Source organism: Pinus tabuliformis, chromosome 2_2 (assembly GCF_031772625.1).
Source record: "Pinus tabuliformis cultivar Carrire ecotype Pingquan chromosome 2_2, CPIR1, whole genome shotgun sequence".
NCBI classification, from domain to species: domain Eukaryota; kingdom Viridiplantae; phylum Streptophyta; class Pinopsida; order Pinales; family Pinaceae; genus Pinus; species Pinus tabuliformis.
The window spans coordinates 1,231,612,946-1,231,757,124 of record NC_142300.1 but is presented as its reverse complement, the minus strand read 5'-3'; positions in this window follow the sequence as shown (position 1 = coordinate 1,231,757,124).

Below are 144,179 nucleotides of genomic sequence, written 5' to 3'. Positions count from 1 at the left end.
TGAGCTCCCTATAATCCGGACACATGCACCATGATCCATCTTGTGCATCAATACTACTGGAGCAGAGAAAGAACTTTGACTCGGTTGAATTATACCAGCCTCTAGCATTTCTGTAACCATACGTTCAATTTAACTTTTTTGGACATAGGGATATCTGTACGGCCTGATGTTTGGAGGAACACTTCCTGGAATCAGATGAATAGCATGATCATGATCACGCATAGGTGGGAGACCTTTGGGAGTCTCAAATACCTTGGAATGATTGTCCAGGACTTTTTGGAGATCTGGAGAAATAGATGATTCTAATGTGGAAACATCTAATGAACATAGTTGTGCAATTACACCCCTTTGCTCCTTTTTTAGAAGCTTTGTCATACCATTAGAGCTGATTATCTTTCCTGGTTTCCTTGCAATACCCATTAATTCAAATTCCTTTCCTTCCACAGAAAATTTGATGAAAAGTTCTTGAAAATTAAAAGCTATTGTACCCAAGGATTGTAGCCATTGGACTCCTAGTACAACATCAGCTCCTCCCATTGGAATGGAAAGCATTGGACTAGTCAATACATATTCTCCCATGGATAGCTTGATATTATGGCACTTTCCAGAGAAATTTATTGTTCCTCCATTTGCAATCATCACTTGACACTCTGGTGCTGGATATAGGAAGCAATTCAATTCTTTTGCTACCCTACAATGAATAAAATTGTGGGTGCTTCCTGAATCAATCAACACTATCACCTTTTTCTTCTTGATTTGTCCTTCTATCTTGATGGTTTGAGGAGTGGTAATTCCCACCAATGCATTACAAGATATGGTCGGATTTATTTGTTCTTCATCTAGGCTTTGTTCCTGGAGCATATCCTGTTCTTTTGACCTTTCTTGCTCCTTTTCTTCTTCCTCTTCACAATCTATGTAGAATAATTTCTTCTCAGCACACTTATGACCTTTAGTGTATTTGCTATCACAACTATAACAAAGCCATTTTGCTCTTTTTTCTTCCAATTGTTGTGGTGTCAACCTTATAGGTTGTGGAAGACTAGGGGCAACTGCACTTCCGTCTTTATAGTTGTGAGTGGTATGCTTCCTGGTTGCCATAATTTTGCTTTCCATTTTTCTTGCTAACCTGAATGCCTTCTCTAATGAATCAGGTTCCCAAAGTCGAACATCATGTTGGATATTATCCTTTAAAGACCCTATGAACACATCAATCCTATGCTGCTCTGGAATATCTTTTACCCTTATGTTCAATTTTTGGAACTCCTCAATGTGCTCCATTATTGAACCCTTTTGTTTGTGACTTATCAATTGGCTAAAAAAGGTGTTGCTTTTTGTATCCTCATAATGTGCTATCAATTCTTCCGTAAAAATTGCCCAAGTGATAAATTGTCTACGAGAGCAAAACCATTGATACCATACAAATTGATTTGGTTCCAAATATAAAGTTGCCATACGTACCTTTTGTGTGTTTTGCACATTATTGAGATCGAAGAACTGCTCCATCTGTAATATCCATGTGGCGGGATCCTTGCCATCAAACTTTCTCATATCGATTTTTGGAATATGGTGGGTCTTCGATCCAACATTAGAGTCTATGGAATCATGATTAACATTTCTTTTGTTCACATCATGAGTTTCCTTTACAACCTTTTCACCATTAGTAAGTATTTCTTGTAGAAAATTTGTCAAATATGTCTTCAAATCTACCATGTCTGTCTTCAAATCTATCCTCAAATCTATCTTCAGATCATCCATCTTAGCTTCCATGCCATTTATCTTAGATTCCACGCCATTTATCTTAGCATCTGTTAGCTTTTGTGAGCGTGACATTTGTTGCACTTGTTCTTGTAATTTTGATATATCATGTAGCATTTCTTCCTCTTCTTCATGAGTCATGCTAGAGCTTTCAGGTTCCTTACTAGGTGTTTGCATTTTCTTTCCTCGGGGCATCAGTTACCGATAATAATGCTTTACTATGCCCTTTGAATTCCTTCAAACCAAGCTTATGCAAAAATAAAAAATAAAAACTACACACTTTTTTTTACTTTGTAGAAGCCTGATATTGAATCTGATGTATATCTGTAATTTCGAATCATCCAGTTCTAAAATTGTGACCTGTAGTAGCCTTCTATGTCCTCTTTCCAATGCCACTAGTCTGAACCAAATTGGATTCTCCAAGTAAGAGTTATGCACAATCTCCCGCAGTGACCTGATTATAGACTAGTCAGTAGAGAGAACTTGTATGAAGTTCCACGTGTCACTGTTTCAACCTTTGACTCTGAAAAATATATAAACGAAAACTAAAATCCGTCCTCTTTCTGTACCTTCTTACAAAATTTCAATCCGATGCTCAGAAAGAAAGTTATGATGATTTTCCCCAGGTCACCTGTTTTGAGTGTAATTCAGGAGTCTGCAAAAAGACCAACTTCCTGAGATCATATCTCCGAAAATATCGTGCGAAAAGCTCTGAAATTCGGACCCAAGGTTCAGCGCAATTTCTTCTCAAATGGGTTTTTTTTGCGTCTTCTGAAACGTCACAGAAAAAACGTTATAGCAAAAATGCCACGATGACCTGTTTGGAGCAGCGAAACCCTAGAATCCAAAGCTCTGATACCAAATGTTATGAAACCAACTCAAGAAAAGATAGAAAAGATAGATCAACGCCTTAGAATTCAGCCTCTTCGAGGGGGAAACCTCCTTTACATTACATAAATGAACAATTCTTGGATGATTCAAATGACAAAACCTCCTTTCTATATATAGGAGTCTATGGAGTCACAATATAATCCAGTCGACCTAACAATAATAATATAAAGCCACAAAAATAACAATAGAGGGATTCTATGGGCACATTAATAATAGTATGGGGGTAATGGGGGCACAACAATATAAATAAGGGGTATAACTACAATAGTAATGGGGTAATCACTAGTATTATAGGGACCCAACATAGACCAACTCATAGGGTGTGAATCCAGTGGTGGTCTTCCAGGTGGTATTATAGGCCGAGGTGGCCACAACTAGTCTATCTACCGAATCTTTTCTACTGCTGCTAACTACTTTGGTCAGGATGCCCTCCAGCTCTCTGTTGGTCACCTCCACTTTCCCGTTAGCTTGTGGATGATAGGGAGTGGAGGTCCTATGCTTGATCTTGTGATGGCTTAACAAGTCTTCAATCATGTTGGATGTAAACTGGCTGCCTTGATCAGTGACCAGTTCTCTAAGGTACCCAAACTTGTAAAAGGCATTTTCCCTTAAGAACTCAGCCACCTTCTCCTCTATTGCTACCTCGATTGCCTTGGTTTCAGCCCACTTAGTCCTTCTTAAGGGAAAGTGAGGCCAAAACACCTATTGATATATTTTTGAAGTTCCTTTATCTTTTCTAAACTACTGCTGAAATGAAGCACAAATTGCAGCAAACTAATAAATAAATTAATCAAATCTACACTACTTGCAATGAAATACTTCTAAGGAAAATTTAACCATGAATCTATGAAATCAATCTAAGCATACAAATACAAGAAGAGGAACCTTTGCTACTAGGGTTGGGCCTTAACCCAAGAGCTTGAGACCTCTGAGTTAACTTAGTACTGGATCAAGAAAAAACTCATTCTCAATATCAAAACAGAAAATTACATAGCAATGTCTTCCACGGTTTTGGAGCTCAAAAATAACTAGTGTTTTTACAACAAAAATTTGAATCTTAATGAGGCTCTAGACCTCTTTATTTATACAACTAAAGTCTCCAACGAAATCCTTACATATAGGGAGGCTCGGCTCCCAAACTCGAGATAAACTAACTCTTTGACCGTCACTTCCTCAAATGCCTTTTGATATTCATGACCTGGCTGCTTGTACTCCAAGCTGCTGTGATTGATGGAGGAATATTTGAATGAGGGAGGAGTAAATGAGGAAAACTTACCTCTGACAATTTATCTTCCTTGTCCCATTCGAGTTTCAACCCTTAATCTTGCTAAAATTCCCTGATTTTCACTCACAAACCTGCATTCAATGCACATTAGTCCACCAGGCATAATATCTCACTTTGACTCATCTCATTAAACAAAATATAATCAAAACGTGTAATCAATTGTGAGAAGATTTGATTTGACTAAGCTAGCAGGTGAACTAAGGTCCATATAGTTACCCAATGATGAGGCTCATCAAATTGTTAGCATGACATCCACATTAGACATGAGGATGATTAAAGTTTAATGATTTTTTTTCTTCTAGAAACTTAAGATGGTGTTAATTCTAATTAAGAATGAACTTTGGATTTTTGTACAAGGGGTTGAGCTAAATACTTAGAGTGGTAAAGACTAGACGAAGTGTTAAATTTCCATGAAACGCTATAACTACTTAGATGAATAATTGAAAATTGAAACTAGTTTACTTCCACCAAGATACAAAATCTCTTAACAAATCGACCTCAGAATAAACACACACAAATAGAGAACATAGTGACACAAACTACACAATTTTCCTTTGGAAACCGAATTGGGAAAAATTATCTTTCTTTGTTGTAGTGCTTTATTAACAGAGTTTGAACAATCTATTCTCTTATGGGGTAATTTATCAAACTGATAACAATCTAGTCCTCACGATGTACTAGCTAGACTCACCCTGCCGACACACTTGATCCAACTCTTATTCCTTGTGATCCGTCTACCCCTATTTCTGTGTGTTGAACTCCACAAGCTAGCCTGAATTATTTACACATACTTCTCCACTTCCAGTCCTGAATTCTTTGCGCACGAACCTCCTATTCGCTCATGCACAGGGAATCCTATTCTTTAGGACACTACCCCTAACTCCTAGCTCAAGTATTCACAAGAAAACCTTGTTGACCTAATGTTAGTTGCTTTCAAAGGTGAAAACTAGGGAAGCAGAGTACTAAGATGAACATATTAGGAGAAAGGAAGTCATGGGTGCCTGCAAAAGCTACTGTAGCATCCTTTCCTCTAGAATTTTGAACAACTTCGGCAATCCTAAAATTGGAGATCTCTGACTCATAAAATTTATCTAGCAGAATATTGGTATATTTTACATCACTGCGAATAATTGCAGGCAAGCAGTCATGATGAATATATGCTAATTCATGAGTTTCTCCCAATGCAATCTTGTACCTTGTTGGCCTATCCATATCCATGCCACTTCTCTTTAATGTCTTCTCCTCATTATTTTCATGTAAAGCATCAAATAAGCTTATGTTTGGAATGCATTCATAGACCAATAGATTTGAATTACAATTTGACAAATAACAATAAAGTTTCACTATAAATTTCTGCCAAATTGTCCCCAAAATGTCCACTTTTATCTTTATCAATATGTCTAATCCATTTTGCATCTTTATGTTGATGTTCATTGTCCATATTTTCTTTACTGCTACAGTTTCATTTTTCTGCAACGTGAAACAATACACCTTGCCTACTTCACCACTTCCTATGACATTGTATTCATCTAATAGAGCTTTTAAAACTCTTCTTCAAAGAAGCTTAAATTCTAAAAATATTTAAAGGTCCAAGAATAATCATCCCTTCCATCAAGTCAAGTTTATTTTGATGATATATTCATTGAAAATGTATCAATTCAATCACAAGTAATAACACTGATGTGCCAACAATGTGCCCAGATGGTTTTTTGTGGTTTTTTATGATATGCCTAATGTAGGAAACCCATTGGTAGGGCTTCAGAAGGTCTAAACCCTTGGTTTTTAGTGAATGATGATCTATATTTTGCATACCTTAAAGGATTTTGTGTGGCATCCTACTCTCAAAGTTCCCAATTTTTGACTTTGTTTATTGTCACAGAGTTACGCTTTTCAAGCATCGAGGTGATATCAATAAATTTTCTGTTTTTTTTTAATATTTTTTTTGCTTTTATATTTCTGTAAAAAACATGATGAATTTTGTTTCATAACTTTAATTCTTTGTTACAATTCCTCAAAAATGAAAAAAATGATATTCTTAGTGTAAAACATAAAAATACTTCTCATTTAAAATCGATAAATGAAGTCTTTGATCAATTGATAAAAAATTTGAATTGTATTATAAAATCCAACACAATGATCATCTTATTGGAGAAATTGTGCCAAACTTCAGTGGGATATACATGATTTTCAACAATGCATCATAGTTGTGTAATTTTTCAATCATTTGTATTTGATGTGATGCCAAATATATGTTTGATAGTCACAGCAAGACATTGACTATCATTTTACTGGGATTTCAAGTTATGATCAAGGAATTTCGAAGCTTGGTGGAGGTCTTTGGCTTTATGGAGCATATACTAGAAGGGGATCTAAATGCCACTGGAGAATTATTGGCATTTTTACAAGAATGAGAATCAAAATATGTATCTTAAGTGTTTGAAAAATATACATATGACATAAGAAGATGACGAATAATTGTTTGATGAAATGTGAACACGTTAGCTTTGCATATCACGCTCGAAGGGGCATTCTGATATTTGTGCTAACCCTTCTCGGAACACCATCAACATGGAGGGGGTGAGAGAGTTTGTAGATGATTGAAAATGTGAAGGCCAAAATCCAGTTCATGGTGGATATCTTAAATGATATTAATTTCTATTAGCCTTTTCCTCCCATTTCTTTAAGCATCATACTATTTTCATGGGGATCATTGTTGAGATTCGCCACATATTTGTATATTCTTTCTATGATCTCCCTCTCATCCATTGACCCCACCTCATCTAGATAGTGAAAATTGCTGAGCTCTATTATGAGATTCTTCAAATCAAGCAATATATCACCAGGAATTTGGCATTGAACGAAACTGTAAATCTTCTTCTCCAGCTACCAAATTTAAGAAGTATATTTGAGGTTGCGAAAAGTAGTAAATGATCCTGGGATGGAACCATGGTTCATTACTCTATAGAAACACTACAAAGCACCTGTTATTCTAAAGCCTCTTGTAATTTCAAACTAAATCCATAAAGGTCAGCAATTCCATTTGCAACAGTAGTATTGACATGCAAATTTGAAGGAGGGGGCGTGCCAGTGACAGTTGAATTCTCATTGTTGTGAGAAATGACAGGAGTAGTAGAAGAGTATTTCATGGGGTCAGGGTCTCGCGCCCTCGTTTTCTTATTTTTATTGCAATCGAAAATGGGTGAGGACTCCCCTTGGTGCAGTAACGACTGTAGGGCTAGAAGAAACGGTGGGGATGTAGGAGATCGTACCTTGTCCACAAGACATATGTCATTCTTAGGCCATGGGATAGATGGCATTCCAGAGGCAAAAGGGTAATCGAATTCTTGGCCTGGCCATTTTCAAAAATAGACACCTATCAGCATAAACATCAACTATGATCATCAGGGTTCTCATCATGTTATCCAAATTTGATGTATTTGTTCTCCCCAAGAAATTTATTAAGGGCTGATGGATCTCCTTAAATATTGTTCTCCCCAAGAAATTTCCATTTTATTATGGTTGTGTGGTTGTCTTTCATCCATGTTCAATGAACACCCTACAATGCTAACATGCTTTCTGTAACAAGACACCTAGATTTGAGATCTATTTCTTTACCCTCATTACTTGATTTTAATGCATAGTTTGAGCCAACTCGCTCATAAATCTTTTTTTATCAATTGTAAGGCACACAATGCATGGTACAACATGCCAAGTGAGGATTAATTGTAGTATCACAATCTTACCACTTTTTCCTTGATGAGGATAGGCTCAAATCAATACAGTCTTAAGGGGAGAAGGAAGGATTTTGCACAATCAAAGGGGTAATTAAGGAAGGTAGTGCATACATTAGTCCAATTATGAACATTATACAACATGCAAAAGGTGATAACAGGTGCATAAGACAACACCATGGATGAATTTAGGACTGTGGCAGTACAAGATCCTGTTCCAATCCCAGTTGCAGTTGAGGAGAGAATTATCAAAGGACTAGGAAAATTTCTACCAAATTTATTGAGGTATTAAAAAGTGCAGCATAGAAGGGATAATGTAAATAATAATCAATGATCATGATGGGCTCATTGCATGGGGAATTTGATGTTAATCCAACAAGGTACAATTTTTTCAAGTATATGTAAGAGTGCAGTGGACTGTCAGGATTTTGATTGTATTAAAGATACAGATTTTGGCTAGATTAAGCCCTGCTCTTAGGTCCAATGAAGTATATTTTAACAGCAAGCTAGACAACCAGCAGTGGTGCTACATCTAAAGTGTGGATACCATGAGGATTTTGATCATATATGTGTGTGTGTGTGTGTGTGTGTGTGTGTGGGGTACTCCAAAGGAGGCCACACATGTTCAAACACATACAAGCTTCCTAGAACAAGGCACTTTGCCTCCATTGCCTATCCCTTTGACAGGATTGGCAAGCATGTTTGGCATGAATTCTCCTGGAAACTATGAGTAGTAAGCTTGTTAGGATTTATTGCTATTTTTTGTTTCACAACAAACCATAAATTGTTAATTTAAGGTCACTCCTTATATTTTGGAATCTTGGTTCACGATTTTATTCATTTATTGTACATGTTTTTATTTTTGTTGGATTTAAAACTTTCATTGGAATAAGGAGACTAAAAGGATTCCTATGCTGGAGAAGGGTAAAGAGAGAGCTCTCCAACTATGTTTCATATCTCTTTTCAATCACTTGTTCATTTTCCCCTCGGTATAAACTAGTCCTGCAAATGTTGTAATGTCATTATTTTTTTGCCTTCATCATTTGTAAAATTTAGTGATAGGGAGAAAAGGTGAAGGGGGATTGATGTATAATCTTATGGAATTTGAATTTTCCTCTTTTAAAGTGTCGTTGAAGTCCATTTCATCCTTGGTTGTCAATACTGCCTAGAAACATGTGAAAAAGATTTCATAGTGGGATTTTTATTAAACATTTTATATTTAGTTCCTTCTTTATTGTATTGCCACTGACTTATATTGTAAGTAAAGAGTTTTCCAACATTTCAAAACCAAATAGATGGGTGGAGATATCCCTCCTCGTAGGATGTTACGGGATTTCTGAAACCTCGGACCCTCAATTCCCAAACCATCTCTATATGGAATTCAATCGAAATTTCTAAACTCCTTGTACCTAAATTGGTCAAATGTTCAATGGATGAGAAGAAAGTTGATGTCCATAAAGCCCATCTTATATCTAATTTAAGGATCAATTAGGATGATTTGAATTGCATGGCATTTTAGGAAACTCAGATATCTAGAATCTCTAAAATAAATGGAACCGATTTCAAATAGGGATCTATGTATATTACTAAGCATGGTATGTGATAAAAGTGTAAAACTGCGAGACTAACTTTCTTGGGAAAATTATGATTTTTTAACTATATGGATATGTACAATTGACTATACTATTGGGGCCAAGTAATTGAGTATATGTAGTTATGGAATTTGGAGACGTAATTTTCTCTTTGTGATTACAATTCTAGGAATCTAATTCGTATACATTGCATAATGCTTTCCCCTACAATCCCCATGCACACAACCATACAAGATAATTTGGATTTTTAATAGGCATGCCATTCCAAACAAATAATAATGCAGATGATTAGGAATGCAACTACTTCAACAATGAAGCACGACATTCAAACAACCTTTGGAAATAAATAAGAAAAATCTAACTATAGATGGTTTAACATTGTCATGGTGGCCCATTCTCCATTGCTCACTATCGAAAATATTTTTCATGCATTATACGCACTATACCTCACCCTCTCAAAAAGAAGAAAATAAGAATAATCTTTGGATATGAATAAAGATCAAAGAACAAGCTAGAGATACAATATAAGAAAATATATTACCTCTGCAAAAAATCCATCCAATGAACATAGAATAAAACATGGAAATATTCATTCTAGAGAAATGTGGATATTTAATCATGTCTTTGAAAGTTCCTTATGAAAAGAAATAAATAAACATACATAACAGTTTTCTTCATGGAAGAGGTGTGATCTTCACCAGATTCAGCTAGGAAAATGTTACTGTGAGATAGTTTAGAAGCTCCATTTTGGAATTTTGGGGCCTTGGGTAGGAATTAAGAAATCATCAAACTGTTATTTTCTATATTATAGAGTAAGTAGGGAGCATAGTGCCATGTTCTTTCAATGTAGCTTTGTAAAACCACAATAATGGGGGGATTGGAAAAGGCTCTAGTCTCAAAATATTGTAAGCTTGGAGTGTCTCTAGCATCAATTACACAAGCTGTCATAGATGTCAGTGCACAACCAAAATCATGCTAGCCCCATCATAACCACTAGCTTGAATCTTGATAAGATCAATTCACGTGCTTCATTTTCCACATAAGAATAATTTATTTTTATAATGGCACTAAATCGAAGGATTTATAAACCTTAAATTCATTAATCTAGGCTTAATTCACTCAAGATATACTCATTTCTTTGTTGATAAATTGGATCTTTTGAATTTATACATGTTATATATTAGTTTTTTTTTTTCATCTTGACGTGGTAATGTAATTATGTCATGTCTAAGTAGTGTGGGTATATGTTCTTAGGGATCGGATTTTCCGTACCCATACTTGTACCCGACCATGTATCATCCACACATAAGCTAGAAATATATCCATCCTTCTACCATGTTGTATCCTGTAACATGATCACGTACTCAATAATGCCCCGTGGGACTTTGGGGATGCATATTGATTTCAACAATGCGAGTGTTGATTTTGGCAAAAAAAAAGAATAATATTAAAAATGCACTATTAAAGTTGCATTTAATGTGATCCCACAAGGAAACCCTAAAACAATTAAGTGTTTCGCTATTTTTAAACGTTTAATATATTATTTCAACTTCATTTTGGCATCTTTAGTTTGGATATGTGAGCTTGAAATACACCAATAGAGAATAAGAGAAGTAGGTGCATTGCTTGTTGTTTTATTGTAAGAAAGTAGTGTGGAATTATTCAAAAATAAGCATTCTTCATAATTATTGACATACTTCACTCCCCAAGTCTTCACATTTTATTTTTAGCAAGTTGTGAGCTTTCAGATTTTCATTTTTATCATTTTCACCTTTTCTCTAGAAAGGGAAAGAATATAAATGTTCATTGTTATATCATTAATGCTAATTGATGAATGGTGGACATTAAAATGATTTCAATCTCAAAATGAATACAAACTCCTGACATCCATAAGCATAGAAGCGATAAGGCCAAAATTGCAGAATGTGTAGGTAGTGTGCATTAGAGTTGAGTTCTCCATCATTCCAGATGCACCATTATTTAAATTTGTCCACCTTCAGTTCAACTCAGTTGTCTAGCATTGTTGATTTCTAGGTCAAGGGTTCCTGTAATTGTTTCAACTGACATTTGAGTCCATTTCAAATTGTTCTGGTGAATATAATATATGTTAATTTGAAACACTAATGTACAAAGTAGAAACTTGAAAGAGAGAATTACAACTACAGTCAATCCAAAAAACCGTATTCACAAGCTTGGTTGGTATTTCTAATCTGCTGCAAAAGAAGGGCATAGATCTTAAACAACATTTCTCGTTATCCCCTTTGGTTAATCCCTCTCCTAATATTTAGTGAAGGGCTAAACTTGTTGGTTGAATGACTTCAAAAGATGGTAGACTGTAATGGTGCAACATTTATTTTGATTTTATGCATTTTACAATACTAAGTGGGGGTTGCAACAGGGGATGTCTGCTGATGTGTTTCAAAAATTCTTTTTAGCAACAGAAGTGGTGTTTTTTTCTCTTGTTATAGAGGCATGGCCTACAGATCCACAAATTGTAGCAGTTGGGTCTTGCTGTTTAATAGGTGTTCTTTGTGGTGAGATAGTTTATGTTGCTAATATGGGAGATTCTCGTGTTGTTTTGGGACTACAAGAGAAAAATATTCCATGAAGTTGTCAATGAAGCATAATACATGTATTGAAAATGTGAGGCAAGAGATACGACCTTTGCAACCATAGGACTCTGATATTGTAATTCTAAAGCATGTGGTTTGGTGTGTGAAGGGTATCATTGAGGTACATTTAATCTCTGCTTAATTTATTGTATTAATACTTGGCAATTTTATGTCTTTGTTATCAAGTTGATACATACATTTAGTGTGGATTTGGGTTGGATGTAAAATTTTTAATGCCTATTTATCTATAATATTACAACTTGCTTGAAGAGTTTTCATGTTATACTACATTGCTTCCTTGTAAATGATTTTGTTGAATAAATCAATAGTGGAGAAGTTACCTTGATTATGTATTAAAAAATTCGAACTATATGTCCAATTCTTAAATCATCATCAAATAAATGACAGGTTATAGACAGTCTTACATTTTGTGACTTTTGTGTATCTATTTTGGCTAGAAAAGGAAATATTCTTGATTGTTAAATCATAGTAAATCTAGATATCCACCCATTTATTTATGTAGTGGACAATAAAACATGATATCAACATGATAATTCACTCTTTTTTTCAAACGACTAGGAAATAAGGATCTCATCCAACTTTGTTTGAGAGAATGGATTTGTTCAATAGGTTACCCACTGTTGCCAATAAATTCCGCTTTGGCTCTCACAAATATTCAAAGAGATTAGGGAGTTTCACCTATTCAGGCATGTCAGAGATAGGTGTATTTTTAGGGTCAAAGTCTAGAAACAAAAGTTTTAAAAAGAGATAGGACCTGTCATAGAACTAGGGGCCATCCTTCAAAGTTCAAGATGTGTTCTATAAATCATATTTTTGAACTATATGATGTAAAACCTCATAGAGAAAACACTAATAATGACAACTTGGGTCCAATTTAGTTGTATCGAAGACACTACATCTACTTAGGGCCATATGCCATTAAATTTGCCCATCAATAGAGGCTACATGATTATAGATTTTACAACAATCATGCCATTATGTGTTGATAATTTTTCTTAAATCAATGCCTACATATGCAATTTCAAGCATTGAAATAACTCACATAATTCTTTGAAGGTGTTAGCTCAATGGAAGAGCACCTACCTTACTAAGCATGGGGTTGGTGGTTCGATTCCACTGTTCCCTAACATGAATTTAACAATGATATTGCAGTTTCTTTTTAATTAAATGGTTTTTTATATTGATTTGTTTCAATGGATAGATATTTTTCTAGATTCATTATTTTATGTTGTCTTTGAAGAGACAAAACAGATACTGTATTGTCTTTAATATATATGTTCATTTCCTCTAGAGAGATAATAGCTAAGATTAGAGACATATTGTCAAAATAAAGACAATTTGTCTTTAATCTTGACTATTGTCTCTGGATAGACAAAAATGAAATTGCGTCATAAGAGACAATAATGCTAGTGTTACATATCGTCTTTATAGAGACAGTTGTTTAAGATAATAATTTGAGACACCCGCTTGAAGACAATATTTAATACAATACAAATATATTTTTTTTGTCTCAAGTTAAGACAAATTACCCAAAAAATGTCTCAAATATTGTCTTAAAACCTGCCTTTGTGTAGTACTGTACAAAACACAAATGCTCTCAATTATCCTCTTTCTTTATTCACACTTCGCTACTTTCTTCCACTATGCAAAAAAATGCAAGCAAATAGAATGGAACCAATTTACCATTTGGCGGCTTAGTTATAGCACAACCCCATAGCTAAGCAGGGTTAAATTGGACCCATTCAAGCATAAACATGAGCTACAATTTGACACTTCTAGAGTCTTCTTCATAACCTCATGTGAATAGTCCTTTTTCCATGAGTTATAGGGCCTAACGTCACATCGTCTCAAGCTATAGTAGTTAATGACAATAGGTCAACTTCTATGGTTGTATTCTAATCCAGAAAAAAATGGATTGATGATTCATGGATGCCATTGGATATATATGTTGTATTGTAACATTGTACATGAAAATATATATTGAAAATCTTGTTGGTTTTTCCTTTCTTGGGTTTCCATGATAAAAAATTTGTGTTTATGTGGGTGTTTTCCATTGCATTTTTTTTTACTAAGAATTTGTTTGCAATAATTAATTGTACAGAATTAAAACCTACAACATTTTTTCTTCTCAGTAGTTCACCTCCATGACAAAAGAAGTTACTCTCCCTTCCAATGTATGACACCAACTTTATTTTGATGTGAACATTGCACCTCAACAAATTGCCTTTCATATGATAATCAAATTTCTTTCTCATACTTCTTTCTTTCCTTCCCATTTCAATTTTCCATAATATAATAAATCACACCATAAAAATTTGTAGCCATATGTTTGTTATCTCACAACGAAGATTTTTATTATTATTATTGCAACTTGAGCTAGTTGTCCAATACACCTTCACTTCTCAATAAATATTGAAAGTATAAACATTATGTGAAAATTTCAAACTTTTTCCTTAGCTAATAGTTTTAACTATGCTTAAATTTTCCTTAACTAATGAACAACTATTTTAAGTGAAATCTTCTTAATCCCAAGTCTTCTCGAAAACCCTTTAAAGTTTTTCCTTACTAGGACGAGATGAGCAACGACGAGGGATCTTGTCATTCATTCCTAACACTCAATTCCGACACCTTCTCTACCAACAAGCCTTCCAACACTCAACTCCGACACTTGAACGCTACCATACATAGCCAGTGGCGGGTCGATCGGCACCAAAGCATTGACTATTGTATATGAAAAGACCTAATTCAAAAAAGCGAAAGGTTCACAATCCAGCTTACTGTAAAAAGTCAAATTTCCGAATTCTAAATCTACATTCACATAAAATTATCAAAATAACTATCCAAATGTACCCCGCATCATCTGCAACTTTTGACTTCCAAATCTTTGACATGCCCGCATGAGACGCCCGTGCATTTGACTCATCGTCGTCAAACTCTGCAATCAAAGAATGCAAAAGGTCGCCCAAATCGCTGGATGCGGATAGCCAACTCTTACAACTATGTGAATAGGTGAATTTGAATTTAAGGAATCGGTCAAGTATCATAATTTCTGTAGCAAAGATTTCAGGTTTTCCAAGGATTTGACTTAACCGTGGTTGTTGATTTGGTCTGTAGTAATGATCTCTCCTTTCCCAGACCTGCCCTCGCGCCTTCGTATATATATACAATGCTCTGGTTGCATTCCTATTGCAATTTATAACCTTCTTGTTCTGTTTTGTTTTGAATACCAGATCAACACAACATATCAGGCTCATTGTTTCATTCGATTTGCATGACTGTCACCTGCAGTGATATTATCATTAACCTTCAATCATGATGACAGTAGCCAGATTGTTGGTACCCTTCTTCTTTATTTCAGTAGCAGCGCTAGTATTGAATGAGGGTCCAGTTCACGCAGGCAGAGTTCTGAAGGGGGATAGTATAAGCGCTCAAACTCATAAAAATCCATCCGATCGTCCCAATCTTCTTATCGAGGAGGTGGAAGTCGCACCTTCTGGGCCGAATCCGGGTGGCAACAGTGTCACCCAGTCAATATCTGAAGGTCTTAATTTACAGTTCCAGAAAGGTCCCTTAGGGGATAGTATAAGAGCGAAAACTCATAAAAATCCATCTGATCACTCCAATCTTCTTATCGAGGAGGTGGAAGTCGCACCTTCTGGGCCGAATCCGGGTGGCAATAGTGTCACCCAGTCAATATCCGAAGGTCTTAATTTACAGTTCCAGAAAGGTCCCTTAGGGAATAGGATAAGCGCGAAAACTCATAAAATTCCATCTGATCATCCCAATCTTCTTATCGAGGAGGTGGAAGTCGCACCTTCTGGGCCGAATCCCGGTGGCAACAGTGTCACCCAGTGAATATCCGAAGATCTTAATTTACAGTTCCACAAAAGGTCCCTTAATGGACCCGAATAATCAGCGGTTATCGAGAGTGATTGATGGAGATCATGAAATTGGAGATATATCTGTTCAAAGTGCAGGGGTAGCATCAACTCATTCGGCGGTATGAATATGAAGATTAGTAATGCGGCCATAACATCAGAAAGTATATGGGAAACATTGAAAATCAACAAACTTCCTTGTGGCTCAAGTGGAGTAGTAGGTCACAAATATATCAATGTGGCCGGCCCCTTGAATACTAACAAGGTTCCAGTAGTACCTGCACAAAGATTAATTAGTACCACAGCCTTCAACAAAGTTCCATGAGGTCGAGTATGTTGACTGATTGATAGCCTCGTTCAAAACATACCCATAAATAGTCGATTCAAAAGCTAATCAATGCACTGGAATGAAGATCAAATCAGTTCCGAGGACGTTGAACGTAAAGTGCTAGTGCTAGGGATATTGTTGATTATGGATTAAGGTGTGGGAAAATTGGTAAGAAGGATGGCACTTTATTTTTGCCTCCAATATAGAATGTCTAAAGCCTTTCAGTTTTTTCACGTGAGTGCATGAATGGTCCGGGAGTCGGTTCTTGAGTATCTAGTCCTGTCGAGCTGCGCCGTAGCGAATTTGTGCCATGGCTAGTGATGTATGTACTATGTACAAAATGTATTTGACAATATATAGCTTCTTCAGCGGGCCCGCCCCCTTAAAAAGAAATTTGACAATATATAGCTTCTTCAACAAGTCCCCACCCCACCCGCGAAATTTGACAATATATAACTTCTTCAACAAGGCCCCGCCCCGCCCCGAGAAAAAAGAACGCCTTTCAGTTTTCCACATTGGACTGTTTCTTTCTTCTTCCGTGGTGTGGAAAAATGGATAGCGCATTTCAATGATTAATTAAACGACTTATTTCTACACGTACGATTTTCAGACGTATCTCCCATGTGGGACAGATAGACGTTCTCCTTAGTAGTTTCCTTTTCCAAAGACTTTTTTTTTTGTATTTTCTAATTTAATATTTTCTTGTTATCCTAAGTAGTTTTCTCTTCTAAGGAAGGTTACGTGGGTGCAACTTCTAAATTGAGCATAAATGGTATAAATTTTCAGTGTTAATTCTAGGAGTTAAAAAATATCTGTAACTGAAAATCTTCTAACCAGTTACGTGAAGATAATTATGGAAATGGATTTAAGTAAAAGATGTTAAAAAATAATAAATTGTTGAAAGATATAGAAATACGATTACTTGTTATAAAATAAAACATATTACATCACTTTTTCTAAAAGCATAAAAAATAATAGTATAAAAGGAATCGGTGGATACATAAATAGTGAGATGGTGGAAAGGAACAATATTGTTGAGAAGATTATAATAGAGTCATATTCTATTAAAGAGGTACCTAATATGATTTTGGAATCAATTAAAGAAAACATATTCAACAATAGAAGAAGACTGAAAGATCCATTGTGAAAAAGAATATTCACTTTCAAAATTAACAATAGAGCTATATCCCAACTTTCAATTTAATGTGAGCAAGAATCAAGTAGAAAAATATAGAAACGACAAGTAGATTCACCCAATCAACACGAAATTCAATGGTTCAATGGTAACCACATTAGTAAGAAAGAAATCTCCCACATTGATGCAACAAATGATTACCCAAATCCAACATTGTTCAAATATGGAATAAAATGCAATTGTAACAGAAAATGCCAAATATTCCCTTATAGAGACAAGGGAAATAAGAACCTACAAAACTTAATGAACATTTATAAATATATAAATGAAATGAATAATATAAATAATGATGGAAAAGTAGGTAATAGAGATAAGTGTGGAAAATAATGATATCTTTGGCATATGACCTTTATTTTTTATTCTTTAAATTGTTGAATGAACCTAAGGTATAGTGACACTGGTTGGGAATATGAGAAAGATCAATTTCTTTTGTTCTAATATCTTTCCATCCTCAACCATCCTCACTCGCATTGCATCAAGAAGATTTGGAACATTAAAAATCATTCAATTTGATGTGTGAAATGAAAACACATTAACTTTGATGTGTGAAATGAAAACACATTAACAATAACCCATGCAGATTGAATAAAAGCTTTTTGTTTTAGAATCACTCAATTTGATGTGTGAAATGAAAACACATTAATAATAACCCATACAGATCCACAGATCTGGAAGAATTGGAAGAAATGCAAAGGCATACAAAACCAAATAAAGAGATTTGGCATTGCATCAAGAAGATTTGGAACATTAAAATTGAATAAAAGTTTCTTGTTTTAGAATCACTCAATTTGAAGTGTGAAATGAAAACACATTAGCAATAACCCCATGCAGATTGAATAAAAGCTTTTTGTTTTAGAATCACTCAATTTGATGTGTGTAATGAAAACAGATTAACAATAACCCATACAAATCCACAGATTTGGAAGAAATGGAAGAATATAGATCTGGAAGAAATGGAAGAAAATGCAAAGACATACAAAACCAAATAAAGAGATTGTTGGAAGTAATGGAGAAAGCTAAACTTAGATTATTGTTATGATGATGATAGGTTTGAGATTCTAATCTTCGACTTCATATCCTAATATCTAGGGAGTGGTTGAAACCATCCCATTAGTGTGAAAGCCTATATATTTGAGGCTCATCTGATTCAATGTAACAAGCAGGCTTGTATGAGTGTTTGTACACTCTCCAGGTATCTCACCTAGAGAGCCATTTAGTTTATAGCTAATATATTCCACTTTTATCATGCTATTAGAGCTGCAGGGTCGAGGAGCCTGTATCTGAGTGGAGAGAGGCCGGTGCAATTGAGGGAAATCATCACGTGGTTTGGAGCAATAATAACGTCAATCCCACTGTGAGACTAAGTGCATTTTATTTTTAAATTTCAGCGCGACTCAAGGTTGGAATGGTGCGACTGAGGGGTTGAATAGCGCAAATCCTCCATGGTAAATCGTGGCGACCGTGCGGAACAAAAAAAAACTGTGTTCATCATGGCTACATGTTTCTGTTTGGGAAGACATGGTGGTTTGCGTGTGCGCTGCAGCATCAAATAGTGTTGGAGGTCTTTTGGAGGAGGCCGCATAGTGGTTGAGGCCAGCAAAGCTGCCCGAAGTCTGCGTCAAGGAGGCTAGAAGATCTACATGGTGGGCTGGGAGCAACACAACGGTAGTGTGGAGAAAGGCCGTGTGGAGGAACGACGAATTCTCTGCCTCGTTTCCAACCGAATCATCATCCAGGCCATACATCCGGTATTGCTGTCAGTGTCATCTAGAAAATTTGTCCTGGAAATTTAATTGTTTGAGAAACTCAATTTGCAGGTTGTGGAGATCCCAAAACCAATTGGGTAAATTTTCTTCTAAGTTATTATATGCCACAATGAAAATGCGAAATTTATTGCTGATTTGAACCCATCTTCAGAAATATGTGTTATCAGAAATTGTTAATTATATACATCAGAATTAGATATTGATATCGTTTCCAGCTTGTGAGAGGTTGTTTTGTTGCTCATTGCCAGAACCGAGGGTACTGAGACTTGTGTGGCGCAGAAGCCACATTTTACAAGGTTCTACAGTTGAAGAGCTGCCAAAGGGAGAAGTTTCCTGCCTGTGTGGTATCGGGGTTGTTGGAGCTCGTTAGAGGACCATGTGGAGTCAAAGAAATCTTGAAGCAACATAAAGCGAGATAAGCTGGAATTTGACAACATGTCTATCTTTTCAGATATTTTTTATTCTGATGATGATGTTTTTCTCATGTGGGCATTTGGAGGCATTAACATGAGTAGTATGTTCAAGTCAGAAGAAATTTCAGAAAAACAATGTGGTTTTGTTGATGACCGCGAGAATTAAGAGGCACAGTTTGTTGTGCAAGTTCCTATGATTGAAGACACACGAGCTGATCTTTAGGAAGGGTGTAAAGAGGAACAAAGTGTTGAAGATCAATTGGACGAGCCACATGAAGTTGATTGCAAAGACGTGGCAGAAGAAGACAAAGCTGGAGAGAAGCTAAATTGTGATGATCCCATTAATATTTTTGTGTGTGAAGACTTTACATCAATGAATGATGAAGACATCATAGCAGATGTTCAGATGGTTGACACCAGAAACAATGAGAGGGAAAATTCCCTTATCCAACCTGTCATAATCTTGAGAAGGGCGAAAATAAGAATTCAAGCTTTCCATAACTGAGGAAGAAAAGAGGTGAAGATACAGCTCTACCTCACAGCGAGGAAAGTGAAGATGAAACCTTAACTCAAGATGAACAAGCATGGACTCACAAGCAAAAAGACCAAAATGAAAACCTCTGTTACTAAGTTTTTCATGTTTTAATTGTAAGCCTAGCTGAGACTAGACCAATAGGTGTATGTTATTGTTTAGTACCCTTTCTCGATTAAGGGGGAGTGTTGGAAGTAATTGAGAAAGTTAAACTTAGATTATTGTTATGATGATGATAGGTTTGAGACTCTAATATTAGACCTCATATCCTAATATCTAGGGAGTGGTTGAAACCATCCCGTTAGTATGAAAGCCTATATATTTGAGGCTCATCTGACTCAATGTAACAAGTGGGCTTGTATGAGTGTTTGTACACCCTCCAGGTATATCAACTGGAGAGCCATTTAGTTTATAGTTAATATATTCAGTTTTTATTAGAGATTGACTAAAATAATACAACGATGGTATTTACTCAAAAACCACAATGCAACGTAGTGAATGGATACAAAATCTCTTAAAAAAAGAGACACTATGACACTACTTATAAAGTAGCTTATTTCTAGTAGTATTTTTTGGATTAACTAAGTTTATCAAATGAGGACGAAACGTTTTAACCAAAACAAAGTTCTAGTTTCATTTTGAAAATGAAGGAGAGAATAAGTTTCCAAATTTTGATAAACAAATGGAAAAATTTACAAAGAAAGGAGGAGATATCTAGGGATACATGGACAAGATCATTAGTCTCAAGGATAGAGATAATGTTAGTATTATTATTTGGGGTCATTTAATTATCATTAAGTTATTATTGAAGAGGTGTAATGTTAGAACATAGTTGAAATAGAAACACTCTCATTCACTAATTCAATGTCTAGCTTGGCCCTGACCTTAATATTAGATTATTTGTATTGTTGTTGTCATTTTTTTTGTTATTGTCATCAACATCAATATATCTAACAATGTGGCATTATTTTTTGGAAGCAGACTTCCTCAACTCAGACCAGATTATTTTTGGCCCTTGACAAAGAAAAAGGCCAGTTCCAATTAGTACTCTTAGAACCAAAGGTCCCTGTGCCCAAATCTATTGAAGATTATAAAACTTCTGTATTTTCATTTGACACAAAGAAAATTCATCCTATTGGCCAAATTGACCTTCATAAGAAAGTAGGGGAAATGATATATTCATCCTTAACAAGTTTTTCCATGGAACCTTCCAAGTTACAAGCTTCTCTCAATAACATTCATTCTCAATTATTGGAGAGGATGTCTTCTTCAGCAAGGGACACCAAAATCAATGGACCTGAAGATTTATTTATAAAATTAGTACTAGATCCTAAATATATAGAGGAAATTGAGGAAATCATCGAGAATATAAATGTTGATATTGAAGCATTGAGGAAATAGTTGAAGCTTCCAACAACTCAACATCCACAGGCCCAAGAAGTTAATCAGTTAGAGAAGGAGAAGGAGAATATGCTTCAGATGATTGTTGAACATAATATACAGATATATAAGATGGAAGCATAAATGGAAAAATTAATCATTGAAAAAGAGCTACAACTCAGTACTGCAGCAACAACTTCAACAATAGTGACTTCAACACCATCAATTTCTAGAGTAGCAGTGTCTACAGTAGAAAAATATCCCACAGGCTAACATTCAGCAAAGAAACTATAAAAACCTATGGGAGACTTGTCAATGAAAGATATTGAAATTGAAAAACTCAAAACTTTACTCGAGAAAGTTCAAAATGACAAGATAAGGGCTAACAACACATATCTCGCTGAAGTTCAGAAGAATTTTAGATTAACGAGGCAGATAGAGAAATAAGAAAATTAGTCGCTGATTATTAGAGGCAAAAGAGAAAATTTGGATTGATATCAATTCCACCATGACTAAACTCTAGACATCAATTCAGATTATTTTTGAACAGGATGATTTGGTGGACAGATCAAAGGAAGTCATCGTAAGAATCAAAGAAGATTTGGAGCATATGCATGGATAAGCAAATAAAACAATTAAAGTACTGAATGCTAAAACTAAATAAGAATTAGAAGAATTTCGAATTGAGTACAAAAATGATATTGTCATAGAGGTAAGAAGAGTTTTGACAAAGAAAAAATTGATGCTACAGTTAGAAATAAAGTGTCAAAAATTTGAAGCCTAAATTAGAAATTTTCACAGGAAATTTAATACTCTACAGCAAAAGTGACTACTAGCTCTAAGTCATTCTACTAGCCAATTGATTCCATTAGAATACTATTAGTACAAATTTCACAAGATGTATGATCTTTTCATTCAGCATGAAGTTAGTCATTTGTTCATCACTAGGCATACTTTTGAAAAATACATAGAAGTAGATGAGGCATACAGGAGGGTAACAAAATTTTCTATCCTAGATGAAAAGAGATGGGGCATGTTACATGAACTCATCGAGTTAAATGAATGCAGGGAATTCAGTGACCAGTCACAGTAAAAAGAGGGGTAGTAAGCTAAGGAATAGGATCAGAAAGCAGAAAATCAGTCAAAGACAACAATCATCAAACAACACCCTAAAATTATGTGTTCATTATTCAAATTAGTTTATAATAGATATTTTCCAGTTTTATTTTTGTAAATCAAAAACAATTTCAGATATTATCTCATTTAAAAAAAAATTGGCTTAGACTTAAGTTATTTTTAAATTTCGATCTATAAGTATTTGGTATATCAAAGAAGTCAGGGTTGAACCCTTGTAATGTACCAGTCACATACTTGTAATGTTCAAATCTATTTTTGAAGATAATTCAATGATTCTGGATTCATTCTGAACAACTTGTGTATCTTGTCTTATTATCAATTATGTTTTCCTATTTATTTCTGCACATGTTCAAGGTAACATAGAAGTTTGGAAAAGGCTACATTGAATATCAATCTCCCTGAAAGCCCCTACAAAGTTACTATCATTAAAAATGATTAGTTAACTGAACTATTTGTCTTAGTCAATTCCTCTAAATATTTAATTATTGCTTTCTGCCATCTCTTGAATGTGTTCTATTTGGATGTAGAAAACTTCTACACGCGCATGTTGTATATGATGAATTAAATGTTCAATATGAATGTTTATCTAGTTATTTACTTTCTTTACTTGTGATTTTCAAATCAATTTAAAGATTAATTATGTTAGGAATGAAAGTAAATCCTTAAATTTTCCACGGCCTAAAAATGTCTACAATGATACTACAGGTTCTACCAAGCATTGATAGTGGCTCAACTTCCACCTCATCCTAGATAATCAACCCCGAGAGTTCCTCTTAGTCCTCCCTCTAGATCATTCATTGATATTGCACAAGGGGTCATCCAATTATGAGGAACGCTTATCCTCCAATGGTCCAAATCTCTCTGGTTCAAGTGTTTGTTCATCATGCTTGATCAAAGGGTTTAATAAGATTACAAAATTTCCTCATGATATCCTGTTCTTTGGGCTTCAAGGAATTCTAACCCTGTGCCTAGTGACAACTCCTGTATTATATAAAACCTCTGCCTAGGCCTCTGATACATATTCAATGAAATATGAGGGCATACACAAGATCTTCCGTCGTATCCTTCCTGAGCTTTAACGAAACTTGGCAGTGAGTCAATTTAATTATGCTTTAAATTCCATTACATTAAATTTTTAATCTAGGTTTGTAAACTTATGAAGTGCACAGCAAAATATATGCAAGGATTTATTTTATAATTCTGCCACATGTAAATTGACGTGAAATGAAATTTTAATTTAGGAAACTAATCAAAATATGAACTAGGAAAGTGATGCAAATTTAATTTGAATGTTGGAAAATTAATATATGAAAGAAGGTAAATCTTATCTATGAAAGCACGGAAAATTTATCTATTAAAGCACGTAAATATGATCTATGAAATCATGGAAAGTTAATCTATGAAATCATGAAAACTTAGTCTATGAAAAGCGAGTAAAGTTAATCTATGAAAGCTTATAAATTTAATCTAAAAACATATGAAATCTATTTTTATGAAAACATATAAACTTATTCCCAGAAAACATGTAAACTTATTCCAGGAAAACATGTAAATCTATTGTGTGAAAATGATTAAAATCTAGTCTATGCATGACATTGAAATCTAGTCTATGAATAATGAAAGAAATAGTGAACATTCTTGGAAAAGAGGGCCCCTCTAATGCTTCAACAAGCACACTAGAACATGAATATTAGAATAACATCATATATTAAATGAAATTAGCTTGGAGCAACATAGGTACAGAGATATTGCTTCAATTAATCCAATTACAAATTCTAAATTTCTTCTCCCTTCCTCTCCTCTCAATGGAGAAAGCACTATTATTTATACAAAAAATAAGATAACTAATTAATAAATGTAGATCTACAAATCTCTCATATATCCAATAAATATCTCATGTGTTTACAACCATGTGTTAAAATCTAGCAAGTGACATCTCTACATATCCTCTCAAATATAAAAAGTGTTTAATAAGAAATCTTATCAAAACTTCAATCATTCTTCTTCATGAAACGTGCTTGAATAATGATCTTTCAAATATTCTTAAAATCTTCAAGAGTTTCAAGAGGAAATTTGAATTTTAGGCTTAGTGTTCAAATATGACTTTGATGGAATCTTCTAATATGGCTGCAAACATCACAAAACTCATCCAAATTTTAGATATAAGTGAATACATATTATTTTTCTAATATTTAACCATAAATTCACTCAAAATACTAAAATACATTCTTTGGAAGATAATAAGTCTAACCCATATATAATCATGAAGATGGTGTCAATGTAAGGTTTTGGAGTTGTATAATATGGTAAAAACCAAAGGGAAGTGAAAAAAAGAGAGTGAAAAATATGACATTTTGGAGAGCTAACATTTCCCCCAACTGAAGATGTTTCATGTCCTCATGAAACTTTGCATTGATTCTCATGGGCTACAGTTATTTCAGTTTCTATAGCCTCTTTTCTTTTCTGTAGCCTTAAGGAATGAAAGGCTAATTCATTTTTTGACTTTGAGATACCTTGCAAGGCTTGCAAAGTTTTCTTCAATTATTTCTTTTTCTCAAAAGCTTTCTATTGTGGAGAATCTTATTTCTCTGAAACATATTTAAGTGATAATTGTTGTTGTTGGTTCTGGTGAGGTAACACTTTTCTTTTATTCTTCTTCTTACTATAACAAAAACTACTTAAAAATACATTTAACATGAAGACCTATTTATACACATATCAAGTGATCATTGTTATAATCTAAATCTTTTCAAAACATATCAATCTTTGAAACAAAGAGAATTCATAATCTAAATCTTTTCAAAGCATATCAATCTTTAAAACAAAGAAAATCAACCTTCAGTTTAAAGACACTTTTCTTTTATTCTTCTTCTTACCATAACAAAAACTACTTAAAATTGCATTTAACACAAGGACCTATTGATACGCATATCAAGTGATCATTATTATAATCTAACTGTTTTCAAAAAAATATCAATCTTTGAAACAAAGAGAATTCATAATCTAAGTCTTTTCAAAACATATCAATCTTTGAAACGAATATAATCAACCCTCAGTCTAGAGAAATATGTTGATTAACCGTATATGAGGTTATATAATATGAAAATGAAAAATGGTAGTGGGTATCCCCATTTGAACTTTCCTACTAACGAACAACTCTTTTAAGTGAAATCCTCTCGTTCTTAAGTCCAAGTCTTCTCGAAAACCCTTTAGAATTTTCCGCTTCCAACGGTAAACTCCGACACTTCCTCTACGGGCAGTCCTTACCTAACCGAGGATCTCAAAAGTGTTTCATAAATTAATTAGACTAAGCCCGGTACATAACCACTGGCGGGTCGCCCATGGCTAACTCCTCTATCGTTTTGAGTGACTGTCAAAGCATTGACTATTGTATATGAAAAGACTTAATTGAAAGCAGCGAAATGTTAACAATCCAGCCGACAGTAAAAAGCGGACCGTAGATTTTCCCATAATTTATGGATTTTTTCCCATCATAAAATTATCCACATATACGCGGCATCTGCGTACGCGCCTTTGACTTCGAAATCTTTGACATGGCCCGCATGACACGCCCGTGCATTTGACTCCTCCTCGTCAAACTCTGCAATCAAAGAATGCAAAAGGTTGCCCAAGTCGCTGGGTGCGGATAGCCAGCCCTTACAAATAACATTTCAGGTTTTCCTAGGGTTTGACTTAGCCGTGGTTGTTGATTTGGTCCGCTATTCAAGCTGAAAATAATGATCTCTCCTTTCCCAGACCTGCCCTCGCCACTTTGTATATATATACAATGCTCTGGTTGCATCTCTATTGCAATTTATAACCTTCTTGTTTTGTTACATTCGATTCAAAATATAATTTCAACTGTGCAGCGATATGAACATAGCCGACAAGCGATCTCCGATATCGCATCGGCAAAATGAAGTGAAGAGATATAAAGGAGCCTTTTGTTTTGCGATAAGCGAAGTCGATATCGCATCGGCAAAGTCAAAGTGAAGGAGTTATGAGGAAGCTCTTGTGTTTGCGATAAGCGATCGCCGATATCGCATCGCACATCGCCTATCGGCAATGTCATAGGGTTGAAGTCTTTGACATGAGTAAAGTTGCGATGCGATGGAGTGGACCCGATCGCTTCCCAAAACCAAATCGCATAATGTTTGAAATTCACCCGACGGCAAATATTAAATGTTGCGTGGAGTAAATCTAAGTTTTGATTGACCATACGTCTTGATGAAATGTCAAGTGGTAGGTAGAATATTAAAGTTTTACATAGAGTTGGTAAGTTTTTTTATGAGAAGGTATGGGCGAATGTACTTATTACATAAATTTTGTATGGGATAGGTGATGTAATTAATTTACTGTGTTGACTTGTGTTTTCTTGTATGGCACACGGGAAGTTTCTGAGTGAGTTTTTACAGCAGAGTAAAATTAGAGTGGTGAAGCGAAAAAAACCATGTGTTGTATTTCATACACAGTAGTGTTAAAAATATAGAACCAGAGGGTGAATGCACAGCAGTGCAAAAATGTATTTTGTAAATTTTGTGAGGCATTGAAAAACAGAGGTGAAGGAAAACCATGTGTGGTTTTGCAAGTGCATAAAGATAATTGTGGAGAGAAGTTTTGAAACTCTGTAAGTTTTGTTTTTACAGCAGCATGTAAAAGTGTTTCACACCAGTGAATGTGAATTTTGTTTTACAGCAGTAAGCTCATGTAAACGTTTGTTACAGCAGTAAGTTATTTTTTATAGCAGTGAATATAAAAGGGATTTTACAGTGGTAAATCTTTGCATCAATTTTTAATGAATCGAAAGTTTTAATGGAAGTGAATTACTCTGTTTTCTCTGTGAAATTTTTTGAGTCTTCCTGTGCACAAAAGATCCTGGAGTAAAGTAAAAACAGAGCACTGCCTCTGTGTGTTTGTTTATTTGGTTTTGGTATTTCTCCATTGAAGAAAAATACCCTACAGTGGTATCAGAGCAGGTTTAGGCTCTTGAAGGTGTTCAAGAAGCTGAAGGGAGAAGGTTGTTGCTGCAGCAAAACTTCTCAGGGAGACAGAAGACTCAGACAGCAAAGGATTCAGGTATTTCAAAAGTTTTTTTTTGTGTTGCTGAAGAAGCAGTGATCTGTTTTAAATACACAGTCAAGGAATGGCCAGCACAAGCACTGGTATGGGTTTGTTTAACACCCAGCTCCCACAGTTTAATGGGAAGAACTATGACTACTGGTCAATAACTATGACAGCCCTGCTTGCCTCCCAAGACTTTGGAAATAGTTGAAGATTGCTTCGAAGAACCAGCAGATGAAACTGAGTTCAATGCATTAACTCAGGGAGAGAAGGATCTGCTGAAGAACAATAGGAAGAAGGACTCAAAAGCCCGTGTGTTGTTGTATCTAGCAGTAGACCAGAGTATGTTTCCAAGGTTAGCAGCAGCTAAGACAGCCAATGAAGCATGGCAAACCCTCAAGACAGCCTATCAAGGCATGGAAAGAGTGAAGACAGCAAAACTACAATTGCTGAGAAAGGATTTTGAGAACTTGAACATGAAGGAGTCAGATAACATTGACTCATTCTTCACTCATGTGATTGGTGTAATAACACAAATGAGAACTCATGGAGAAACCATTGAAGATAGAAGAATAGTGGAGAAAATATTGAGGGTCTTACCCTCAAGGTTTGATGCCATAGTCACCACCATTGAAGAGACAAAGGATCTCTCAAGCTATTCAGTTGATGAGCTACATGCATCACTGATAACACATGAACAGAGGTTGAGTAGGAATGAAAACTCATCTCTTGAGCAAGCCTTCAAGACCCAGATGTCCTTTGGAAGAGGAAGAGGTCAAGGCAGAGGAAACAAAAGAGGAAGAGGCAGAAGCCAGAACAGAGGAGGTAGGAACAGCCCAGCAAATGCACAAGGAAGAGGCAGCAATCCAAATCAGAACCAAGGTCAAGGCAGCAGCCAACAAAGAGATCAACATCAGGCTCAAGGACAAAGGTATGATAAATCTAATGTTCAATGCTATTATTGCAAAAAGTATGGACATTATGCTAGTGATTGTAGAAAGAAACATCATGATATGAACAGCAGACAGAATGCAAATGTTACAAGAGAAAACAGCAGTCAAGAAAATGTCCTGTTAGCTTATAACATGGCTGAAACACATAGTGAAGACATATGGTTTTTAGATTCAGGTTGCAGCAACCATATGACCGGAAATATAGCCTTCTTTTCTGCCCTAGATAAAAATGTGAAATCAGAAGTCACACTAGGAACTGATAGTAAAGTGTCTGTTATGGGAAAAGGAGAAATAAAAATACTTTCAAAGCAAGGAGAAAGGAAAACCATAGCAGATGTATACTATGTCCCCGGAATGAGATGTAATCTCTTGAGTATTGGACAGCTTGTCCATAAGGGGTACAATGTTTTCTTTAAAAATGATGTGTGCACCATCATGGATATACCACCCAGCAAAAGATGCATTGCTGAAGTGAAGATGACAAGGAACAGGATGTTCCCTCTCCGGATCAGGGCAGACATGAAGAACAAAAGGGAAATGGCAGCAGTCACCCAAGAGGCTTTCCAAAGCGTGCCAAAGGATGAGAATTGGTTGTGGCACTTGAGATTTGGACATCTCAATTTTGGAGGTCTGAATTTGCTGAGTAGAAAAGGAATGGTAAAGGGATTACCATTGATAGAGAAACCAGACAGCCTATGTGAAGGCTGCATTCTGGGAAAACAACATAGAGAAAGTTTTCCATCAGGGAAAAGTATAAGGGCAAAGGCACCCTTAGAGATTATCCACTCAGATTTGTGTGGACCAATGCAAGCTCCATCATTAGCTGGCAGCCTATATTTCTTGACATTCATTGATGATTGTACAAGAAAAACTTGGATATATTTCCTTAAAAACAAAAGTGAAGTGTTTGAGAAATTTCAAAACTTCAAAGCACTTGTGGAGAACCAAAGCGGGCTGCACATAAAAGTATTGAGAACTGATAGAGGAGGTGAGTATATCTCCAAGGAATTCCTAAGATTCTGTAGAGAAAATGGAATTCATAAACAGTTTACAACTCGGTACACCCCACAGCAAAATGGAGTTGCTGAAAGGAAGAACAGGACCATCATGGATATGGCGAGGAGCATGCTGAAGGCAAAGCATTTGCCGAATGAGTATTGGGCTGAAGCTGTACATTGTGCAGTTTATATTTTGAACAGGTGTCCTACAAAAGCAGTGATGAACAAGGTGCCAGAAGAGGCATGGAGTGGGAGAAAGCAAGGAGTCACCCACATGAGAGTTTTTGGGTGTGTGGCCTATGCACACATACCAGATCAGCTAAGGAGGAAGTTGGACAGCAAAGGGGAGAAATGCATCTTCATTGGATACAGTGATGAATCCAAAGCCTACAGGCTGTACATTCCATCTACCAAGAAGTTCTTTGTAAGCAGGGATGTTCAATTCATTGAAGAGGAAGCTTGGGATGGAAGCATAGAGAAAACAGTGAATGTCAAGAACTGTTTGTCTCATGATGAAGATGAAGAGGAGGTGTCTGAAATGAATCCCCAAACAGCAGCGCCAACACAAGGACAGCAAGGTACACCATTGAGGATAAATGAGAGTGCTTCTCCAAGCACACCACAAGGAGGAAATTCAAGTGCATCTTCAAGCACTTGCACACCAAGTGAAAGAGGTAAGAAATTTAGAAATCTAAGTGACATTTATAATGAAGGAATGAATTCCTTATTTGCCTTGTATTGTCATGTTGATGATCCTATTCATTTCGAAGATGCAATTAAAGATAGGAAATGGATAGAAGCTATGGATGAGGAGATGAATGCCATAGAGAGAAACAAAACATGGGATTTGGTTGAGTTACCAAAAGGCAAAGAAGTCATTGGTGTGAAATGGGTTTATAAGACCAAGAGCAATGCTGAAGGTAAGATTGAAAGGCACAAAGCAAGGCTGGTTGTTAAAGGCTACAAGCAGCAGTATGGGAGAGATTATGAGGAGACTTTTGCACCGGTTGCAAGAATGGAAACCGTGAGAGCAGTGCTGTCCATAGCAGCACAAAACAAATGGAAAGTCTACCAAATGGACGTGAAATCAGCATTCCTAAATGGAGTGTTAATGGAAGAGGTCTATGTGGAACAGCCTCTCGGATATGAGAAGAAAGGTGAAGAGCACAAAGTGTGCAAGTTGAAGAAAGCTCTTTATGGGCTGAAGCAAGCGCCAAGAGCATGGTACAGCAGGATAGATTCTTATCTATTAGATAATGAATTTGACAAATGTGAAGGAGAACCCACTGTCTACATCAAGGAAAAGGATGGTAAAATTTTAATTGTTGTCTTGTATGTAGATGATGTTATTTTCACTGGAAATGATATTTATCTAATTGAGAATTTTAAATCAGTCATGAAGGATGAATTTGAAATGACTGATATGGGTTTCTTGAGATACTTCTTAGGAATAGAAGTAGATCAAAATGAAAAAGGGATTTTTATATCTCAAGCAAGATATGTAAATCAAGTTTTGGGCAGATTTAAGATGGAAGAATGCAAGGCAGCCATCACTCCCACAGTGATGGGATTAAAGCTCAGCAGAGAGGACAGCAGCAAGGATTTTGATCCTAGCGTATACAAAAGCATTGTAGGCAGCCTTATGTACTTAACAGCAACTAGGCCTGATTTAATGTATGCTGTTAGTTTGATTTCCAGATTCATGGAGAGGCCGAAGGAGGCACATTGGCAGGCAGCAAAGAGAATTTTGAGGTATGTCAAAGGCACTAAAATGTTTGGAATTCTATATCATGCCTCAGAACATTCAGATTTGGTTGGATACATTGATAGCGATTGGGCTGGAAGTGTAGATGATCGGAAGAGCACTTCCGGTTATGTTTTTCATATGGGTTCAGGAGCCATTTCATGGGCTTCTAAGAAGCAGTCCATTGTAGCATTGTCTACAGCAGAGGCTGAATATGTGGCAGCGACAGCAGCAGCATGTCAAGCAGTGTGGATGAGAAGAATGTTGAGAAGCTTAGGCCAAGAGCAGGCAAAAGCGACAGTGATATTTTGTGACAATAGCTCAGCTATTGCATTGTCAAAGAATTCAGTGTTTCATAAGAGAACGAAACACATTGATACAAGGTTTCACTACATCAGAGAATTGGTAAACAATGGAGAAATTGTCTTGGAACATTGCAGGACTCAAGAACAGGTTGCGGACATCCTGACAAAGCCACTTGATCAGAAGAGCTTTGAATTTTTGAGGAAGTGTTTGGGTATGATTGAATGCCCGACAGTTGAAATTAAAGGGGAGTGTTGAAAATATAATTTCAACTGTGCAGCGATATGAACATAGCCGACAAGCGATCTCCGATATCGCATCGGCAAAATGAAGTGAAGAGATATAAAGGAGCCTTTGTGTTTTGCGATAAGCGAACGTCGATATCGCATCGGCAAAGTCAAAGTGAAGGAGTTATGAGGAAGCTCTTGTGTTTGCGATAAGCGATCGCCGATATCGCATCGGCACATCGCTATCGGCAATGTCATAGGGTTGAAGTCTTTGACATGAGTAAAGTTGCGATGCGATGGAGTGGACCCGATCGCTTCCCAAAACCAAATCGCATAATGTTTGAAATTCACCCGACGGCAAATATTAAATGTTGCGTGGAGTAAATCTAAGTTTTGATTGACCATACGTCTTGATGAAATGTCATAGTGGTAGGTAGAATATTAAAGTTTTACATAGAGTTGGTAAGTTTTTTTTATGAGAAGGTATGGGCGAATGTACTTATTACATAAATTCTGTATGGGATAGGTGATGTAATTAATTTACTGTGTTGACTTGTGTTTTCTTGTATGGCACACGGGAAGTTTCTGAGTGAGTTTTTACAGCAGAGTAAAATTAGAGTGGTGAAGCGAAAAAAACCATGTGTTGTATTTCATACACAGCAGTGTTAAAAATATAGAACCAGAGGGTGAATGCACAGCAGTGCAAAAATGTATTTTGTAAATTTTGTGAGGCATTGAAAAACAGAGGTGAAGGAAAACCATGTGTGGTTTTGCAAGTGCATAAAGATAATTGTGGAGAGAAGTTTTGAAACTCTGTAAGTTTTGTTTTTACAGCAGCATGTAAAAGTGTTTCACACCAGTGAATGTGAATTTTGTTTTACAGCAGTAAGCTCATGTAAACGTTTGTTACAGCAGTAAGTTATTTTTTATAGCAGTGAATATAAAAGGGATTTTACAGTGGTAAATCTTTGCATCAATTTTTAATGAATCGAAAGTTTTAATGGAAGTGAATTACTCTGTTTTCTCTGTGAAATTTTTTGAGTCTTCCTGTGCACAAAAGATCCTGGAGTAAAGTAAAAACAGAGCACTGCCTCTGTGTGTTTGTTTATTTGGTTTTGGTATTTCCCCATTGAAGAAAAATACCCTACACATTCGATTCAAGATAACATATTAGGCTCATTGTTACATTCTATTTGCGTGACTGTCACCTGCAGTGATATTATCATTAACCTTCAAGTTTTGTTTTATGAAAGATCAATCATGAAGACAGCGGCCAGATTGTTGGTACCCTTCTTCTTTATTTCAGTAGCAGCGCTAGTATTGAATGATGGTCCAGTTCACGCAGGCAGAGTCCTGAAGGGGGATAGAATAAGCCATAAAAATCCATCTGATCATTCCAATCTTCTTATCGAGGAGGTGGACGTCGCATCTTCTGGGCCGAATCCGGGTGGCAACAGTGTCACCCAGTCAATATTCGAAGGTCTTAATTTACAGTTCCAGAAAGGTCCCTTAGGGAATAGTATAAGCTCGAAAACTCCTAAAAATCCATCTGATCATCCCAATCTTCTTATCGAGGAGGTGGAAGTCGCACCTTCTGGGCCGAATCCGGGTGGCAACAGTGTCACCCAGTCAATATCCGAAGGTCTTAATTTACAGTTCCAGAACGGTCCCTTAGGGGATAGTATAAGCGTGAAAACTCATAAAATTCCATCTGATCATCCCAATCTCCTTATCTCGGAGGTGGAAGTCGCACCTTCTGGGCCGAATCATGGTGGCAACAGTATCACCCAGTGAATATCCGGAGGTCTTAATTTAGATTTCCACAAAAGGTCTCTTAATGGACCCGAATAATCAGCGGTTATCAAGAGTGGTTGATGGAGATCATGAAATTGGAGATTTATCTGTTCAAAGTGCATCAACTCATTCGGCGGTATATGGAAAACATTGAAAATCAACAAACTTCCTTCTGGCTCAAGTGGAGGAGTAGGTCACAAGGTGTCAGTAGTACCTGCTCAAAGATTAATTAGTAGCCGGCCCCTTGAATACTAACAAGGTGTTAAGTAGTACCTGCTTCAACAAACTTCCATCAGGTCCGAGTGAACTGATAGATAGCCTCGTTTTACCCATAAATAGTCGATTCAAAATCTAATCATTGTACTGGAATGAAGATCAAATCAGTTCCGCGTAAAGCGCTAATTTTCTACCATTATATATATATATATATATGGCTTTGACCATGTCAAAGTTTTAAAAATTCTTCCATTTTTTAAGCTTGTGATCACAACATATCAAAGCTTTGAGCTATTAAAGAGCCAAAATTTTCACGAAATCAAGAATAATGAAGTTGGAGATATCATCGAATTGATGTTGTAGCTCACTTTAGTAGTTACTGTTGACTTTTGTTGGCTCATTCTGGTAAGTCTATAAGGATAGACACCCCCTCATGAATGGGACTCTTGTTGTGAATGTGTCTTTGGACATCTTAGCTCCTTTTAAGTCATAAGTTTCCTGCTAGGAATTGGCTTCTAAGTTATTAACACTAGTATAAGATTATAGTGGTAGCCAATTGAATTTAAATGGAAAAATTCACTCAAATAATATGTTACCAATCCTTTAAGTCATAATAATAAGTTATCAATCCCTCTAAATCTTTTAAAAATAAACATAGGAAAAAAAAAAAAAAACATTAAAAACTTCTTAATGATGTCACTGGTAAAAAACTAATTGATATAGCATTGGTCTACATACCTATAACTTGTGTTTGGGTTTTTGAACTTTACATAATATGAACCTCCTTATGTTTAGATCACAGGTTCGATGAGAAATTATAATTGTGAACACTTTTTCCCATCCTCATCTCCTATTGATTACCATTGAACTATATCTTTCCTATCTGGAATGTGTCGACATTTTCTTTCTCCATACATGTTTTCTATTTTTCACTCATAATTGCACTTTGGTCATAGTTATCCAATTTTTCAATTTTGGGGTTTGATTTTTGGGAGATTTTACAGGTTAAATTGGTTGGATTGTGTCAATCTACGTTTATTGGGTTAGAAGCTAGTCTTTGAGGCATGTTCTTCCTTCTTCTTGCGAAATTCCTTTGTTTAGCGTGGTTGTGGTCTTACGATTTTGTGTTTCATTCAAGTGTTATAGATTGTCGAATGGTTTAGAGCCATTGGGTACTCATTGTTTGGTATTATTTTCCCAAATTTTAGAACCCTTTGATCTCTCATGGAAATTGTCTCACACAATTTCAGATTTGTGCCCAAAAGCCATAGGGATATGGGTTTTCTAGAGCATTTGGGGTCTTCAGACTTTGATGTCATCCTAAAATTCGAAGGATTTTTGGTGCTATAGAATCTTGGAGTTTCAAGATTTGGACCTTCCTTGAAAACCACTCAATTGGACGTTTTGTTATTTTAGGGTGCATGGGGTATTGAGATTTGTTGTTGTATTCAAAACAGTTAAAGGGTCTTTTATTAGCTTTGGATTTTACTAACGTTTGATCATCTGAGTACTTTCATCCCCCTCATATTTGGCCTTTTTGGTCTAAGAAAATATCATATTGATCAACGTAGCACTTTGGTTATCGAGATTTGATGTGTTTACATTGAAAACTTTCAACAAATTGAAGGGTTTGATCACCAACACTTCTATACTACTAATTTGTTTCTTGTGTTGAATCAAAAAAGGTTTGAAGGTCTTAATAAATAGTGTGCTCTAATCCTCCTAGAATTTAGTTTAATGATTTATGATTATCAGAGCCCTAGAATCTCTCGTTGCTGACATGAGGATGATTAAAGTTTAATGATTTTTTTTCTTCTAGAAACTTAAGATGGTGTTAATTCTAATTAAGAATGAACTTTGGATTTTTGTACAAGGGGCTGAGCTAAATACTTAGAGTGGTAAAGACTAGACGAAGTGTTAAATTTCCATGAAACGCTATAACTACTTAGATGAATAATTGAAAATTGAAACTAGTTTACTTCCACCAAGATACAAAATCTCTTAACAAATCGACCTTAGAATAAACACACACAAATAGAGAACATAGTGACACAAACTACACAATTTTCCTTTGGAAATCGAATTGGGAAAAATTATCTTTCTTTGTTGTTGTGTTTTATTAACAGAGTTTGAACAATCTATTCTCTTATGGGGTAATTTATCAAACTGATAACAATCTAGTCCTCACGATGTACTAGCTAGACTCACCCTGCCGACACACTTGATCCAACTCTTATTCCTTGTGATCCGTCTACCCCTATTTCTGTGTGTTGAACTCCACAAGCTAGCCTGAATTATTTACACATACTTCTCCACTTCCTGTCCTGAATTCTTTGCGCACGAACCTTCTATTCGCTCATGCACAGGGACTCCTATTCTTTAGGACACTACCCCTAACTCCTAGCTCAAGTATTCACAAGAAAACCTCTTCCTTGTTGACCTAATTTTAGCTGCTTTCAAAGGTGAAAACTAGGGAAGCAGAGTACTAAGATGAACATATTAGGAGAAAGGAAGTCATGGGTGCCTGCAAAAGCTACTGTAGCATCCTTTCCTCTAGAATTTTGAACAACTTCGGCAATCCTAAAATTGGAGATCTTTGACTCATAAAATTTATCTAGCAGAATATTGGTATATTTTAAATCACTGCGAATAATTGCAGGCAAGCAGTCATGATGAATATATGCTAATTCATGAGTTTCTCCCAATGCAATCTTGTACCTTGTTGGCCTATCCATATCCATGCCACTTCTCTTTAATGTCTTCTCCTCATTATTTTCATGTAAAGCATCAAATAAGCTTATGTTTGGAATGCATTCATAGACCAATAGATTTGAATTACAATTTAACAAATAACAATAAAGTTTCACTATAAATTTCTGCCAAATTGTCCCCAAAATGTCCACTTTTGTCTTTATCAATATGTCTAATCCATTTTGCATCTTTATGTTGATGTTCATTGTCCATATTTTCTTTACTGCTACAGTTTCATTTTTCTGCAACGTGAAACAATACACCTTGCCTACTTCACCACTTCCTATGACATTGTATTCATCTAATAGAGCTTTTAAAACTCTTCTTCAAAGAAGCTTAAATTCTAAAAAGATTTAAAGGTCCAAGAATAATCATCCCTTCCATCAAGTCAAGTTTATTTTGATGATATCTTCATTGAAAATGTATCAATTCAATCACAAGTAATAACATTGATGTGCCAACAATGTGCCTAGATGGTTTTTTGTGGTTTTTTATGATATGCCTAATGTAGGAAACCCATTGGTAGGGCTTCAGAAGGTCTAAACCCTTGGTTTTTAGTGAATGATGATCTATATTTTGCATACCTTGAAGGATTTTGTGTGGCATCCTACTCTCAAAGTTCCCAATTTTTGACTTTGTTTATTGTCACAGAGTTACGCTTTTCAAGCATCGACGTGATATCAATAAATTTTTTGTTTTTTTTTAATATTTTTTTTGCTTTTATATTTTTGTAAATGATCCAGATTTAAGCAGGAACGCAACAAATTACAGAGATAACCATATACACAAAGATGCAGCGGAAATAATACTTCATTTCATTAATGGAAAATACTGACATATGCTTACAAACAGAAATGGCAATAAACTAGCTAGGGCGATGGTAGCTTATCTCTGAGAAGAGATGTGATGGCTACATGCCTCTGAACTGTTCTGAACTGTATTACAATGAGGCTCGAAGGCCTATTTATTGTTGAGAAACAATGGAAAACCCTTCACATACCGAAACCTAACCCTAGAAGATGAAACGCCAAATTGTAGGCCCCGTTTGGGTAAATTGGTACATCAATTTCCCGGGGTCGTAACTTTGGCATACGATCTCCGTTTGACGCGTACGATAGCTCGTTAGAAAGATCTATCCGAGTATTATAGGGATCCTTAGAATTCTATATATAGAAAAGAGGTCTTGTCATTTGTATCATCCAAGAATTGTTCATTTGTGTAATGTAAAGGAGGTTGCCCCATCGAACATGCTTATTTCTAAGGCATTCATCTATCTTTTATATCTTTTTGTGGGTTGGTTTCATAACAAAATTGCTTGTACTTTATGTTCTTGTCATGCCAGATCTTCCTCTGAATTTGAGTTACCTCTGTCTGTAGGAGGGCCTGCATTCTGAGATCATCTAACCCATTCAACTGGAGCAATCTCTCTTTTTGTGCACTGCTGAGATCTAGATCTAGTTGGGATGCCATCCTCAATGTAGTGTACTCATATCAAATGGACAACAAGGCTTTTTTCCCATAGACTGTTATGAAACCAGCTCAAGAAAAGATAGAAAAGATAGATCAACGCCTTAGAATTCAGCCTCTTCGAGGGGGCAACCTCCTTTACATTACATAAATGAACAATTCTTGGATGATTCAAATGACAAAACCTCCTTTCTATATATAGGAGTCTAAGGAGTCACAATATAATCCAGCCGACCTAACAATAATAATATAAAGCCACAAAAATAACAATAGAGGGATTCTATGGGCACATTAATAACAATATGGGGGTAATAGGGGCACAACAATATAAATAAGGGGTATAACTACAATAGTAATGGGGTAATCACTAGTATTATAGGGACCCAACATGCCCCTCTCCTTCAAAAAAGTGTTGTCCTCAACGCTTGAGTAGTTCTGGATACTTCTGCATAAAATTCTCATCCTCCCATGTGGAATCTTCAGCGGATAAGTTCTTCCACTTGATAAGATACTCTGAAATTGATCGATTTCGTAGCTGTCGAGTTCTTGTTTCTGTGACTGCTTCCGGTTCCAATATAATTTTTCCTTCCTCGTCAAGTTCTGGCAATATTGTTTGAACTGGGAGCTTGTCGCCTATAACCTTCTTTAAACATGAAACATGGAAAACTGGGTGCAATCGAGAAGCTGCAGGAAGCTCCAATTTGTATGCCATAGTACCAATCTTTTGCAACACCTTGTACGGACCATAATACTTTGGTGATAATTTATTATCCTTCTTAGCTTGCTTGAGGGACATTTGCTTATATGGTTGTAGCCGTAGGAATACCCAATCACCTACATCAAAACTTCTTTCACTGCGATGTTGATCTGCCTGTTGTTTCATTCTATTCTGTGCCAACACGAGGTTATCCTTTAAGAGTTGGAGGACTTGTTGTTGATGTTCGATGTGATGTTCCACTGCCTGAACCTTAGAATTTTCTCTTAAATATGATGTGATGGATGGTGGTTGATACCCATAAAGTGCCATAAATGGGGTCATTTTTGTTGCTGTATGAAGGAAGTGTTATACCACCATTCAGCCAGAGGCAACCATTTGACCCATTGTGTCTGTTTATCAGATACAAAGCAACGAAGATATCCTTCCAAACATTTGTTTACTATCTCAGTTTGCCCATCAGATTGAGGATGATAAGATGAGCTATGAGCTAACTGAGTACCAAGACAAGAAAATAATTCTGTCCAAAAATTTCCAGTGAAAATGGGATCTCTGTCACTTACAATAATCTTTGGGTTTCCATGTAGCTTTTGAACTGTTTCCATAAATGCAGTAGAAACTGTACTGGCTTTAAATGGATGTGATAATGCACAAAAGTGTGCATACTTGGTAAGTCTGTCAACTACCACCATGATGACACTCTTTCCCTCAGACTTGGGTAAACCTGTGATAAAATCCATTGAAACCTCCTCCCAACGTTGGCTTGGAATGGATAAAGGTTGTAATAGACCCGGTGTCTTAATTGTTTCAACTTTATTTTGTTGGCAAACCAAACATTCTGCCACAAACTTTTGAATATCTGATTTAAGGCCATCCCAAAAAAATTCCTTCTTAACCCTGTGGTAAGTTTTTAAAAATCCTGAGTGCCCTCCTAAGGGAGAAGTGTGCAATTCCATAAGAATCTTTTGTTTTAGCTGGGAATTCTTACAGAGGTATAAGCGATCTTTGTACCATAACGAATCATTTTTCCAGCTAAATGTATCAGACGTACTGGAATCTTGTTGTAGCTTTCGAATAAGTGCCCACACTTCTTCGTCATTCTTCCATTCCTCCCTTGCTTCATTTATCCAATCTGGTTGGATAATAGAAATGGCGCACAACAATGCTTCCACATCCTCATCCTTTCTTGAGAGTGCATCTGCCACCACATTTTGCTTCCCTTTTTTGTAGATGATTTCAAAGTCATAACCCAACATCTTTGTGACCCACTTTTGTTGCTCTTCAGAGGATAATCTTTGTTCTAAAAAGTATTTAAGGCTATCATGATCCGTTTTTACCTTGAAGTGTCTTCCCATTAGGTAGGGTCGCCATTTCTTAAGTGCATGGAGTATTGCCAACATTTCCTTCTCATAAATAGCTTTGCTTAAAAACTTTCCCTTGATTGGACGACTTTCAAAAGCAATGGGTCTTTCATCTTGCATTAGAACAACACCAATTCCATTTCCTGAAGCATCACATTCCACAATAAAGGTTTTTGTGAAGTCCGGTGTAGCTAAGACCGGTGCTTGGCACATTGCCTCTTTAAGATGTTCAAAGGCCTTTGTTGCTTCCGGAGTCCATGAAAATGCATCTTTCTTCAATAATGTTGTTAGAGGTGCTGCTATTCTCCCATAATTCTTAACAAACTTGCGATAATACCCTGTCAACCCAAGAAATCCTCGCAGATGCTTTATGGATGTGGGGATTTTCCATTCCTTAATGGCTTTAATTTTGCTAGGGTCTACCTTAACTCCTTCATGAGATACAATATGACCCAAATATTCCACCTCCTGGACTCCAAAGAAACATTTGGATCTTTTTGCATATAATTGTTTCTCCTCCAATAGTTGTAGCACCCTGTCAACATGTTCAACATGATCCTTCCAAGACTTGTTGTAGATTAGTATATCATCAAAAAATACTAACACAAATTTTCTAAGGAATGGTTTGAAAATTGAATTCATCAAACCTTGAAATGTTGAAGGTGCATTGGTAAGGCCAAAAGGCATGACCAAAAATTCATAATGACCCTCATGAGTTCTAAATGCCGTTTTCGGAATGTCTTCAATCTTCATTCTGATTTGATGATATCCTGAACGAAGATCCAACTTGGTGAAGTAAATTGATCCATGCAATTCATCCAGTAATTCATCAATGACAGGAATGGGGAACTTATCTTTAATAGTGAGCTTGTTGAGCTCCCTATAATCCGGACACATGCGCCATGATCCATCCTTCTTGTGCACCAATACTACTGGAGCAGAGAAAGAACTTTGACTCGGTTGAATTATACCAGCCTCTAGCATTTCTGCAACCATACGTTCAATTTCACTTTTTTGGACATAGGGATATCTGTACGGCCTGATGTTTGGAGGAACACTTCCTGGAATCAGATGAATAGCATGATCATGATCACGCATAGGTGGGAGACCTTTGGGAGTCTCAAATACCTTGGAATGATTGTCCAGGACTTTTTGGAGATCTGGAGAAATAGATGATTCCAATGTGGAAACATCTAGCGAACATAATTGTGCAATTACACCCCTTTGCTCCTTTTTTAGAAGCTTTGTCATACCATTAGAGCTGATTATCTTTCCTGGTTTCCCTGCAATACCCCTTAATTCAACTTCCTTTCCTTCCACAGAAAATTTGATGAAAAGTTCTTGAAAATTAAAAGCTATTGTACCCAAGGATTGTAGCCATTGGACTCCTAGTACAACATCAGCACCTCCCATTGGAATGGAAAGCATTGGGCTAGTCAATACATATTCTCCCATGGATAGCTTGATATTATGGCACTTTCCAGAGCAATTTATTGTTCCTCCATTTGCAATCATCACTTGACACTCTGGTGCTGGATATAGGAAGCAATTCAATTCTTTTGCTACCCTACAATGAATAAAATTGTGGGTGCTTCCTGAATCAATCAACACTATTACCTTTTTCTTCTTGATTTGTCCTTCTATCTTGATGGTTTGAGGAGTGGTAATTCCCGCCAATGCATTACAAGATATGGTCGGATTTATTTGTTCTTCATCTAGGCTTTGTTCCTGGAGTATATCCTCTTCTTTTGACCTTTCTTGCTCCTTTTCTTCTTCCTCTTCACAATCTATGTAGAATAATTTCTTCTCAGCACACTTATGACCTTTAGTGTATTTGCTATCACAACTGTAACAAAGCCCTTTTGCTCTTTTTTCTTCCAATTGTTGTGGTGTCAACCTTATAGGTTGTGGAAGACTAGGGGCAACAACACTTCCGTCTTTATAGTTGTGAGTGGTATGCTTCCTGGTTGCCATAATTTTGCTTTCCATTTTTCTTGCTAACCTGAATGCCTTCTCTAATGAATCAGGTTCCCAAAGGCGAACATCATGTTGGATATTATCCTTTAAAGACCCTATGAACACATCAATCCTATGCTCCTCTGGAATATCTTTTACCCTTATGTTCAATTTTTGGAACTCCTCAATGTGCTCCATTATTGAACCCTTTTGTTTGAGACTTATCAATTGGCTAAAAAAAGTGTTGCTTTTTGTATCCTCATAATGTGCTATCAATTCTTCCGTAAAAATTGCCCAAGTGATAAATTGTTTACGAGAGCAAAGCCATTGATACCATACAAACTGATTTGGTTCCAAATATAAAGTTGCCATACGTACCTTTTGTGTGTTTTGCACATTATTGAGATCGAAGAACTGCTCCATCTGTAATATCCATGTGGCGGGATCCTTGCCATCAAACTTCCTCATATCGATTTTTGGAATATGGTGGGTCTTCGATCCAACATTAGAGTCTATGGAATCATGATTAACATTTCTTTTGTTCACATCATGAGTTTCCTTTACAACCTTTTCACCATTAGTAAGTATTTCTTGTAGAAAATTTGTCAAATCTGTCTTCAAATCTACCATGTCTGTCTTCAAATCTGTCCTCAAATCTATCTTCAGATCATCCATCTTAGCTTCCATGCCATTTATCTTAGATTCCACGCCATTTATCTTAGCATCTGTTAGCTTTTGTGAGCGTGACATTTGTTGCACTTGTTCTTGTAATTTTGATATATCATGTAGCATTTCTTCCTCTTCTTCATGAGTCATGCTAGAGCTTTCAGGTTCCTTACTAGGTGTTTGCATTTTCTTTCCTCGGGGCATCAGTTACCGATAATAATGCTTTACTATGCCCTTTGAATTCCTTCAAACCAAGCTTATGCAAAAATAAAAATAAAAACTACACACCTTTTTTTACTTTGTAGAAGCCTGATATTGAATCTGATGTATCTCTGTAATTTCGAATCATCCAGTTCTAAAATTGTGACCTGTAGTAGCCTTCTATGTCCTCTTTCCAATGCCACTAGTCTGAACCAAATTGGATTCTCCAAGGAAGAGTTATGCACAATCTCCCGCAGTGACTTGATTATAGACTAGTTCAGTAGAGCGAACTTGTATGAAGTTCCACGTGTCACTGTTTCAACCTTTGACTCTGAAAAATATATAAAAGAAAACTACAGTCCGTCCTCTTTCTGTACCTTCTTACAAAATTTCAATCCGATGCTCAGAAAGAAAGTTATGACGATTTTCCCCAGGTCACCTGTTTTGAGTGTAATTCAGGAGTCTGCAAAAAGACCAACTTCCTCAGATCATATCTCCGAAAATATCGTGCGAAAAGCTCTGAAATTCGGACCCAAGGTTCAGCGCAATTTCTTCTCAAATGGGTTTTTTTTGCGACTTCTGAAACGTCACAGAAAAAACGTTATAGCAAAAATGCCACGATGACCTGTTTGGAGCAGCGAAACCCTAGAATCCAAAGCTCTGATACCAAATGTTATGAAACCAGCTCAAGAAAAGATAGAAAAGATAGATCAACGCCTTAGAATTCAGCCTCTTCGAGGGGGAAACCTCCTTTACATTACATAAATGAACAATTCTTGGATGATTCAAATGACAAAACCTCCTTTCTATAATAATATAAAGCCACAAAAATAAAAATAGAGGGATTCTATGGGCACATTAATAACAGTATGGGGGTAATGGGGGCACAACAATATAAATAAGGGGTATAACTACAATAGTAATGGGGTAATCACTAGTATTATAGGGACCCAACATAGACCAACTCATAGGGTGTGAATCTAGTGGTGGTCTTCCAGGTGGTATTATAGGCCCAGGTGGCCACAACTAGTCTATCTACCGAATCTTTTCTACTGCTGCTAACTACTTTGGTCAGGATGCCCTCCAGCTCTCTGTCTGTCACCTCCACTTTCTCGTTAGCTTGTGGATGATAGGGAGTGGAGGTCCTATGCTTGATCTTGTGATGGCTTAACAAGTCTTCAATCATGTTGGATGTAAACTGGCTGCCTTGATCAGTGACCAGTTCTCTAAGGTACCCAAACTTGTAAAAGGCATTTTCCCTTAAGAACTCAGCCACCTTCTCCTCTATTGCTACCTTGATTGCCTTGGTTTCAGCCCACTTAGTCCTTCTTAAGGGAAAGTGAGGCCAAAACACCTATTGATAGATTTTTGAAGTTCCTTTATCTTTTCTAAACTACTGCTGAAATGAAGCACAAATTGCAGCAAACTAATAAAGAAATTAATCAAATCTACACTACTTGCAATGAAATACTTCTAAGGAAAATTTAACCATGAATCTATGAAATCAATCTAAGCATACAAATACAAGAAGAGGAACCTTTGCTACTAGGGTTGGGCCCTAACCCAAGAGCTTGAGACCTCTGAGTTAACTTAGTACTGGATCAAGAAAAAACTCATTCTCAATATCAAAACAGAAAATTACATAGCAATGTCTTCCACGGTTCTGGAGCTCAAAAATAACTAGTGTTTTTACAACAAAAATTTGAATCTTAATGAGGCTCTAGACCTCTTTATTTATACAACTAAAGTCTCCAACGAAATCCTTACATCTAGGGAGGCTCGGCTCCCAAACTCGAGATAAACTAACTCTTTGACCGTCACTTCCTCAAATGCCTTTTGATATTCATGACCTGGCTGCTTGTACTCCAAGCTGCTGTGATTGATGGAGGAATATTTGAATGAGGGAGGAGTAAATGAGGAAAACTTACCTCTGACAATTTATCTTCCTTGTCCCATTCGAGTTTCAACCCTTAATCTTGCTAAAATTCCCTGATTTTCACTCACAAACCTGCATTCAATGCACATTAGTCCACCAGGCATAATATCTCACTTTGACTCATCTCATTAAACAAAATATAATCAAAACATGTAATCAATTGTGAGAAGAGTTGATTTGACTAAGCTAGCAGGTGAACTAAGGTCCATATAGTTACCCAATGATGAGGCTCATCAAATTGTTAGCATGACATCCACATTAGACATGAGGATGATTAAAGTTTAATGATTTTTTTTCTTCTAGAAACTTAAGATGGTGTTAATTCTAATTAAGAATGAACTTTGGATTTTTGTACAAGGGGCTGAGCTAAATACTTAGAGTGGTAAAGACTAGACGAAGTGTTAAATTTCCATGAAACGCTATAACTACTTAGATGAATAATTGAAAATTGAAACTAGTTTACTTCCACCAAGATACAAAATCTCTTAACAAATAGACCTCAGAATAAACACACACAAATAGAGAACATAGTGACACAAACTACACAATTTTCCTTTGGAAACCGAATTGGGAAAAAATTATCTTTCTTTGTTGTAGTGTTTTATTAACAGAGTTTGAACAATCTATTCTCTTATGGGGTAATTTATCAAACTGATAACAATCTAGTCCTCACGATGTACTAGCTAGACTCACCCTGCCGACACACTTGATCCAACTCTTATTCCTTGTGATCCGTCTACCCCTATTTCTGTGTGTTGAACTCCACAAGCTAGCCTGAATTATTTACACATACTTCTCCACTTCCTGTCCTGAATTCTTTGCACACGAACCTCCTATTCGCTCATGCACAAGGACTCCTATTCTTTAGGACACTACCCCTAACTCCTAGCTCAAGTATTCACAAGAAAACCTCTTCCTTGTTGACCTAATGTTAGCTGCTTTCAAAGGTGAAAACTAGGGAAGCAGAGTACTAAGATGAACATATTAGGAGAAAGGAAGTCATGGGTGCCTGCAAAAGCTACTGTAGCATCCTTTCCTCTAGAATTTTGAACAACTTCGGCAATCCTAAAATTGGAGATCTTTGACTCATAAAATTTATCTAGCAGAATATTGGTATATTTTACATCACTGCGAATAATTGCAGGCAAGCAGTCATGATGAATATATGCTAATTCATGAGTTTCTCCCAATGCAATCTTGTACCTTGTTGGCCTATCCATATCCATGCCACTTCTCTTTAATGTCTTCTCCTCATTATTTTCATGTAAAGCATCAAATAAGCTTATGTTTGGAATGCATTCATAGACCAATAGATTTGAATTACAATTTGACAAATAACAATAAAGTTTCACTATAAATTTCTGCCAAATTGTCCCCAAAATGTCCACTTTTGTCTTTATCAATATGTCTAATCCATTTTGCATCTTTATGTTGATGTTCATTGTCCATATTTTCTTTACTGCTACAGTTTCATTTTTCTGCAACGTGAAATGATACACCTTTCCTACTTCACCACTTCCTATGACATTGTATTCATCTAATAGAGCTTTTAAAACTCTTCTTCAAAGAAGCTTAAATTCTAAAAAGATTTAAAGGTCCAAGAATAATCATCCCTTCCATCAAGTCAAGTTTATTTTGATGATATCTTCATTGAAAATGTATCAATTCAATCACAAGTAATAACACTTATGTGCCAACAATGTGCCCAGATGGTTTTTTGTGGTTTTTTATGATATGCCTAATGTAGGAAACCCATTGGTAGGGCTTCAGAAGGTCTAAACCCTTGGTTTTTAGTGAATGATGATCTATATTTTGCATACCTTGAAGGATTTTGTGTGGCATCCTACTCTCAAAGTTCCCAATTTTTGACTTTGTTTATTGTCACAGAGTTACGCTTTTCAAGCATCGACGTGATATCAATAAATTTTCTGTTTTTTTTAATATTTTTTTTGCTTTTATATTTCTGTAAAAAACATGATGAATTTTGTTTCATAACTTTAATTCTTTGTTACAATTCCTCAAAAATGAAAAAATTGATATTCTTAGTGTAAAACATAAAAATACTTCTCATTTAAAATCGATAAATGAAGTCTTTGATCAATTGATAAAAAATTTGAATTGTATTATAAAATCCAACACAATGATCATCTTATTGGAGAAATTGTGCCAAACTTCAGTGGGATATACACGATTTTCAACAATGCATCATAGTTGTGTTATTTTTCAATCATTTGTATTTGATGTGATGCCAAATATATGTTTGATAGTCACAGCAAGACATTGACTATCATTTTACTGGGATTTCAAGTTATGATCAAGGAATTTCGAAGCTTGGTGGAGGTCTTTGGCTTTATGGAGCATATACTAGAAGGGGATCTAAATGCTACTTGAGAATTTTTGGCATTTTTACAAGAATAAGAATCAAAATATGTATCTTAAGTGTTTGAAAAATGTACATATGACATAAGAAGATGACGAATAACTGTTTGATGAAATGTGAACACGTTAGCTTTGCATATCACGCTCGAAGGGGCATTCTGATATTTGTGCTAACCCTTCTCGGAACACCATCAACATGGAGGGGGTGAGAGAGTTTGTAGATGATTGAAAATGTGAAGGCCAAAATCCAGTTCATGGTGGATATCTTAAATGATATTAATTTCTATTAGCCTTTTCCTCCCATTTCTTTAAGCATCATACTATTTTCATGGGGATCATTGCTGAGATTCGCCACATATTTGTATATTCTTTCTATGATCTCCCTCTCATCCATTGACCCCACCTCATCTAGATAGTGAAAATTGCTGAGCTCTATTATGAGATTCTTCAAATCAAGCAATATATCACCAGGAATTTGGCATTGAACGAAACTGTAAATCTGCTTCTCCAGCTACCAAATTTGAGAAGTATATTTGAGGTTGCGAAAAGTAGTAAATGATCCTGGGATGGAACCATGGTTCATTACTCTATAGAAACACTACAATGCACTTGTTATTCTAAAGCCTCTTGTAATTTCAAACTAAATCCATAAAGGTGAGCAATTCCATTTGCAACAGTAGTATTGACATGCAAATTTGAAGGAGGGGGCGTGCCAGTGACAGTTGAATTCTCATTGTTGTGAGAAATGACAGGGGTAGTAGATGAGTATTTCATGGGGTTAGGGTCTCGCGCCCTCGTTTTCTTATTTTTATTGCAATCGAAAATGGGTGAGGACTCCCCTTGGTGCAGTAACGGCTGTAGGGCTAGAAGAAACGGTGGGGATGTAGGAGATCGTACCTTGTCCACAAGACATATGTCATTCTTAGGCCATGGGATAGATGGCATGCCAGAGGCAAAAGGGTAATCGAATTCTTGGCCTGTCCATTTTCAAAAATAGACACCTATCAGCATAAACATCAACTATGATCATCAGGGTTCTCATCATGTTATCCAAATTTGATGTATTTGTTCTCCCCAAGAAATTTATTAAGGGCTGATGGATCTCCTTAAATATTGTTCTCCCCAATAAATTTCCATTTTATTATGGTTGTGTGGTTGTCTTTCATCCATGTTCAATGAACACCCTACAATGCTAACATGCTTTCTGTAACAAGACACCTAGATTTGAGATCTATTTCTTTACCCTCATTACTTGATTTTAATGCATAGTTTGAGCCAACTCGCTCATAAATCTGTTTTTATCAATTGTAAGGCAGACAATGCATGGTACAACATGCCAAGTGAGGATGAATTGTAGTATCACACTCTTACCACTTTTTCCTTGATGAGGATAGGCTCAAATCAATACAGTCTTAAGGGGAGAAGGAAGGATTTTGCACAATCAAAGGGGTAATTAAGGAAGGTAGTGCATACATTAGTCCAATTATGAACATTATACAACATGCAAAAGGTGATAACAGGTGCATAAGACAACACCATGGATGAATTTAGGACTGCAGCAATACAAGATCCTGTTCCAATCCCAGTTGCAGCTGAGGAGAGAATTATCAAAGGACTAGGAAAATTTCTACCAAATTTATTGAGGTATTAAAAAGTGAAGCATAGAAGGGATAATGTAAATAATAATCAATGATCATGATGGACTCATTGCATGGGGAATTTGATGTTAATCCAACAAGGTAAAACTTTTTCAAGTATATGTAAGAGTGCAGTGGACTGTCAAGATTTTGATTGTATTAAAGATACAGATTTTGGCTAGATTAAGCCCTGCTCTTAGGTCCGATGAAGTATATTTTAATAGCAAGCTAGACAACCAGCAGTGGTGCTGCATCTAAAGTGTGGATACCATGAGGATTTTGATCATATATATGTGTGTGTGTGTGTGTGTGTGTGTGTGTGTGTGTGTGTGTGTGTGTGTGTGTGTGTGTGTGTTTGTGTATGTGTGTGTGTGTGTGTGTGTGTGTGTGTGTGTGTGTGTGTGTGTGTGTGTGTGTGTGTGTGTGTGGGGTACTCCAAAGGAGGCCACACATGTTCAAACACATACAAGCTTCCTAGAACAAGGTACTTTGCCTCCATTGCCTATCCCTTTGAAGGCATTGGCAAGCATGTTTGGCATGAATTCTCCTGGAAACTATGAGTAGTAAGCTTGTTAGGATTTATTGTTATTTTTTGTTTCACAACAAACCATAAATTGTTAATTTAAGGTCACTCCTTATATTTTGGAATCTTGGTTCACGATTTTATTTATTTATTGTACATGTTTTTATTTTTGTTGGATTTAAAACTTTCATTGGAATAAGGAGACTAAAAGGATTCCTATGCTGGAGAAGGGTAAAGAGAGAGCTCTCCAACTATGTTTCATATCTCTTTTCAATCACTTGTTCATTTTCCCCTTGGTATAAACTAGTCCTGCAAATGTTGTAATGTCATTATTTTTTTGCCTTCATCATTTGTAAAATTTAGTGATAGGGAGAAAAGGTGAAAGGGGATTGATGTATAATCTTATGGAATTTGAATTTTCCTCTTTTAAAGTGTCGTTGAAGTTCAGTTCATCCTTGGTTGTCAATAATGCCTAGAAACATGTGAAAAAGATTTCATAGTGGGATTTTTATTAAACATTTTATATTTAGTTCCTTCTTTATTGTAGTGCCACTGACTTATATTGTAAGTAAAGAGTTTTCCAACATTTCAAAACCAAATAGATGGGTGGAGATATCCCTCCTCGTAGGATATTATGGGATTTCTGAAACCTCAGACCCTCAATTCCCAAACCATCTCTATATGGAATTCAATCGAAATTTCTAAACTCCTCGTACCTAAATTGGTCAAATGTTCAATGGATGAGAAGAAAGTTGATGTCCATAAAGCCCATCTTATATCTGATTTAAGGATCAATTAGGATGATTTGAATTGCATGGCATTTTAGGAAACTCAGATATCTAGAATCTCTGAAATAAATGGAGCCGATTTCAAATAGGGATCTATGTATATTACTAAGCATGGTATGTGATAAAAGTGTAAAACTGCCAGACTAACTTTCTTGGGAAAATTATGATTTTTTAACTATATGGATATGTACAATTGAGTATACTATTGGGGCCAAGTAATTGAGTATATGTAGTTATGGAATTTGGAGACATAATTTTCTCTTTGTGATTACAATTCTAGGAATCTAATTCGTATACATTGCATAATGCTTTTCCCTACAATCCCCATGCACACAACCATACAAGATAATTTGGATTTTTAATAGGCATGCCATTCCAAACAAATAATAATGCAGATGATTAGGAATGCAACTACTTCAACAATGAAGCACGGCATTCAAACAACCTTTGGAAATAAATAAGAAAAATCTAACTATAGATGGTTTAACATTGTCATGGTGGCCCATTCTCCATTGCTCACTATCAAAAATATTTTTCATGCATTATACGCACTATACCTCACCCTCTCAAAAGAAGAAAATAAGAATAATCTTTGGATATGAATAAAGATCAAAGAACAAGCTAGAGATACAATATAAGAAAATATATTACCTCTGCAAAAAATCCATCCAATGAACATAGAATAAAACATGGAAATCTTCATTCTAGAGAAATGTGGATATTTAATCATGTCTTTGAAAGTTCCTTATGAAAAGAAATAAATAAACATACATAACAATTTTCTTCATGGAAGAGGTGTGATCTTCACCAGATTCAGCTAGGAAAATGTTACTGTGAGATAGTTTAGAAGCTCCATTTTGGAATTTTGGGGCCTTGGGTAGGAATTAAGAAATCATCAAACTGTTATTTTCTATATTATAGAGTAAGTAGGGAGCATAGTGCCATGTTCTTTCAATGTAGCTTTGTAAAACCACAATAATGGGGGGATTGGAAAAGGCTCTAGTCTCAAAATATTGTAAGCTTGGAGTGTCTCTAGCATCAATTACACAAGCTGTCATAGATGTCAGTGCACAACCAAAATCATGCTAGCCCCATCATAACCACTAGCTTGAATCTTGATAAGATCAATTCACGTGCTTCATTTTCCACATAAGAATAATTTATTTTTATAATGGCACTAAATCGAAGGATTTATAAACCTTAAATTCATTAATCTAGGCTTAATTCACTCAAGATATACTCATTTCTTTGTTGATAAATTGGATCTTTTGAATTTATACATCTTATATATTAGTTTTTTTTTCATCTTGACGTGGTAATGTAATTATGTCATGTCTAAGTAGTGTGGGTATATGTTCTTAGGGATCGGATTTTCCGTACCCATACTTGTACCCGACCATGTATCATCCACACATAAGCTAGAAATATATCCATCCTTCTACCATGTTGTATCCTGTAACATGATCACGTACTCAATAATGCCCCGTGGGACTTTGGGGATGCATATTGATTTCAACAATGCGAGTGCTGATTTTGGCAAAAAAAAAGAATAATATTAAAAATGCACTATTAAAGTTGCATTTAATGTGATCCCACAAGGAAACCCTAAAACAATTAAGTGTTTCGCTATTTTTAAATGTTTAATACATTATTTCAAGTTCATTTTGGCATCTTTAGTTTGGATATGTGAGCTTGAAATACACCAATAGAGAATAAGAGAAGTAGGTGCATTGCTTGTTGTTTTATTGTAAGAAAGTAGTGTGGAATTATTCAAAAATAAGCATTCTTCATAATTATTGACATACTTCACTCCCCAAGTCTTCCCATTTTATTTTTAGCAAGTTGTGAGCTTTCAGATTTTCATTTTTATCATTTTCACCTTATCTCTATAAAGGGAAAGAATATAAATGTTCATTGTTATATCATTAATGCTAATTGATGAATGGTGGACATTAAAATGATTTCAATCTCAAAATGAATACAAACTCCTGACATCCATAAGCATAGAAGCGATAAGGCCAAAATTGCAGAATGTGTAGGTAGTGTGCATTAGAGTTGAGTTCTCCATCATTCCAGATGCACCATTATTTAAATTTGTCCACCTTCAGTTCAACTCAGTTGTCTAGCATTGTTGATTTCTAGGTCAAGGGTTCCTGTAATTGTTTCAACTGACATTTGAGTCCATTTCAAATTGTTCTGGTGAATATAATATATGTTAATTTGAAACACTAATGTACAAAGTAGAAACTTGAAAGAGAGAATTACAACTACAGTCAATCCAAAAAACCGTATTCACAAGCTTGGTTGGTATTTCTAATCTGCTGCAAAAGAAGGGCATAGATCTTAAACAACATTTCTCGTTATCCCCTTTGGTTAATCCCTCTCCTAATATTTAGTGAAGGGCTAAACTTGTTGGTTGAATGACTTCAAAAGATGGTAGACTGTAATGGTGCAACATTTATTTTGATTTTATGCATTTTACAATACTAAGTGGGGGCTGCAACAGGGGATGTCTGCTGATGTGTTTCAAAAATTCTTTTTAGCAACAGAAGTGGGGTTTTTTTCTCTTGTTATAGAGGCATGGCCTACAGATCCACAAATTGTAGCAGTTGGGTCTTGCTGTTTAATAGGTGTTCTTTGTGGTGAGATAGTTTATGTTGCTAATATGGGAGATTCTCGTGTTGTTTTGGGACTACAAGAGAAAAAAATTCCATGAAGTTGTCAATGAAGCATAATACATGTATTGAAAATGTGAGGCAAGAGATACGACCTTTGCAACCATAGGACTCTGATATTGTAATTCTAAAGCATGTGGTTTGGTGTGTGAAGGGTATCATTGAGGTACATTTAATCTTTGCTTAATTTATTGTATTAATACTTGGCAATTTTATGTCTTTGCTATCAAGTTGATACATACATTTAGTGTGGATTTGGGTTGGATGTAAAATTTTTAATGCCTATTTATCTATAATATTGCAACTTGCTTGAAGATTTTTCATGTTATACTACATTGCTTCCTTGTAAATGATTTTGTTGAATAAATCAATAGTGGAGAAGTTACCTTGATTATGTATTAAAAAATTCGAACTATATGTCCAATTCTTAAATCATCATCAAATAAATGACACGTTATAGACAGTCTTACATTTTGTGACTTTTGTGTATCTATTTTGGCTAGAAAAGGAAATATTCTTGATTGTTAAATCCTAGTAAATCTAGATATCCACCCATTTATTTATGTAGTGGACAATAAAACATGATATCAACATGATAATTCACTCTTTTTTTCAAACGACTAGGAAATAAGGATCTCATCCAACTTTGTTTGAGAGAATGGATTTGTTCAATAGGTTACCCACTGTTGCCAATAAATTCCGCTTTGGCTCTCACAAATATTCAAAGAGATTAGGGAGTTTCACCTATTCAAGCATGTCAGAGATAGGTGTATTTTTAGGGTCAAAGTCTAGAAACCAAAGTTTTAAAAAGAGATAGGACCTGTCGTAGAACTAGGGGCCATCCTTCAAAGTTCAAGATGTGTTCTATAAATCATATTTTTGAACTATATGATGTAAAACCTCATAGAGAAAACACTAATAATGACAACTTGGGTCCAATTTAGTTGTATCGAAGACACTACATCTACTTAGGGCCATATGCCATTAAATTTGCCCATCAATAGGGGCTACATGATTATAGATTTTACAACAATCATGCCATTATGTGTTGATAATTTTTCTTAAATCAATGCCTACATATGCAATTTCAAGTATTGAAATAACTCACATAATTCTTTGAAGGTGTTAGCTCAATGGAAGAGCACCTACCTTACTAAGCAGGGGGTTGGTGGTTCGATTCCACTGTTCCCTAACATGAATTTAACAATGATATTGCAGTATTTTTTTAATTAAATGGTTTTTTATATTGATTTGCTTCAATGGATAGATATTTTTCTAGATTCATTATTTTATGTTGTCTTTGAAGAGACAAAACAGATACTGTATTGTCTTTAAATATATATGTTTATTTCCTCTAGAGAGATAATAGCTAAGATTAAAGACATATTGTCAAAATAAAGACAATTTGTCTTTAATCTTGACTATTGTCTCTGGATAGACAAAAATGAAATTGTGTCATAAGAGACAATAATGCTAGTGTTACATATCGTCTTTATAGAGACAGTTGTTTAAGATAATAATTTGAGACACCCGCTTGAAGACAATATTTAAGACAATACAAATATATATTTTTTGTCTCAAGTTAAGACAAATTACCCAAAAAATGTCTCAAATATTGTCTTAAAACCCGCCTTTGTGTAGTACTGTACAGAACACAAATGCTCTCAATTATCCTCTTTCTTTGTTCACACTTCGCTACTTTCTTCCACTATGCAAAAAAATGCAAGCAAATAGAACGGAACCAATTTACCATTTGGCGGCTTAGTTATAGCACAACCCCATAGCTAAGCAGGGTTAAATTGGACCCATTCAAGCATAAACATGAGCTACAATTTGACACTTCTAGAGTCTTCTTCATAACCTCATGTGAATAGTCCTTTTTCCATGAGTTATAGGGCCTAACGTCACATCGTCTCAAGCTATAGTAGTTAATGACAATAGGTCAACTTCTATGGTTGTATTCTAATCCAGAAAAAATGGATTGATGATTCATGGATGCCATTGGATATATATGTTGTATGTAACATTGTACATGAAAATATATATTGAAAATCTTGTTGGTTTTTCCTTTCTTGGGTTTCCATGATAAAAAATTTGTGTTTATGTGGGTGTTTTCCATTGCATTTTTTTTTTACTAAGAATTTGTTTGCAATAATTAATTGTACAGAATTAAAACCTACAACATTTTTTCTTCTCAGTAATTCACCTTCATGACAAAAGAAGTTACTCTCCCTTCCAATGTATGACACCAACTTTATTTTGATGTGAACATTGCACCTCAACAAATTGCCTTTCATATGATAATCAAATTTCTTTCTCATACTTCTTTCTTTCCTTCCCATTTCAATTTTCCATGATATAATAAATCACACCATAAAAAATTGTAGCCATATGTTTGTTATCTCACAACGAAGATTTTTTTTATTATTATTGGAACTTGAGCTAATTGTCCAATAGACCTTCACTTCTCAATAAATATTGAAAGTATAAACATTATATCACATGAAAATTTCAAACTTTTTCCTTAGCTAATAGTTTTAACTATGCTTAAATTTTCCTTAACTGATCAACAACTATTTTAAGTGAAATCTTCTCGTTCTTAAGCCCAAGTCTTCTCGAAAACCCTTTAAAGTTTTTCCTTACTAGGACGAGATGAGCAACGACGAGGGATCTTGTTATTCATTGCTAACACTCAATTCCGACACCTCCCCTACCAACAAGCCTTCCAACACTCAACTCCGACACTTCCTCTGCCGGCAGGCCTTAGCTAACCGAGGTTCTCAAAACCCTAAAATATTACCTTGAATTCAAATATATGGAGGGGATATCTGACAAGAAGATCAACGAGACCATTAGCCTCACAGGGACTGAGATATTATTAATATTATTTTTATGGGGTAAGGCTTCAAGTGATTACCGTTAAGTTATTATCAGAACGGGGCAAAAGCAACAAAGGAGTGGTCAATTAAAAGATGCTATTATAAAAGTGCGAATTCTGGAATGAATGAAAGGTCAAAACAAACTTGAACGCTACCATACATAGCCAGTGGCGGGTCGATCGGCACCAGAGCATTGACTATTGTATATGAAAAGACTTAATTCAAAAAAGCGAAATGTTCACAATCCAGCCTACTGTAAAAAGTCAAATTTCCGAATTCTAAATCTACATTCACATAAAATTATCAAAATAACTATCCTGTTGGGTCTCAGGACACCACATATCTCCACAATGGTATGATATTGTCCAATTTGGGCCTAAGCCCTTATGGGTTTGTTTTTGGGCTTTACCCCAAAAGGCCTCATTCCAATGGAGATATTTGTTCATCCTTATATACCCATGATCCTTCCCACTTCTACCACTTCTAATAAATGTGGGACTTTGTTCGTATACCCAACAATCCTCCCCTCGAACAAAGGACCATCGAGCCTCCCCTCAAACCATACGCAGGATTCTCCCCTCTCTACCAGGATTCTCCCCTCTCTACCAACCAGGATTCTCCGCTCCAATGCGTTGGTGGCTCACGCCTTACATGGTAGCACCACCTGTCTAGAGAGCTTGCTCCATCCCAGGTCAACTCCTCTTCACCGTGTTGGTAGGCAAGACACGTCCATGAAGAATCCGGAGCACACCGCCTGTTTAACCGAGCTCATCCTCAGGCTTACGGGGGCTCACCATCTTTGTTTCGACATTCCGAGGATTCATCCACTTGGGTAACCTCGAACTTGGCTCTGATACCACTTGTTGGGTCTCAGGACACCACATATCTCCACAATGGTATGATATTGTCCAATTTGGGCCTAAGCCCTTATGGGTTTGTTTTTGGGCTTTACCCCAAAAGGCCTCATTCCAATGGAGATATTTGTTCATCCTTATATACCCATGATCCTTCCCACTTCTACCACTTCTAATAAATGTGGGACTTTGTTCGTATACCCAACATATCCAAATGTACCCCGCATCATCTGCAACTTTTGACTTCCAAATCTTTGACATGCCCGCATGAGACGCCCGTGCATTTGACTCATCCTCGTCAAACTCTGCAATCAAAGAATGCAAAAGGTCGCCCAAATCGTACCCAACATATCCAAATGTACCCCGCATCATCTGCAACTTTTGACTTCCAAATCTTTGACATGCCCGCATGAGACGCCCGTGCATTTGACTCATCCTCGTCAAACTCTGCAATCAAAGAATGCAAAAGGTCGCCCAAATCGTTGGATGCTGATAGCCAACTCTTACAACTATGTGAATAGGTGAATTTGAATTTAAGGAATCGGTCAAGTATCATAATTTCTGTAGCAAAGATTTGACTTAACCGTGGTTGTTGATTTGGTCCGCTATTCAAGTTAAAAATATTTTCTCAGTAATAATCTCTCCTTTCCCAGACCTGCCCTCGTGCCTTCGTATATATATACAATGCTCTGGTTGCATTCCTATTTCAATTTATAACCTTCTTGTTCTGTTTTGTTTTGAATACCAGATCAACACAACATATTAGGCTCATTGTTACATTCGATTTGCGTGACTGTGACCTGCAGTGATATTATCATTAACCTTCAATCATGAAGACAGTAGCCAGATTGTTGGTACCCTTCTTCTTTATTTCAGTAGCAGCGCTAGTATTGAATGAGGGTCCAGTTCACGCAGGCAGAGTTCTGAAGGGGGCTAGTATAAGCGCTCAAACTCATAAAAATCCATCCGATCGTCCCAATCTTCTTATCGAGGAGGTGGAAGTCGCACCTTCTGGGCCGAATCCGGGTGGCAACAGTGTCACCCAGTCAATATCCGAAGATCTTAATTTACAGTTCCAGAAAGGTCCCTTAGGGAATAGGATAAGCGCGAAAACTCATAAAATTCCATCTGATCATCCCAATCTTCTTATCGAGGAGGTGGAAGTCGCACCTTCTGGGCCGAATCCCGGTGGCAACAGTGTCACCCAGTGAATATCCGAAGATCTTAATTTACAGTTCCACAAAAGGTCCCTTAATGGACCCGAATAATCAGCGGTTATCGAGAGTGATTGATGGAGATCATGAAAATGGAGATATATCTGTTCAAAGTGCAGGGGTAGCATCAACTCATTCGGCGGTATGAATATGAAGATTAGTAATGCGGCCATAACATCAGAAAGTATATGGGAAACATTGAAAATCAACAAACTTCCTTCTGGCTCAAGTGGAGTAGTAGGTCACAAATATATCAATGTGGCCGGCCCCTTGAATACTAACAAGGTTCCAGTACCTGCACAAAGATTAATTAGTCCCACAGCCTTCAACAAAGTTCCATGAGGTCGAGTATGTTGACTGATTGATAGCCTCGTTCAAAACATACCCATAAATAGTCGATTCAAAAGCTAATCAATGCACTGGAATGAAGATCAAATCAGTTCCGAGGACGTTGAACGTAAAGTGCTAGTGCTAGGGATATTGTTGATTATGGATTAAGGTGTGGGAAAATTGGTAAGAAGGATGGCACTTTATTTTTGCCTCCAAGATAGAATGTCTAACGCCTTTCAGTTTTTGCAAGTGAGTGCATGATGTAATGGTCCGGGCACGTTTGTATCGAGTCCTGAGTATCCAGTCCTGCCGAGCTGCGCTGCAGCATATTTGGGCCATGGCCAGTGATGTATGTATTATGTACAAAATGTATTTGACAATATATAGCTTCTTCAACTAGGCCCGCCCCCTTGAAAAAAAAAAACGCCTGTATTTAAGAATATATAGCTTCTTCAGCGAGGCCCCGCCCCCCTGGAAAAAAAATGCCTTTCAGTTTTCCACATTGGATTGTTTCTTTCTTCTTCCGTGGTGTGGAAAAATGGATAGCGCATTTGAATGATTAATTAAACGACTTATTTCTACACGTACGATTTCAGACGTATCTCCCATGTGGGACAGAGAGCCATTTAGTTTATAGCTAATATATTCCACTTTTATCATGCTATCAGAGCTGCGGGGTCGAGGAGCCTGTATCTGAGTGGAGAGAGGCCGGTGCAATTGAGGGAAATCATCACGTGGTTTGGAGCAATAATAACGTCAATCCCACTGTGAGACTAAGTGCATTTTATTTTTAAATTTCAGCGCGACTCAAGGTTGGAACGGTGCGACTGAGAGGTTGAACAACGCAAATCCTCCATGGTAAATCGCGGCGACCGTGCGGAACAAAAAACATTGTGTTCATCGTGGCTGCACGTTTCTGTTTGGGAAGACATGGTGGTTTGCATGTGCGCTGCAACATCAAATAGTGTTGGAGGTCTTTTGGAGGAGGCCGCAATGTGGTTGAGGCCAGCAAAGCTACCCAAAGTCTGCGTGAAGGAGGCTAGAAGATCTACATGTTGGGCTGGGAGCAACACAACGGTAGTGTGGAGAAAGGCCGTGTGGAGGAACGACGAATTCTCTGCCTCGTTTCCAACCGAATCATCATATCCGGTATTGTTGTCAGTGTCATCTAGCAAATTTGTCCTGGAAATTTAATTGTTTGAGAAACTCAATTTGCAGGTTGTGGAGATCCCAAAACCAATTGGGTAAACTTTCTTCTAAATATTCCACAATGAAAATGCGAAAGTTCTTGGTGATTTGAACCCATCTTCAGAAATATATCAGAAATTGTTAATTATATACATCAGAATTAGATATTGATATCGTTTCCAGCTTGTGAGAGGTCGTTTTGTTGCTCATTGCCAGAACCGAGGGTACTGAGACTTGTGTGGCACAGAAGCCACATTTTACAAGGTTCTATAGTTGAAGAGCTGCCGAAGGGAGAAGTTTACTGCCTGTGTGGTAACGGGGTTGTTGGAGCTCGTTAGAGGACCGTGTGGAGTCAAAGAAATCTTGAAGCAACATAAAGCGAGATAAGCTGGAATTTGACAACATGTCTATTTTTTCAGATATTTTTTATTCTGATGATGATGTTTTTCTCATGTGGGCATTTGGAGGCATTAACATGAGTAGTATGTTCAAGTCAGAAGAAATTTCAGAAAAACAATGTGGTTTTGTTGATGACCACGAGAATTAAGAGGCACAGTCTGTTGTGCAAGATCCTATGATTGAAGACACACGAGATGATCTTTAGGAAGGGTGTAAAGAGGAACAAAGTGTTGAAGATCAATTGGACGAGCCACATGAAGTTGATTGCAAAGACGTGGCAGAAGAAGACAAAGCTGGAGAGAAGTTAAATTGTGATGATCCCATTAATATTTCTGTGTGTGAAGACGTTACATCAATGAATGATGAAGACATCATAGCAGACATTCAGATGGTTGACAACAGAAACAATGAGAGGGAAAATTCTCTTATCCAGCCTGTCATAATCTTGAGAAGGGCGAAAATAAGAATTCAAGCTTTCCATAACTAAGGAAGAAAAGAGGTGAAGATACAGCTCTACCTCACAGCGAGGAAAGTGAAGATGAAACCTTGACTCAAGATGAACAAGCATGGACTCACAAGCAAAAGGACCAAAATGAAAACCTCTGTTACTAATTTTTTCATGTTTTAATTGTAAGCCTAGCTGAGACTAGACCAATAGGTGTATGTTATTGTTTAGTACCCTTTCTCCATTAAGGGGGAGTGTTGGAAGTAATGGAGAAAGTTAAACTTAGATTATTGTTATGATGATGATAGGTTTGAGACTCTAATATTAGACCTCATATCCTAATATCTAGGGAGTGGTTGAAACCATCCCGTTAGTATGAAAGCCTATATATTTGAGGCTCATCTCACTCAATGTAACAAGTGGGCTTGTATGAGTGTTTGTACACCCTCCAGGTATATCAACTGGAGATCCATTTAGTTTATAGTTAATATATTCAGTTTTTATTAGAGATTGACTAAAATAATACAACGATGGTATTTACTCAAAAACCACAATGCAACGTAGTGAATGGATACAAAATCTCTTAAAAAAAGAGACACTATGACACTACTTATAAAGTAGCTTATTTCTAGTAGCATTTTTGGGATTAACTAAGTTTATCAAATGAGGACGAAACGTTTTAACCAAAACAAAGTTCTAGTTTCAGAAGGAGAGAATAAGTTTCCAAATTTTAATAAACAAATGGAAAAATTTACAAAGAAAGGAGGAGATATCTAGGAGATACATGGACAAGATCATTAGTCTCAAGGATAGAGATAATGTTAGTATTATTATTTGGGGTCATTTAATTATCATTAAGTTATTATTGAAGAGGTGTAATGTTAGAACATAGTTGAAATAGAAACACTCTCATTCACTAATTCAATGTCTAGCTTGGCCCTGACCTTAATATTAGATTATTTGTATTGTTGTTGTCATTTTTTTTGTTATTGTCATCAACATCAATATATCTAACAATGTGGCATTATTATGAAGATCACATGTTGGAAGAAATCAAATGTTAAAAACAAGCCTGAACACAATCATACATCACCATTGTGGGGGCTTCAATGTTTTTGTGAATGTAAGTTAAAGCTTTGACTCAAACTACTTATTTTAAAATAATAAGCATAATCATTCATTCATAGGACCCAACCATTCCCAGAGGGGATAGAATCTCCAGATCAACCTAGAATTACATGTAAGCATATGGATAGTCTAGAATAATTAGTGGTGTTTCTCTCATCATGAGAAAAATCGTAGTGTAAATTAGCAACCTACCTTGTCACAACCCACATGCACCATCAAATCACCCTAGTGGCACATTCTTAGTTTACATTGGCCTTTAGTTGATATCCAAATGCTAGGATGAAGGGGAGGCACCCCGTCATAGAAAAATATGCACAATAGGAATTTTAAGATGAATTCCCCATAGTCCATCTATTGGCATGACGAATTTATGCTATACCAACAAGGGGAACTAACTCGATCGCAAGCCCCAATTAGACCTGCTTTCATTTGGAATGGCTAGTTCCAACGGGTTTTAAGGGACCCTGTACACTATTAAATGAGTTGAAAGATTGCTAATGGGAAGAGGGCTTCAATTACATCAACAAAATAAAACAACTACCCACTATGTCTTAAATCCTATCTACACTTCTTCTAACTACTCTAGTCTATTTCCTAACTTTCCTAATCCATCCTGCAAGAGCATGATAAAGCGAGGTTAAACATCATATATGAATTCGAAGTCTAAATGAATCAATTACTGGTTCATATAAGAACAAGGCTACATTAATTCTTAATTGGCATCCAATCATTCATATGGGAATACAAATTCCATTTTATAGAAGAAAAGCTTGCAACTGATGTCCAACGTAGTTTTGAATTAGCAATCGCTCATGATTTAACCATGATTTGAATCATATTCAAATAACGAGGCATAACCATGAACTGTAAGTTATCAATATGCACAAAAAAACAAATATACATTTGCATTTATGCTAGCGACAACATTCTGATCAAAACACATAAAAGAAGAGGAAAATCAATCTGAAACACATGCTCCTCATTGAACCAAACAGTCTTTCTATATTCACAATAAATCAAAGTTGCTCCTACCAAACAAAAAGCCCTCCTCTCCTATCAGGAGGTAATACTTATGCAACCCTCAATGACCCTCGATCTTCCATGACCTTTCATTTCCCCATTTCATTACACATATCAACATATGCAGACGAGAATGGTCAGTGAAACTACTGACATGCCAAGGTCACCCTTGGTCGAGCGTTCTCCTTCCTAGGGAAATGAATGGATGCCTTTGGAACAGAGGAGGACTGTGTATCATTTCTTAGCACCTGTGTGGAGTGTCTATCATTCTCTATCATTTCTTGAAGGAAACTAAAGATGCTGCACTCATCATCCCACACCTAGCATGCTTTGTGATGTATCTGGCAATGATGACATCTTGATGGATTAACGCTGTCATGAGTGCTTCCACTGAACTAAAGGAGTGCCTCCATTATGAAATTTGGCAGTCTGTGTTCCCTTTCGCAGAGTGTGTTTCGCAATGCTGACACCGGTAGGGCAGAGGTGTCATCTTGATACAACTCACCTTAATCCATTACCAGGTCTACTCGAATTTGCCTACAAAATAATCCATATCAGCTATGATGATGAGACATATGGAAAACAAGTCTACAAAACATGAATCTTGAGCTTATAACATCAAATGCGAAAGAATCCCCCCTTCCTTTTAATTTATGCATTGATTAAGTCCCGTGAATGTAAATCCAATTTACATTGCAAATCCTTGCAAAACACAGAGCGAAACCCAAAACCCGTAATTGAAATACTATTGGCGGGAATCTATACCCTATCGGGTCCGCCCTATGGCATTTCCCATAAAAACACTATGACCATAGCATTTTACCAAATACACAAGAAACACGGGAAAAACCTGTGTCCAGGCCGTACAACCGGACTTCAAATTTTATATGCCCGAGCCTAAAATTATCGGCGAGTCTAGCATATGGTGTCGCACCTTATGCATGAGCGCTAGACCCTGCCGATAGCGATTTGCGATGGGAAGGGGTGGACCCGATAGCATATATATTATGTTTAATCAGATCGGCAGGTCTGCCATATCGCATATCGCAATATGCGCAGGCCTAGGGCCCGGCCGATTGCGATATGCGATTAGGCCGGAACTATATATATATATATATATATATATATATATATATATATATATGTATATATGTATATATGTATATATGTATATATACATTATATTTTAATAGCCCCAATGGGTCTGGTATACCATGGCGCAATATATATGTATAACCCCTGGACCCGCCAATTGCGATAAGAAATTAGGGGGGATAGACCCGATAAAATATATATTGTTGTTAATACAGTCATCGGGTCTGGAAGACATATGCGCCTTTTATACATATATCCTTGGGCTTGGCTGATAGCGACTTGTGACATGGATCCGGACCCGAAAATTATGAAGTTGGGTTGATAATGCCGTTGGGTCCGGAAGGAAACAGTGCGTAGTGTTAATTGCGATAGGCCACAAAAAGGGATTTATGCATGTTTTGTGAAGTTTTTCTGCTATCAAGAGTTATGATGGGAATATTGATGCGATAGAAGGTTTTGAGGGCTGAAAAGGTTCCAATGGAGGGAATGAATGGAGGGCTAGGCTAGGTGATGAATGGACCGTGCAGCAGGGATTAAAAAAGGGGGTCTTGACCATTAAGAACTGGAAATTTGGCTCAGCAGCGAGTTAGAGTCTCTAGGACTAAACAGATCATTCAGAGAGGTAGAAGACCAACTTTTAGGGGACCCATTCGAAATTGTTGCCAAGGCAAGTTTTGATAGGGTGGTGGTTATGACCACAACAAATGGCAAACTGCTGGGCGAACCAGTTATCTTTATTTCCAAATAAAAATTGGATCAATAAAACATCAAGATGTTACGATAAACTTTAAATGTAGACTATAGATGGACACGCATGGGTTCCACTTCAACATTAATTGCTTCAAGTGGGACAGATACAAATAGCTTCTACTTACTGATAGGATTTTGAAAGGCATTCTCTAATGGCAGTATTATGGGGTTTATTGACCTCCCTTTACCTGTTTCCCACTTTCAAAAATCCTTTTAGGGCCATCACTGGTCTGTCCATACCTGTTTAAGTGAGTACCTCAGCTCTTTATTGTTCATCAACTTGATATAAATATGTTTGTCTGCACTTTATATAAGAATTTCAATGTTGTATTTTCATATGATTGAATGGGGTGCAATCATGGATCTTGCCATATTTTTAAACCGCTTAAGCAAGGTTGGGCTTCCTGTATCAACTGGTACTCTGAGCCCAACAATAGTTTGTACTCTAACTGGTTTCCCAAAAAGCATGTCCTTCTATTTTGGCGCAAGGACCTGACATTTCATTTTCTTTTTAAATAAGTCCTTCTAGTTTCAAGCACAAGGACTAGAGCACAATTAGATTTGCCATAGGTATATGACAGTGACTTTAGCCCATGAAAGGAGGTTTACTTGTAGATGACAGGTATTGGAAAACTTAGTGTGGTGGATGGGACCAATAGAGAATGACTACAAACCTTACAAGCAAGCATAGGCTAGGGCTGAGTAGGATTTTAAAATGTAATGTTCCTCCATGTCAGTCTAGCTGTAGTTACACATTTTTTTTGTTTTATAAGGATGTCCGTACATGCTCCAGATATTCAAGTTATCAACAGATCTCACATAGTTCCCAACAGATGCTAGTGAGTGGTTTTGGTTTGAATTCCACCGCTGATTTTCAAGTTCTCAAGGGCCTATTGAAAATTTGTTTGATTTGCAAGGTAATGATGGATTTAGAAACAATAGAATCATCAACAGGTTAATGAGGAAGGGAAAAGCTGAAGGTGGTGAATGAGGGAAAATATGAGAAAGGTAAGAACAAGAGGGGAGGGGTGAAATTAGTAGGCTGAAAAGGACTATTATTCAAAACAACATGAAAATAAACTTTGTAGAAAACAAAAAGGAAAAGGGAGAAATACAACTAAACTAACTGCAAAAATAAAATGAATTCTAACCTACTCAAGAGGTAACCACCATGTGGTGGCTACTAGAATTATCTCTTTAGATGATGGCCATTAACAGGGAGATTTTCAGTCTCTCCCTGTAACATTTTCAACCTATAAGTTCCTTGACCAATTTTTTCAACAACTTGGAATGGGCCCAGCCATAAGTGTTGGAATTTTGTGTGCTTACCTTTTGGCTCACTCAACTTGTCCCATTTCAGGACTAGCTCTCCTATTTGGAAGTTTTTATCTCCTGCCAGATGATGATCAAACCATATTTTTACAATCATTTGGTGATTCCTGAATTTATTTTTGGCTTTATCGCTCAATTCCTCCAACCTCATCAGTTGGTTGATCCTCTCTTGAAGTAAGGCAAAGGGGGTTCCTCTTGAAGCTTGGGAGAGCTGTAAAGAGTGAAGGGTAATGTTGGGAGATAGGATGGATTCCTGTCCATAGACGAGGAAGTATGGGGAGTTTCCTAAGGCCACTTTTGGGGTGACCCTATCGGCCCAAAGAGCATTTGTTAGAGCATTGTGCCAGTTGCTCTGGTTGTCTGCGACAGACTTATGGATTATGCATATGAGGTTCTTATTTGACAACTCTGCAAATCCATTTCCCTAGGGGTAATAATTTACTGCATGCCTTATGTGGATTTATTTATCAATAGCAAATTCAGTCAATTTCAGTGATGAAAAGTAAGAAGCGCTATCAAATATGAGAGCGTCAGGGATGCCATACTTGTTGATAATGAATTTCTCAATGAATCATATTACCTTGTCTTTGTTCACCTTCTAAAGCGGGATGACTTCGGTCCATCTGGTGAAGTAGTCAGTATCTGTGAGTATATACTTGTGCTGCTGTGAAGAGTTTGGAGTGATCTCACCTATGACGTCTAGGTCCCACTGCTGGAACGGTCGATAAATCATAACAGGCCTGAGGAGAACAACTAGATTTCCTTCTCGTCCTGCGGCAGTTTGACACACCTTGCATTTGCGAGCATAGGCATGCGAGTCTCTAAAAATTCTGGGCCAATAATATCCAGCTCTTAATATTTTGTGAGCAGTGGTCTCTCTATCGTAGTGACCACTTGCTGAGTCGTCATGCATTTATTTCAATTCATGGTCAACATCATCCTTTTCTAAACACCTCAACTAGATTCCATTATAATTTTTTCTGTATAATATGTTATTGGACAAATGATACTGATTAGATTTCAATCTGAGTGCTCTCCTTTGTGATGCATCCATGTGTTCAGGACATGATCCACATATTAGATAGAGGTGTATGTTGTAATACCACGACTCAAGATCCAAAAAGGCTTCCGACATTTCTCACTCATACATCAGTGCTTTGTTAATCCATAAGGACTCCTCCCTGAATTCCATTTGTGGATATAGCATGCTCTACGTTTCTAGTTCTTCGAACACCCCTTCTTTATCCACCAAGGCTTCTACTAAAAGTCCAAACCCTCGAACTATCTGCGCCAACTTAATCTCGAGGTCGAACTCTTGGAGAGCAGTTATCCAATTCCCTCTCCGTTCACCCATTTCCTTCTACATGAAGAGGGCTCTTACAGTAGGATGGGGAATGATTACTTTGGTCATGGCATTTAGTAAATAAGGGTGGACACTTTTTACGACCTTGAAAACCGCAAAGCCGTGTTTCTCCACATTTGGGTAGTTGATTTCTGCGCCTTGGAGATTAGAGCTCATATAAGAAATAGGGACTTCATTGCCTTCATTATTTTTCTGAGTGAGTATTGTGGCATATGAAAAATCAGAAGAAAAAGTGTACAAGAAGAATTCCTTACCAAAATCGGGGTTGACCTATGCAGGAGCTTCAGTGATGGATTCCTTGATTCATTGAAATGCTTTCTTGGCTTCATCGCTCCATTTATACACAACGTCTTTCTTCATCATCAGCTGCATGGGGCACACTATTTCCCCGAAACCTAAGACAAATTTTCCAACAAAATCGATCTTCCCGAAGAAAGATTGCATGACCTTCTTATTTGCAGGGGGTTGTATTCTCATGAAGGTCTCTATTCTTTCAGGATCAATAACAATTCCCTCTTTAGAGAGGATATGACCCAGTAGTTTCCCTTCTGTGACTACGAAGATGCTCTTCTTGGGATTCAATGATATTCCATACCTTCTACATATTTCGAAAATCTGTCTCAGGTGATAAACAAGATCCCTTCTGTGATATGAATACACAGTGATGTCATCGATGTAAACCACTACTGATCTATTAATCAACCCTCGGAAAGCTATGTCCATTGCTGTCTGGAATGTGGTGTCACGTTAATAAGCCCAAAAAGAATTTTACGATACGTGTAGGTGCCCCATTTAGTATTGAAGGTTGTCTTTAGCTGATCCCCACTAGATACCAACACTTGATTATATCCTGAAAATCCATCTAATAGGGACAACATTTCAGACCCATAAAAACACTGAAGGATGTGTTCCGTAGAGGGGACTGGATAGTTATCCTTTCGCGATGCTTTGTTTAGGTTTCTGAAATCAATACATAGCCTGATATCTCCATTTTTCTTCCTTACTAGCAGGAGATTGGCTACCCAGTGGGTGTGTCTGACCGGAAAGATGATTTTAGCATCCAAAATCTTGTTTAATTCTTTCTTCACCGGATGCATCTTGCGAAGCTTTTGTTGGTAGGGCTTGGCCTCATTTTCTAAAGGAATTACATGTTGCACAACGCTGGTATCAAAGGTTCTTAGGTCTCCATATGTCCATGAAAAGACGTCCTTTTATTCTTTAAATAACTTGACAAATGCAACCTTTTCTTGTGGAGAGCACCCCAAGCCCAAATTAACAGTTTTTGGGTCTTTTTTGGTCTCAAGGTTGACCGATTCTTACTTCATGGAAGAGCTGTGCGTCTTGCAATTCGTTGGCTTTTTGAATTTGTCATACAAGTCCTCCATCTTGACAACTGTCTTGGGAATTATATTGAACTGATCCTTTTCCTCAATTTTCCTCTCATTCATAAGCTTGTCATGTTCTTCTTCATTAATGACTGCATTCTTTAACATCTTCTCGGAGTGCAAGAACTCCAAGATTTGTTCGTCATCTTCAAACACCTGCCAGTTTGAGATCTTATTAGGCACGGATGGTCTGAAGATCAATTCAACATAACATTTATTATTCTTCAATCTAAAATCAGGCAAAAATTTAGCAGCCATACTAGCCATCAGATCGACATCTTGGTTTTTCCCTCGAGGTATGTATGTGATATTAAAAGAGTCAAAATTGTCAATTAATCCCCATATCTCATGCTGGTACCTTACCAGTTGTGGTGAATTGCAGTGTATCCTCTTCCTTACTTGATCCACGATTATCTTTGACTCACCAAAAACTTTAAGATTTTTCACCTTCATATCAATGGCTTTCTTCAGGCCCTGTAGCAAGCCTTCATACTCTGCCGTGTTGTTAATGCACGTGAACTCCAAACGGCCAGCCATCAAATGTTGGTTCCCTTGTGGATCAATGAGAATGCTCCCAATGCCTGCACCTTCAAGGCACTTAGAGCCATCAAAATAGAGTGTCCAAAATATAGAGTCTAGTGTTACATCAATTGAATTGCTTCCTATGAAACTAGTTCTATCATCTACTATATGACAAGGTGGTTCATCAGTTGGATTATAGGGGAGATCTTCCAATTACGCGTTTATTGCAGTTTCTTCAGTTATTTCTGCATGGAATTCTCCGAAACAGGTTTCTGCGGCACAAACATTGAAACTATAATTTCCAAGGATAGAGTTAGTAAACATTACAGGTTCGTTGGGTCCGTTTAATTCCATCACTACATACTTCATGTATCTTTCACGATCAATTTTGAGCATATCTCCCTTCCCCTTTTGAGGCAGTATGAGATGGGACCAATCAGTTGAGAAGTATCCATTCAGTTTTGCTAACCAATCCCTACTAAGCAACATTCCATAAGCTTCTACTATATTGACTACCACTATATCAATGACTTGTGTGTATTGTGGTTTAGCAATCATCCAAATCAATACATCTTTCAATTCCCCAATCACTTTCACATTTGACCTATCTAATTGCATTATTCGAGTTCCAGCTTTCTCAGGTATCGCATGAAGTCTTTTAGCAACAGTGTAAGGCATCAAAGTGGACGAGGCACCTGCGTCTACCAAGTAGTTGTGTATGTTCATGTTGAATATTTCAAATGTGATAAGGAAAGGGGGAGTCATGGATATTGATTTCCTTCCTATCATGGCTGCACTGACATCCTGGGGGTTTTGATTCATTTTCAATAGGGTGGCTTCCATGGTTGCTGGCTTTTTGGCTACACTGGGAGTATTAATAGGTCTGGAGACCGACTTCTGGGTTTGGCTGCTTGGAATGGTGGGAGTTTTGCAATTTCTCTCATTCATAGCTTTCAAGAGAAAATCCCTCTACTGCGTTAATTTCAGCAAATCAAAGTATGTGATATAGCCCTATATTTCTTAAGATCATCCACAATATTGTAATCAATTTTATAAACATGATAGGGTAGACTAAACATACTGGTTTTTCCGTTCTTAGGAGGGAGTTTACCATTTTGAGTTGCTTACCATTTTAAGTCGCCTTCGTTCCAGTGGGAGATGAATTTTCTTTCTCTGGATGATTTGCAACTGGGGTATTCTTGGACTAACCACTAGGTCTACCCTTCTCAACTAGAACTTTGGGAATGGGTGCCTTCACAAGGCGTCCGTCCCTTTTGGTTTGATCTGCAGGTTTCATCACACCAGCAATTGGCCCCTTGCTTCATGTGTGGATTTCATTAGTGTGGATCTCTGCCATACTATCTCCTTGGTCATCATCATTCTCGTTTGTATAGAAATCCGACAGTACGTTGATTTGAGATTCTTCCTCCAAGGTCTTTTCTACTTGGTATTATTCCTCATCTTCTTGTTGTGGCTCTAGCTCCACTGTAGGCTCTTCTTGGTTAAGGAGCGATCCAATGAGAGCCAGCTCTTCTGTATTTAGATTCCCTTCATTGGGTGGAGCAGGCAGTGCAAGTGGACCATGACCACCTTTTGTCTTCTTACGATAGAAAAATTTGAAAGGTTTTATGTTGTTATACTCTCCTCCACTCCCGCTTGTACTCTCTCCAGAATTCTTTTTCATAACGATGACTGTATTTTTCAACTTCTTAATAATCCGATGCAAACCTTCTATATCTCTGGTATCCTTTTCTTTGGTTTCGGCCCCTTTGTTATCACTCCCATTATTCTTCTTGGATGATTGAGAGGCTTTATTTTCTCCGACTATATGATGGCATGCTATGAGACTAAGCATTTCATTCTCGACTTTTATTGCTTCATCGATAGCACCCTGTAAGGTTGGTGCATTACTCCTTTCGATCCACATCGCAGTAGGGATAGGGAGAGCAGTGATGTAGAATTCCATGAGCACCTCCTCAGTAGGTCTAGCAGTGGCCAGGATTCTATCGAATAGGGTGTTGAACCAGATGTTAAAATCCTTCAATTTTTCTTTGGTTTGCATTTTTAAACAGGATAGTTCTAAAACTAAGGACACAAGGATTTTGTCATCGCCATACTTATCTAAAAATACCTATTGGAAGGCATCCCACGAGGAGATCGATCCAGTTCTCAAGCTAAAGTACCATGTGGATGCTGCACCAATCAAGGTAAAAGGGAATAGGCCACATACTATATCTTCATCAGCCACCCCCAGCATGCGCACTTCCCGGAATAAGGAGTGAATATGGTTATCAATGGAATCTCCCTTCCCAGGTCGAATTTAGGCAGTACTCTTTCTGCATTCTTGGGTAAGGGATGCTCTTGCCCAGGTGTCGCTATGGCGTCCTGAGCAAGCCAGAGAAGAAGTGCTCCCAGAGGAGGTGGGAGTTGGTTTCTACTCGGTTGAAGCTGGTTCCCACCTAGAGGAGGAACGTTATCCATATTGTGGATAAGAATGTTCTGGTTGAGGGTTCCTTCATTAGGATTTTCCAACTCAGGCTAGGGATTGCCTTTAGAAGGGGAATCCTCAAGAATTTCTTCCCTAGGAGGGTCGATACTCTGCAAAGAATCAAGCACAATATCTTCAAGAGAAGGGGCTGCAGATGTCTCTTCATTTATGTGATAGACCCTTGGCTTTCTTTTTACTGTCGGAGGTAAATACTAAAAGTGTTGGGTGTGGAGCATGATTATTTAGAGGTCTTTTTTTCAGCTGGATGTATACCCCATGAAGTTTGTACACCCCTCCATGAGATGGGGTGTGTGGGTTACTTATCCCCCCCTCGGGGGGGTTCGAGGGGCCGATCCCCCCCCTGCTGGGGGGTCCGGGGGCCAGTGGTCTCCCAGTGGGGATTTCGGGGTCAGCGGCCCTGAAGCAAAAAATAGATGTAAAATTGCCTTGTAAAAGTATAGTAATTTCTAGTAAATCTGGGTCGTTCATTAGTTGGATGATCAGACAGTAGAACTTGTGTTTAGTTTAGGGTTTTTTTCCCTAGAAGGCAACCCCTCTCTTTGTATGAGGGCATTGGATTGAGGCTGTGTAATAGATGTGTATTCTCCATACGAGAAACAGAGAGGCAAGACTGTGAGAGAAAAACATAGGATATTATAGCGGATTTGTTGTAGGTTGTGTCTCTTCATTTTGTTGGATAATAGAAAGGAAGGACTCGCTGTTTGGGGTGGACGTAGACCAAATTGGGTGAACCACGTATATCTGTGTCTCTCTGGTTTTATGCATTTTCTGTGTTTATATTTCTGCTATATTCTATGTGTTCCATTTCTCTGTAATATATAGTTTTCTAACAAAAATATTGGGAGTTGTCATAGGGCACAGGCAATAAGCCAGAGTAAGCCAGAGTAAGATACTCCCACAGTGTCTCTTCTTTGAAATGAGGCTTTTCCAAATGAGAGGAAGGGTCTTTTCGACCTTCACGATCCATGCATTAATCTTTTCGAGTCCATGTGGACATTTATAAATGAAATCATAGAAAGCTATGGATGGTGGTTCAGGCCCTCCTTCTAGCGCCAATTTGTTGACATGGCGAATTTTCGCAATACCAACAAGGGGAACTAACCTAATCACAAGCCCCAATTAGAACTGCTTTCGTTTGGAATGGGTAGTTCCAACAGGTTTTAAGGGACCTCATAAACCATTAAATGAATTGAAAGATTGCTTCTGGGAAGAAGGCTTCAATTACATCAACAAAATAAAACAGCTACCCACTATGTATTAAATCGTATCTACACTTATTCTAACTACTCTAGTCTATGTCCTAACTATCCTAATCTATCCTGAAGGAGCATGATAAAGAGAGGTTAAACATCATATATGAATTCCAAGTCTAAATGAATCAATTACTGGTTCATATAAGAACAAGGCTGCATTAATTATTAATTTCCATCCAATCATTCATACAGGAATACACATTCCATCTTATATAAGAAAAGCTTGCAACTAATGTCCAACGCAGTTTTGAATCAGTAACCTTTCATGATTTAACCATGATGTTGAATCATATTCAAATAACCAGGCATAACCATGAACTATAAGTTATCAATATGCACAAAAAAACAAATATACATTTTCATTTATCCCAGTGACAACATTATGATCAAAACACATAAAAGAAGAGGAAAATCAATCTGAAACATAGGCTCCTCATTGAACCAAACATTCTTTCTTAATCACAATAAATCAAAGCTTCTCCTTCCAAACAAAAAGCCCCCCTATCCTATCAGGAGGTAATACTTATGCGGCCCTCAGTGACCCTCAGTCTTCCATCACCTTTCATTTCACCATTTCATTACACAGATCAGCATATGCAGATGAGAATGGTCGGTGAAACTGCTGACATGCCAAGGTCACCCTTGGTGGAGTGTTCTTCTTCCTAGGGAAATGAATGGATTCCTTTGGAATAGAGGAGTACTGTGTATCATTTCTTAGCACTTATGTGGATTGGCTATCATTCTCTGTCATTTCCTGAAGGAAACTGAAGATGTTGCACTCATCATCCCACATATGGCATGCTTTGTAATGTATCTGGCAGTGATGAAATCTTGATGGATTAACGCTATCATGAGTGCTTCCACTGAACTGAAGGAGTGTCTCCATTATGCAATTTGGCAGTCTGTGTTCCCTTTCGCAGAGTGTGTTTCACAATGCTGACACCGGTAGGGTAGAGGTGACATCTTGATATAACTGACCTTTATCCGTTACCAGGTCTGCTCAAATTTGCCTGCAAAATAATCCATATCAGCTATGACAGTGAAACATATGGAAAACAGGGCTACAAAACATGAATCTTGCATTTATAACATCAAATGTGAAAGAATCCACCCTTTCTTTTAATTTATGCACTGATTAAGTCCTGTGAATGTAAATCTGATTTACATTGCAAATCCTTGCAAAACACAGAGTGGAACCAAAAACCCAGAATTCAAATACTATGGGTGGGAACCTATACCCTATCGGGTCAGCCATATGGAATTTCACATAAAAAAACCTCGACCATAGCATTTTACCGAATACACAAGAAACACGGGAAAAACCCGCGTCCGAGCCGTACAACTGGACTTCAAATTTTATATTGCCCGATCTTAAAATTATCGGTGGGTCCGACGTATTGACGAGTAGAACAATGTTAAGATGCTATAGTTATGCCCATAATGACCAAATCGACATTAGCAAAAAATGACCGTAATCGACATTGGGGAGATCGTCTAGTTACAGACCCAATTAGGTATTTATCAATTTGGGATGGTGATTCTAACTAGTTAAAATAGGTCTAGTTACCCCTCAGACTTGTGACATTTCTAATTACTTATAAAAAAGAAGAGGTATCAAGCTTGCCCTCTTGCAGCTAGCTTGCAATAAAATAGTCCTTAAAATGACATAAGGGCTTAGTGAAGCCACCAATGGGTTTTCTTCTACAAAAGGGACTTCTACAAATGTTTCATAAATGAAAATGCAAACTAATCTAGGATGCAATCACCAAAATTAAATGTAAATCTATCTTGATTAGGAAAGGATACTCATTATCCTAATCAAGAGAAAGATATCATAACATAAACAAACTTGAATTTAGAATAAAATTTTAGTTAAAAAATCAAAGAAATAGTTCTTAGATGTGTTACTTGTTCACACAAAAATGGAAAAACAAATATTTGATAAATAGTTGTTAGATCTATGTTGTTCATATATCTAAATTCAAATGAGATTGTGTGGACCTACCTCACTTGGTCTCCGTTCATCGATCCCACATCGACCATGTCACTGTGGTAGAATTCCTAGACATTTCATCCTCAACTATTTTTGAAATCGTCGGGGGAGTGGGACAAAATTTTGCCTATTAGTTCATGTGCACATACCTCTATTAATTTCATTCTTGGTTTGGGTCCCACTAAAGGCTCTCAGTCCCTATGAAACCCATAATTCTTGTTACATTTGACTTGGAGTTTCCCCTTCATTATTTTTTGTAGATCATTCGACTAGCCCCACCATGCTAAGTCACCCTGAGACTTGTAACCTAAGATATCTAGTATGCCCTTCATTTAGAATCTCTGGGGTTTAGGGTGACGTCACCAGCCCGTAATGCCAAGATTATTTCCTTCTATGTCCCAACTTGATTGCCACTTGTCTTGTAACTATGGGTTATGTTGTAACTTATTTTTACCCTATTAATATTTTCTAATTTTCTCTTTATGTTAAAAGAAATGAAAATAGAGAAAAATAAGAATTAAAAAAAAAGATAAAGAAAGAAAGAAAAATACAAAAAATATAAAAAGAGAAAAGAAACAAAAGAAATAAAAATTAAATAAAAAATTAAAAAATAAAAGAATGAAAAGTGAGAGAAAAATAAATAAAATAAAATCTAAAAAAAGCGTGTACATTAAAATGTCACCCCTCATAGTTTAATTGTTTTTTTATTTAATATATAAAATTGTTTGAATTGACCACTGCTCGTTAGCAATTAACGAAAGCACAGGAATCAACAACAGAGATCAAGCCCACTTCGATTAATAACCCGTGCCTAATATCGGGACCCCCTACATCCTCAGACTTTGACGGGGTGGGGCGTCTGTAAAGTGAACTCGATTTGTACCGCTTTTAATATGTGGTAGCACCGTGGCTATTGCAGCCACCCTCCACCATATACCACTTACCATGATACACCCCCCCATGCAAACCGCTCATCCGCTTGTTTGCTCTCTCGCTACCCACATTATATTATTCTTACTTCCTACCAACACTCTGATACTCTTAGCTGACGTTATCCCTCCCACTACATTAAGCACATGACTGTTGCACATTTAAAACTCGTGCCAAAGAAACTGTTATTCATTCCTCATAAACCTTGCTATCAAATTAAAATTTCTATTTTTCCAACTCTACCTATTACTACAATTCACTAAAACGCAGCTACTAGCAGAATTCCAATAAACAACGACCTCTAGCCACCATATTTCTAGGTAACTCTGTTTCAATTTCTCAACATTTTTTTCCTAATGGCTTCCCATAAAGGAGAAGTAAAATTCCTTGTAGATAATCCTTTTCTTCCTGCTATTATCATTCTAGATGAATTGCCACTAGTTGACACTCAATTTAAGATTGTAGAGACCAATTGTGAGGCCGATCTGTACGAACTTCACGATTGGGCATATAAGAAGTTCAAAGATGCCAATGATCAGTTTAGTATTTGGGAATCCCTACTCCCTCAAACCCATCATTTCCTAGAATTTATAGCTTGGTGTGGAGCTCGATACCTTCCCACTCAAAGAGTTGTAATTGCTGAGAATAATGAAACCCTTTTTCATATTACAACTGAGTCAATTTTCCTATCCCTTCAGCAAAATCCTCAAGCTTCCTTACACACTTTTTCCTCTGATGCTTTAATGGAAATCTACTAAAATCTCACTTTCCCACATAGAGCTCACATTTTTTAATCATTTTTATCAGAAAACTCAAAATTACCCAGAACTAACTCTCCTTATCCCTCTACAATGTTTCCTCACATGTCTAGGCAGGTTATTTCCTTAGTGTCTTTTCTGTTATGATATGCTAGTGACCAGTGGGTTGATTAAGTCAATTTGGGCTTTCTATCAGTGTTTTATTCTGGAAAAAAACCGTCAATTATGTTTAACTACAACCAATATTTTTCTGATACTATTCATGACCAATTTTTAAAGTTCAATGGACAAGGATCATTTAAACACCATGGATTTTTGGTTTACTTGTTTTTATATTATCAATCTGAAAGATTCAACTTTCCCTTGCAAAAGTTGGATGCTAAAGGTAAACCTCTGTTAGTAATTCATTAGACATATTTGGTGAGGGAAATCTCTTAAGAGTTTTCTTTCAATGATTTTGTAAATCAATTCTTGTATATAGCTACTTGTTTGTGAAACAACGATGCAATCTCTAGAATTTCAACAGAGATTAAGAGAATTTTGCATCTAAGTGAACAGACAAAATTTGGAGGTTGGTATTTATACCAAAATTTCACTAAACTTAGAATTTATTGCTATGATCTTCAACCATACAAATTTCCTGTGTTTCTCCCCATGAGGATTTTTGCATTGTAGTACATCTGACAAATGCTAAAAATATGGATGAGGTTCATTTTATTTCTAGAAAACAAAAGGATTAGTTTAAACTGAAAGTTCAAGTTAGCCCATTTATAGTCAATACTAGAGCTACAAAGAAAGAGGTCAATGACTTATTGAGCCAGATGAAGTTTAAATTAAGTTTTACTTGGTCATATGATCCATTAGGAGTAATCTCCTCAATGAGGATTGCTACAAAATTTGCACCATATATGCATGTGGAAAAACCTGAAATTAAGCAGTATGCCAACAAGGAAGAATGGACAAATAATATATTGTAGGAGATTGAAAAGCCAGTTTCCAGTCAAACAACATTGGAAACTCCAGGAATGATAGAGAAAGAACTAAAGAGACTAAGAGAAAGTATATCACCAGCAGGGTCGTATTTTTTAAAGATTAGCATTCAAAGAATTCAAAATGAGGAAATTTGTACCCATTAAAGAAGAATCTTCAAAAGCTCAAACTTCTGAAGAACTTACTATAGTGTTAATATCAGCACTATCTCCCTTTTCATTACAACAAATTTCTGAAGACATATTAGAATCACCTTCTTCTCATTCTTCTCCAAAACAACAAAATATTTTTGCCTAAGTTTTTAGAAATTAAGAAGAAAAATGAGACCTTAAAGACTTCAACATATGAAAATTTTTGGAAGCAGACTTCCTCAACTCAACCCAGATTATTTTTGGCCCTTGACAAAGAAAAAGGCCAGTTCCAATTAGTAATCTTAGAACCAAAGGTCCCTATGCCCAAATCTATTGAAGATTATAGAACTTCTGTATTTTCATTTGACACAAAGGAAATTCATCCAATTGGGCAAATTGACCTTCATAAGAAAGTAGGGGAAATGATATATTCATCCTTAACAAGTTTTTCCATGGAACCTTCCAAGTTACAAGCTTCTCTCAATAACATTCATTCTCAATTATTGGAGAGGATGTCTTCTTCAGCAAGGGACACCAAAATCAAAGGACCTGAAGATTTATTTATAAAATTAGTACTAGATCCTAAAGATATAAAGGAAATTGAGGAAATCATCGAGAGTATAAATGTTGATATTCAAGCATTGAGGAAATAGTTGAAGCTGCCAACAACTCAACATCCATAGGCCCAAGAAGTTAATCAGTTAGAGAAGGAGAAGGAGAATATGCTTTAGATGATTGTTGAACATAATATACAGATATATAAGATGGAAGCATAAATGGAAAAATTAATCATTGAAAAAGAGCTACAACTCAGTACTACAGCAACAACTTCCACAATAGTGACTTCAACACCATCAATTTCTAGAGTAGCAGTGTCTACAGTAGAAAAATATCCCACAGGCTAACATTCAGCAAAGAAACTATCAAAACCTATGGGAGACTTGTCATTGAAAGATATTGAAATTGAAAAACTCAAAAATTTACTCGAGAAAGTTCAAAATGACAAGATAAGGGCTAACAACACATATCTCGCATCTAATAGAAAACTTATGATGAGGTTGATGTGGGTCTTTTATGGCTCTGTAAGATTGACATGCCTTGCACAATATGATTCTTTTTAAAGCCTTGATTGATTGGCCATTATTCAGTTCTAAAACTCTTTTCAACTGTAACAAAAGTACAATAAAAATAGAACAATTTTGTTGTTGTCACTGGGAGGGATTTTTGGTACAACATGATTTTGCTCTATTTTCATGGTGTTTATTTTATGTGCTTATGATCTAACAATGATGGTTAACCAACCTATCTCCAATATGCCTACATTTTTAGTTGTTCAAGATTGTCCTTGAACTCAATTTACTACAGTTGAAGAGTTATAGTCATTTGAATAGTACAATGTTATCAAACATCTCTTGCTTCCTATCAACAATTGGTGTTGGATAGATTTGAAGGATTCATATGTTTGAAGCAAATTTAAATGGATTTCATTATGGATCTTATGTTGTGTCCTATCATAGATACTTCTATGTGAAATAATTTGTCACATGTCTGGTAAGTGTCATTGAAATCTTCTTCAGTGACTTTTAACTTCCTGAATAACATGGATTTGGCTTATGCAGCAACATACCTTGTTATTTCACGAGCTAGTGCAATGACTTGCAGTGAGCTTCTAACCATAGGAGAGCCTTCTGTACCAATAATTTCATGCCTAATCACTACGTAGTCTCTGTAGTTTTCCCTGATTTACCGATGTGGAATGTTGCAATTTTTTATTTGTTGGATTATATTTCAAAGTTAAATTAGTTTTTCTCATTTTATGTTATAGTAAATTATAGTAGTCATTGAAGTGCTTATGAAGTGAAAATTTTTTCATCATCTTTATTTCTATTCTCTCCATATTTTCTTGCAAGTAACAATACATGCTTTTCTATAATAGAATACTTCACTTTACATTGAATTGAAAGATAGCAAACAACTTATTTCATTTTTACAAACACTGAGTAACTACTCGAAGTTGTCATGCAATATGGTTGTTATCTAATTCTCAGTGCTTACCTTTGTTCAAACAGGGACATACATGACTGAAATGACCTGAATTTGTATTTATTTGTATGAATTATCTATTATTTATATGGAACTGGGCTCATTAGAAGCTTTAATACTTTTAAATATTGAGTTGTCATATCGCTGGAGAAATTAATATCAAAGGGTAGCCATAGAGGATTTATATGTTATCAACAAAACTAGAATAAACATATTTGAAAATTGAGTTGAACACAAAAATATTTAGAATTATACCGTTTTGGATTTAGAAGTGCCTCTACACCCATTGATAATAAATTGCCCAAATTTTAAGTGTGAAACTAAGGAATTTGATTCTGGTCTCAGTCAAGCTTTAAGGTAATCATCGATTGTGATGTGAACTAATATTGCAGCAAGAATGTTGCAACTCCTGGGCTCACCAACTTTACTTTATCAACACGGGGTTCGTACAAACTTGGAGGTGACAATGTTGTATACACAATTACAAGTGATGGTTCTACCCTTTTGTCATTGTTCAGCTAGTGAGAGACCACTAGGGTTTTTAAAGCCAAACTTTTATGGATTCAGAATATGCTTGATTACTGATGACAGAAAGAGAAATCCACTCTAAGAGAAAGCTTGTCTACTGTAGTAAGGAAAAACACTAACATCCAATGCTAAAACACACCATTTCCTAACTAATTGCTAAGAGATTATGCTTCAACAAGAATGCTAAGTTAACATGTATGAAATTCTACTTTATTGAGCATGTAAGTTCAAAACATCAAACATTAATACTGTGCATGTAAATGACTAGAATAAATTTGTTTTTCTTTTTATCTTTTTTTATGGAAGAGTGTGAAAGATAATCTCTTTTGGCGAGGTGGTAGGTGGCTTAGGAATGTTGGTGGATGGTTTGAAGGTTTGGGAGACCCTTAGGTGACCTTGTCTGGCTTCCTAGAGGCTTTTCCTTCAATTCGACATCAAAATAGGCCACTACAAGAAAACCTATTGGATGTCCTAAAAACCTATAGGATTCCCTGTATTTCTACAGGATAGAGCCGAGAGCAAAATGATGCATGGAATGAGGTGAGAAAATTCCTAGGATCACTCAAAACTTAAAACCAAGGTTAGGAGATGGTTGGATTTTCTCAACATGCTTGGAGAAGTTTCCTCGTAAAATGATGAAATTCGCGAGGGTCTTAGTGAAAGTAAGGAATGATCATGGATGGATGAAGTTTGAAATAGGTTGCTGGCTATGAGATCTCTCTTTACTTCTAAAACACCTGCATTGCATCAAACATTAATATTTGCCCAAAAATCATGTAAACAAGGAGAATTTCAATAAGCTAGGAAAATAGAGTTTGATGAGCTAGCCATCTACTTCATGCATGAGGAAAAATTGTAGCATAATATGGAATCATTGATGAGATATACTGTAAGGCTGAAGATGGAAGAAATGATGACTATTTCATACTCTTGAAAATTGATCAAATGCTGGCTTAAGTATAGAAAACTCTAAATTCTATCAGAAAATAGAATTCTATCTTTTTGGGGCTACATAGGAGTCCTTTCCTCAAATCGCGATCCCTGAAGGAAGAAGTGAGGCCAAACCACCTATTAACAACTTTTTGATGGTCCTTTATCTCTTCTAAACTATTGCTGAAGTAAAGCACAAATGGAAGCAAAGTAATAAACAAACTAATCAAATCTACACTACTTGCAATGAAATACTTCTAAGGACAATTTAATCATGAATCTATGAAATCAATCTAAGCATACAGATACAAGAAGAGGAGCCTTTGCTTCTAGGATCGGACCCTAACCCAAGAGCTTCATCCCTCTGAGTTAAATCAGTACTATACCAATAAAAGCTCATTCTCATTATCAAAACAATAAATTACATAGCAATGTCTTCCATAAGTCTGGAGCTAAAAAATAACTAGTGTTTTTACAGCAAAAATTTGAATCCTAATGAGGCTCTAGGCCTCTTTATTTATACAACTGAAGTCTCCAATGACTTCCTTAAATCTAGGGAGGCTTGGGTTTCAAGCATGAGATAAACTAACTCTTTGACTATCACTTGCTCGGCTTCCTTTTGATCTTCATGACTTGGTTGTTTGTACTCTAAGCTAATGTGATTGATGGAGGAATATTCGAATGAGGGAGGATTAAATGAGGAGGATTTACCTCCTACAATCTCTCTTCCTTGTCCCATTCGATTTTCAGCCCTTAATCTTTCCAAAATTCCTTGATTTTCTCTCACAAACCTACGTTCAATGCACATTAGTCCACTAGGCATAATATCTCACTTTGAATCATCTGATTAAACAAAATATAATCAAAACATGTAATAAATTGTGAGAAGAGTTGATTTCACTAAGCTAGGAGGTGACTTACAGTCCATATAGTTACCCAATGATGAGGTTCATCATCACCCCCTTGCTGAAAGTGTTGCTCATCCTCTGAGAAACTCAATCAATATCCATATCTTTCATTTCCCTAGTGGCCTCATTGACATCCCATGCTTCTATTGTTATTTCATCTTCTTGTGCATAGAATCCTCCTACCTTCCTTTCTATCTCCTCCCACTGCTTTATTTATTCCTCTTCCTTCCTTCCTTCCTTCTAACATCCCCAAGAGTGGTGGTGGACTGAGTCTCAAGCCAATCTGATTGACTTTGAGCCTTTGGATGGTTTTCTTGTACATGGGTGTCCTCTTCAGTGTTTCTCAAATTCTTTGAGGAGAATGGTACTCTTTGATTTTCAAACTGTATGTCAAATTATTCCATCTCATTTGGAATGCTTTCATGTTGTCATCCCCTAAAAACCTGAAATATCCTCAAAATGTGTAATTGCTTGCTCTTGGGTAGCAAGATAACTCAGTGCAAGTTGAGGATCATTTGCGATTATATTATGTGCGCTGATGACAACCATTGGATTTGACTGCTCAGCTCTTATCATGAGAGGCTCTCTTTGTTCCCTTGCCAATATCTTCTTCATCTCTTCCGCCCTTGCTTCCTCATGGTTCATCCATGATGCCAAAGCCATGAACTATAAACCCCCTAGTTTTGCATTAGGGTCCCATACATTCAAATTTGTCAAGGCCATGTTATGCAAGTAGAACTCAGAAATCTTAGCCCTATCCTCCAATGTGCTTTGATCACAAAGATCAATGAATTATCTATAATCTTGGAATGGCATAGTGCCTCTCGGTGTTAGGATCTTCATTTTGAATTGTAAACACTGTTCCTTAAGGTATAATGCATAGGAATTAGCTGGCATCCTACACTGGATTTCCTCTAGGGATAGACTGGCCATGGTTGCCAATTGATTCTATCTTTCTTCTAGTTGTCCTTTCAACCATGCATTCTATGCCTCCAACTGAGCTTTCATTATGGCCTCTCTGTCCCTCAGGCTTCTTAGTTCTCTGCACATCTCTTTGAGATTTTCCTCCATCTGACCTATGTCCTCCACTCCCTTGGACTTGGAAATCTGCATCCATCTATGTGTTCTTGCTCTTTCTTTATCAAGCTCAAAGAATAATGGGATGGAAAATTTTTATGGAATGACCCTTCCCCCTTCAATAAATCTGTAGTAGAAGTCAAGGTTAGGTTGAGGTCTAGGTTCCCTTAACTCTGGATACTCCTTCTTTGTTTCTTGCTACATACTCCTTTCCTTATCCAATTTTTGAGTTTCCTGTAGGATTGCCTCTTCTTCCTGTAGGTCCTTCTATGTATCCTGTAGGATGTCTTTTCACTTGCATGAGGTAGATCTAGTCATAGGCCTTCTCACATAAGCAATATGAGACTTAGGGAGGTTTGTCACTAGGATCCTTCTCCTTGAGTTTTAATAAGAGGAGCTATATTCTCATGCTATTTAGGCGAGTCTTCAATAACAATGGGAACCTTGGTGGGAGTTTGAGGTTTTCCCTGCCTTATTCTTGTACTTTTTCTTGTTCTAATGTACAAAGGAGTTTGTCTCTGTCTTTTTCCTTTTTGTTTGATAGGGGTGCTAAGGGAAGTGAGGGAAGTTGCTGCCTCTTTCTGAGTTGGTTCTAGAGACACCCTAGGTGACTCCTCCTTGTCTTTTGTCTCCTCTTTTCCATTTCCCTTTTCATATTTGTCTTTCTCCTCTTCTTCTCCCTCTAGTTCCTCACCTTGTTCATCAGTTTCCTCCTTGGCATCTTCTTCTATTTCTTCACCACTTTCCTTCTCTTTCTCTTCCTCTTCTTCCTCATCTATTTCCTCTTCATCCTTCTCTGCTTCTCCTTCATTTGTTTCATTTTCTTCTTCATCCCTCTGATTGGCAGTACGGATCTTGTCATATTCGAGGGATTTTATATCCTCCTCTGTCTGCATGTCTCTAAAAATTGCTAATGTCATAGGAATTCTAAGGTTTTTGAGTGCATCTTCTACGATGAGTCTAATTAACCCATGATGGGATAGCTATTGGTAGTTTCATTCCTACAGCTTCATGCTCATATCTATCAATGATTGAAGAAGGAAGTAGGGTATGTTGAGTCTGTGGCAAGGAGGTGTATCTGCTCCAAACCTCAATTCATCAAGAAGCCTAAAGTGGTATCCATATACCACACTATACCTACCTTCACATGATATAGCTTTTATAAGGTGGAAGCTTATTTCATTCCAAGGGTATGGTAGGCTTGCTCTTCTTACTCCATTTTTATCTTCCATGGCCTCCTCTCCCTCTAAAAAGAATTTCTTCTCTATAGTTTGGCTATTTCCCTTGTCTTCCTTTCTCTAAGGCACTCCTAAGGGGAGTGTGGTAGTTCTGCTTATGAGTTCAGGGGTGAGCTCTATGGAGAGGCCTCTCACCACAACAGTGGCATGTGTTCTAGTTAGTGGAATGAGGGAGAGAGAAAAATCTCTTACTACTTCATCATCATATCCCCTCAATTTCTCAAAGAAACCCATCCAATTATGCATTATGAATATTTCTAGCACATGAGGGTGTTCATAAATCCTCACGATGTTGATGGGATCCCTTATATTAAATAGCCTTGTCATTTTTTTTGATGGGTGGAGGAGTATATATTTCTGATGAAAAATTATAATGAAGGAGGAAATTGAGCTAAAATTTATGTGGATACAATTCCCTTTTACTGCAACCAATTTCAACAAACCAGAGGATTTTCATGTTCCTTTCACTTGGAAAAATAAGAGGAAATGTAGAGCTTACCTCCTTACAATGCTTGATGTAGCGAACCCCTGTTTTTCTCCCTCTGAAATTTCTCACCGCCAATCCTGTAGACTGCCTGACTGTATCCTGTAGGATTCCTATAAGATCCTGTAGGATTCCCTGTAGGATCCTGTAGGTTGTCCTGCACAGGAAAAAAATAAAATTTACCTCTCTTGTAGATTTCTTGAGGGTAGAGAGCGACTTTTCTAGTGTGAGCCTCAAGAATGTGAATGCATCTATGCATGGGGATCAACGTTTGTTTCCTCTTATGGTTGATTTGAGTGAGGTGGTGTGATGGTACCCGAGGTATGAATATCTATTTTTTGACCGTTGGTCCCACTACCACATCATCATTATCCTCACCTCGTAATCAACTCCCACTTTGGGAATCCATAGATTAACTGCTTTTGATCTCATCCTCCTTTTCATTGACTTGATTGTTTCCACGTGTGTGAGGAATAACTATTTTGTCCTCGTTGACTGAACGAAGGTGTCCAAGTTAACTGGACACCTTTCGCTTATAAACCAACTCTTTCACAATATTTACATCTTTTGATCACATTATGAAAATGAGAGAGTGGAAGCGATAGAATTACTTGTGGTAACAATACCTTGTTACAGTTTGTTGAAGAAATGAGGTTTTTGTTGTGTGTTGGCTACATGTGATTTCTCCTCTCTCTTTTTTTTTTATATTGTCCTTTGATGATTTTCCTTGATGTGCAGGTACCTAGTGTTGATGATAATGATGATGCTGCTTCTGCTAGGCTCTGGAGAAATAAAAAGAGCTGGATAGGTCCCTTTTGATTTTTCATTGTTGCTCTGTTCGTCCTCCTGCTGGCCTGCAAACAATATTTTCATAATTTTTATTTTCTCGTTTTTATTTATATTTTTTTTTCAAAAACAACTAGTCTGCCTCCAAGAGGTTTTCATCCTAGCTGCTTTCCCTGGGTTCCTCAAGAGATTTTTCCACCTGGAGATCTTTTTATTTATCTCTTTTTTTTGTTTGACGCCATTGGCTCACCTCAAGAGGTTTTCAACCCAACAGTGGGACTCAGGCGCCTCATGGAGCTTTTCACCCAAATCTCCTTATCATTTTTTTTTCTTAGGGACTTGATGAGGTGGGAGCTGAGACTTGCTCCACCACCATCATTTTTTTTTTTGATACCATCAATCAAATATTTCTTTGACAATGGCCTTTTGTAAACTTTCAATATGTGCCCATTAACAAGTAAAGGAATGGCCTCTTCATCTATGGCACAGATATGCACTGAACCATTATCATGACATTTCTCTATGACATAAGGCCCTAACCATCTAGTCCTTAACTTTCTCTTAAAGTCTTTATATATGGAATCTTATAACAAAGCCCAATCACCTTCTTGAAATTTGTTAGGCCCCTATACTACTAGTGTAACCCCTTATTGTTATTAGTACAACCCCCTTATTATATTGTTGTACCCATGTAGTCCCCATATTGTTATTATTGTGCCCCATAGAAGCCCACTATTGGTATTATTGTGCCCCTACATTATTATTGTTATGTCGACGCTGATTATATTATGACCCCCTAGAGTCCTATATATAGAAAGGAGGTCTTGTCATTTGTATCATCCAAGAATGGTTCATTTGTGTAATGTATAGGAGGTTTCCCCTTTGAAGAGGCTTATTTCTAAAGTGTTCATCTATCTTTTGTATCTTTTTGTGAGCTGGTTTCATAACATTTGGTATCAGAGCTTTGGATTCTAGGGTTTCGCTGCTCCAAACAGGTCATCGTGGAATTTTCGCTATAACTTTTTTCTGTGACATTTCAAAAGCTAGAAAACAAACTCATTTGAGATGAAATCTCGCTGGACCTCCGGTTTGAATTTCATATCTTGTCTCGCTATATTTTCAGACATATTATGTGAGGAAGTTATGGATTTTGCAAGCTCTAGAATTTCATATAAAACTGGTCATCGTATAATTTGCACTATAACTCTTTCTCTTCAAAGTTTCAGAAGCTAAAAAAAACCCATTTGAGAACAAATCGGTCTAAACCATGGCTCTGAATTGCATATATCATCTCGCTATATTTTCAGAGATATAATCTGAGGAAGGTAGGGTTATTGAAGACCCCCAAATTACATTCCAAACAAGTCACCTTGGGAAAATCCTCATAACTATCTCTTTGAGAATCAGATTGAATTTTCATAAGAAGTTATAGAAAGAGGACAGACTGTAGTTTTTATGGTACCATTTTCAGATCCTAAGGTTGAAACAGTGACCTGCAGCACATCGTACAAGTTCTCTCTACTAAATAAGTATATACTCAGGTCATCGTGGAAGATTTGGCGTATATCTTCCTCGGAGAATCCAATCTTGATCAGACTTGTAGGGTTACAAAGAGGTCTCAGGGGGCTATTACAGTTCACAATTTCAGAACTGGAAGATCCAAAATTACAGAGTTACAGTCATTTAAAGATCGAGATGCTAAAATCAAGAAAAGGCGATATGAGGAAGTTTGATGGCAAGGATCCACTAAATTGGATACTACGGATGGAGCAATATTTTGATCTACATGAGGTGCAACTGTTACAAAAGGTGCGTATTGCACATTATGAAGATACAAAGAGAAAAACATTCTTTAGCCAATTGATAAATCAAAAACAAAAGTGTTCAATGGCAGAGCACATTGAGGAATTTAAAAAATTGAATATAAGGGTAAAAGATATTCCGAAGAAGCAAAGGATTGATGTCTTCATAGGTAGTTTAAAGGATAACATTAAACATGAGGTTCGTCTTTGGGAACCTGATTCATTGGAGAAGGCATTCAAGTGGGCAAGAAAAATTGAAAGCAAAATTATAGAAACAAGGAATACCACCACTCACGACTATAATTATGGAAGTGTTTTTTCTCCTAATCTTCCACAACCTACAAGGTTTACACCACAACAGTTGAAAGAAAAAAGAGAGAAAAGGGCTTTGTTACAATTCTGATAGCAAATGCACTGAAGGTCATAAGTGTGCTGAGAATAAATTATTTTACATAGATTATGAAGAGGAGGAAGAAAAGGATCAAGAAACATCAGGAGAAAAGGATATACACCAGGAACCAACCCCAGAGAAAGAATAAATGAATCTAACCATATATTGTAAAGCATTGGCAAGAATTACCACTCTTCAAACTCTCAAGATAGATGGATGTATCAAGAATAGAAAGTTTCAAGAAGTGGAAGATCACATCGAGAAACAAGAAATGAATCCAACCATATCTTGTAATGCATTGCCTGGAATTACCACTCCTCAAAATATCAAGATACAAGGACATATCAAGAAGAAAAATGTTCAATAAGTGAAAGATCACATCGAGCATCAAGAAATGAATCCGACCATATTTTGTAAAGCATTGGATGAAATTACCACTCCTCAAACTTTCAAGATAGAAGGACATATCAAGAAGAGAAAGGTTCAAGCAGTGAAAGATCACATCAAGCATCAACAACAAGTTCTCCAACTTTTAAAGGATAACGCCACTTTCGCGCAGAATCAAATGAAACAACAGGTAGATCAACATTGCATTGAAAAAAATTTTGATGTAGTCGATTGGGTATTTTTACGGCTACATCTCAAGCAGGCTATTTATGAGAAGGAAATGTTGGCAAGAATAAGTGCACTTAGGAAATGGCGACCTTACCCAATGGGAAGACACTTCAAGGTAAAAATGGATCATGATAGTCTTAAATACTTTTTAAAACAAATATTATCTTTAGAAGAACAGAAAAAATGGGTCACAAATATGTTGGGTTATGACATTGACATCATCTATAGAATAGGGAAGAAAAATTTCGTTGCAGATGCACTCTCAAGAAAGGATGAGAATGCGGAAGCATTGTTTTGTGCTATTTCTATTATCCAACCAGATTGGATAAATGAAGCAAGGGATGAAGGGAAAAAGGACAAAGAAGTGTGGCTGCTCATTCAAAAGTTGCAGAACATCCCAATTCAAACAATATTGTCAGAACTTGAAGAGGAAGGAAAAATCATATTGGAACCTGGAGCAATTACAGAAACAAGAACTCGATAGCTACGAAATCGATCAATTTCAGAGTATCTAATCATGTGGAAGAACTTACCTGCTAAAGATTCCACATGGGAGGACAAGAATTTTATAGAGAAGCATCAAGAACTACTCAAGCGTTGAGGACAACTCTTTTTGAAGGAGAGGGGCTTGTTAGGCCCCTATAGTACTAGTGTAATCCCTTATTGTTATTAGTACAAACCCCTTATTATATTGTTGTACCCATTTAGTCCCCATATTGTTATTATTGTGCCCCATAGAAGCCCACTATTGTTATTATTGTGCCCTTACATTATTATTGTTATGTCGGCTCTGATTCTATTATGACCCCTTAGACTTCTATATATAGAAAGGAGGTCTTGTCATTTGTATCATCCAAGAATTGTTCATTTGTGTAATGTAAAGGAGGTTGCCCCCTCAAACAGGCTTACTTCTAAGGCATTCATCAATCTTTTATATCTTTTTGTGGGTTGGTATCATAACAAAATTGTTTGTCCTTTATGTTCTTGTCATGCCAGATCTTCCTCTGAATTTGAGTTACCTCTGTCTGTAGGAGGGCCTGCGTTCTGAACTCATCTAACCCATTCAACTGGAGCAATCTTTCTTTTTTTGCATCGCTAAGATCTAGATCTAGTTGGGATGCCATCCTCAATGTAGTGTACTCATATTAAATGGACAACAAGGCTTTTTTCCCATAGACCAACTCATAGGGTGTGAATCCAGTGTTGGTCTTCCAGGTGGTATTATAGGCCCAGGTGGCCGCAACTAGTCTATCTACCCAATATTTTCTACTGCTGCTAACTACTTTGGTCAGGATGCCCTCCAGCTCTCTGTTGGTCACTTCCACTTTCCCTTTAGCTTGTGGATGATAGGGAGTGGAGGTCCTATGCTTGATCTTGTGATGGCTTAACAAGTCTTCAATCATGTTGGATTTAAACTGGCTGCCTTGATCAGTGACCAGTTCTCTAAGGTACCCAAACTTGTAAAAGGCATTTTCCCTTAAGAACTGAGCCACCTTCTCCTCTGTTGCTACCTTGATTGCCTTGGTTTCAGCCCACTTAGTCCTTTTTAAGGGAAAGCGAGGCCAAAATACCTATTGATAGATTTTTTAAGGTCCTTTATCTTTTTTAAAATACTGCTGAAGTGAAGCACAAATTGCAGCAAACTAATAAAGAAGCTAATCAAATCTACACTACTTGCAATGAAATACTTCTAAGGACAATTTAACCATGAATCTATGAAATCAATCCAAGCATACAAATACAAGAAGAGTAACCTTTGCTACTAGGGTTGGGCCCTAACCCAAGAGCTTGAGACCTCTGAGTTAACTTATTACTGGATCAAGAAAAATCTCATTCTCAATATCAAAACAGAAAATTACATAGAAATGTCTTCCATGGGTTTGGAGATAAAAAATAACTAGTGTTTTTACAAGAAAAATTTGAATCTTAATGAGGCTCTAGGCCTCTTTATTTATACAACTAAAGTCTCCAACGAAATCCTTAAATCTAGGGAGGCTCGGCTCCCAAACTCAAGATAAACTAACTCTTTGACTATCGCTTCCTCAAATGCCTTTTGATATTCATGACTTGGCTGCTTGTACTCCAAGCTGTTGTGATTGATGGAGGAATATTCGAATGAGGGAGGAGTAAATGAGGAAAACTTACCTCCTACAATTTATCTTCCTTGTCCCATTCGAGTTTCAGCCCTTAATCTCGCTAAAATTCCCTGATTTTCTCTCACAAACCTGCATTCAATGCACATTAGTCCACTAGGCATAATATCTCACTTTGACTCATCTCATTGAACAAAATATAATCAAAACATGTAATAAATTGTGAGAAGAGTTGATTTGACTAAGCCAGCAAGTGAACTAAGGTCCATATAGTTACCCAATGATGAGGCTAATCAAATTGTCAGCATGACATCCACATTAGACATGAGGATGATTAAAGTTTAATGATTTTTTTTCTTCTAGAAACTTAAGATGGTGTTAGTTATAATTAAGAATGAACTTTCGATTTTTGTACAAGGGGCTAAGCTAAATACTTAGAGTGGTAAGGACTAGACAAAGTGTTAAATTTCCATGAAACCCTATAACTACATAGATGAATAATTGAAAATTGAAACTAGTTTACTTCCACCAAGATACAAAATATCTTAACAAATCAACCTTAGAATAAACACACACAAATATACAACATAGTGACACAAACTACACAATTTTCCTTTGGAAACAGAATTGGGAAAAAATTATCTTTCTTTGTTGTAGTGTTTTATTAACAGAGTTTGAACAATCTATTCTCTTTTGGGGTAATTTATCAAACTGATAACAATCTAGTCCTCACGATATAATAGCTGGACTCACCTTGTAGACACACTTGATCCAACTCTTATTCCTTGTGATCCGTCTACCCCTATTTCCTTGTGTTGATCTCCACAAGCTGGCCCGAACTATTTACACATACTTCTCCACTTCCTGTCCTGAATTCTTTGTGCACGGACAACCTATTCGCTCATGCACAGGGACTCCTATTCTTTAGGACACAACCCCTAACTCCTAGCTCAAGTATTCACAAGAAAACCTCTTCCTTGTTGACCTAATGTTAGCTGCTTTCAAAGGTGAAAACTGGGGAAGCAGAGTACTAAGATGAACATATTAGGAGAAAGGTAGTCATGGGTGCCTGCAAAAGCTACTGTAGCATCCTTTCCTCTAGAAGTTTGAACAACTTTGGCAATCCTAAAATTGGAGATCTTCGACTCATAAAATTTATCTCGTAGAATATTGGTATTTTTTACATCACTGCGAATAATTGCAGGCAAGCAATCATGATGAATATATGCTAATTCATGAGTTTCTCCCAATGCAATCTTGTACTTTGTTGGCCTATCCATATCCATGCCACTTCTGTTTAATGTCTTCTCCTCATTATTTTCATGTAAAGCATCAAATAAGCTTATGTTTGGAATGCATTCATAGACCAATAGATTTGAATTACAATTTGAAAAATAACAATAAAGTTTCACTATAACTTTCTGCCAAATTGTCCCCAAAATGTCCACTTTTGTCTTTATCAATTTGCCTAATCCATTTTGCATCTTTATGTTGATGTTCATTATCCATATTTTATTTACTGCTACAGTTTCATTTTTCTGCAACGTGAAACAATACACCTTGCCTACTTCACCACTTCCTATGACATTGTATTCATCTAATAGAGCTTTTCAAACTCTTCTTCAAAGAAGCTTAAATTCTAAAAAGATTTAAAGGTCCAAGAATAATCATCCCTTCCTTCAAGTCAAGTTGATTTTGATGATATCTTCATTGAAAATGTATCAATTCAATCACAAGTAATAACATTGATGTGCCAACAATGTGCCCAGATGGTTTTTTGTGGTTTTTTATGATACGCCTAACGTAGGAAACCCATTGGTAGGGCTTCAGAAGGTCTAAGCCCTTGGTTTTAAGTGAATATGTACAATTGAGTATACTATTGGGGCCAAGTAATTGAGTATATGTGGAATTTGGAGACATAATTTGCTCTTTGTGATTACAATTCTAGGAATCTAATTCGTATACATTGTATAGTGCTTTCCCCTACAATCCCCATGCACACAACCATACAAGATAATTTGGATTTTTAATAGGCATTCCATTCCAAACGAATAATAATGTAGATGATTATGAATGCAAATACTTCAACGATGAAGCACGACATTCAAACAACCTTTGGAAATAAATAAGAAAAATCTAACTATAGATGGTTTAAGATTGTCATGGTGGCCCATTCTCCATTGCTCACTATCGAAAATATTTTTCATGCATTATATGAACTATACCTCACCCTCTCAAAAAGAAGAAAATAAGAATAATCTTTGGATATGAATAAAGATCAAAGAACAAGCTAGAGATTCAATATAAGAAAATATATTACCTCTGCAAAAAATCCATCCAATGAACATAGAATAAAACATGGAAATCTTCATTCTAGAGAAATGTGGATATTTAATCATGTCTTTGAAAGTTCCTTATGAAAAGAAATAAATAAACATACATAACAGTTTTCTTCATGGAAGAGGTGTGATCTTCACCAGATTCAGCTAGGAAAATGTTACTGTGAGATAGTTTAGAAGCTCCATTTTGGAATTCTGGGGCCTTGGGTAGGAATTAAGAAATCATAAAACTATTATTTTCTATATTATAGGGTAAGTAGGGAGCATAGTGCCATGTTCTTTCAATGTAGCTTTGAAAAAACCACAATAATGGGGGGATTGGAAAAGGCTCTAGTCTCAAAATATGTAAGCTTGGAGTCTCTCCAGCTTCAATTACACAAGTTTTCATAGATGTCAGTGCACAACCAAAATCATGCTAGCCCCATCATAACCACTAGCTTGAATCTTGATAAGATCAATTCACGTGCTTCATTTTCCATATAAGAATAATTTATTTTTATAATGGCACTAAATCGAAGGATTTATAAACCTTAAATTCATTAATCTAGGCTTAATTCACTCAAGATATACTCATTTCTTTGTTGATAAAATGGATCTTTTGAATTTATACATCTTATATATTAGTTCTTTTTTTCATCTTGATGTGGTAATGTAATTATGTTATGTCTAAGTAGTGTGGGTATATGTTCTTAGGGATCGGATTTTTCATACCCATACTTGTACCCGACCATGTATGATCCACACATAAGCTAGAAATATATCCATCCTTCTACCATGTTGTATCCTGTAACATGATCATGTACTCAATAATGCCTCGTGGGACTTTGGGGATGCATATTGATTTCAACAATGCCAGTGCTGATTTTAGCAAAAAAAAAGAATAATATTAAAAATGCGCTATTAAAATTGCGTTTAATGTGATCCCACAAGGAAACCCTAAAACAATTCAGTGTTTCGCTATTTTTAAACCTTTAATACCTAATTTCAAGTTCATTTTGGCATCTTTAGTTTGGATATGTGAGCTTGAAAGACACCAATAGAGAATAAGAGAATTAGGTGCATTGCTTGTTGTTTTATTGTAAGAAAGTAGTGTGGAATTATTCAAAAATAAGCATTCTTCATAATTATTGACATACTTCACTCCCCAATGTAGGAATTTACAGGGTAAGTTCCACAGAAAGAATACCAAAAGGACACCGCTCACAACCAGATCTCAAATCAATACACCAGTATTTTTGACGTGGTTAAAACCCTCAGAGTGCAAGGAGGGAAACAGTCCACGGCTTGTCCCAACGTGGGTACTACAGGCAATTTATTAATCAAAGAATGAAAATTTACATAAGCTTCTCTCATGCCCGGATTTCCCGAACAATGACCCTCCATGCGCTTTAAATAGAACTCATGGACCAATCGGGTGTCAAGCCACGGATCAAGTGTCGGTAATACCGAGGTGAGAGTGAACCGTCGGATCACTACATATCGTGACCGTCAGATTGTAAGTTACAAAATGTACAACGGTAAAGAAACACACTTTACCTAACTCTAACCTAACTCTATGCTAGACCAAGTTGAACTTAACTATATCCTATGTGTCGGAATATCCTAACATCCCCCCTTAAGAACAACTTGGGATAGGATTGAAGGATTTACAAATATGACACAATAGGAGAAGGAAGGAGGCACTAGAGCCTATCCCCCCTTAGTGACAACTTCCTGAACTCCAAGCATATATCGAAGTTTAGTGAACTTCGCCTCTGTGAGAGCCTTTGTGAAGATGTCTGCAACCTGATCATCTGTTGGACAATATTGCACTTCAAGAACATGGTCATGAATGAGCTTTCTGATGAAGTGCATGTGTAGTTCAATGTGTTTGCTGCGCTGATGCTGGACTGGATCTTTGCATAACTGAATGGAACTTTGATTATCACACCAAAGTGTGGTTGGATGCTGCTGCTCAAAGCCAAACTCTGATAGGATCTGACGAAGCCACAAGGCTTCCTTACTAGCTTCCACGGCACCACGATACTCTGCTTCTGCTGACGAAAGAGAAATGGCAGCCTGTTTCTTACAAGCCCATGTAATAGGTCCTGAACCAAGAGTGAAGACATAACCGGCAGTAGACTTCCGATCATCAAGGTCACCAGCCCAATCAGAATCAGTGAAACCAACTAACAGAGGAGCTGCTTTGGCACTGTAATGAATCCCAAACTGTACTGTACCTCGAACATAACGAAGTATTCTTTTAGCTGCTTTCCAATGACTTTCACGGGGGTTTTGCATAAAACGAGCAACAAGGCCAACAGCAAAGGAAAGATCAGGACGAGTATGGGTTAAATACAAGAGTTTTCCGACAAGTTGACGGTATAAGGTAGCATCAACTTCAGGAGAAGTACAAGAGACTGAAAGTTTGACTCCAGACTGAAAGGGAGAAGAGGCTGGCTTACAGTCTTCCATGTGAAAATGACGAAGAATATCACAAGCATACTTGGACTGGGAAAGGAAAATACCCTCTTGGGATTGCAAGACTTGAAGACCGAGAAAATAGTGTAAGTGTCCTAAGTCTGTCATTTCAAATTTCTTTTTAAGGCTGGACTTCACATGGTTTATAAGGTTGGGATCACTACCAGTAAGAATAAGATCATCAACATAAAGAACAAGGATGATAAGAGAGTTGCCCACTTTCTTGGTGTAGACAGTATTGTCAGAATGACACCTAGAAAAGCCAGATTCTAAAAGAAAGCTATCCATTTTGGCATACCAAGCCCGAGGAGCTTGCTTGAGGCCATAAAGGGATTTCTTAAGTCGACAAACGAGGCTGGAGTCTGTTTGTATGAAGCCAATGGGTTGTTCCATATAGATTTCTTCCTGCAAGTCCCCATGCAAGAAGGCAGATTTAACATCCATTTGATGGACTTCCCATTTTAAAGAGGCAGCAAGGGAAAGAACAAGGCGGATAGAGTTCATTTTGGCAACTGGAGAGAAGGTTTCAGTGTAGTCAATGCCTTCAACCTGTGAAAAGCCCTTAGCAACTAGACGAGCTTTATGTTTATCAACTTTCCCATCTGGTCCATACTTGGTTCTGTAAACCCATTTGCATCTAACAAGTTTGCGTCCCTTTGGTAGAGGAACAAGATCCCATGTATCATTTGTCATCAATGAATGATATTCTTCATTCATAGCTGCTTCCCAATGTGGATGGCCTGAAGCTTCTGCAAAAGTGTCAGGATCATGATTTACTGGAGCTTGAGCCAGTAAAGAAGAGGCTCTTTCAAACTGAGAACGTGTACGTCGCTGATCTGTAGGATCACCGGCAAGATCACCTGCTGCATCCCGAGTAGCACGGACCCATCTTGGAAGTTGAGGATCCTGAGAAGGTGGGGGAGGATTATCATCCTCGCTTTCATCATCAGAAGAAGAAATGTTTTCAAAGATAGAAGAGATAGGAAGAGGTGGCACATCCGCCGGACTAGGCTCGCAGGCCGATTTATTTTCATCAAATTTTACATCTCTTCTAATGATAACATTTTTGGACTTAAATGGAATAAGTCTATAACCTTTTACATCTTCAGAATATCCAACAAAAGTACATTTCTCACTCTTAGGTTCTAAAGCTTTATGCTTTTCATCTGGAATATGGGCCCATGCTTCACTTCCAAACACACGAAAGTGACTTACATCTGGTTTAATGGAACTCCAAGCTTCTTCTGGAGTGATATTCTCTAGAACCTTAGTAGGAGTGCGATTGATTATATAATTTGCACAATTAATTGCTTCGGCCCAAAAACTAAGACTGAGTCCTTTAGATTGCAGCATACAATTAGCCATTTCCTTTAAGGTGCGATTTTTCCTTTCAGCTACACCATTTTGTTGTGGAGTGTATGGAACAGTATGTTGCATTTGAATTCCATTTTCGGTGCAAAAGTTGATGAATGTGTTTTTAACATATTCTCCACCATTATCAGTTCTTAGCTTAAGAATTTGATGTCCAGATTGTTTTTCAACAAATGCTTTGAAGGCCAAAAAAGTGGTAAATACTTCGCTCTTGAGTTTTAAGAAGTATACCCAAGTGCGTCTGGAGAAATCATCAATGAAAGTTAAGAAGTACTTGCAGCCAGAGAATGAAGCAACAGGAAGAGGACCACATAAATCACTGTGCACAAGCTGTAAAGGGGCTGAGGCGTGCCAAGAGGCACGTTTGTCAAAACTGTCCCGATGATGTTTTCCGAGTACACATCCGGAACAAACACCATCTTTGCAAGATACCATAGGAAGACCTGTCACCATATTTTCTTTACATAGATGCTGAAGGGAGCGATAGTTTAAGTGACCAAACCGCTCATGCCAAAGTTTGCTCACTTCATCATTATGAGCAACAAATACTGAGGGAAGATGGGATGACCCAAAGTTGTGAAACTTATACAACCTTTTGGAATCATCAGCAAGACCAGTAGCTAGAATCTGTTTAGGATCTTTTAGATCCTTGATTACAACATCATGAGGTGAAAATTCAACAATTTTACCTTCACCTGAATGAGTTATCTGATAGACAGATAGAAGGTTGCAGGATAAGTTTGGAACACATAATACATCATTGAACTGACCATTGTCTAGATGAACAGTTCCAGTCCCTACAACATTAAGAGATCTATCATCACCAATATATATATTTTTGGTGTTACAATCATTTAAAGAAGAAAACATGGCTTGGTTTTTGGCCATGTGACAAGAGGCTCCAGAATCAATGAGCCACTCATGAGAATGAGAAGAAGAAGAAGATACATTTAATGCATAACCAGACTGAGATGATTGACGATGACATGCAGAAAGTGCCGTTCCGGAAGTTGAAGTTGAAGTAGGCTCCAGATGGATGTTATGTTTCTTCATTGCGGCTTCCAAGGCTTCCATCTTCTTAAAGCATTTAGATTCTAAGTGGCCATCTCGATTACAAAAGTTACAATGTCTATCAGTCTTCTTCCATTTGTTTTTATTGGTCTTATCATTTTGCTGAAATGATCTTTCATTTTGAGGCTGAGATGGTTTAGGACCATTCTTTTGAGGATATGACTTCTTAGGATTCTTTGAATTTGGGTGCTGCTGGGCGGCTAACGCTTTCGTGGAAGAGTTTCCAAGATTAAGAAGACCAAGGTGTAAGAGTTTTTCTTGTTCTCTTATTAAGGAATCACAAAAGGAGTCAAAGGAAGGGGCCTTGTAGTCTTGTCCTTGACAAATGAAAGCTTCCCTTGTAGAATGGAAAGTGGAAACAAATACAGAGTAGGCTGGTCCCAACTTAGTAAGGATGGAATAAATAAGGTTACCATCTTCTTTCTTAACTTTAACACCTTCCAAGAGATATCTAAGGGTCTTGAATTTGGACAAGAAATCTTCAATGCAAGAAAAATTATTAGGATCCAAAGTAAGCAGCTCATTTTCAAGTTGATGGGATCTAATTTCATTTTTAATCCCAAAAACTTTAGCAAGTTTTTCTAATGCTTCATGAGGAGTCTCAAGTCCTGCAATGTGGAATCTAAGATCAGGAGAAATAGACATCCCTATCAAACCACGTGCTTGATCTTGTCTATTTTCCCATTTTGCCGCCTTGTCTTCATCTGTTGGTTTCTTCTCTTGGTTTGTGGCTATTCTGAAGAGACCTTTACTTCTAAGTAAATCTTCCATGTATTCTACCCATTGGAAGTAGTTAGTGCTGTCAAGAATGACTTGGCATGGACTTTCCATTTTTTTTTAAAAATGAAGCTGAAGATGCTGAAAGTAAGTGTACCAACGGATAGATCTCGAAAAAATAGGCGGTTTTAAAAAAAACGGCTCTGAAAAAGGCTTCCGGATGAAGAAGTTATGGCTTTTTGAAAAAAAACTTGTTGACGTTGCCGGCAAAGTGCGCGAATGTGCGGGAATGAAAAAAAATCCGCCCCCACAAAATGGAGACTTGAACCCAAGACCTCTACTCTCTAAAAATAGCTTTGAACCAATTGATCTATACAAAAAATTTGAGAGAGAGAGAGAGAGAGAGGGGGGGGGCCTCGGTTTGCGTGCTTGCCTTGAGAAAGCTCTTTTTCCCTACAAAACACAAAACACAAAACCCAACACGAATATGCAAAGAAAAACGAACCTTGCGGCTCGAAGTTAGCTTTAGCCAAAAAACTAGAAATTTAAAAAAAAAAATCTCAAGGTTAGCTTTAGCCGAAAAACTAAATATTTTTCTCAATGTTTCTGATTTTCCGAGATCACACTAAGGTGCAGGGAAAAGAGCATACGCATGAGAAAATCCTTCCTTTCTGTTTCTGATTTGCCCAGATCGCACAGAGTCGCAGGGCAAAGAGCATACGCAGAAATGAAAGGTATAGATCCGGTTAAAAAAAAAGGCTAAATAAACTGAGACCGAAATAAGCAGAGAGAAATTAACAGTAAACTGCAAAAAAAACACTGTATACCTCCCGATCTGAAAAATGACGCAGCTAGGGCTACCGGAAACCTTTTCGCATGAAACGAAAGGGGTTCCTCACTGGAACAGATGCTCCGAACGCAACAGAGCAGTCCTCTCGGCCCGAAAGCAGTCAGAAACAACAGATCTAGGAAACGACAGCCGCATGCAGTTCTACCGGCTTCAGATTTGGATCACCAACGGACGCGGCCCTCAAATAGCTCTGATACCATGTAGGAATTTACAGGGTAAGTTCCACAGAAAGAATACCAAAAGGACACCGCTCACAACCAGATCTCAAATCAATACACCAGTATTTTTGACGTGGTTAAAACCCTCAGAGTGCAAGGAGGGAAACAGTCCACGGCCTGTCCCAACGTGGGTACTACAGGCAATTTATTAATCAAAGAATGAAAATTTACATAAGCTTCTCTCATGCCCGGATTTCCCGAACAATGACCCTCCATGCGCTTTAAATAGAACTCATGGACCAATCGGGTGTCAAGCCACGGATCAAGTGTCTGTAATACCGAGGTGAGAGTGAACCGTCGGATCACTACATATCGTGACCGTCGGATTGTAAGTTACAAAATGTACAACGGTAAAGAAACACACTTTACCTAACTCTAACCTAACTCTATGCTAGACCAAGTTGAACTTAACTATATCCTATGTGTCGGAATATCCTAACACCCAAGTCTTCACATTTTATTTTTAGCAAGTTGTGAGCTTTCATATTTTCATTTTTATCATTTTCACCTTATCTCTGGAAAGGGAAAGAATATAAATGTTCATTGTTATATCATTAATGCTAATTGATGAATGGTGGACATTAAAATGATTTCAATCTCAAAATGAATACAAACTCCTGACATCCATAAGCATAGAAGCGATAAGGCCAAAATTGCAGAATGTGTAGGTAGTGTGCATTAGAGTTGAGTTCTCCATCATTCCAGATGCACCATTATTTAATTTCTCCACCTTCAGTTCAACTCAGTTGTCTAGCATTGTTGATTTCTAGGTCAAGGGTTCCTGTAATTGTTTGAACTGATATTTGAGTCCATTTCAAATTGTTCTGGTGAATATAATATATGTTAATTTGAAACACTAATGTACAAAGTAGAAACTTGAAAAAGAGAATTACAACTACAGTCAATCCAAAAAACCGTATTCACAAGCTTGGTTGGTCTTTCTAATCTGCTGCAAAAGAAGGGCATAGATCTTAAACAACATTTCTACCATTCCTATATTTATTTTATGTTTATTGATCTCGTTATCCCCTTTGGTTAATCCCTCTCCTAATATTTAGTGAAGGGCTAAACTTGTTGGTTGAATGACTTCAAAAGATGGTAGACTGTAATGGTGCAACATTTATTTTGATTTTATGCGTTTTACAATACTAAGTGAGGGTTGTAATTTTGCATAATTTGCAATGGAGCAACAGGGGATGTCTGTTGATGTGTTTCAAAAATTCTTTTTAGCAACAGAAGTGGGTTTTTTTTCTCTTGTTATAGAGGCATGGCCTACAGATCCACAAATTGTAGCAGTTGGGTCTTGCTGTTTAATAGGTGTTCTTTGTGGTGAGATAGTTTATGTTGCTAATATGGGAGATTCTCGTGTTGTTTTGGGACTACAAGAGAAAAAATTTCCATGAAGTTGTCAATGAGGCATAATACATGTATTGAAAATGTGAGGCAAGAGATACAACCTTTGCAACCATAGGATTCTGATATTGTAATTCTAAAGCATGTGGTTTGGTGTGTGAAGGGTATAATTGAGGTACATTTCATCTCTGCTTAGTTTATTGTATTAATACTTGGCAATTTTATGTCTTTGCTATCAAGTTGATACATACATTTAGTGTGGATTTGGGTTGGATGTAAAATTTTTAATGCCTATTTATATATAATATTGCAACTTGCTTGAAGATTTTTCATGTTATACTACGTTGCTTCCTTGTAAACGATTTTGTCGAATAAATCAATAGTGGAGAGGTTACCTTGATTATGTATTAAAAAATTTGAACTATATGTCCAATTCTTAAATCATCATCAAATAAATGACACATTATAGACAATCTTATATTTTGTGACTTTTGTGTATCTATTTTGGCTTGAAAAAGGAAATATTCTTGATTGTTAAATCATATTAAATCTAGATATCCACCCATTTATTTATGTAGTGGACAATAAAACAAGATATCAACATGATAATTCACTCTTTTTTTCAAACGACTAGGAAATAAAGATATCATCCAACTTTGTTTGAGAGAATGGATTTGTTCAATAGGTTACCCACTGTTGCCAATAAATTCTGCTTTGGCTCTCACAAATATTCAAGGAGATTAGGGAGTTTCACCTATACAAGCATGGCAAAGATAGGTGTATTTTTAGGGTCAAAGTCTAGAAACCAAAGTTTTAAAAAGAGACAAGACCTATCACAAAACTAGGGGCCATCCTTCAAAGTTCAAGATGTGTTCTATAAATCATATTTTTGAACTATATGATGTAAAACCTTCTAGAACAAACACTAATAATGACAACTTGGGTCCAATTTACTTGTATCGAAGACACTACATATGCTTAGGGCCATATGCCATTAAATCTGTCGATCAATAGGGGCTACATGATTATAGATTTTACAACAATCATGCCATTATGTGTTGATAATTTTTTTTAAATCAATGCTTATATATGCAATTTCAAGCATTGACATAACTCACATAATTCTTTGAAGGTGCTAGCTCAATGGAAGAGCACCTACCTTACTAAGCAGGGGGTTGGTGGTTCGATTCCACTGTTCCCTAACATGAATTTATCAATGATATTGTAGTTTTTTTTAATTAAATGATTTTTTATATTCTAGATTAATTATTTTATGTTGTCTTTGAAGAGACAAAACTGATACTGTATTGTCTTTAAATATAAATGTTTATTTCCTCTAAAGAGATAATAGCTAAGATAATTGTCAACATAAAGACAATACGTCTTTAATCCTGACTATTGTCTCTGGATAGACAAAAATGAAATTGTGTCATCAGAGACCGCATGACACGCCCGTAATCAAAGAATCCAAAAGGTCGCCCAAATCGCTGGCTGCAGATAGCCAACTCTTACAACTGTGAATCGATGAATTTGAAGTTAAGGAATCTGTCAAGTATCATAATTTCTATAGCAAAGATTTCAGGTTTTCCTAGGATTTAACTTAACCGTGGTTGTTGATTTGGTCCACTATTCAAGCTAAAAATATTTTCTCAGTAATGATCTCTCCTTTCCCAGACCTGCCCTCGCCCCTTCGTATATATATACAATGCTCTGGTTGCATTCCTATTGTTGATTATCGATTATGGATTATGGACTTTATTTTTGCCTCCAAGATAGAATGTCTGACGCCTTTCAGTTTTCCACATTGGACTGTTTCTTTCTTCTTCCGTGGTGTGGAAAAATGGATAGCGCATTTCAATGATTAATTAAACGACTTGTTTCTACACGTACGATTTCAGACATATCTCCCATGTGGGACAGATAGACGTTCTCCTTAGTAGTTTCCTTTTCCAAATACTTTTTTTTTGTATTTTCTAATTTTATATTTTCTTGTTATCCTAAGTAGTTTCCTCTTCTAAGGACGGTTACGTGGGTGCAACTTCTAAATTGAGCATAAATTGTATAAATTTTCAAGGTTTAGTCTTAATTCTAGGAGTTAAAAAAATATCTGTAACTGAAAATTTTCTAACCAATTACGTGAAGATAATTATGCAAATGGATTTAAGTAAAAGATGTTAAAAAATAATAAATTTAAAGTTGAAAGATATAGAAATACGATTACTTGTTATAAAATAAAACATATTACATCACTTTTTCTAAAAGCATAAAAAATAGTGTAAGAGGAATGGGTGGATACATAAATAGTGAGATGGTGAAAAGGAACAATATTGTTGAGAAGATTGTAATAGAGCTATATCTTATTAAAGGGGTACCTAATATGATTTTAGAATCAATTAAAGAAAACCTATTCAACAATTGAAGAAGATTAAAAGATCCATTGTGAAAAAGGAATATTCACTCTCAAAATTAACAATAGAGCTACATCCCAACTCTCAATTTAAGGTGAGCAAGAATCAAGTAGAAAAATATAGAAATAACAAGTAGATTCACCAAATCAAGACAAAATGAAACTCAATGGTTCAACGATAACCACATTATTAAGAAAGAAATCTCCCACATTGATGCAACAAATGATTACCCAAATCCAACATTGTTCAAATATGGGAATAAAATGCAATTGTAACAGAAAATGCCAAATATTCCCTTATCGAGACAAGGGAAATAAGAACCTACAAAACTTAATGAACACTTATAAATATATAAATGACATGAATAATATAAATAATGATGCAAAAGTAAGTAATAGAGATAAGTGGGGAAAATAATGATATCTTTGGCATATGACCTTTATTTTTTATTCTTTAAATTGTTGAATGAACCTTAGGTATAGGGACATTGGTTGGGAATATAAGAAAGATCAATTTTTTTTGTTCTAGTATCTTTCCATCAAGTTCTAATATCAGACAACATCCTCAACCATCCTCACTCGCATTGCATCAAGAAGATTTGGAACATTAAAATTGAATAAAAGTTTCCTGTTTTAGAATCACTCAATTTGATGTGTGAAATGAAAACACATTAACGAACATTAAAATTGAATAAAAGTTTCCTCTTTTAGAATCACTCAATTTGATGTGTGAAATGAAAACACATTAACAATAACCCATACAGATCCACAGATCTAGAAGAATTGGAAGAAAATGCAAAGGCATACAAAACCAAATAAAGAGATTTGGCATTGCATCAAGAAGATTTGGAATATTAAAATTGAATAAAAGTTTCTTGTTTTAGAATCACTCAATTTGATGTGTGAAATGAAAACACATTAACAATAACCCATGCAGATTGAATAAAAGCTTTTTGTTTTAGAATCACTCAATTTGATGTGTGAAATGAAAACACATTAACAATAACCCATACAAATCCACAGATTTGGAAGAAATGGAAGAATATAGATCTGGAAGAAATGGAAGAAAATGCAAAGGCATACAAAACCAAATAAAGAGATTGTTGGAAGTAATGGAGAAAGCGAAACCTAGATTATTGTTATGATTATGATAGGTTTGAGATTCTAATCTTAGACTTCATATCCTAATATCTCAGGAGTGGTTTAAACCATCCCGTTAGTGTGAAAGCCTCTATATTTGAGGCTCATCTGATTCAATGTAACAAGCAGGCTTGTATGAGTGTTTGTACACTCTCCAGGTATCTCACCTGGAGAGCCATTTAGTTTATAGCTAATATATTCCACTTTTATCATGCTATCAGAGCTGCAGGGTCGAGGAGCCTGTATCTGAGTGGAGAGAGGCCGGTGCAATTGAGGGAAATCATCGCGTGGTTTGGAGCAATAATAGCATCAATACCACTGTGAGACTAAGTGCATTTTATTTTTAAATTTCAGTGTGACTCAAGGGTGGAACGGCACGACTGAGGGGTTGAACAATGCAAATCCTCCATGGTAAATCACGGCGACCATGCGGAACAAAAAAAATTTTGTTTATCGTGGCTGCACATTTCTGTTTTGGAAGCCATGGTGGTTTGCGTGTGCGCTACAACATCAAATATTGTTGGAGGTCTTTTTGAGGAGGCCGCTTAGTGGTTGAGGCCAGCAAAGCTGCCCGAAGTCTGCGTGAAGGAGGCTAGAAGATCTACATGGTGGGCTGGGAGCAACACAACGACAGTGTGGAGAAAGGTTGCGTGGAGGAACGACGAATTCTCTGCCTGGTTTCCAACCGAATCATCATCCAGGCCATAGATCCGGTATTGCTGTCAGTGTCATCTAGCAGATTTGTCCTGGAAATTTAATTGTTTGAGAAACTCAATTTGCAGGTTGTGGAGATCCCGAAACCAATTGGGTAAATTTTCTTCTAAGTTATTATATGCCACAATGAAAATGCGAAAGTTCTTGCTGATTTGAACCCATCTTCAGAAATATGTGTTATCAGAAATTGTTAATTATATACATCAGAATTAGATATTGATATCGTTTCCAGCTTGTGAGAGGTCGTTTTGTTGCTCGTTGCCAGAACTGAGGGCACTGAGACTTGTGTGGCACAGAAGCCACAATCTACAAGGTTCTACAGTTGAAGAGCTGCCAAAGGGAGAAGTTTCTTGCCTGCATGGTAACGGGGTTGTTGGAGCTCGTTAGAGGACCGTGTGGAGTCAAAAATAAATCTTGAAGCAACATAAAGCGAGATAAGCTGGAATTTGACAACATGTCTATATTTTCAGATATTTTTTATTCTGATGATGATTGTTTTCTCATGTGGGCATTTGGAGGCATTAACATGAGTAATATGTTTGAGTCAGAAGAAATTTCAGAAAAACAATGTGGTTTTGTTGATGACCGCGAGAATTAAGAGGCACAGTATGTTGTGCAAGATCCTGAGATTGAAGACACACGAGCTGATCTTCAGGAAGGGTGTAAAGAGGAACAAAGTGTTGAAGATCAATTGGATGAGCCACATGAAGTTGTTTGGAAAGACGTGGTAGAAGAAGACAAAGCCGGAGAGAAGTTAAATTGTGATGATCTCATTAATATTCTATGTGTGAAGAAATTACATCAATGAATGATGAAGACATCATAGCAGACGTTTAGATGGTTGACACCAAAAATAGTAAGAGGGAAAATTCTCCTATCCAGCCTATCATAATCTTGAGAAGGGCGAAAATAAGAATTCAAGCTTTCCATAACTAAGGAAGAAAAGAGGTGAAGATACAGCTCTACCTCAAGGCAAGGAAAGTGAAGATGAAACCTCGACTCAAGATGAACAAGCATGGACTCAAAAGCAAAAAGACCGAAATGAAAACCTCTGTTACTAAGTTTTTCATGTTTTAATTGTAAGCCTAGCTGAGACTAGACCAGTAGGTGTATGTTATTGTTTAGTACCCTTTCTCCATTAAGGGGGAGTGTTGGAAGTAATGGAGAAAGCTAAACTTAGATTATTGTTATGATGATGATAGGTTTGAGACTCTAATATTAGACCTCATATCCTAATATCTAGGGAGTGGTTGAAACCATCCCGTTAGTGTGAAAGCCTATATATTTGAGGCTCATCTGACTCAATGTAACAAGTGGGCTTGTATGAGTGTTTGTACACTCTCCAGGTATCTCACCTGGAGAGCCATTTAGTTTATAGTTAATATATTCAGTTTTTATTAGAGATTGACTAAAATAATACAACAATGGTATTTACTCAAAAACCACAATGCAACGTAGTGAATGGATACAAAATATCTTAAAAGAAGAGACACTATGACACTACTTATAAAGTAGCTTATATCTAGTAGCATTTTTGGGATTAACTAAGTTTATCGAATGAGGACGAAACATTTTAACCAAAATGTAGCTCTAGTTTCATTTTGAAAATGAAGGAGAGAACAAGTTTCCAAATTTTGATAAACAAATGGAAAAATTTACAAAGAAAGGAGATATCTAGCAGATACATGGACAAGATCATTAGTCTCAAGGATAGAGATAATGTTAGTATTATTATTTGGGGTCATTTAATTATGATTAAGTTATTATTGAAGAGGTGTAATGTTAGAAGACAGTTGAAATAGAAACACTCTCATTCACTAATTCAATGTCTAGCTTGGCCCTGACCTTAATATTAGATTATTTGTATTGTTGTTGTCATTTTTGTTGTTATTCTCATCAACATCAATATATCTAACAATGTGGCATTATTATGAAGATCACATGTTGGAAGAAATCAAATGTTAAAAATAAGCTTGAACACAATCATACATCACCATTGTGGGGGCTTCAATGTTTTTGTGAATGTAAGTTAAAGCTTTGACTCAAACTACTTATTTTAAAATAATACTCATAATCATTCATTCATAGGACCCCAACCATTCCCAGAGGGGATAGAATCTCCAGATCAACGTAGAATTACATGTAAGCATATGGATAGTCTAGAATAATTAGTGGTGTTTCTCTCATCATGAGAAAAATCCTAGTGTAAAGTAGCAACCTACCTTGTCACAACCCACATGCACCATCAAAGCACTCTAGTGGCACATTCTTAGTTTACATTGGCCTTTAGATGATATCCAAATGCTAGGATGAAGGGGAGGCACCGTGTCATAAAAAAATATGCACAATAGGAATTTTAAGATGAATTCCCCATAGTCCATCTGTTGGCATGACGAATTTATGCTATACCAACAAGGGGAACTAACCCGATCGCAAGCCCCAATTATACCTACTTTCATTTGGAATGGCTAGTTCCAACGGGTTTTAAGGGACCCTGTAAACGATTAAATGAGTTGAAAGATTGCTAATGGGAAGAGGGCTTCAATTACATCAACAAAATAAAACAACTACCCACTATGTATTAAATCCTATCTACACTTCTTCTAACTACTCTAGTCTATGTCCTAACTATCCTAATCCATCTTGCAAGAGCATGATAAAGAGAGGTTAAACATCATATATGAATTCGAAGTCTAAATGAATCAATTATTGGTTCATATAAGAAAAAGGCTACATTAATTCTTAATTGCCATCCAATCATTCATACGGGAATACAGATTCCATTTTGTAGAAGAAAAGCTTGCAACTGATGTCCAACGTAGTTTTGAATTAGCAATCTTTCATGATTTAACCATGATTTGAATCATATTCAAATAACGAGGCATAACCATGAACTGTAAGTTATCAATATGCACAAAAAAACAAATATTCATTTGTATTTATGCTAGCGACAACATTATGATCAAAACACATAAAAGAAGAGGAAAATCAATCTGAAACACATGCTCCTCATTGAAGCAAACAGTCTTTCTATATTCACAATAAATCAAAGCTCCTCCTACCAAACAAAAAGCCCTCCTCTCTTATCAGGAGGTAATAATTATGCAACCCTCAATGACCCTCGATCTTCCACGACCTTTCATTTCCCCATTTCATTACACATATCAACATATGCAAACGAGAACGGTTAGTGAAACTACTGACATGTCGAGGTCACCCTTGGTGGAGTGTTCTCCTTCCTAGGGAAATGAATGGATGCCTTTGGAATAGAGGACGATTGTGTATCATTTCTTAGCACCTGTGTGGAGTGTCTATCATTCTCTATCATTTCTTGAAGGAAACTAAAGATGCTACACTCATCATCAGACATATAGCATGCTTTGTGATGTATCTTGCAATGATGACATCTTGATGGATTAGCGTTGTCATGAGTGCTTCTACTGAATTGAAGGAGTGCCTCCATTATGAAATTTGGCAGTCCGTTTTCCCTTTCGCAAAGTGTGTTTCGCAATGCTGACACCGGTAGGGCAGAGGTGTCATCCTGATACAACTCACCTTAATCCATTACTAGGTCTAATCAAATTTGCCTGCAAAATAATCAATATCAGCTATGATGATGAGACATATGGAAAACAAGTCTAAAAAACATGAATCTTGCATTTATAACATCAAATGTGAAAGAATCCCCCATTCCTTTTAATTTATGCACTGATTAAGTCTCGTGAATGCAAATCCAATCTACATTGCAAATCCTTACAAAACATAGAGCGAAACCCAAAACCCGTAATTAAAATACTATGGGCGGGAATCTATACCCTATCGGGTCCGCCCTATGGAATTTCCCATAAAAACACTATGACCATAGCATTTTATCGAATACACAAGAAACATGGGAAAAACCCGTGTCCAGGCCGTACAGCGGGACTTCAAATTTTATATGCTCGAGCCTAAAATTATCGGCGAGTCTAGCATATGGTGTCGCACCTTATGCATGAGTGCTAGACCCTGTCGATAGCGATTTGTGATGGGAAGGGGCGGACTCGATAACATGTATATTATGTTTAGTTAGATCGGCAGGTCAGCCATATCGCATATCGCAATACGCGCAAGCCTAGTGCCCGGCCGATTGCGATATGCGATTAGGCCGGACCCGATATATATATTTCAGTTTCTTCAGTTATTTCTGTATGGAATTCTCCGAAACAAGTCTCTGTGGCACAAACATTGAAACTATAATTTCCAAGGATAGAGTTAGTAAACATTACAGGTTCGTTGGGACCATTTAATTCCATCACTACATACTTCATCTATCTTTCACGATCAATTCTGAGCATATCACCGCTCCCCTTCTAAGGCAATAAGAGATGGGACCAATCAGTTGAGAAGTATCCATTCAGTTTTGCTAACCAATCCCTACTAAGCAGCATTCCATAAGTTTCTAGTATATTAACTACCACTATATCAATGACTTGTGTGTACTGTGGTTTAGCAATCATCCAAATCAATACATCTTTCAATTCCCCAACCAATTTCACATTTGACCTATCTAATTGCATTATTCGAGTTCTAGCTTTCTCAGGTATCACATGAAGTTTTTTAGCAACAGTGTAAGGCATCACAGTGGACGAGGCACCTGCATCTACCAAGTAGTTGTGTATGTTCATGTTGAAGATTTCAAATGTGATAAGGAAAGGGGGAGTCATTGATTCTGATTTCCTTCCTATCATGGCTACACTGACACCTTGGGGGTTTCGATTCATTTTCAATAGGGTGGCTTCCATGGCTAATAGCTTTTGGGCTACACTGGGAGTATTAATAGGTCTGCAGACTGACTTCTGGGTTTGGCTGCTTGGAATGGTGGGAGTTTTGCTATTTTTCTCATTCATAGCTTTCAAGAGAAAATCCCTCTGCTGCGTTAATTTCTGCAAATCAAAGTATGTGATATTAGCCCTAGATTTCTTAATATCATCCATAATATTGTAATAAATTTTATAAACAGGATAGGGTAGAGTAAACATACCGGTTTTTCCATTCTTAGGAGGGAGTTTACCATTTTGAGTCGCCTTCGTTGCAGTGGGAGATGAATTTTCTTTCTCTAGATGATTTGCAACTGGGGTATTCTTGGACTAACCACTAGGTCTACCCTTCTCAACTGGAACTTTGGGAATGGGTGCCTTCACAAGGCGTCCGTCCCTTTTGGTCAGATCCGCAGGTTTCATCACACCCGCAAGTGGCCCCTTACTTCATGTGTGGATTTCATTAGTGTGGATCTCTGCCATACTGTCTCCTTGGTCATTATCATTCTCCTTTGTATAGAAATCTGACAGTACGTTGATTTGAGATTCTTCCTCCAAGGTCTTTTCTAATTGGTATTATTCCTCATCTTCTTGTTCTGGCTCTAGTTGCACTATAGGCTCTTCTTGGTTAAGGAGCGATCCAATGAGAGCCAGTTCTTCTGTATTTAGATTCCCTTCATTGGGTGGAGTAGGCAGTGCAAGTGGATCGTGACCACCTTCTGTCTTCTTACGATAGAAAGGTTTGAAAGGTTTTATGTTGTTATACTCTCCTCCACTCCCGCTTGTACTCTCTCCAGAATTTCTTTTCATAACGATGACTGTATTTGTCAACTTCTTAATAATCTGATGCAAACCTTCTATATCTCTGGTATCCTTTTCTTTGGTTTCAGCCCCTTTGTTATCACTCCCATTATTCTTCCTAGATGATTCAGAGGCTTTATTTTCTCCGGTTATATGATGGCATGCTGTGAGACTAAGCATTTCATTCTCGACTTTTATTGCTTCATCGATAGCACCCTGTAAGGTTTGTGCGTTACTCCTTTCGACCCACATTGCAGTAGGGAAAGGGAGAGCAGTGATGTAGAATTCCATGAGCACCTCCTCAATAGGTCTAGCAGTGGCCGGGATTCTATTGAATAGGGTGTTGAACCGAATGTTAAAATCCTTCAAATTTTCTTTAGTTTGCATTTTTAAATAGGATAGTTCTAAAACTAAGGCCACAAGGGTTTTGTCATCGCCATACTTACCTAAAAAGTCCTGTTGGAAGGCAGCCCACGAGGTGATCGATCTGGTTCTCAAGCTAAAGTACCATGTGGATGTTGCACTAATCAGGGTAAGAGGGAATAGGTGACATAATTATCTTCATTAGCCACCCCCAGCATGTGCACTTCCAGGAAGAAGGAGTGAATATGGTTATCAGTGGCGTCTCCCTTCCCAGGGTCGAATTTAGGCAGTACTCTTTCTGCATTCTTGGGTAAGGGATGCTCTTGCCTAGGTGCTGCTATGGCGCCCTGAGCAAACCAGGAGGAAGTGCTCCCAGAGGAGGTGGGAGTTGGTTTCTACTCGGTTGAAGTTGGTTCCCACCTAGAAGAGGGACATTATCCATATTTTGGATAAGGATGTTCTGGTTGAGGGTTCCTTCATTAGGATTTTCCAACTCAGGCTAGGGATTGCCTTCAGAAGGGGAATCCTCAAGAATTTCTTCCCGAGGAGAGTTGATACTCTGCAAAGAATCAAGCACAATATCTTCAAGAAAGGGGCTGCAGATGTCTCTTCATTTATGTGATAGATCCTCGGCTTTATTTTTGTTGTTGGAGGTAAATACTAAAAGTGTTGGGTGTGGAGCATGATTATATAGAGTTCTTTGTTTCAAGCAGATGTATACCCCAGGAAGTTTGTACACCCCTCCATGCGATGGGGTGTGTGGGTGACATGTCCCCCCCCGCGGGGGTTCAGGGGGCCGATTCCCCCCCAGCTGGGGGGTCAGGGGGCCAACGGTCTCCCAATATGGGTTTCGGGGGCAGTGGACCCGAAGCAAAAAACAAATGTAAAATTGCCTTGTAAAAGTATAGTAATTTCTAGTCAATCTGGGCCGTTCATTAGGTGGATGATCTGACAGTAGAACTTGTGTTTAGTTTAGGGTTTTTTTTCCCTAGAAGGCAACCCCTCTCTTTGTATGAGGGCATGGTATTGAGGCTGTGTAATAGATGTGTATTCTCCATACGAGAAACAGAGAGGCAAGACTGTGAGAGAAAAACATAGGATATTACAGCGGATTTGCAGTAGGTTTTGTCTCTTCATTTTGCTGGATAATAGAAAGGAAGGACTCACTGTTTGGGGTGGACGTAGACCAAACTGGGTGAACCACGTATATCTGTGTCTCTCTGGTTTTATGCATTTTCTGTGTTTATATTTATGCTATGTTCTATGTGTTCCATTGCTCTGTAATATATAGTTTTTTAACAAAAAATATTGGGAGCTATCATAGGGACAAGCAATAAGCCCGAGTAAGTCTTCTGACTGGTTGTTCCTGAGTGACAAGATACTCCCACAGTATCTCTTCTTTGAAATGAGGCTTTTCCGAATGAGAGGAAGGGTCTTTTCGACCTTCACAATCCATGCATTAATCTTTTCGAGTCCATGCAAACATTTATAAATGAAATCATAAAAAGCTATGGACAACGGTTCAGGTCCTCCTTCTAGCGCCAATTTGTTGACATGGCGAATTTTCGCAATACCAACAAGGGGAACTAACCCGATCACAAGCCCCAATTAGACCTTCTTTCATTTGGAATGGCTAGTTCCAACGGGTTTTAAGGGACCTCGTAAACTGTTAAATGAGTTGAAATATTGCTTCTTGGAAGAAGGCTTCAATTACATCAACAAAATAAAACATCTACCCACTATGTATTAAATCGTATCTACACTTATTCTAACTACTCTAGTCTATGTCCTAACTATCCTAATCTATCCTGCAAGAGCATGATAAAGAGAGGTTAAACATCATATATGAATTCCAAGTCTAAATGAATCAATTACTAGTTCATATAAGAACAAGGCTGCATTAATTCTTAATTGCCATCCAATCATTCATACATGAATACACATTCCATCTTATATAAGAAAAGCTTGCAACTGATGTCCAACGTAGTTTTGAATCAGTAACCTTTCATGATTTAACCATGATGTTGAATCATATTCAAATAACCAGGCATAACCATGAACTATAAGTTATCAATATGCAAAAAAAACAAATATACATTTTCATTTATCTCGGTGACAACATTATGATCAAAACACATAAAAGAAGAGGAAAATCAATCTAAAACATAGGCTCTTAATTGAACCAAACAGTCTTTCTTAATCACAATAAATCAAAGCTTCTCCTTCCAAACAAAAATCCCCCCTCTCCTATCAGGAGGTAATACTTATGCGACCCTCAATGACCCTCAATCTTCCATCGCCTTTCATTTCCCCATTTCATTACACAGATTAGCATATGCAGATGAGAATGGTCGGTGAAACCGATGACATGCTGAGGTCGCCCTTGGTGGAGCGTTCTCCTTCCTGGGGAAATGAATGGATGCCTTTGGAATAGAGGAGGACTACGCATCATTTCTTAGCACTTGTGTGGACTGGCTATCATTCTCTGTCATTTTCTGAAGAAAACTGAAGATGTTGCACTCATCATCCCACATATGGCATGCTTTGTAATGTATCTGGTAGTGATGACATCTTAATGGATTAACGCTATCATGAGTGCTTCCACTAAACTGAAGGAGTGCCTCCATTATACAATTTGGCGGTTTGTGTTCCCTTTCGCAGGGTGTGTTTCACAATGCTGACACCGGTAGGGTAGAGGTGACATCTTGATATAACTCACCTTTATCCGTTACTGGGTCTGCTCGAATTTACCTGCAAAATAATCCATATAAGCTATGATAGTGAAACATATGGTAAACAGGCTTACAAAACATGAATCTTGCATTTATAACATCAAATGTGAAAGAATCCACCCTTCCTTTTAATTTATACACTGATTAAGTCTTGTGAATGTAAATCTGATATACATTGCAAATCCTTGCAAAACACAGAGTGGAACCCAAAACCCAGAATTCAAATACTATGGGTGGGAACCTATGCCCTATCGGGTCCGCCATATGGAATTTCCCATAAAAAACCTCGACCATAGCATTTTACCGAATACACAGGAAACACGAGAAAAACCCGTGTTCGAGCTGTACAGCTGGACTTCAAATTTTATATTGCCCGAGCCTAAAATTATTGGTGGGTCCGATGTATTGATGAGTAGAAAAATGTTAAGATGCTATAGTTATGCCCATAATAACCAAATCGGCATTAGCAAAAAATGACCATAATCAACTTTGGGGAGATCGTCTAGTTACAGACCCAATTAGGCATTTATCAATTTGGGATGGTGATTCTAACTAGTTAAAATAGGTCTAGTTACCCCTCAATCTCCCTAATGACTTGTGACATTTCTAATTACTTATAAAAAAGAATAGGTATCAAACTTACCCTCTTGCAACTAGCTTGCAATAAAATAGTCCTTAAAATGACATAACGGCTTAGTGAAGCCACCAATGGCTTTTCTTCTGCAAAAGAGACTTCTACAAATGTTTCATAAATGAAAATGCAAACTAATCTAGGATGCAATCACCAAAATTAAATGTAAATCTATCTTGATTAGGAAAGGATACTCATTATCCTAATCAAGAGAAAGATATCATAACAAAAACCAAGTTGAATTTAGAATAAAATTTTAGTTAAAAAATCAAAGAAATAGTTCTCAGATGTGTTACTTGTTCACACAAAAATGGAAAAACAAATATTTGATAAATAGTTGTTAGATCTATGTTGTTCATATATATAAATTCAAATGAGATTGTGTGGACCTATTTCACTTGGTCTCCGTTCATCAATCCCACATCGACCATGTCACTGTGGTAGAATTCCTAGACATTTCATCCTCAACTATTTTTGAAATCGTCGGGGGAGTGGGACAAAATTTTTCCTATTAGTTTATTAGTTCATGTGCACATATCTCTGTTAATTTCCTTCTTGGTTTGGGTCCCACTAAAGGCTCTCGGTCACTATGAAACCCATAATTCTTGTTACATTTGACTTGGACTTTCCCCTTCATTATTTTTTGTAGATCATTCGACTAGCCCCACCACGCCAAGTCACCTTGAGACTTGTAACCTAAGATATCTAGTATGCCCTTCATTTAGAATCTCTGGGGTTTAGGGTGATGTCATCGGCCCCTAATGCCAAGATTATTTCCTTCTATGTCCCAACTTCATTGCCACTTGTCTTGTAATTATGGGTTATGTTGTAACTTATTTTTACCCTATTAATATTTTCTAGTTTTCTCTTTATGTTAAAAAAATGAAGATAGAGAAAAATAAGAATTAAAAAAGAGATAAAGAAACAAGGAAAAATACAAAAAATATAAAAAGAGAAAAGAAACAAAAGAAATAAAAATTAAAAAATAAAAGAATGAAAAGTGAGAGAAAAATAAATAAAATAAAATCTAAAAAAAGCATGTACATTAAAATGTCACCCCTCATAGTTTAATTGCTTTTGTATTTAATATATAAAATTGTTTGAATTGACCACTGCCTGTCAGCAATTAACGAAAGCACAGGAATCAACAACAGTGATCAAGCCCACTTCGATTAATAACTCGTGCCTAATATCGGGACCCCCTACATCCTCAGACGTTGACGGGGTGGGGCGTATGTAAAGCGGACTTGATTTGTACCGGTTTTAGTATGTGGTAGCAGCATGGCTATTGCAGCCACCCTCTGCCATATACCACTTACCATGATACACCCCCCGGAAACTAATCATTCGCTTGTTCGCTCTCTCGCTACCCACATTCTATTATTCTTACTTCCTACCAACATTCTGATACTCTTAGCTGACATTATCCCTCCCACTACATTAAGCACATGACTGTTGCACATTTAAAACTCGTGCCAGTGTTCAATCATATTTAACACCCTGCACCAATAAGGGTTACACCCCAAAGAAACTGTTATTCATTCCTCATAAACACTACTATCAAATTAAAATTTCTATTTTTCCAACTCTACCTATTACTACAATTCACTAAAACACGAGTACTAGCAGAATTCCAATAAACAACGGCCTCTAGCCACCATATTTCTAGGTAACTCTGTTTCAATTTCTCAACATTCTTTTTCCTAATGGCTTCCCATAAAGGAGAAGTAAAAGTCCTTGTAGATAATCCTTTTCTTCCTACTATTATCATTCTAGATGAATTGCCACTAGTTGACACTCAATTTAAGATTGTAGAGACCAATTGTGAGGCCGATTTGTACGAACTTCACAATCGGGCATATAAGAAGTTCAAAGATGCCAGTGACCAGTTTAGTTTTTGGGAATCCCTACTCCCTCAAACCCATAATTTCCCAGAATTTATAGCTTGGTGTGGAGCTCGATACCTTCCCACTCAAGGAGTTGTCATTGCTCAGAACAATGAAACCCTTTTTCATATTACAACTGAGTCAATTTTCCTATCGCTTCACCTAAATCCTCAAGCTTCCTTACACACTTTTTCCTCTGATGCTTTAATGGAAATCTACCAAAAGCTCACTTTCCCACATAGAGCTCACATTTTTGAATCATTTTTATCAGAAAACTCAAAATTACCCAAAACTAACTCTCCTTATCCCTCTGCAATGTTTCCTGACATGTCTACGCAGGTTATTTCCTTAGTTTCTTTTCTGTTAGGATATGCTAGTGACCAGTGGGTTGATTAAGTCAATTTGGGCTTTCTATCAGTGTTTTATTCTGGAAAAAAACTGTCCATTATGTTTAACTACAACCATTCTTTTTCTGATACTATTCATGACCAATTTTTAAAGTTCAACGGAGAAGGATCATTTAAACACCATGGTTTTTTGGTTTACTTGTTTTTATATTATCAATCTGAAAGATTCAACTTTCCCTTGCAAAAGTTGGATGCTAAAGGTAAACCTCTGTTAGTAATTCATTAGACATATTTGGTGAGGAAAATCTCTTAAGAGTTTTCTTTCAGTGATTTTGTAAATCAATTCTTGTATATAGCTACTTGTTTGCTAAACAACGATGCAATCTCTAGAATTTCAACAGAGATTAAGAGAATTCTGCATCTAAGTGAACAAACAAAATTTGGAGATTGGTATTTATACCAGAATTTCACTAAACTTAGAATTTATTGCTATGATATTCAACCATACAAATTTCCTGTGTTTCTCCCCATGAGGATTTTTGCATTGTAGTACATCTGAAAAATGCTAAAAATATGGATGAGGTTCATTTTATTTCTAGAAAACAAAAGGCTTAGTTTAAACTGAAAGTGCAAGTTGGCCCATTTATAGTCAATACTAGAGCTACAAAGAAAGAGGTCAATGACTTATTGAGCCAGATGAAGTTTAAATTAAGTTTTACTTCGTCATATGATCCATTAGGAGTAATCTCCTCAATGAGGATTGCTACAAAATTTGCACTATATATGCATGTGGAAAAACCTGAAATTAAGCAGTATGCTAACAAGGAAGACTGGACAAATAATATATTGTAGGAGATTGAAAAGCCAGTTTCCAGTCAAACAACATTGGAAACTCCAAGAATGATAGAGAAAGAACTAAAGAGACTAAGAGAAAGTACATATCACCAGCAGGGTCATATTTTTTAAAGATTAGCATTCAAAGTATTCAAAATGAGGAAATTTGTACCCATTAAAGAAGAATCTTCAAAAGCTCAAACTTCTGAAGAACTTACTATAGTGGTAATATCAACACTGTCTCCTTTTTCATTACAACAAATTTCTGAAGACATATTAGAATCACCTTCTTCTCATTCTTCTCCAAAACAACAAAGTATTTTTGCCAAGTTATTAGAAATCAAGAAGAAAAATGAGACCTTAAAGACTTCAACATATGAAAATTTTTGGAAGCAGACTTCTTCAAATCAGATCAGATTATTTTTGGCCCTTGACAAAGAAAAAGGCCAGTTCCAATTAGTACTCTTGGAACCAAAGGTCCCTGTGCCCAAATCTATTGAAGATTATGAAACTTCTGTATTTTCATTTGACACAAAGAAAATTCATCCAATTGGGCAAATTGACCTTCATAAGAAAGTAGGGGAAATGATATATTCATCCTTAACAAGCTTTTCCATGCAACCTTCCAAGTTACAAGCTTCTCTCAATAACATTCATTCTCAATTATTGGAGAGGATATCTTCTTCAGAAAGGGACACCAAAATCAAAGGACCTGAAGATTTATTTATAAAATTAGTACTAGATCCTAAAGATATAAAGGAAATTGAGGAAATCATCGAGAGTATAAATGTTGATATTCAAGCATTGAGGAAATAGTTGAAGCTACCAACAACTCAACATCCATAGGCCCAAGAAGTTAATCAGTTAGAGAAGGAGAAGGAGAATATGCTTCAAATGATTGTTGAACATATTATACAAATACATAAGATGGAAGCATAAATGGAAAAATTAATCATTGAAAAAGAGCTACAACTCAGTACTGCAACAACAACTTCCACAATAGTGACTTCAACACCGTCAATTTCTAAAGTAGCAGTGTCTACAGTAGAAAAATATCCCACATGCTAACATTCAACAAAGAAAGTATCAAAACCTATGGGAGACTTGTCATTGAAAGATATTGAAATTGAAAAACTCAAAACTTTACTTGAGAAAGTTCAAAATGAGAAGATAAGGGCTAACAACACATATCTCGCCGAAGTTCAGAAGAATTTTACATTAACGAGGCAGATAGAGAAATAAGAAAATGAGTCGCTAATTACACAGACATTGGTAGAGGCAAAAGAGAAAATTTGGATTCATATCAATTCCACCATGACTAAACTCTAGACATCAATTCAGATTATTTTTTAACAGGATGATTTGGTGGACAGATGAAAGGAAGTCATCATAGGAATCAAAGAATATTTGGAGCATATGCATGGAGAAGCAAATAAAACAATTAAAGTATTGAATGCTAAAACTAAATAAGAATTAGAAGAATTTGGAATTGAGGACAAAAATGATATTGTCATAGAGGTAAGAAGAGTTTTGACAAAGAAAAAATTAATGCTACAGTTAGAAATAAAGTGTCAAAACTTTGAAGCCTAAATTAGAAATTTTCACAGGAAATTTAATACTCTACAGCAAAAGTGACTTCCAGCTCTAAGACATTCTACTGGCCAATTGATTCCATTAGAATACTATTAGTACAAATTGCACAAGCTAGCAACAAATAAAACCAAAATTTCCGAGAAGGCCTAGAGTATGATCTTTTCATTCAGCATGAAGTTAGTCATTCATGCATCACTAGGCACTTTTGAAAAATACACAGAAGTAGATGAGGCATACAGGAGGGTAACAAAATTTTCTATCCTAGATGAAAAGAGATGGGACATGTTACATGAACTCATCGAGTGAAAAGAATGCAGGGAATTCAGTGACCAGTCATAGTAAAAAGAGGGGTAGTAAGCTAAGAAATAGGAGCAGAAAGCAGAAAATCAGTCAAAGACAACAATCATCAAACAACACCCTAAAATTATGTGTTGATTATTCAAATTAGTTTATAATAGATATTTTCCAGTTCTATTTTTGTAAATCAAAAACAATTTCAGATATTATCTCATTTTTTAAAAAAATTGGCTTAGACTTAAGTTATTTTTAAATTTCGATCTATAAGTATTTGGTATATCAAAGAAGTCAGGGTTGAACCCTTGTAATGTACCAGTCACATACTTGTAATGTTCAAATCTATTTTTGAAGATAATTGAATGATTCTGGATTCATTCAGAATAACTTGTGTATCTATGTGAGTTTGTCTTATTATCAATTATGTTTTCATATTTATTTATGCACATGTTCAAGGTAACATAGAAGTTTGGAATAGGCTACATTGAATATCAATCTCCCTCAAAGCCCCTACAAAGTTACTACCATTAAAAAAGATTAATTAACTGAACTATTTGTCTTAGTTAATTCCTCTAAATATTTAATTATTTCTTTCTGCCATCTCTTGAATGTGTTCTATTTGGATGTAGAAAACTTCTACACGCACATGTTGTATATGATGAATTAAATGTTCAATATGAATGTTTATCTAGTTATATACTTTCTTTACTTGTGCTTTTGAAATCAATTTAAAGATTAATTATGTTAGGAATGAAAATAAATCCTTAAATTTTCTCAGAAATACTTAGAAATTATGCCTGCTTAAAGGTTTAATGCACTGGTCATCCATTTAAAATCAAAATGCTACTTTAGATGCTTTGGCACAGTTCCTCGGCCTAAAATTGTCTACAATGATACTACAGGTTCTACCAAGCATTGATAGTGGCCCAACTTCCACCTCATCCTATATAATCAACCCCGAGAGTTCCTTTTAGTCCTCCCTCTAGATCATTCATTGATATTGCACAAGGAGTCATCCAATTATGAGGAAAGCTTATCCTCCAATGGTCCAAATCTCTCTGGTTCAAGTGTTCGTTCATCATGCTTGATCAAAGGGTTTAATAAGATTACAAAATTTCCTCATGATATCCTATTCTTTGGGCTTCAAGGAATTCTAACCCTGTGCCTAGTGACAACTCCTGTATTATATAAAACCTCTGCCTAGGCCTCTGATACATATTCAATGAAATATGAGGGCATACACAAGCTCTTCCGTCATATCCTTCCTGAGCTTTAATGAAACTTGGCAGTCAGTCAATTCAATTGTGCTTTAAATTCCATTACATTAAATTTTTAATCTAGGTTTGTCAACTTATGAAGTGCACAACAAAATATATGCAAGGATTTATTTTCTAATTCTGCCACATGTAAATTGACATGAAATGAAATTTTAATTTAGGAAACTAATCAAAATATGAACTAGGAAAGTGATGCAAATTTAATTTGAGTGTTGGAAAATTAATATATGAAAGAAGGTAAATCTTATCTATGAAAGCATGGAAAATCTATCTATCAAAGCACGTAAATATGATCTATGAAATCATGGAAACTTAATCTATGAAATCATGAAAACTTAGTATATGAAAAGCGAGTAAATTTAATCTATGAAAGCTTATAAATTTAATCTAAAAACATATGAAATCTATTTTTATGAAAACATATAAACTTATTCTGAGAAAACATGTAAACTTATTCCAGGAAAACATGTAAATCTAATGTGTGAAAATGATTAAAATCTAGTCTATGCATGACATTGAAATCTAGTCTACGAATAATGAAAGAAAGAGTGAACATTCTTGGAAAAGAGGACCCCTCTAATGCTTCAACAAGCACACTAGAACATGAAAATTAGAATAACATCGTATATTAAATGAAATTAGCTTGGAGCAACATAGGTACAGAGATATCGCTTCAATTAATCCAATTACAAATTCTAAATTTCTTCTCCCTTCCTCTCCTCTCAATGGAGATAACACTATTATTTATACAAAAAATAAGCTAACTAATTAATAAATGTAGATCTAAAAATCTCTCATATATCCAATAAATATCTCATGTGGTTACAACCATGTGTTAAAATCTAGCAAGTGACATCTCTACATATCCTCTCAAATATAAAAAGTATTTAATAAGAAATCTTATCAAAACTTCAATCATTCTTCTTCATAAAACGCGCTTGAATAATGATCTTTCAAATATTCCTAAAATCTTCAAGAGTTTCAAGAGGAAATTTGAATTTTAGGCTTAGTGTTAAAATATGACTTTGATGGAATCTTCTAATATGCCTGCAAACATCAAAAAACTCATCCAACTTTTAGATATAAGTGAATACATATTTTTTTACTAATAATTAACCATAAATTCACTCAAAATACTAAAATACATGCTTTGGAAGATAAGAATTCTAACCCATATATAATCATGAAAATGTTGTCAATGTAAGGTTTTGGAGTTGTATAATATGGTAAAAACCAAAGGGAAGTGAAAAAAAGAGAGTGAAAAATATGACATTTGGGAGAGCCAAAATTTCCCCCAACTGAAGATGTTTCATGTCCTCATGAAACTTTGCATTGATTCTCATGGGCTACAGTTATTTCATTTTCTGTAGCCTCTTTTCGTTTCTGTAGCCTTAAGGAATGAAAGGCTAATTCATTTTTTGACTTTGGGATACCTTGCAAGGCTTGCAAAGTTTTCGTCAATTATTTATTTTTCTCAAAAGCTTTCTATTGTGGAGAGTCTTATTTCTCTGAAACATATTTAAGTGATAATTGTTGTTGTTGGTTCTGGTGAGGTAACACTTTTCTTTTATTCTTCTTCTTACTATAACAAAAACTACTCAAAAATACAGTTAACATGAAGACTTATTTATACACATATCAAGTGATCATTGTTATAATCTAAATCTTTTCAAAACATATCAATCTTTGAAACCAAGAGAATTCATAATCTAAATCTTTTCAAAACATATCAATCTTTAAAACAAAGAGAATCAACCTTCAGTTTAGAGACACTTTTCTTTTATTCTTCTTCTTACCATAACAAAAACTACTTAAAAATGCATTTAACACAAGGACCTATTCATACGCATATCAAGTGATCATTATTATAATCTAAATGTTTTCAAAATATATCAATCTTTGAAACAAAGAGAATTCATAATCTAAGTCTTTTCAAAACATATCAATCTTTGAAACGAAGATAATCAACCTTCAGTTTAGAGAAACATGTTGATTAACCGTATATGAGGTTATATAATATGAAAATGAAAAATGGTAATGGGTATCCCAATTGAACTTTCCTACTAACGAACAACTCTTTTAAGTGAAATATTCTCGTTCTTAAGGCCAAGTATTCTCGAAAACCCTTTAAAATTTTCCCCTTCCAACGGTAAACTCCAACACTTCCTCTACGAGTAGTCCTTACCTAACCGAGTATCTCAAAAAGTGTTTCATAAATTAATTAGACTAAGCTCGGTACATAACCACTGGCGGGTTGCCCATGACTAAATCCTCTATCATTTTGAGTGACTGTTGACTATTGTATATGAAAAGACTTAATTGAAAGCAGCGAAATTTTAACAATCCAACCTACAGTAAAAAGCGGACTGTAGATTTTCCAATAATTTATGGATTTTTTTTAAGAAGAGTCAAATTTCCCCATTATAAAATTATCCACATATACGCGGCATCTGCGTACGCGCCTAGAAGTCAGCCTTTGACTTCCAAATCTTTGACATGGCCCGCATGACATGCCTGTGCATTTGACTCCTCCTCATCAAACTCTGCAATCAAAGAATGCAAAAAGTTGCCCAAGTCGCTGGGTGCGGATAGCCAGCCCTTACAAATTGTTGGAAATTTCTGCTGATTTCAAACAAAATTCAACAGAGCAGAACAATGCTCTGATACCACTGTTGGGGATTTTTCTGTTAAAATCCCAAAAACAAACAAACAAACTGAACACAGAGACAATGCTCTGTTTTTCTGCCACAGGATCTTTTGCACAGGGAAGCTAACTTGTTTTCTGAGGAAAAAAAATTTCACACCAAAAAAAACTTTGCATTCATCAATATGACTGCCTGTTACAAAAAAAAGGTCTTCCTCTTAACAGAGGGATTACAAAACTGCTGTTACACAAAGGTCTTCCTCACATAGAGGGATTCACCAACACTGCTTCAGATGCAGTTCCACAAACAACAAAAGAGTCTTCCTCACACAGAGGGATTCACTAGAGATTATGCTGAAGAGCACCTTCCTCTTTAACAGAGGGTTTCACCAAAAATACATTTCAACCAACAAAAATTTACTTTGTCTCCTCCAGAGATTTTACACTGCAGTGTGTAAAAATCTCATTTACATTTACTGCTGTAAAAACAAATTTTTACATATAATGTTGTAATAAAAATAAACATTTACTTACGTTTACTGCTGTAAATGTAATTCCTTACATTTCATTAAAAAAAATCTCCTTTACTGTCGCACTGCTGCACCTCTCTTGCTCTTCATGATTGCTCTTTTCACTACTTTGTAAAAACACATTTTTTTTCATTCTCACTTCTCTAGAAAAAATTAACCTTAGCTATGGTTTCATTTTCTTCACACTACTGTGCTCCCCCTCACTCATTTCATTGCTCTGTTCTGGTTTTCTTTTATCCGCACTTGCTGTGCATTTCATTGCCCATACATATGCAATAAAAAATGCCCTCAACTCCTTATGCACTGCTGTGCATCTCCTCTCGTTTTTCTGCTCCCGCACATTATCTCATTCATCCCATGTGCAAATAAACATAAAACAAAACATTACAACACGAGCCCTTTTTCGTTTCACTCATTATATGAATGAACCCCAAAACAAAATTATATATGATATTTTTTTAATATTTTGAGCCATGCTCCCGTGACCAAATACAAAACATAAAAATTAAAACTTCACCAACCATTTACGAATGCCATTTAATTCTTAGCATGGCGGTCAATTAATTTAGTCGGCCTTGCTGACAGAACCGGCGGTCAACAGGAAGACTTTTACGACACGTCAAATTCTGGCAGCTTTGGCGTTGATCAACAGCGGACAGCCATCCTTGCAATCAGACGGTTGACGGCGATTTAAGGAGGCCTTACATGATCGAACATTATGTTCTGATAGAAGGGTGGTTTTATGAAAGGTACGGTGGACGCGCAACAAAAACTGATTGTATCAGATCAGTTTGTATGAAAACTGCTTCACAGCAAAAGGCGGTCCGATATGTGTCAGAGGTTTTGCTGAAGCGGTTTTTCCTGCTGCGTGCTGGCTGAGTCGGCAACTGACTGGCTACCGTCGCTGTCCACGTCCGCGTCTGCCAACACTGCCTACAGTTGGAATTAATATTCCAACACTCCCCCTTAATTTCAACTATTGGGCGTTTAGTCATACCCAAACACTTCATAAAAATTCAAAGCTTTTCTGCCTATTCATATCAGCTTTCCTTTGATTGCTTGCGCTCCAATCATATAATATTTTCTTTCTCCCTGCCTCTGGCAATATTTCCAATCTTTGCATCTCCAAGCTATCCTGCAACCTTTTCTTCTCTGCTTTTATGGCAGATTTAATTCCATATCTCTCCCCTATAAGAAGATCTTCATCAAAGAATGTCTGTTAATATAGTTCAGCAAATAATGATAAAAAAATTACAGGCTCCCCCTAGCTGTATGCATCGTCTCTTTTTTTTTTAGCAAAGTTTTCTCAAAAGAAACTTAGATCGACTGGAGAGCTCAAAGGACTTTCAGATTGTATTTCCTTCCTTCTCCATACTTGTGTAACTTTCTTCTTTTGCATGGATCTAGCTTGTGTAAGAGCCCATGTTAAGTTACAATCACGTGCCATATGCCCAATGTTATGACACTTGAAACATTCTACATTGTTCATGAATAAGATTTCATGATTTCTTCTTGTAAAATTGTTTCTTGGAGATTGTCGGAGACCATAACATCTATCTCTATGAAATGCTCTACAGTCTTTTGCCATATGACCAAAGTTTGAGCAAGAATAACAATAACCAAAAAATGAACTTTGGTACCTGGGAGATGGAGGTTTTCTTGATGTACTTCTGAAGCTTTTCTGCCTTGAGATCCTTTGATGATAACCATTGCCTCTTGCATCTTTGACATCATCAACATTTTTTCTTGGAGCTGGTTGGAAGTTTCAATGTTTAGGATATGCTTTCTAATGTTGCCGCATTAGTAATCTTCGTCTTCATACGGCCCAAGGAGTTGATGCATTTGTGGCCTACTCCTTCACTTGGAACAATATGAAGTTCCCATTCAATATATCTCCAAGGTCATGATCATATCCACCAACTATTCTTGATAACCGCTAGTTATGCGTGTTATAAAGAGCCACATGACCTTTCTAGAATTGTCTTATCGCCATGAACATAATTTAGACCTTGGGATATTGACTGGGTAACTTTGTTGCCACACGGATTCAGTGAAAATGGTGCGATAAGAAAACTGGGATGGTTAGATGGATTTTTATGAGTTTGCGCACTTGCAATGCTCCTATTGAGGACTCTACCTGCATGGACTGGACCCTTATTCAATTCTATTACTACTACTGAAATAAAGAAGAATAGCAACAACAATCTGGCTGTTGTCTTCATGACTGTTGTTTGATAAAACAAAACTTGAAGGTTATTGATAATGTCACTGTCAAGAGTTGCACAGCGAAGACATGAAATGATAAACCAAAACAAGAGGTGCTCACAGGTGCGGATCACCAGGAGCTACCTCAAGCAAAACACCACACTCCAACTTCACATTAATTTGAATATTAAATAGATACAATTTGTTAGGGACAACAAATCATATCCCAGGAAAATAGGAACTGAATAACTATAGAAAAGAAAATCACAACTACTTAACAATAATAGCCTATTCTCCATTAATTGTAACACTCCCCCTTAATGGAGAAAGGGTTCTTAAACACACCTAATATGTCTCTAAACAACTCAAACTTTAGTCTTCCCAGATGATTAGTAAATATATCAGCCATATTATCACAGGAATTACAATATTCAACACTAATATCTATGGACTGCACCTTTTCCCTAACAAAATGAAATTAAGTGTTTATGTGCTTAGTGTTTTTATGAAACACGGGATTTTAATCCAGTTTGATGGAACTTTGTTTATCGTAATTGATAACTGTGGCTTCTGTCTGTTATTCTTTTGCATCTTGGAGAAGTTTGCGCAACCAAACTGCCTCACATGCTGCTACACACATAGCTTGATATTCTGCTTCTACTGAGGATAAGGCTACAATATTTTTCTTCTTTCTGCACCAAGAGATGACCCCAAATCCAATGCTAAAGGTGTAACTTGTAATTGATCTTCTATCATCTAAATTCCCTGCCCAATCAGAGTCTATATATCCTGTCAGGCTAACATCAAATGAATCAGAATACAAAATACCAAAGTATGAAGTTCCTTGCAGATACCTCAGTACTCCTTTCGCTGCAAGCCAATGGTTCTCATGAGGTTGAGTCATGAACTGACTCAAAACACTCACTACATAAGCTAGATCTGGTCTCATTGTAGTCAAATAGATAAGACTACCAACCAACTGTCTGTACAATGTTGCATCCGCGTATTTCAAACCTTCATTCACCTGAAGTTTTCTATTTTGCTGTAAAGGCACAAATGCAACCTTGCACTCATCCATTTTAAATTTAGTCAACAAACTCTTAACATACTTACTTTGGACAATAAAGTTTGGCTTGAATCTCTCCAAATATCTAGACCCAAACAATAATGCAATTCTCCAAGGTCCTTCATCTCAAATTTCTGTGATAACTGCTGCTTGATTTCTTCAATGAGATTGTCTGCACTTCCTGTCATGATCAGATCATCTGCATACAAAGAAATCAACACTATCTACCCCTCATCATTAAACAAAGTATACAAATTAGGATCATTTTTTCTCTGTTTATAACCATGCCTCGTACCAGGGTCTAGGAGCTTGTTTTAAACCATATAAATCTTTCTTTAATTTACAGCCTAAATGCTCTTCTCCCTTCTTAACAAACCCCTCGGGCTGCATTAAGTATACTTATTCTTTTAAATCACTATTTAAGAAAGCAGATTTAACATCTAATTGATGTATTTTCCGATGATACTTAGTGGCTAAAGCAATAATCAATCTAATAGTATTTAATTTTGCAAAATGGGCAAATGTTTCCTCAAATTCCATACCTTGTTTTTGGGAATACCCCTTTGCACCCAACCTTGCTTTATACTTATCAATAGACCCATCTGCTTTAAATTTCAACTTAAATAACCATCTACAACCTATGGGTTGTTTACCATGAGGAAGCTTTACTAGATCCCAAGTATTATTCTTAATAATAGATTCATATTCCTCCTTCATTGCTTCCTTCCATTCACAACTCTTACTAGCTTCATGAAAATTAGAAGGTTCTGCAATATTTAACATACCAGTCATGAGCGCACAATCCCTATACCAAGCTGGTAATTGTTTCAGCCTGCTAGATCTCTTGAGTGGTGGGGTGTCAACTATTCTGCTCTGTTCTTCTCTTTGTGGACTGAACTCAATTTCCTCCTCTTTATCTTGCTACTGTTGTTGTTGTTGTTGTTGTTGTTGACTAATCCATGTTTCAACATCCTCATCTGAAAGTAAGGGTACATGCCATTCTTCATTATCTTGAATAGGATTTCCATCATCAACCTGTTCATGGAATACTATGTCTCTACTAACAAACACCTTGTGAGTAGAAGGATCAAACAACTTATAAGCCTTATACTCACTACAGTATCCAATGAAAGTACATTTAATGGCCTTTGAATCTAACTTCTTCTTGTTTTCTTTGGGAACATGCACAAAAGATTTACAACCAAATACTCTAAGATGACTTACTACAGGCTTGAAGCCAAACAACACTTCAAAAGGAGTTTTATAATCAATACTTTTAGTGGGACTCCTATTCTTCAAATACACTGCAGTATTGACAGCTTCTACCCAAAAACCATTAGTTAGATTCTTACCTTTCAACATACTGCGAGCACACTCCACCAGTGTTCTATTTTTCCTCTCAGCTACTCCATTATGCTAAGGAGTGTAAGGTGTTGTAAACTACTGTTGTATCCCATGCTCTTTGCAGTATTTGATGAAATCCCCTTTCTTGAATTCCCCACCTTGATCTGATCGAAGAATCCTGATGAACTTTCCTGCCTTCTTTTCAATCATGTTCCTAAAGTGCTCGAAATACTCAAAGGCATGAATCTTCTGTCTAAGAAAATACACCCATCTGAATCTTGTACAATCATCAACAAAGATTAGAAAATAGTAGGCCCCACCTAACGATCTTGTCTACATAGGCCCACATAAACCAGTGTGTACAAGTTTGAGTGTATCCCTCTCTTTCCTATCTTTAACAGCAGGAAATTCATCTCCATGTTGTTTACTGAATCCACATGCTTCATAATCAATATGCAACCTTTTCAAAACAGGAAGACCATTCACCATACCTTTGTTCTGCAACAGTAGAAGATCATTGAAATTGATGTGCCCAAGTCTCTGATGCCACAAGTTTTCAGCAGACTTATCCGATGACATCAATGCTTGTTGTGGTGTACTCTTCACATCCAGTTTGTAGAGTCCTCCTATACGAACACCTGTAGCAATAGGCTTCATCTGGTCCAACAAGTATTTAATAATACAATAAGATTTAAAGAATTCTACCTTGAGATCTTGATCTGTAATCTTTGATACAGAAATCAGGTTCTTCTTAATACCAGGTACATACCACACATCAGATATATTCCTGATGTTTCCATCAGGCAGAGTGACAAGGACATCTCCATGTCCCTTGATCTCGTACCCTCTATCATCTCCAAGGTATACTTTTACTCCAGTGTTGGATTCTCTAAAATTTCTGAACCATTGCTTTTTACCTGTCATATGTGAGGAGGCTCCAGAATCTACGAACCAAATATCTGATTCATCCTCCTTAGTGGCTAGTGCAGTCTCAGCCATAAATAATCTGACATCTTGGTTCTAATTTGTATCAGCCAGATGACCTGCATGTCTTTTTTGCTTGTACCTGTCCCCATCTTCCTTTTTCTTATGTAAAAATTTAGCAATATGGCCTATCTTACGACAATAAAAACATTTAGGAGCAGAGTCATGTTTATGCAAGCCATACCTTGTGGTGTCATTTTTCATGATACGCTGCCTTTCCTGTGATCATCCACTTCTTTCCCCTTCGGCTTGAACTTGGTCATCAATGCAAGATCTGGATTTTGAGGTTTGAGGGACAACCTCCTTTCTTCTTCTTGTAGCAAGATCTCGGTAAGCTCTTCAAAGCCTGGAGGCTTTTCTCTTGCATTCAATCCCGTTATAAACATCTGATAATCATCCGTCATGCCGTTCATGGTAATCGTCACCAGATCACCATTCGACACATTCTCACCAATATCAGTTAGTTTATCTTTAACCTCCTTTATCTGAGATATGAATGAAGAAACAGACTCATTCTCCTCCATCTTGATGGAGAGAATCTTCTTCCTGAGGTACAAAGTTCAACTGGTGTTCTTGATCTCGTACATTTCTTTGAGAATCATCCATATATCATTCGCCGTCTTGCACTCCCGAATGTGAGGGATGATGCAATCTTTGACTGATAACTTTAGGAGAACCTTTGCCTTCATCTCCCTTTTCTCCCAGTCTTGAATTGTTGTATTCGATCCACTAGTTGCAGTAGTCAGCTTGACCTCATCACCGGTGGCAATGCCATAGGCATTCTGTCCCTCAAGCAGAGTCTGGAGCTTAAACTTCCAATTAGTGTAATTGGAACCATCAAGCTTATTACTCTCATTGAGATAAGCTTCAACAATTTGATTATTCATTTTGGATGAATAAAAAACTTCAATAATTTAAAACCAACCCCAGATCTTCGTTTTAAAAAATGATCACTCCAAATTCCCTTTAAAAAGAAATGCCCCCTTTTATCAAATAATAAGAGCCTCCATATTTTTAATTAAAGAAATTGAAACTTTAATTAAAAAAAAATTAAACAAAGAAAAGGCTGAATCTCCTTTCTTGGCAGATCCGTCCTATCCCTCAATCAAGCACTGCTGGATTGATTTGGGGCTGAATTCCACTCTCAATACCATTGGAGTAATCCTCTCTGCAGTCCTGGATTCAATCCTACCATCCACGCCAAAGTCACGTGTTCATGACTTTCGCAACACCCAATTTTCCACTTTGGAAAGTCACGCACAAGAATCTTGCAGCACCCAAAACGAAATTTCGCAGCACCCAAAACACAATCCTCTTCCACGCTAACGGTAGATGTTTAAGGTCTCTTCTTAATTCAACACAGCAACGAACAGGTGCCTTTCACGCCCTCATCGTACCAGGATCACGCAGCATTTAACGGCCTCCTCTGTTGTTCTCCTTGGTGATTCGGCCTCCTCATGTCTCCTCGGCATCCAACACCAACGGATCTCCAACTACAAGTCAAGAGTAGCTCTCACACAGTTCTCCTCCATGCGGATGCAGCAGCAACACTCCACTACTACGATCCTATTGTCCGCACCTCAAGGTCGGTACGGCCTTCCCACATAGATCCGCGAAGTGCTACACATGTATCCACAATGAATCTGTGTCGTCATGCCAATAAAAATCGCGCAAGGGCAATATATGGATCGGCGCAACTCTCCCTTCAAACGACGCATGGTGATCTAGCTTCAATTGCGCCAGCCTCTCCCACTCAAGTATCGGCTCCCTCAGACCTGCATCTCTGATACCATGTCAAGAGTTGCACAGAGAAGACATGAAATGATAAACCAAAACAAGAGGATTTGATAGGTGTGGATTAGCAGGAGCTACCTCAAGCAAAACGCCACAATCTAGCTTCACATTAATCTGAATATTAATTAAATACAATTTGTTAAGGACAACAAATCATATCCCACGAAAATAGGAACTGAATAACTATAGAAAGGAAAATCACAACTACGTAACAATAATAGCCTATTCTTCATTAATTCTAACTGTCACTATGGTGATACTCACGCAAATAAAATGTAACTAAGAATCTAATATGTGATGCTAATCTGGTATCCAAAATAAAAAAAAGAACAAAAAAGTTATAAATTGCAATAGGAATGCAACCAAAGAATTGTATTTATATTCTCAAGGACATAGCTCGGGAACGAGAGATCATTATTGAATAAATATTTTCGATTTGAATGAAAGACAAGATCAACAAATGGTGGAAAGTCAAAAGCTAGGAAAACCTGAAATCTTTGTTACCCAAATGTTAAGACTTGACCGATTCCTTAATTCATCACTTCACATAATTCTCAGAGATGGCTACCCGCAACTTTTGCATTATTTGAATGTAGATTTTGACGAGGACATGTTGAATGCACGAGAATTGGTGTTTATGATGACCAATCGACTAAGTCAAACGTGTTGAAGTCAAAGGGTGACTTTGACACATGACGATCGATGTCACGGAAGTAGCTACTGGGTATAATTGATGGCCATTCTTAGTTGATCTGAGTATTTTGAAATTGATGTTATTGTGGATTTAGAATTTGGAAATTCGACTTTATTTCACCTCTATAACAAAAATGGTCCATAAATTATTCAAACATTTACGCTCAGCTTAAGGTCATCTCCAACTCTAAAGCAGTTTCTGCAACTCTAATGTCCATTGATTATTTCAACACAGAATATTAACAAGCAAGGAAAATTTTAACACTGAATACTAGGTGGTGAGGCAAATTACCATCCTTCGTCATCTCACATAACTACCCCAGTTGTCATCATTTTTCTACTTTGAATGGAACTTAGTTACGTCTTTTCATATACAATAGTTAAAGCCTTGACAGTCACGATAACTAAGTTGTTGAAACCGTAATTTCACCTGCGCGCATTTATTGCAGCGCTGTTCCAGCAAAACCGCCTGTCTCATCCCGCACCGCCTTCACGCAAAAGTTGTATTTGTCAGAAGGGCTCCGAACACCCCGACCAAACGACACGCGTCCACTGTACGATTCTAAAACCACCAATCTCCCGGCCGGTAAACTTCGTTTGGTTCATGTGACTTAAGCAAGCGATATACGTCCGATTAAATCAACGGACCAGGATCATTTTCAACCTGCCTGAACTTTTTTGGTTTGACCGTCGGTTTTAACATTAATGCATTTAATGAATCTGTCATAGTCGTAGGTAAAGACTTTAAGTTTTTTACGGCATGTAATATTATATTTTTTTGTTAACACATATGAAATGTATGTGTTATATTTTGTTGGGTGTTGACTTTTTAGTATTGTAACACGGGATGAAAAAAAGAGGGCTCGCAGCAGCGAAAAAAAAAACCAGGGGAGCACAACAGTGTGGAAAAAGAAGAAAGACTTGCGGCAGCAAATGAAAATTTGGGATTCCTTTTACAGGTGCTTGTAGTTGTTCATTGAAACAAATGGGATTGCGATGTAATTTTTTTTATTTGAATATGCAATGTGAAAACCCAGCAGCTTGAATGTAATGAAAAATTTCACACAGGAGTGAATGTGAAAGTTTTTTTTACAGCAGTAAACCTATGTAAGAATTTTTATTTTACAGCAGTGAATGTAAAAGTTTTTCACATAGCAGTGAATGAAAATTTTACACAGCAGTGTAAAATTATTTGTAAAAGAGGCAGGGTAATTTTTTTTTTGGTGGAAGTTCTTGGTGAATCCCTCTGAGAGAGAGGAAGAAATTTGTATCAGGCAGTTTATGAATTAATACAAGTTTATTTTGGTTGAGAAACTCTGCTTTGCTCAGAAATTTTATTTGCTTCCCTGTGTTAAAGATCCTGTGGAGAAAAACAGAGCATTGTCTCTGTGTTCAGTTAATTTGTGTTTGAAATTACCAGAAATTTCCAACATGGTATCAGAGCAGATCCAGGCTCTTTGAAGGTGTCAAAGAAGCTGAAGGAAGGAGTTTTTTGCTGCAACAACTTCTCCAGCAAAGTGAAGTCTCAGGCAAAAGGATCCAGGTATTTCTCAGATTAGTTTTTTTTTGTGTTACTGCTGAAGAAACAGTCAGTGTTTTTAAACACAGTCAAATATTTGAAGCATAGCTGAGAGTGCAAGGAATGGTTGGCTCCAGCACTAGCATGGGTATTTTTAATACCCAGCTCCCACAGTTTAATGGGAAAAACTATGACTATTGGGAAATAACCATGAGAGCCCTGTTTGCCTCACAAGATTTATGGGAGTTAGTTGAGGATGGTTTTGAAGAACCAGCAGATGAAAATGAGTTTAATAGATTAACTCAGGCAAGGAAAGATTTGTTGAAGAGCAATAGGAAGAAGGATTCAAAAGCCCTTGTATTTTTATATCAGTCAGTGCATGAGAGTGTGTTTCCAAGGATAGCAGCAACTAAGACATCCAAAGAAGCATGGAAAAATCTCAAGACAGCCTATCAAGGCATGGAGAAAGTGAAGACAACAAAACTACAATTGCTGAGGAAAGATTTTGAGAATCTGTGTATGAAAGATTCAGACAATATTGACTCATTCTTCACACACGTGATTGGTCTAGTCACACAAATAAGGACTCATGGAGAAACTCTTGAAGAAAGGAGGATTGTGGAGAAAATATTGAGGGTCCTACCCTCAAAGTTTGATGTGATTGTCACCACCATATAAGAGACAAAGGATCTCTCAAAATTTTCAGTTGATGAACTTCATGCATCACTGATAACACATGAGCAGAGGTTGAGTAGAAATGTAAACTCATCTCTAGAGCAAGCCTTCAAGACCTAGATGTCCTTTGGAAGAAGAAGAGGTCAAGGCAGAGGAAACTAGAGAGGAAGAGGCAGAAGCCAAAAAAGAGGTGGAAGAAACAGTCCAGGCAAATTCTCAAGGAAGGGGCAGCCATCCAAATCAGAACCAAGGCCAAGGCAGCAGCCAACAAAGTGGACAACATCATGCTCAAGGAAAAAGGTATGAAAAATCCAATGTCCAATGTTATTACTGTAAAAAATATGGGCATTATGCAAATGAATGTAGGAAGAAGCAGCATGATATGAATAATAGATCTAGTTCACATATCACTAGAGAAAACATCAACCAAGATAATGTGCTTTTAGCTTGTAACATGGCTGAAACAAACAGTGATGATATATGGTTTCTAGATTCCGGTTGTAGTAACCATATGACAGGAAACATAGCCCTGTTTTCTGCTCTAGATCAGAGTGTGAAGTCACAAGTCACACTTGGGACTGATAGTAAAATTTCTGTTATGGGAAAAGGAGAAGTAAAAATATTTACAAAGAAAGGTGAAAGGAAAACCATAGCAGATGTCTATTATGTTCCTGGAATGAGATGTAACCTCTTGAGTATTGGACAACTTGTTCAAAAGGGTTACAATGTTTTCTTTGTGAATGATGTATGCACCATCATGGATAGAGCACCCAACAAAAGATGTATTGCTGAAGTGAAGATGACGAGGAACAGTATGTTCCCTCTCAGAATAAGGGTAGATCTAAAAAACAAAGAAGTAATTGCAGCAGTTACACAAGAGGCTTTCCAAAGTGTACCAAAGGATGAAAATTGGGTGTGGCATTTAAGATTTGGACATCTCAACTTTGGAGGTCTTAACTTGTTGAGTAGAAAAGGAATGGTAAGAGGATTACCATTGATAAAGAAACCAGACAGCCTTTGTGAATGTTGTATCTTGGGGAAACAACACAGAGAAAGTTTTCCATCAGGGAAAAGCATAAGGGCAAAAGCACCCTTAGAAATTGTTCACTCATATTTATGTGGACCAATGCAAACCCCATCATTAGAAGGCAGCCAATATTTTCTAACGTTCATTGATGATTTCACCAGAAAAACTTGGGTCTATTTCTTGAAGAACAAAAGTGAAGCGTTTCAAAAATTTCGGAATTTCAAAGCACTTGTGGAAAACCAAAGCGGGCTGCATATCAAAGTTCTAAGAACTGACAGAGGAGGTGAGTATATCTCCAAGGAATTCCTACGGTTTTGTAGAGAAAATGGAATACATAAGAAATTCACAGCTAGGTACACCCCGCAGCAAAATGGAGTTGCTGAAAGGAAGAATAGGACCATCATGGATATGGCGAGGAGCATGTTGAAGGCAAAGCATTTGCCAAATGATTATTGGGCTGAAGCTGTACACTGTGCAGTATATATTTTGAATAGGTGTCCTACAAAAGCAATGATGAATAGAGTGCCGGAAGAAGCATGGAGTGGGAGAAGGCAAGGAGTCACCCACATGAAAGTTTTTGGATGTGTGGCTTATGCACACATTCCAGATCAGCTAAGGAAGAAGTTGGATAGCAATGGGGAGAAATGTATTTTCATTGGATACAGTGAGGAATCCAAAGCTTACAAGTTGTATATCCCATCCACCAAGAAGTTTCTTGTGAGCAGAGATGTTCAGTTCATTGAGGAGGAAGCTTGGGATGGAAGCATAGAGAAAACAATGAATGTTAAAAAATGTTTGTCTCATGATGAAGATGATGAAGAGATGGTTGAAATACATCCCCAAACAGCAGCGCCAATACAAGGACAGCAAGAGACACCCTTGAGGAGAAATGAGAGTGCTTCTCCAAGCACACCACAAGGAGGAAATTCAAGTGCTTCTTCAAGCACTTGTTCACCAAATGAAAGAGGCAAGAAATTTAGAAATTTAAGTGACATTTATGATGAAGGTATGAATTCCTTGTTTGCTTTGTATTGTCATGTTGATTACCCTATTCATTTCAAAGATGCAATTAAGGATAGGAAATGGATAAAAGCTATGGATGAGGAGATGAATGCCATAGAAAGAAACAAGACATGGGATTTGGTTGAACTACCAAAAGGTAAAGAAGTCATTGGAGTTAAATGGGTCTACAAGACCAAGAGCAATGCTGAAGGCAAAATAGAAAGACACAAAGCAAGGCTGGTTGTCAAAGGATACAAGCAGCAGTATGGGAGAGACTATGAGGAAACTTTCGCACCGGTTGCAAGAATGGAAATCGTGAGAGCAGTGCTGTCCATAGCAGCACAAAACAAGTGGAAAGTTTACCAAATGGACGTGAAGTCAGCATTCCTAAATGGAGTGTTAATGGAAGAGGTTTATATTGAGCAACCTCTAGGCTATGAAAAGAAAGGCCAAGAGCACAAAGTGTGCAGATTGAAGAAAGCTCTTTATGGGTTGAAGCAAGCACCAAGAGCATGGTACAGTAGGATAGATTCCTATCTACTGGAAAATGGATTTGAAAAATGTGAGGGAGAACCCACCGTCTACATCAAAGAAAAGGATGGTAAAATTCTAATTGTTGTGTTATATGTTGATGATGTTATTTTCACAGGCAATGATGTTTATCTTATTGAAAATTTCAAAGCAGTCATGAAAGAGGAATTTGAAATGAATGACATGGGTTTGCTGAGATACTTCTTAGGAATAGAAGTAGATCAAAATGAAAATGGGATTTTTATCTCACAAGCAAAATATGTAAATGAAGTGTTGGGCAAATTTAATATGCAAGAGTGCAAGGCAGCAATCACTCACAGAGTAATGGGATTAAAACTCAGCAAAGAGGACAGCAGCAAGGATTTTGATCCTAGCTTATACAAGAGCATAGCTGGCAGCCTCATGTATTTAACTGCAACTAGGCCGGATATAATGTTTGCTGTTAGTTTAATTTCCAGATTCATGGAGAGGCCAAAGGAAGCACATTGGCAGGCAGTAAAAAGAATTCTGAGGTATTTTAAACGTACTAAAAGGTTTGGCATTTTATATACTGTCTCAGAATGTTCAGATTTAGTTGGATACACTGATAGTGATTGGGCTGGAAGTGTAGATGATCGGAAAAGCACATTCAGTTATGCTTTTCACATGAGTTCAGAAGCCATTTCATGGGCTTCTAAGAAATAGCCTATTGTAGTGTTGTCTACAGCAGAGGCTGAATATGTGGCAGCTACAGTAGCAGCATGTCAAGCAGTTTGGATGAGAAGGATGTTAAGGAGCTTATGCCAAGAGCAGGAAAAAGCAATGGTGATTTTTTGTGACAATAGCTCAGCTATTGCATTATCAAAGAATTTAGTGTTTCATATGAGAACGAAACACATTGACACAAGGTTTCATTACATCAGGGAATTGGTAAGCAATGGAGAAATTGTTTTACAACATTGCAGGACTTAGGAACAGGTTGCAGACATTCTGACAAAGCCATTGGACCAGAAAAGCTTTGAATTTTTGAGGAAATGTCTGGGTATGACTGATAACCCAACAGTTGAAATTAAAGGGGAGTGTTGAAACCGTAATTTCACCTATGCGCATTTATTGCAGCGCTGTTCCAGCAAAACCGCATGTCTCATCCCGCACCGCCTTCACGCAAAAGTTGTATCTGGCAGAAGGGCTTCGAACACCCCGACCAAATGACACGGGTCCACCGTACGATTCTAAAACCACCAATCTCCTGGCCGGTAAACTTCGTTTGGTTCGTACGACTTAAGCAAGTGATATACGTTTGATTAAATCAACGGACCAGGATCATTTTCAACCTGCCTGAACTTTTTTGGTTTGACCGCCGGTTTTAACATTAATGCATTTAATGAATCTGTCATAGTCGTAGGTAAAGACTTTAAGTTTTTTACAGCATGTAATATTATATTTTTTTGTTAACACATATGAAATGTATGTGTTATATTTTGTTGGGTGTTGACTTTTTAGTATTGTAACACGGGATAAAAAAAAAAGAGGGCTCGCAGCAGCGAATAAAAAACCAGGGGAGCACAGCAGTGTGGAAAAAGAAGAAAGACTTGCAGCAGCAAATGAAAATTTGGGATTCCTTTTACAGGTGCTTGTAGTTGTTCGTTGAAACAAATGGGATTGTGATGTATTTTTTTTTATTTGAATATGCAATGTGAAAACCCAACAGCTTGAATGTAATGAAAAATTTCACACAGGAGTGAATGTGAAAGTTTTTTTTACAGCAGTAAACCTATGTAATAATTTTTATTTTACAGTAGTGAATGTAAAAGTTTTTCACATAGCAGTGAATGAAAATTTTACACAACAGTGTAAAATTATTTGTAAAAGAGGCAGGGTAATTTTGTTTTTGGTGGAAGTTCCTGGTGAATCCCTCTGAGAGAGAGGAAGAAATTTGTATCAGGCACTTTATGAATTAATACAAGTTTATTTTGGTTGAGAAATTCTACTTTGCTCAGAAATTTTATTTGCTTCCCTGTGTTAAAGATCCTGTGGAGAAAAACAGAGCATTTTCTCTGTGTTCAGTTAATTTGTGTTTGAAATTACCAGAAATTTCCAACATGAGTTAGTCCCGATTGACCGGCAATAGCTATGTATGGTAGAATTTAAGTTTGTTTTAACATTTAATTTATTTGAGAGTTCGAACTTTCATAATAGCATCTTTTAATTCACCACTCCTTTGAACGCCTTTGCCCCGTACCAATAATAACTTAACAATAATCACTTGAATTCTTGAACCACAAAAATAATATCTCAGTCCCTGAGGATAATGGTCTCATTGATAGGCCTCCTTGATAATTTTATTACATATCTCCTCCTTAACCCAAGGTAATATTTTAGGGTTTCGAGGCCCTTAGTTAGCTAAGGTCGGTGGGTATTGGTAAAGGAGGTGTTGAGTGTTGTAAAGAAATCTTAGTTAAGTGAATGCGATCCCTCTTTGTTACTCATTTCATCCTAGTCCTTACGGTCGGTAAAGGAGGTCTCGAAGTTAAGTGTTGGAAGGAATAATTCTTAGTTGGTTTTGAGACGGTTGGTCCGCTAAGCCTTGTTAGTAGAGGTATTGGAGTTGAGTGTTGGAAGGAAAAATTCTTAGTTAAGTGAATGTGATCCCTCCCTATGACTCATATCATCCCAGTCGGGGAAATTTTTAAATGGTTTTTAAAGGAAACTTGGCCCTAAGAACTAGAAGATCTCAATCTCACTTGGAATAATGTTTAATGACCTAAGGAAAATGACATAGTTTAAGCTTATGTAAAATTCGTAGGGGAATTTTTTTTAGAAATTTTCATGTGATATAATGATTATCACTTGAAAAACATTTTTATGCTATTTTACTTCTAACATGAAAATATTTTGCTCTTAATTGGTATTTTTATTTATAAATGAAATTCTAAGGAACATTCATAAGCCCGTAATGCAAAAAATAAACTTTCTTGGGGTGAAGAATATCTCACCACTCCATCATGGAAAATTTAAAAATTTTAAAAGATAAAGAAAAAGGAAAAAGCAAGAAATGTGCATATTATCATATGAAAGACAATTTGTTGTGGTGCAATGTTTACATCAAAATAAAACTGGTGTTACATAATAGGTAGAAGATTAATCATAAAGATGTGAATACAACATTATTGAATAAGCATTTGAAAGAGAATGTGTAGGTATAAAACAAAAGGACTTGTTTTTAAAGGTTAAGATCAATGTAAAGTATTTGTAAGATTATCATGTTTTTGATATCGTAAATCAATCACCTCACACATGGTATGAAAATATAACTAAGAATCTTTTGAAGACCAATTTCAAGATCTTTAATATTATTGATGATGCAACTTTTTTAGCCAAGAAAGTGATTATATATATATATATATATATATATATATATATATATATATATATCTATATATATATATATATATATATATATATATATATATATATATCTCGGTGCATCATGATGATATTTTGATAATATGGAATACTGAGACCATGTATTGCATACATAAATAAAGAGTTGCAGAAGGTCTTTGAGATGAATGACATGGGACATATTCACTACTACTTAGGTATTGAAGTAATTCAGAATCCAAGGTACATATTCATCTACTAAAATAATTACATCAAATATTTATTGAAAAATGTTGTATGGTTTATTATAATCCTTTGTTTACTCTAATGGTGAGAAAGTTGAAGCTAACATCAAAATAAGGGAATGAATTCAAGCATGCAACTAAATAGAGATGGTTTTTGGGGAGTCTCCTCTAGCTCACCACTACTAAACAAGATATTGCGTTTAAGGTTAGGATCCCTTCTATGCTCATGCAAAAACAATTTGAGGGACATTGGTGCTACAAAAAGAGTTATGGGGTACATGAAGTGAAATCAAGGCTTTGGGATAAAACACACTAATGTGTAGGACTTTAACTAATTACATATATGGATTCAAACTTTGATGTGGATAAGGAGAATAAAGTGTCTACTTCACGACACCTCATAATTCTTTGATTGATAGTTATCTCTTTGAAATCACATAAACAATATGTTCCAATAGATTCCACTATAGAAGTGGAGTATGTGGTTGTTGGAGAGGCAACAAAGGAGACTATGTGGCATTTGAAGATATTAAAGTATTTTTAGGAGAAACAAGTGAATGTTACTCCACTTTAGCAAAAAATTTGGCCAAAACTCCTAGATTCCATGATTGAAAAATGTACATCATGGAGTATCATTTGATTTGACATATGTAGAGGTTGGGACCATACAATTGATACATTTCTCCATAAGTGAACAAATTGCAAAACTTGTTCTCAAAATAGTTGGAAGAGAAACATTTGAAAAGTTTGAAAGCATTATTATAGTCTTCAAAACCATTTCAAATTAAGTGGGGATTATTAGTTACTTAATACTAGGTATTAATGTGTAATATAAATTTTGTAATTCATCTAGGAAAATTATGAAGAGAGGAAGTTGAATAAGAAACCATCATAAGTCTTGGAAGATGAAACTTAATCTCATATCTCAATGTATTTATATGCAACTCATAATTATAAAATTAATTCATGCCTAGAGTTATTCAAATGCCACATAATACATTTTTCAGTCCATTTCTATTTCCCATTCTTTTTATGATTTATTATTTCTAATAACGTATATTAACAACTTTAGGAAGGCATAACCATTTTCATTACTGGAGCATACATTGGTGTTATTAACACATTTGGTGTAACATAGAATCTAAGACTAATTTGTTTCATTCTCATGATGCAAAGGTGATTATTGTGGATTCACTAAAATGTTTTCAAAGAAAACCACCTAAAATTTGATCTTTCCAAATATGTGTTTGAGGCTTCAAACATCTAGGTTACATTACCTCTTAACCTATGAAACCTATCGTAAACCTATTCCCTAGAATCTAATATGAATAATTTTATATTCAAAACAATGAATTTGGACAATATGGCTCATTATCCCTTTACCTTTTTCATAATGTGCCGTATTCTTGTTAAATAAGCTTCAATAAATGTTTAGACAATAAAATGAATGTTCACCATTTTTGTATTGCAAAGACCTAATTGATGGATAAAGTTAAACATCAAACATATTACTATGGAGAATGATTATCATCAACAAGTTTAATGTTTGTTGCTTTTACTCTTTCCTCATAATTGCATGTGAAATATCCAAACTACATTGTTTTCTCCATTTTCATTTCCCATTGTGTTTCCCATTTGTAATTTCTGGTAACATGGATTATCCCCATTAGCAAGGCTTAAATATTTCCATTCCTTGTAGACCTTAGTGTCATTAACTAATTTGGTACAACACAGAAGTTAATGATTCTATTTGAGTTGAGACTCATTACTTTAAGGTTGTAAAAGAAATAACATTGCTAGGTTTAGAAATATTAAGAGTTGGTTGGGATAAATTAATTGTAATATAAGAGTTAAGCAATGCTATCCTCTATTTTTTTCCATTTTTAGTGTTTGTGTCAACAAGTTAGAGGCATGTTTGGAAGAATCAAGTTGATTTGTCACTATTTTTAAGGGTCATAGTCATCATTCTTCTTCTTTACACTAGTGATATTGTTAGTATGAAAATGTGTTCCTTTAATATCAAAAAGAATTTCACAATTCTTAAAGATTTCTACTCTAGAATGGACATGAACAATGAAAAATAAAATATTATGATTATCAAATATAACATATCACTTATGCTAACTTTCTATAAGATAATAACAACCTAGACAACTTACACCATACAATGAGAGTTTAAATTCATCTTAAGATTATTTAGAACTATAGTATAGAGGAAATGATTAATGGACTCATGAAGAATGAAAATTTTCCTTTGGTCATAGAAATTGTAAATTAGATGAATTTTTGTCATGGGAAGAAAATAAATCCTTTCTTGAGTATAGCATTCTTCTTATTATCTTATATGGATGTGAAGTTTGCAATCATAACATCTCTGGAAAGGAATAATTAAAGATGGAGCAAATCTAAGTGCTTTACAACTTATATTTTTAAAATTAAAAACAATATTTTATATCGTATCCTTATCATAGAAGAAAATACAACTATAAATTAGAAAGGGTTGGCATATGCATGCCACGTCTCTTCTAAAATAGAGAAGTCAACATATAGAATATTGGTACCATAAAAGATACTAGCTTCCCAAGATTGCTTCAAACTCTTATTAAATGTACTTATAACCTAAAAATGGTTAGCATAGGCATGTCATGTCTCCTCTAAAATAGAGTAAGTTAATGAATAGAATATTAATACCATAAAATTTACAATAAAAAAGAGTAAGTTAATGGGTAGAATATTAATACCATAAAATTTACAATAAAAAAAATTCAAGTATAATTTGTGTTGTTATAAAGAATTAAAGGATAAACTAAAATTATGATAAAACAAAGGAATTCCTGATGCATGTGAAAGTAATATTATCTAAAAATATTTTCTAAAATACTTTTGAGCATATAAATAAGACTCTAAAAATATCTAAATAAGTTATTTATTTTTAATAAGGTGAAATAGATCAATGTTCATATTAATAAATATTAGCAATCATCATATCATGATTATCTTATAAGCATGTGTATGTTTTTAAATTAAAGTAATGAGGTACTAAAGTATGAAAAGATTTTTGACATTTATAAGAGGTTCATGAATTTTACAAGGTGAAATGAAATTATTTTAAAAATGAATCTTGATTTGGGTTTGGAACGTGTCAACCTTTTGTTCTCAATGTATTTTTTTTGGAAGATCTGAACAAAATATTTTTCATAAATTTTATAAAATGAAATGAAATTATTTTAAAAAATGACAAAAATATATAAAAATCAATAAATTTTAATTATCAAGTTAAAATTTACAATCAATATTTACACTCACAAAATTGATGATGAAAAGAATTGAATTAATCATGATCTTAAAATCTAGTTTAACATTAATATATAATAAATGAAATAGATTAATAACATTAACAATATAAATATAAAATTAAGGGAAATATGTATAATATCTTTTAGATAATATTAAAATGAAATGTTTCATAAAAGTTGTGAAAGAGTGAATATTATTTTTAATAAAAATGGTTATAAATTATATTTTAAAAATTTGGGCATTATTATACAACAACATATTATCTGATTTTAGAATTTTTATCATTAATTCTAGAGTCCCCTAGTTTCGAGAAGGTAATATCTAGGTTTTTCTCTTACAATTGTATTGGTTTAGATTTAATAGAATATGTGTAAACTCTAACAAACTGATTACAACATAAATAGATGGCTAATCTAAACTATAAACATATGGCTAATCTAAATTATGATTTTGGCTTCGTGTAATCATTTGTTCCTTCAATATGGAAGATTTATCTTTTTCATTATCATCATCTAATTTTTATTTAATCACGATGTGGGTTACAACTAGGCCGTCTAATCTCCAATTGTGTTGATTGAGTGAATCTAATTGTTGTCAAAACTTTTTCTACCTCATCCCCTTTTCTTACATTACTTTGAAGGTTAAGATGCAATTATCAATCCCCTTTTTGAAGGTTAAGATGCAACTATATTGATAGTTATGGATAGATATAAGTCTAGGAGATTATTCTTAATGATATTCTTCTATTAAGAGTCAGTGTAGATCTATTACGTGAGTCTAGATCCATCTTAATTATGGATTTACCAAGTGTTGAGAAAGATCAAATATGTGGAGAT